The 144,179-nt window shown below is 37.4% G+C and overlaps 1 protein-coding gene across 2 annotated transcripts; it reads right to left on the bottom strand.

Annotated features, from left to right (window-relative positions):
- Positions 1–59,261: 59,261 nt before the first annotated feature.
- TINAG (tubulointerstitial nephritis antigen) lies at positions 59,262–143,876 on the bottom strand. Of its 2 annotated transcripts, none has more exons than XM_024557927.4 (11): positions 143,381–143,876; positions 136,209–136,272; positions 133,197–133,286; positions 127,998–128,112; positions 117,031–117,154; positions 113,294–113,444; positions 111,061–111,241; positions 109,490–109,535; positions 103,137–103,260; positions 67,517–67,562; positions 59,262–59,578 (listed from the first exon to the last, which is right to left on the bottom strand). In XM_024557927.4, exons 1-11 carry the CDS (start codon positions 143,733–143,735, stop codon positions 59,447–59,449), a joined length of 1,428 nt encoding a protein of 475 aa, XP_024413695.2. In that variant the 5' UTR covers positions 143,736–143,876; the 3' UTR covers positions 59,262–59,446. The 2 variants fall into 2 exon arrangements, with proteins under 2 accessions (XP_024413695.2, XP_045049415.2); XM_045193480.2 differs by having other exon boundaries at positions 143,606–143,876.
- Between the last annotated feature and the right edge of the window lie 303 nt (positions 143,877–144,179).

Here is a 144,179-nt window from a genome sequence, read left to right as displayed (position 1 = left end):
TTCTGGCTGCCCGGGACTGACTCGAGGTTTCCCAAAGAACTAGCTACAATGGAGTGCAAGTTATTTCTTTAGTTTCCTTACCTGCAAAATGGGATGTATCGACTATCTGTTGCTACGTATCCAGTTGCCACGAACCCAGCGATGTTGATCAGGTTCCACCCTATTCCAGAGGGGGGAAGGTCCTCTCCAAAGCTCTTTCGAGTTGTTGGCACATTCAGTTTCTCGCGGATATGGAATGGAAACCCTTCGCCCTGAGAACTGCCTCTCTCCTCAGGGGTCACAAATGGCTGGCAGCTTCAAAGCAAACAGGAGAGTCTCCTACTTCCAGTCTCTTCTCTCTGGAAGAGCCTGGGCCCTCTTTCAAAGGGTTCAGCTGATAACGTCAGGCCTACGTAGGATATTCCCCCTTCTGATTCATTCTGTGTCAGCTGATTAGGTACCTTAATTTTACCTACAAAATCCCTCCACCTTTGCCATATTTGTTGGTTAGAAGCAAGCCATGGGTTTCCACCTGTACTCAATGAGAGGGGATTATGCAAAGACATGGACACCAGGAGAAGGGAATTACAGGGACATCTTATAATTCTGCCTTCCACATTGGAACATAAGAGTACATGCGTCTTTAGATTGATTTTTAAAAAGATTTTATTTGTATATATTACTTAGAACAGTGCATGACACACAATAGGTATTTTTTTTTTAGTTTGCTATTTATTTCTGCAGAAGCTTTGAATAAGGAAATGGAACCCATTTCCTTACAAAATGGAAACTTCAAGAATATTCTCACTTAAATATGCAACACTAAAAAACTCATTATGTACTTTGCTGGGATATAAATAACTTGTTACACCCTTTCACATTCCCTGCAAGGAATGACTTGTTTTCATGTGTTGCCAAAACAACTGATTGGTTTCATATACCAATCAAAATATTATTAATAAGTTTAGCTTTAAATTACATAACAGGCAAATATGTTGCTTAATGCGACAAAGAGAAACTATTTTGTTGTTACTTTCTCCTTTTTCACTGAACTTTGTGCTATTCCTTATCTTAGCTTTTTAAATCATTCTAGTTTTTTCATTACTTAATGTCCACTACCAGTTTGGGTTTTATTTCTTGATCATGTAATTTTAATAATAATTTTTTTATTTGACTGTTTCTGGATGTAGAAAAATATTTTTTAAAATAGTTAATTTATGTAAACATGCATACCCTCATATATCTTATATATACATAATCATATAATATTTTCAAGGGGTACCAAAATACCCCAAAATTTATTTATAAAAATTGTATATTCTTACATGTTTGAACTTCAGTCACAGTCAAAGTACTCTCCATTCAATGCAATACACCTATTGAGACTTTTTTCCGCTGCTCAAAACAGTTTCTGAACTCGTCAATTTTGATGGCTTTTAGTGCTTCTGTCATTTTTTTGTTTCACCTCTTTCACATTGGCAAAACATTTCCCTTTGAGGACTTTTTTCATCTGGGGAAACAAAAATAAAATGTCCCTTTGAGTAAGATTCAGTGAAGAGGGAGTGTGGGACATGGGGGATATGCTGTTTTTGGTCAAAAACTGCTGTACGCTCAGCATGGTGTGGGCAGGTGGGCTCATAAATCATCATCATGAAATGGGCAAACATGTTGTAAGAGTGTTCAAAGAAAGATTTACTGAAGCCAAACTCAGCCTCTCACAATAACACCAGATGGTACACTGATACAGATGGGTTCCTAGAACACACACCTAATGGGTGAAGCCTGTATAACAAGGGACCGACCTCCAGAAGAGAATTCCATTTTGGGGATCACCCTCACATATTTGTGGGAGGGAATGTAATGAATGTATGTATGTAATAACATGTAGGGTATGTTTTCAGGTCTCTTGAGACCACCCTACCCCAAATTTACAATTTTCCATCCATTTTCTTATGCGTAAAATTTCACACTCAGTCTCAATTTTTTAAATTAAAATTCTAATGCCATTGAAAAGTAGGTCCTTGAAGAAAATTCCAATTTGATATTTTTTGACAGGCAGTTATACACAAATCCTGCTACTGTCTCCCTGAAATACTTACAAAATCACACACATGCAGTTTGAAAGCAGAACCCCACATAAAATGGGGCTGATCATCCATTCATTCACAGAATCACGGCAAGATTTACACTAATTTTAAAGCTAATGGACCTGATTGGAAATGCCAGTGAGTGGAATAACTTTTTATGATGCAGTAAATCTATTGCTTTAAATATTTTGAGTGATCCTCTCTGCTTCCCTTTTTTGAACTCTTATGTAGTTAAACCAAATGAAAAGGCAGCCATCAGTTCACCTCATGGCTACATGTTTAAGGCAACAGTGGACTCGTCCCTTTTTTATACTCATACTTCCAACAATCTTCTCTTCCTGAAACACGGAGATGGAAATGCTTGGGGGTGGGGGAAGCAAACCCACAAAACAAGGAGGCTGAACTTGGTGGGAAGTAGATTGGAATTAGCGCGTTGCTTAATGGGAATCACGGTTCCTGAAACACAAGGTAGACTTGGCAGAAAAAGTTCCTAAATGCAGGGCATTCTGAGAATTGAAGACATTCATATACTTATTTCTTTTATCCTAGTGTAGCATGTTTCTAGGAAATGAGAATAAGTAAAGCACCCATGTTAATCCAACACAGATGCCAAACATTTTTTGGACATAGGGAATTGACTGAGTCAGCAACCTACCAAGTACATAGGTTATAAGTAACTACCATACATATTAAATGTTGCTCAAAGAAGTGATGAAATAAAGTGAAAGATATTGTGCTCGAGTGACTAAAAAAATAGGTTAATTTTAAAAAGCAGTTTTTAAACTCAAGATTTCTCAATTTTTATTACCCTAATATCCATTGTAGTGATGGCCATGGAGGCAGCAAGCTGCCTAGCTTGCAGCATTTACAAACCAGCGTACCATGAATGGCGCCCCTTCCCACATTCTGTGGGAATAGAATTCTGCAAAGAGGATACAATTATTAGAAACTACATTTGTGTCAACCTAGCCTTAATCTGTAAATGTGAGAACCTATACAAGTCGGATTACCTAAAAACAAGAATGTGATGCAATTATGAGTTGAATGAAACAAGCAAGCCTTGGTAAACAAGGCAGGCTAGGAATATACAACTTGTTTTCATTGCCTGCAGTATCTGAGTTTGTAACCCACTCTCTTCCCACCAACTGGCCAACTCTTACTCAGCAGATTTGTCAGCACCCTCTATTCCCTGGTCCAAAATCAAGATGAGCCAATGTGTGCGACTTGATAAATCTAGACATATTGGGCAGAGCTCTGGGGGCCTGGCCAGCTCTCTCTGTTCCCTGGGTGGGGTCACTTCTGGCACAAGGGCCCATCCAATGTCCAGTGAGAGTACGACTCAGCTTATTATGTTTTCCTGACCTAGGGGTTATTGAAAAAGAAAACTCAGCAGGACCAAAGCCCTGATGAGTAATTCCATGATTGTGCAATAAAATCACAAAATTAAGGGGGGGAGGGAAGCATCATTCTGAAACTACAGAGGAGAAGCACACCTCTGAAAATGACCTTCTGAAAGAATCCAAGTATAGGAAAATCTCTGGGCAATTTCAATAGGTTCCAGAAGACATTATTTATTGGCAAAAGAGAAATCCTTAAAAAGTGAAAATGTCAAAACAAGGGAAAAGCAGGATGAGTTAAAGAGAGAAGGTGTCAAGGAATGAAAAAATGCAACAGGATAATTCAAATATACATTACAAGGAGTAAAAGGCAGAATTAATAATATAAGAATTTAAATATTTAATGTGGAAGTCAAAAGCACAAAAGGATGAACACAGAAAAAGAGGATATTTATATAAGGTAGAGAACACTGGTTCAAGGCTAAGGCCTCTCAAATCTTCCCTCTCTGCCCTCCGGGATTTGCTGTCAGTTACCAGAATCTTCCCTATATGTAGTCCTCACTGAAATATTCCCAAAGATGACATCTAACTTACAATTTCTCATATCAAGCCTGCTTTTAAAAAAATTGATTACATTTATCAGAGTGACATTGGTTAATAAAATTATTATATAGGCTTTAACTGTACAACTCTATAACACATCATCTGTATATTGCATTGAGTTCACCACCCAACGTCACATCTCCTTTGAGCCTGCTTTGTATTTCCTGTACCAACTATCCCAATCCACAGAGATAAACCAAGTTTCTCATTGTTCCACATTGCCGTTTCCAAACCATTTTTAGGCCTTTTGCTTTCACAAAGCTTATCCAGACCGTAAACTGTGTTCTGCAACTCTGCCACTCACTACCCTTCCTTAGGTGTCATCTACATATTTTTATACAAAGCTCGGTCTCCTTCTCCACTGGTATTTCTGCAATTAATCTATTTTCATCTCTCATAGGAAATACTTCATTTCCTCTTCTTTTATAATTTTTTAAATTACAATTTACAGCCAATATTATTTTGTATTAGTTACAGGTGTATAGCAATGTGTAGACAATCATATATACTTTACAAAATGATCCCCCTGATACTTCCAATACCCACTGGCACCATACATAGTTATTACAATATTATTGACTCTCTTCCCTGTGCTTACGTTATGCAATTATTCTTGATGGTATCAGAAGTCATTTGGGGCATGTGCTTGACTTCCAGTCAAGATGGCAGCATAGGTAAACATGGCTCAACTCCTTGCACAACATCAAAATTTCAACTAAAATAGAACAACCATCACTCAGAACCATCAGAAATTGAGCTGAGTGGAAGTCTGACAACTACGGAATTAAAGAAACCACATCCATCCAGACTGGTGGGTGGGAAGGAGATGCAGAACAGTCTGATCTCATGTGCATGTGTGGTGGATAACAATTTGGGGTGGATATCTTGGGACTGAGGAGTCCCAGCCCCATATGAGAACGCCAGCCAGGGTTCCAGTGACAGAGAGATAAGTACCCATAACTTCTGACTGCAAAAACCAGCAGGGATTGAGTTGGTGGAAGAAACATCTGGAGTTCCAAGTAGCTCCTTTTAAAGAACCCACACACAGACTTACTCAGACTCACTGCCTCTGAGCTTCAGCAGTGGGGGAGCAGCTAGAAGGCATCAGTAATGTACAGGAAAAAACTGAAGTGTCTGGCATCAAGGTGAGATCTGGGAGACAGCTTTCTCTCAGATAGAAAGATGGGCAGAGGTCTCTGCCCCATTTCTGAACACTTCCCCCACAAAGCCTGCAGGCTGCTGCCGTATCTGAGACTCCATCAACCTGGTAACACTGCCCTGCCTTGGAGATCCCCAGAGACTATGACTCATACAACTTACAGGACCACCAAAGCTGTGTTTCCATATGAATGGCTGGTCTTGGCTTATGTTTCACAAATTCCTAAATCGTCTCAAACAAGCAACAACCAGCCTCAGTGAGCCCAGAGCCCCCAAACCTTTTGCTAAGTGGCCCTAGGCCCAGCACTAGCAGCAACCAGCCTAGATTCACAGCTTGGCTTCACCTGGGAATCTCCAAGCCAGTACAAGTAGCATTCATCTCAGATTGTTTTATAGCTCAGGCAGGGTGGCCCTGGGCAAAACACAGGTGGGGGCTGACCTTGGCCTGTATGACCCAGGAAACCCCAGATCCAGCACACCCGCTGGACAGTTACAGACCACATTAGACAGTTACAGACCACATTGGAGTATCACCACCCTGCCCCAACACAGCTGATATTCCACAGAGGGCAGAGGTTCATGGTCAATGGTCACAGCCAGTCCTTGCACCTGACTACCCTGGGTAAATCCCTCCCATTAATCTACAAACAGCAATCAAGGATCAAATAAGAGAGGAGAATATTCAGCCCACATTAAGTGCTCACCTCAAGTACCCTGCTTGGGTGATAGGGGAGGCTCTCCCATTGGACTCTACAGGACACCTGCTACATTAGGCCATGCTACCAAGAAAGGGAGTCACAGCAGTTCTACCTAACACATAGAAACAAATACAGGGAGAATGCCAAAATGAGGAGACAAAGAAATATGGCCCAAATAAAAGGAGAGATCAAAATACCAGAAAAAAAAAAAAACTAAACAAAATGCAGATAAGCAACCTATCAGATGCAGAGTTCAAAACACTGGTTATGAGGATGCTCAAGGAACTTCGTGAGGACCTCAGCAGCATAAAAATATCCAGTCAGAAACAAAGGATACACTAATTGAAATAAATAACAATTCAAAAGGAAACAACAGTAGAGCGAATGAAGTCAAGGATAAAATAAGTAAACAAAAAACAACCAATCAGAAAAACAAGAAGAAAAAATATTTTTCTTTTAAAAATGAGCATACTTTAAGCAGCCCCTAGGACAACTTCAAGAGGCCCAACATTCACATCATATGGGTGCCAGAAGGAGAAGAGAAAGAGCAAGAAATTGGAAATCTATTTAAAAAAAGTGATGTAAGAAAACTTCCCTAATTTGGAAAAGGAAATAGACATGCAAGTCCAGGAAGCACAAGAGTCCCAAACAAGATGGATGCAAAGAAGCCCAACCCAGAGACATCATAATTAAAAATGCCAAAGGTTAAGGTTAAAGAAAGAATCTTAAAAGCAGCAAGAGAAAGCAGTTAGCTACCTACAGGGGAGTTCCCGTAAGACCATCAGCTGATTTCTCAAAGGAAACTTTGCAGGACAAAAGGGACTGGCAAGAAATATTCAAAGTGATAAAAAGCAGGGCCCTACAGCCAAGATTGCTCTATCCAGCAAAGCTATCATCTAGAATTGAAGGGCAATAAAGAGCTTCCCAGACAAGAAAAAACTGAATAATTCATCACCAAACAATTATTATATAAAATGTTAAAGGGACTTATTTTTGATAAAGGTTGCCAGATGGGAGGGGCATGTGGGGAAATGGGTGGAGAGGCGAGTGGATTAAGATGTACAAATAAGTAGGTGTTAGAGTATAGCCATGGGGATGTAAAGTATACTTATAGAAACTGGAGTAGCCAAACAACCTATAGGTATGACTCATGAACATGAACAATGGTGTGGGGATTACCTGAGGGAGTGTGGGCTGCTGCATGGAGGGGGCCAATGGGGGGAAAATGGGGACAACTATAATAGCATAATTGACAAAATATAATTTAAAAAATTTTTAAGGTATTTAGATAATTTCTTCTGACCTTTAATTTCATTGACCTTCCAAGCTCCAATGATCATTGATTTTTTAAAATCCCACATTGGTCATACCCTTGATTTTGCCACAGTGACAACTGCCCCAAATTCAAAATCACAATAAGTACCTCTTTTCCCTTCTCTGGTCTCCACTATCCGTCCTTTGGAAAAATGAACAAATAAGTAGCAGTGCTTAATTTTTCTTTTACTCAACCCCCACAGTCAATCCATCAGCAAGTCATGTTAGCTCTATCTCCAAAATATATCCCAAATCCATCTACTGTTCTCTTTCCTACTGTTACCCTGATTCAGTCCACCATTACTAATCACCTGACCTACTGCATAAGACCCCTAACTAGATTTCCTGCTCTTATTCTTGCCTCTTTGTAATCATTTATGATATAGTAACAAAGTTAAATATTTAGAAAATGTAGACTGAATCACTTCACATCTTTCCACTTTGTAAAACCCTTCAGTGGCTTTCCACGTCAAACTCTCCAGGTCCCGCTAGATTCTTTGTGATCTGGGCCATCCTACCTCTCAGACGTCAGCTCCAGCCACGTTACACCACCCTCACTGCACCTGAGGCCTTCTGGATGTCTTTCATTTTTTCAAACAGTCCACCGTGACCCTCATGTTTCCACCCAAATGTTACCTTTTTAAAGAGAATTTTTCTCATGACTCTAAAAGTGGCCACCTTCTCCCTCATCTCTCATCAGTATTTTTTATCAGCTTAGCCTGGTTTTTATCTCCTTGTTTATTGCCCATCTCTTCCTGATACAATGAATGTAAGACCCACTGAGGATCTTTCTATCTCGCACACTGTGGCATCTCCAACAGCTACAGCATTATCTTCTACAGAATGGCCAGTACCCAATAAGAAGCCAGAACAATTAGAACACCGATATATAATTTAAAAACTTTTCAGGGCTGAAAAATGATCTGAATGTTCTGATTTAAAGTGTACAAGTATGTAAGTAAAATTCTTGATACATTCAGAACAAATTTTTGAAAATGTTGCCGATAAAGAAAAAAGACAAGCTTTCCTCAGATTTTTGCCTGCAGGAATAGAAGGGAGTCCACAGGCGATAGAATTACAGGAAGGGGTAGCTTTTATTTCAAGTTTGTAACCCGCTTCCTTTGCTTTCATATAGAATACTGCTAAAAGACACTCTCAGGTATGGAATGGCTAACGAAGGTTACCATCAACTCTCTTTGGATTAAATAAAATAATACTATAAAAATAAGGAGTAAATAAAAAATCAGGAACCAAAACTAGACTTTTTTTTTACTTCATAAATTCAGCTGAACTACATGCTGCCAGCTGCATTTTATGGACTTACACAATATGCATGGTTCAGAGCGCTTATATTACATCTTATCTTTTCCTACAACCTCTTTTGCATACCAGGAATTATGTATCTCATTCCACATGAGTTAGATTTCAAATGAAATAGCTTGCCTGCCATAATAACCAATTAAAACAGTAATTGGCTTCATTCAGTTTCGAATGCTGAAGTGTGTTGCCATTGTGACTGCGCTGGGCGAGCGATAGAGTCAAATCCATCTCTGTCCCCTCCACCGGAGCAGAGTTCATAGAGCTCTACGACGACGGCAACTTCATTACCCGAATCCTAAGCGATCATTTTCATTATCACTGAGTGACCTCAAACACTGGGTTGTTTGTTTTTCTAAGTTGGGAAGACTAATAAACGATTCTGTGCCAGATGTTATCTGTCATCAACCAGCCTTTCTTTATGTCACCTGGTAAGGATTTGAATATGACTGTCCCTTCATTAATAATACTGAATGGAAAATGATACCGGCCATGTTAAATATATGCAAAGACAAAAAAGGTTATAAAGAAATTAACCAAAATGTTAGTGTTAGTGTTGAATAACAAGATTATGCATGATTTTCCTCTTTACATGTTTCTGAATTTTTATATTCCGTGACTAACATAGTGTCCGGTCAGCTGGCAGTCCTTATAAATGATGTAATATTATACATATAGAAAATTGGATCATAATTAGGTAGAAAAATACATAGCAGGAGACTGAGGGAAAACAAACCACAGTGTGAATGGTAGTCATCTCCGGCTGTAAAAAGAAATGTTTTCATTTTCCTTTTAATCTAATTTTTTACTATTTTTTTCAAAATGAACATGTGTTAACTTTATAATAGGAATGAATAAACTTTGATTTTAAAATTCACGTATTTCTTAGAGAAGTTAACCTATCAGGCTGCACCCAGCTGCTTTATATTTCAGCGTGAATAAGAAAGGGCATGGGATTACTAAGGGTAGGGCGGGGAAGCAAGGAGGGAAAGGGCATTCAGGCACAGGAAGTTTCTTTAAAGCAGGGGTGGGGATACGGAGGTACCTATAATAAGTATTTCCCAGGGATGCTTTTCTTGACATACTTTTTAAACACAGTTAATCCATTTACCCACTTTTCAATTTTGGTGAAGACCGACTTAACTTTGAGTAAGGGAAAAAACAAACATGAGCTGCAAATTGCCAGATGGACACTTTTGGCATTAGAGGTGGATTTTACCACAATTCCTATTTCCTTTGCCCATTCTTCCAGTTCCGTATTTACAATCTACTGCTCGGCCCTGGAGGACAACGACTTGAACAAGATGGGTGCAGATTTTAAACACTAATACCAATGTGCGAGGGAGGGATAGATAACAAAAGCACCTAATCAAGATAATTTTAGATATTGATAAATACTATGAAAACATAAAACAGGTTAATATAATAGAGGAAAATGGGAGAAATTGAAATTTGATATGAATCCAGGGGCTACCCACATAACACCCCAATTAAATATCTAATCAATATTGATTGACTGAGAATTTATGTTCAATACATTGTGTTCAGTGACATGAGAAATGATAAGAAAAAAAAATCACTGCTTTTTGGGACCCACAATTTAGTGGGCTTATAGAGTTCCTATTTTTTAATGCGGTATTTCCCAAAATGTGGTCCCAGACCAGCAGCATCAAACATTTGTGAGAAACAGAATTCCTTAGACCTAGTGAGTCAGAGATTTTAGGGTTGGCCAGACGTCTTCATTTTAACAGCCCTCAGGTGATTCTGAGACATGCTAAAGTTTGGGAACCACTGTCTTACTTCCTACTCAGCTGAGTCTGAAAACTGGAACCAATTTTCTCAGCTAACTGAAAAGGACTAACGATTCAAATATGTACCCGTCTCTCCTTCCTTGCCTAGAACTTCTCAGAAAGTCACGGATGCTGCACGTGGGCTTAGGCAGCCTAGGAAAGCATAGCCCCTTTCTGATCGTATAGGGACGAGCTCCGAGCTCCGTCTTCCTTCCACAAATAACTCTGCAAAGGGCCCGATTACCATGAGGCAAGAGAAGCCATGCTGGACTGGGAGCAGCCCCACCTCGTCTCAGCACCCTGGTTGCTCAAAAAAAAAAAATTTTTTTTAAACCCCTAACCAAGAGGAAAGCTAGATTCTTTCTGTTCCTAAGAAAAAGGATGGCTCTTTATATGATGTAAATTGATTGCAAGACAAATAGCTCATTCTCGTAGTGTGTTAGTTCTTAGAGAATAGCTATGAGAAGGAAAAAAGTAAGCATGAATGCAATTTTTTTAGGCACAAGTGACTATACCAGAACACTCATTAAAATGTTGACACAGCAAACTCTAATATTCAATACTTGTCTTATAGAATATATATTGTACTTTCTCTAAAAAGACTTCTCTGTGCTTCATACTATTAGCACAGGAAGCGGTATGAAGCTACTAGTTTCTCTCTTCAATTGCAGAAATTCTCTTTACAACACTTTCAGGTCAGCAGTGCTAGCATTCATTTTCCATACTATACATGAAGTGCGGATGGTGTGTTATTCTCCCCAGCAATGTATCTTACTATTTTAAGGAAAGAGAGAATATGACGTTGTTTTCTCAGATACAGGGCGTAACAAAACTTACCTCAAAGCAAAATAAAATTCAAATTAAATATGCTTTTCAGTGAAGAAAATAAAGCCCAACCTCAAGATTTCCTTCATCTAAGTTTTTAGTTCCAAAAAGACATTTAAACTAAAAGTAAAATAGGGACAAATAATACAACTCTAGGAAATTCCAGTAATCAGATGTAACCACTGTTGATGAATTTGCAAACCAACCATTTGTCCTCCAAAATAATGCTTTAAGATTTACTTATAAATTAAACTCAGCATCATGCTACTCTCATATTCTATTATTTGCAACACCCATATAATTCTAAGCTGTTGTGTTTCTTCCCAGTTTTTAATATTATACCCTCTGTGCTTCCAAGCAGTCTGGAGAGCACACTTAGCCAGAATTGCCAGAATTATGGTTGTCAGCCCAGCTGATGGGGCTGTCACGGACTTGTTATTACTCTCGGGGAGCTGTGTTCTTTCATGTCGAAAACGTGTTTGTGATGAAGCCAAACTAATTACACAATTTCAATCCTAAATTGCTCCAAGTTTCTGGTAAATTAGAGTGTAGAGTATACCGGTTTTCTTCATTCACTCACGGACGTAGAATTCACTGCTAATACTACACGAAATCTAGTTTAACAAAATGCACGGCTATTCAGTCAAAAATAATATACAGAAAATAAAAGCACTTTGATCTTTAAAATATATGTTGTATACGAGATATATCATTCCATTTGGAAAACAAATTTGTAAAACAAATGTGTCAGTATACATAGAAATTTGGGGCAAATTAGCAATTATTATACTGTCATATGTTATAACATTGAAATATCTGGATTCTTTGATAAAAGTATCTAATAATGGAACATAGTAAAGAACACTCAAAATTATAAAAGATGGGATTGCTGTAGTATATATAAAAATGAGAATGAAGTGCACATATATAAGGATTACAGAAAGGAAATATAATTAAAGTTAGGGTTAAATATAATTAAAGTTAAAGGAAATAATTTAAATAGGTATCTTGTGAAGAAAGCAAATAGAAAACTGTTACCTTACAACAAAGAAAGAGGGATATAGGAAGATCACTATAAAATTGGAAAAATTGTAAGCTTATGATTTTTAAAAAACATCTTTTTGTAGCTCACTCACTAAAGGGCAAGTTCCCCCTGGTATCCCAAAGTACAGTGTTTCTCTGAAGCCTTTCAGAAACCGAAAGTGTTAAGCAAGGCGTGTTCCCCACTTTCTGAAAGTTCCAGTTAAGCCCCTTCAATTCTACCAAAGACCTACATTAGCGCCTGTGTTTGCTAACCGAAGACACCCAAAGAGGATTTTTGCTTTCAGGAGAAAAGCTGCACCATCCTAATGAAGGTCTTTCATATAAGCAAAGTGGAGAAAGGCAAACTTTCAGAAAGCAGGGGATGCAATGTCATATTGCCCATGAGTGGTATAATTAACAACCTCATTTGCACCCCTAACACCACTAAAACAGAGAGGACAAAGAGAGAGGTTGATTCCATGTTGCGCAGAAGGGGAAACTCAAGGTGGACCAGGGCTATCTTGAGAAAAAAAGCAAGAATATGTTCAAAGGTCTCCACGGTGCTGCTGAAAGAGAAAAGGAGCCACATCACTCTTTCAGATATTGACCCTCAATGATAAAAAGTAATTAAAATTAAATAAAATGAGCGGAATCTGTGAAAAGCCCTAAATTCTAAAGGACACCCACACAAGGAAATAAATGCTGTGTGTTTCAGCGATTATTTATTGTGAAAAAGAATGGCAAGTCATATAATTATATCAATTTTATTTGAGATCCTCCCTCTGATCCCCCAAATCCATTAAAAAGTACATGCTACCTATTAATCCCCTAATCCTAACTCTCATTTCTATGCATCTCTTATCTCCTTTCTGATACCAGTGAAGATTCTTGGATACAGACAACAGAAACCAACTCTGGCTGACTTATTCACTAAAGTAATAATACTAGCTCAAAGACCCAATAGAAAAGTGTTTTAAAAAAGGGTTTAGGCAACTGTCAGACCCAAGGACAGGTTATGCAGGAGAAACACAGCCCAGGGCCAAGGGCAGGGTTAGTTAAGACTCACCTTCTGGTCCTGCCCCCACCACGCTGCAGCAACTTTGCAGCCAAAAAGCAGAGACGTGAAACCACCACGTCAGATATTCGATGCCACTACTGCGACTGTAAATCATATCTAAACTTACCCCTTTCCTCCACTTCCAGCAGCTCCCTGACCAGAGTGTTCTCCGGCTGTGCCTAGGTCACCTGCTCCTGTCCTGGATGTCAGGTGCAGACTACTGCTCCTCTGTGGCTTCCCTAGTGAGGGGAAGGCATTGCGTCCCACCACCTTATTCAACAAACACAGGGTGGGCAAAGTCGGTTTACAGTTGTGAGTATATGAACCAGAATATATCCCTGTGATATTATTTATTGTTGTATTCTTTTTCATAAGAACAACTGTAAATTTTCTTTGTTCCAGCCTGTATTTATTGAGTATATACTGTGTGCCATTTTAGGGACTGGGTACAACACTGAACAAAGCAGCACAACACTTGCCCTCACAGACTTGTTGGGGAGGAGTTCCAGAATGTTTCTTACGTGCCTTTGCCTGAAGCTTTTTTTCCAATCTGTTAGGAATTAGTTTTGCAAAGATGCAAACTTGAGACAAATGGTCGCCTGATTTTATGAAATGTATGTTTCCTTAAGAATTTAGGTCATCTACATGGTTAGAAAAACTATCTAAAAGTTTTTCAAGTCTGAAAGGCAGCTAAACCTCCATTTAATTTCTCAAATCTGAACTTTCAACAAGCTTAGCCCCCTCAACTCCCTATCCAGGGGTGTCCAACATTTTGGCATCTCTGGCCCACCCTGGAAGAAGAAGAGTTGTCTTGGGCCATGCGTTAAATACACAAACACTAATAATAACTGATGAGCAAAGAAAGGTTTTAAGTAAATTTATGATTTTGTGTTGGGCCACCTTCATAGCCATCCTGGGCTGCATGCAGCCCGTGGGCTGTGGGTTGGATACCCCTGCTCCATGTCTCCCCCGTCCTATGCTTCTGTTTCATACGTATGACACAATAAAAACTCATATCAGTCAGGGTTACTCTCCTTGGGTCTGTGACAATTTTTTATTCTAATTTCATATACACTGGCAAATCCTCAAATATTATACAAGCAATGAATACTTATTTGTGTGGGCTCAAATCTAGAACTTCCATCAAAGAAACTCCACCTGCAGCCATCTGTCATTAAGCTCCCAGATGGGAAAAAAATGCAGTTGGTATATTCATTAATTTAGAACACCAAGTATTCTTTACATAGACTATGAGGGATGAATACCTAACACGTTTTATGCAAGAGTTTCAATTGCAGTCCCCCTACATCCCACGTGGGGGGAGTTGAAGAGCTTGATACTGAAATCCATAATTAGCAACAAAATATCTCACAGAAGCAATACGATAAATGGGGTCAAGTGAAAGTCAAATCACAGCCATCACGCATCAGGGTTTATTAGCCTTGGCATTTCTTGGTTCCTCGCTGGAAAGTACTTGACTACCAAACACTTAAAGTGGAAAATAAGCGTTTCCTAGGTCTAGATGTCAAAATGACAGCAGAGGCGCAAACTGTGATTCAACCAGGTTGCTAAAGAAAATGTCAGTCTCCTAGGAAACCTACATGACTAGAAACTGTGGAACTCTTTCACTGTGTAAGATGTTCACAAATTGTCACCTTGTGGTAAAATATTACTTAGAAAACCCTAAAAATGAAGATAAAAAACAAAGCTAATTCTCTGATTCATGCAACTGTAGGCTAGGAACTGTTCTGCCAGCGGAGTGTACAGCACCAAAACGTCTGTCTAAGCCTTTGCTTCCCTGGAGCTGACAATCTAACGAGAGAGCAATTAGTAAAGGAAAAATAAAGTAATACATTGTACTGCCAGTGGGGGGGTGGCGGGAAGCAGACTTCAAGGATGAGGAGCCGTGAGTTTGGCGCGACACATTAAGTAGGGTGGACATGGAAGGTGACTCAGAGGAAGTGCAACCAGAGCAGAGGCTCATGCAGTGAGGGAGAACATCAGGGAGCAAGCCAAGCAGGTATTTGAGGGGGACAAGTGGCAGGGCGTGTGAAAGCCGCACGGCATAGCACAACCCACATGCCAGGTGGGAGTGATGCTGGTAGGTGTTGCAAGCCACCTGGTGCAGCTTTCGCAGAGTGAGAGAGTGAGCAGGAAGGCAGTAGAAGCTTCTGCTGGAGAAGTAGCAGGGCCAGTAAAAACTGGGATTTATTCTGAGTGAGATGGGAAATGAGTAGGGGGAGTTTCTGTTGAGTCAACGAGTTGACTTTCTTTTTAGATGAACCACACTGATGCCTGTGTGCAGGCATGTGAAAGACCTCTTAAGATGTAAGACGGTAACAAATGTTGCATGATAATCACTTATATGTGGAATCTAAACCAGCCAAATTCGTAGAAACAGAGTAGAATGTGGCTACCAGGGGCTGGTGGTGGTAGTGCCAGGCTGGGGGCGTCATTGGGGAGATTTAGATTGAAGGGCACAAACTGGAAGTTTGAAGACGAGTAAGCTCTGCAGATCCAATGCACAGCACGGTGACTATGTACCACAGTACAAAGTACCATACGCTTCGTATTTGCTGAGAGACGAGATCTTAAATATTCTCATAAAAAAGAGAATTATATGATGTGATGGAAGTGTTATCTCATGCTATGGTAGTAATCCTATTGAACTATATGTGTATCAAATCAATACACTGAAAAACCTTAGACTAACCCAATATAGTATGTCAATTATATCTCAATAAAAAGATGGAAGACTGCCCATAGAACAATGTCATTTTTTGCAAATGAATCAATTATCACTTCTGATTATTTCATTTCATTGATCTTCCCTTATATACATTTTTATCACGAGGGATTCTGTAGCTCATATAATATTCTACTGATGCCAGTAATAAAGTGTTTCTTTAAACTGCCATTGATGTGATTATTTTCTACGCTCCCAAAATTCTTGCATTTAAAGTCTAGTCTCTATCAGATTGTAAGTAACTTTCACAGAAAATAAATAACCAAAAATTTCTTTTCTGTGAAAACTTGATCTCTCAATATAATATACATCATAAATCTTGATGGAACAAAGGACTTTTTTTTGCAGTCAACTAAAAAAGGCATCAGAAACACTGGTGACTTGTGGTCTGAAAGGGTGAAAATTAAGGATCAAGAGGAGAAGATCTATTATTTAAAACCACCAGCTATCTTTTGATTAGTATACACCAGAGGGCACCGTATGTTTAGTGTGAGATTCATCCTTCAGCAGCCAGTTCAGCAAGTGTTCCGCCGAATGGGACCCTTCCTGGCTCAGCTCCCCGCATGGACTCAGCCTGTGGCCCACAGCAGCTGTAGTGATTGGTTCGGGTGTGGGGGCAGGACAGAGCAGATCTCAGGGACGGTGGGAAGCTGAGAGAAAGGATGCTCTCTCTTTCCATGAGACATGGAAGTGTGAGTTTGTATGATTATTAGACTTGCTGCAATAAGGCTGAGTCTCTTTGAGAAAGGAACCAACTCGGAAGAAATGGAACTGAAAGTGAGAAACTAGACTTTAGGGTCACCACTTGAAACTTTGCCTTAACCTACACCAAAAGCCGGTCTTCTTCTCAATTTATTCCTCTATGTGAGCCATAAAACTAATTTTCTTTAAGCTAGGTTGGGCTGGGTTTTTGTCACGTAAAACTAAAAATGTGGTAGTAGATATATATAGATAGATAGATAGATAGATTGAGTTTAAATAATCTTGAAATGAATACAAATACTAAAATGCAATAGTATAACATTAGATATTATAATATTGTTCTCCTAAATAATAGGCAACACATCTTCTCTCCTCATGAATGGAGATTTGTATATCACATATATAAAATCAAATTAGCAAGATCTATCCAAAGAAATAGTTGCTTAGAGACCTATGAAACATACTTAGGGTGGAGTGCTGAGACCTGAGCTGGACATAGAGGTGGAATGGGGTTGATACCGGCTTCAGGGCACAGACCCTTCAAGGGGACCATGAATGCCAAAGCCGAGTAGACAGTTCAACGGAGCCTCAGGTCACAGAGGTGAGTTACTAAGTCAGAATACAAGCAAGAAGCAAAAGAGCACAAGGGCCTCCATGCTAGTGAAGAAGATTTAAAAGCGGTATGACGAAGGCCAGAATTAACAGGATGACTGATGACCTGGGGGTTAGCTGCAGTGCTTTTTATAGGCCACCTTTGTAGTCAGCACAGGTGAAACAGGAATTACCGAAGGCACTGAATAGACACGAATACACTTGACAATATAAAATATTCAGTTATGCATCCAGGTCAAGTAATATATTCGGAACTCAGTAGACCTTCAAATCCCCAAGGCAACATTACTTTGAAAGGAAAACTATTTTCATGTAGAAAAACACTCCCTATTGATGAAATGGTAATTCTCTACGACCTGCAACTGAATCAATGTAGGAAAGTACAGGGTGCCAGTTGTATTTCTCTGCTTCTCGCCCACCTACACAGGCCCCTCTAACATATTATGTGTTTGGCATTGATGCTTCACAATAAAAAATAAAGACATGACCTACACTTAATGTAAATGTGTCTGTGATTAAGAAAAGAGGTGAATACTTTAAAGGTATTGCTACCTTTAGAGAACCTGGAGAGTCCACTTGCCCCACAGCTACAGGTCAAGGATAGACTAAGACAATAAATACTGTGAAATAAAAGTTCTTACCCTAATAGTTATCAGAGCACCTCCTGGACCAGCAGCATCGGCGTCACTTGGAAACAGCTTAGTCCGAACTACTGGGTCAGAAACTCCTGGAAGTGGGCTCAGCAGGCTGTAGTTTAACAAGCATCCCAGGCGATTCTGATTTACACTCAAGTTTATAACCCTGTACCTTAGCCCAGCCTCCTCTCAGCTGGAGTCATCAAAGCGTTCCCTCTGACAGGTTGACCGTAGCTACTTTCTGAGCAGCACATACTGACCACAGATGAGAAGACGAAGACATAAAAGCCTCTGGCTATTATGGCAAATATCCTCAAACACTTACAAGTGAAATATATTTTTTTCTTCTCTTATATATATATTTTATATATATGTTATATATATATATATAAGCAGATATAAAAAAGAGAAAAAGAAGAAGATGGATGGGTCTTACTAAGAGAAGAAAAATATTGTTTTACTCTGGTATTTTTTTTTCTTTATGAAAAAGAATTACCGATAGCCAATCACAAAAATTTTTGGCAATGTGGATGATATATTGCATCTGCCAATGTTGTGTAAAGATACAAATATGCATTTTTTAACATTTATTTTCTTTTTAATTCTTGGCAAAAATATATTAAAATCATGCATTGGTGATTGAACTAGAGGGCAAAGACTACCTACTTTGAAATACCCTATACCAATCATACACTCCACATTATCAGGGGAGACATTAATGATCATACACTCTACATATCAGGGGGGACGTTAATGGTCACGAATTCTAGTCTCAGCCAATGCAGAAACCTTGTCTCCAGCAGCCACAGTAATCCTCTAGCCTCTGGCTGAACACTAACAGGGAGAAGACATAGTCTGACTGAGACTGATAATCAGGAAAATACTTGTATTTTTTTAACTTTAGCTTATAAAGCTACCTTGATATTTCATTTTGTCAGCAGGAAGCCCCATTTTCTGTACCTCTCAAAGCCAGGGCACAAGTGAAATTCCCTATAAGGTGGCATTTAGGCGAGGGTTCTGTTTGCACACCCCACATTGCTATGATTCACTTAACTTTCATGTGATTTAGCCACAAATGCTCGTAACTTTTGGGTGTATGTGTGGCTGCTTTAGGACGGCTGGTATTTTGGAAGGTCTGATAAATCTCAGGACACTACCATGCTCTTTCTTGAAACCATATTTTAGTGCAACAGTCACCTGCTTCATTAAATATGGGACATTAGTCATGTATCAAATTTCCAGATAAATAAAAAAATTCCCTGTTATTAGTAACACTAAAAAAGGTGCAGTGCAAACTTTTACATCCTGAAATGAGCAGGCCCCTTTGAAAAAGCTATGTGTGCAGAGCTGATCTTTGTGGAAGAGATAAATTGATTTGCTTATAGCCTCTTCAAAGATAAAAGTGCAAGACTTTAATCGCTCTTCATGAGAATCAATATCAGCAAGAGCTAACCAAGTGAATTCATTCATGCATTCATGTATTCATTCTACCATCTACTAAGGACCAAGCACATATGTAGGTGCTAGGGACACAGGAGCACACAAAGTTCCTCAGCTCCAGGCCATGCCTGCTGGCAGAGGAGGACTCCAAGAATGTATTTGCAGGACAGCACGTCTGGTCTCCAAGGGCTGAAGTGCACAGGAGGAGAGATGATATCAGCACACCAGTCTCCCCAACATAGAAGCTGTGTTTTATGGAGCAATAACAAAGCATGGGAGTAGGAATAAAAATGGTTTTAATGTGGGTATTGATGTGAACATCACTAAGGTGCTGTTACGGCCCTGGTCCAGCAGAAACATTTCTGCTGCAATGGAGAAGCACCATCCCACATATTTTGCCATCCATCGCTTCCATGCTGTTTGAGAGGAAGGAATGGATGGCGATAATGAATCGATTATTTGTTGTCTGCTTAGTGGCTGAAATAGTATTATTTTTTAATGGAATATACTGAATTTTTTGAACAATGGGAGTTGGTAGGCAGATATTTCAAGGGAGATATAATCAATTTACTGCTAATGAATACAAATGATTGCATGGCTAGTTGAAAAAAAATTAAGTGGTTGTACAATGATGAACGCAGGAGAATTGGTAAGGTTGAATGTGGAGGCTATTATTAAACAATAATGCCAGGGGTGTACATCACTGTGCTATGAACTACATACAAGGGCTTTCGGGAAAAAGCCCAGCCATTGTTACTGTAATGAGAAAGGTTTCTGTGACATTTATGTAACCTGGCAGCCAAGGAGAGTGGACTGGAATGCACATGCGTGAACAATGACTGCTTCACTGAACTAGTTGGTGGAGGTGGTAGACACTATTGAGTGAGCATGTGTACTGTGTGGTCATCACATTCTAAATGACTGAGTGAATAGAGTGATAATTCTGCATCAGATTTTAAGTTAAGCTTGAACATTCCTCCATAGAAACTATTTGCATGATTCAGAAGCCCACAGCTCTGGGCAACTGGTGATTGGCAGCTTCATCACGACAACGCACCCACTCATGTATCACGTCTCGTGAAGAGATTTTTGGTGAAAGATCAAATCACGCAGCTGATTCAGCCACTCCTACAGCCTAGATTTTGTGCCCTGTGACTTCTGACTTTCCTCAAAACTGAAATCACCTTTGAAAGGGAAGAGATTTCAGATTGATGAATCTGAATTGAAGAGATTCAAGAAAATACGATGGGGCAGCTGACGACAATTGTGAAAACAGTGTGAGGTCCAAGGTGCCTACTTTGAAGGGGACTGAGTTGTCATTGCCCTACATACAATGTTTCTTGGATCTTGTATCTTCTTCAGTAAATGTCTCTATTTTTCATAGTATATGGCTGATGGTACTTTCTGGACAGTCTTCATATATAGCTAAGCCTCCCAGCAATTCTGCATGAGAGATGACCCTTTATTTAATAACTTTCACATCACACAGCTAATATAATATTTGATAGAAACCAAATATTATAAATCACTGTTTGTGTATCTTAAGAGTTCATGCCTTTCTCTTATTAAACAAAGTGGTTTTTAATGCACACAGTGTAGTCATATTAAATAGGAATTACCCAAAAGAAATGAAAGCCTTTTTTTATAATTTGAGTCCTCATTGGGAAAACAATTAATATTATAGAAGCATACTATTACCATTTATGGAGTTCATACACTCAACGAGATTTGACATTGTTTACATTGACGAGAAGACAATTTAACCCTCTGCTCTTCTCAAAGTTCCCTCTATTTCTGTGTCCTAACTGGGCATCTACAGGAAGCTGAATGGACCAGGATGACCCACCATTTGCATAATGACCTTTTTTGGTTCCACCACATTCTGCATTTCTTCTCATCTACAATGTTTAATTCTCTTTGGGGAAGGAATCTAGTTTTGTTGTTGCTGTTGTTGTTTTGTTTTTGTTTTTCTTATAGGATCCCACAGAGCCACTGCCACCCCTTTCCCTCCTTTTTACTCCTTGAATGGAGACTAAGCAACAGTGCTCTGCCATGCACCACCTCGTCCTAGTACTGGGCTTACTGAGATGAATGAAACACAGATCCTGCCTTCTGCACAGCAAATAGACCAATGCATAGGTGATTCCCATCCTGTATGATGGGGGAATGTATTAATTTACTGGGACTGCCATAACAGATTACCACAGGCTTGGCTTAAAACAACAGAAATTTATTCTCTCACAGTTCTGGAGGCTAGAAGCCTAAAACCACGGTGTCATCGGGACTGTGTTCTCTCTGAAGGTTCTTGAGGAGGGTCCTTCCTTGCTCTTCCAACTCCTGGTGTTGCTGACAATCCTTGGTGTTCCTTAGTTTGTAGAAGCATCACTCCAATCTCTGCCTCTGTCATCCCCTGGACTTCCCTCTGCCAGGGTCTGTGTCTACCGCTGTTTCTTATCAAGATTTATTGGATTTAGAGTTCACCCTACTCCAGATGACTTTATTTAACTTGGTTACATCCACAAAGACCCTATTTCCAAGTAAGACCATAGTCACAGGCCCCAGAGTTTAGGACTTGAACATATCTTTTTTTGGAGGGTGGGGAGGGCACAAAGTGGAAGTTGGAAGACGAGTAAGCTCTCCAGATCCGATGCACAGCATGGTCATTATGTACCACAGTACTGGGTAATATGCTTCAAAGTTGCTAAGAGACGAGATCTTAAATATTCTCAAAAAAAAGAATTATATGATGTGATGGAAGTGTTATCTCATGCTATGGTAGTAATCATACTGAAATATTTAAGTGTATCAAATCAATACACTGGAAAACCTTAGACGAACACAGTGTAATATGCCAGTTATATCAATAAAAAGATGGAACCCTGCCCATAGAACAATGTCATTCAATTCAATTCGCCCCAGTGAGTAAAGGAGTGCCCCATAAGTAAAGGAGTGCTTGATGTTCTATATAGTTCACAGATTTCACATTTTTCCCTAGTATTTTGGATGAATGGCTTCTGAGCTTGGAGAGAACAAACATGAAATTAAAATATGAAATCAGGAAAGTCTGGAATATTAGACTGCCTTCAAAGTCCACATGACTCCCTTGGTACGCTGTAGTCCTGAAAGGTTAAAAGGGAGGCAGGGCCCCCAATGGCAACATTGGAAGCTTCTCCTATGGCTTTTGGTCCCAGTAATATATTTTGAGAGATCATTTGTGGTAATGGTAAATAACACAGAAAATTGTTTTATATAGATAGGGGATCATGTGTAAAATTATTTGTGAAAGATCATGTACTTGAATTCATCTAGAAACAGAGTAAAGCCTATTCTATGGTACACCTGGCCGTCATTACAATAACAAGTTCAAGGGTTAGGACTTGAATATATCTTTTTGGGGGGATGGGGGGTCACAATTCAATCCACCACAGTGTGAGTAAAAGACTGCTTCATGTTCTAGCCTCATAGAAGGCTTCACCTAAATTTTATTAAAATTAATCTAACAAGTATAATTTTAAAATAGAATGTTTATGTTCAATGGCACTACCATGTATGGGCGGGACCAATATTTAGTTCATTCTATAAGTTCTTATTGAAAACTGAGTATATATCAGACATTGTTTGTTGCCCTGAGGATACAGAGTGAATAAGAAAGACAATGTTCTAGATCTCAAGAAATTTACATTCCTGTGGGGGGAAAATCTTTAAAAAAAACAATGAGTTGAAAAATGTTAGATTATGATAAGGTATATAAAGGAACTAAAAATGGATCATTGTACAGACAGGGACTAAACCTGCAGTTAAGAGCCTGTAGGAATAAAGCTGTCAGGGAAAGCCTCTCTGAGGAAGTGTACCTTATTCAGCCCTGATTAAATGTTGAATTTTAAACATTAAAGTAGCATTTGGTGTGAAGGAAAAAAATTTTGGTAAAGGAAAGTTCTAGGAAAAAAGTATACAAAGGAAAGCGGTAAAACTCAAGGAGATTAAGGTAATTTAAAAGACACATTTAGGTTGTGTAATAGTAAAAATTCAGGATTCGTTTTTTACAGCAGACTTCCTTGCACCGGTATGTGCTCACTGGATGTGATTGAAAGCTCTGGTGAGGTATTGAAGGAGGATATGCTCTGTGCATATTTAAATGATGGGAGGGAGATAAAAAGCAGAGGTCTTATTAAAAATCGCCTACCTCGATTTGTGCCCAGGACGACACACATTTCCTCTTCAGATCACCTCCACGCAGGAGAAAAGGATTCTTCATGCTGGATTAGAGCGCTGGTCTACTCCACATGCAATGCCAGTGCCAGCAAGAGTCAAATACTTCTGGTATTAAAAAAGCAAAAACTTCCCAAACAGGCTGTCATAGTCGCTGTGCTTTCAACAGCAGCCAAATTTCATCGGGAGCTATACTTCACTGGACTCCAATTTTAGATAGAAGTCATTTTATTCAAGAACTTCAATAACACTGTGTTATGTATTTGAAAGTTGCTAAGAAGGCAGGTCTTAAAGGTTCTCACCACAAGCAAAAATGTAATTATGTGTGTATGATGACAGATGTAACTAGGTTCATTGTGCTGATCATTTCACAAGGTATAAAATGTCAAATCATTATGTTATATACCTGAAACTAACATAATGTTAAATGTCAGTTATATCTCAATAAAAAACAAATTAACAAAAAATTTTAAGGCACTTTGTTTTGTTTTATGAACGTCTGTATAAATATTATATTCCAGGTTCCCCTTTCCTCCTGTAAGTGACTTCTCTTTACCCAACAGCTGTACTCAAGTTGGGTGTTATGGAAGGTTGGCAGATACAAAGGTGAAAAGCAGGAATTCCATGAGGGGTGATTGAGGCAATAGCCATACTTATCTTTTAGCCTGCCCTTAGAGGTTTTCTTTCTGATTCAAAGAAACTTCTTGATGTTTACTCTATTTTACATCAATGATTTTTGGAAAAGGGACACACGATGTGATTTGCTGTGGCCCATGCACCCCTAGGAATGGCACCATTATCGTTCTTTAGAATCTACTCTGGCTGAAATGCCGTAAAAGTCATGGTGGACCCTTCTCCTATAAAGAGATGGCTAATTAAGCTTAGAATGTCTATGTGGTTGTATACTTAGAAAAGCAGGAGAATTGGTAAAGTGGATATGGAGGCTAGTACTACAACGATAATGCCTGGGGTGTATATCATTGTATTATCTGCTACATATTACATTATAGCTAACCCTTGAGCAATTCTGCATAATAGATGACCCTTTATTTAATAACTTTCACAACATCACACAGCTGTCTCATAGAAAGTGAATAATATTATAAACCACTGTTTGCATATCTTAAGAGTTCAGGCTTTCTCTTATTAAACAAAGCAGTTTATAATGCATGGAGTGTAGCCGTATCAAATGAAAGCCTTTTTTAACAACTAGAGTCTTCATTGTGAAAACAATATTATAGAAGCACAATATTACCATATAGAGTTCATACACTCAACGAGACTTGTAATTGTTTATATTGATGAGAAGAAAATTTAACCCTTTGCTCCCCGTAAAGTTTCCTCTACTTCTGTGTCCTAACTGGGCATCTACAGGAAGCTGAATGGACCAGGATGACCCACCATTTGCATAATGACCCTTTTTGGTTCCACCACATTCTGCATTTCTTCTCATCTACAATGTTTAATTCTCTTTGGGGAAGGAACCTAGGTTTTTTTATGTTTTGGTTTTTTTTACAGGATCCCACAGAGCCACCACCACCCCTTTCCCTCCTTTTTACTCCTTGAATGGAGACTAAGCAACAGAGCTCTGCCATGCACCACCTCGTCCTAGTACTGGGCTTACTGAGATGAATGAAACACAGCTCCTACCTTCTGCACAGGAAAGAGACCAATGCATAGGTGATTCCAGTCCTGTATGATGGGGTTATGTATTAGCTTGCTGTGGCTGCCTAAGGCAGGGATGGAATCTTATACCTATCTGCAACCCACAACTCAAATATACTTGCTTTACCTTCCATATTCTGTTGTACATTGTATATACTGTACTCAATACACACTCTTTATATCAGCCCATCAAATTTAATTTTTTAATTGAAGAATTTTTAGGCCATTTACTTTTGTTGATAGCCATCATTTTTAATTTTGTCACATTATTTCATCTTGCACTTTCTATTTTCCTTTTTTTACTGTCATTTTTCATGCTATTTGCCTTTTTCTGTGTTATTTTCTCCTTTTACAGTTTTGTAAGTCATAGAATATATTAGACTATATTTTAGGGTTAACTTGAGAATTTTAATATGTATATTAAACTTAACAATGTTTGCAGTCAGCACTTTTTACCTACAATCTAAACAATACCTGGGCATTAGAGTGCTTTAACTTCAATCACACATTTTTGTTATATTCTGATGTATAGTATTTTAGGTTTATCTTCTTTAACCTTAATCCCCTAAAAGAGACACAGTTATTAACTTAGACAGTCAATTTCTGTTTATATTTACTCACATAGATGCCAGGTTTTGCTCACCATTTGCGCTTCCATTATAGGCCTTCCTTCTGCGATCCTTTACATTTTTCTTTTGCATTTCTCTAGTGATATGATAGTATGTGGATAACAAACTCATCTTCGTTTGTCTGAACCTTTTTATTTTACCCCATTTAAAAATATTTCGCTGGTTATAGGACTCTAGATTTCTTGGTTATAGGTGGTTTTCTCTCATACTCTTAAAATTATTGTCATATAGATTTTTTGGCTTCTATTATTTTTTTTTTTAATATTCTCATCACTCTAATTGCTTCATCTTTGTAGGTCTTCTGTCTTTTCTCTTCGGTAATTTTTAAGGTCTTCTCTTTGTGTATAATATTCTGCTGGCTCACTCAGAGGTATCTACATTTTTTTAATTTTTTTAGGAATTTGGGTTCTCTTCTTTTTTTTCATTTTTTGCAATAGTCTTTAATTTTGTTATAGATTTTTTAAATTTTTTATTTTTATTCAATTACAGTTGTATGCCTTTTCTCCCCACCCTTCCACCCCACCCCAGCTGAACCCCCTCCCTCCCCCACCTCCACCTTCCCCCTTGATTTTGTCCATGTGTCCTTTCTAGTAGTTCCTGTAATCCCCTCTCCTCACTGTCCCCTCCCCACTCCCCCCTGGCTATTGTTAGATAGTTCTTAACTTAGATTTCTTTATATGCATCCTGTTTGCAATTCCTCGGACTACCTGAATCTGTGGTCAGGTCTACTCAACTTAAATGACACAGACAAATCCTTTGAAAGATGCAGATTTCTAAAACTGACACTGAAAGAAATAGAACATCAGAATAACCCCATGTCATTGAGGAAATTGGGTTGCAATTGAAATTTCCTTCAAAGAGAAAACTGCAAGTCTAGATGTCCTCCCTCACTATTAATTCTATTAAAAATCTAAGAAAGTTATAACAATCCAAAAACTCTGAAAATAGAAAATGAAGAAATACTTGCCAATCTATTTGATGAGTCCACCAATTACCCTAATATCAAAACCAGGCAAAGACTTTACAAGACAAAATAATCACACCCCGATACAGTTAGTAAGTGGCTGAGCTGGGGCTAGAACTCAGGCAGTCCATACTTACAAAACTCTTCCATCTACAAGGAGTTGCCTACATTTTCTAACAGAAGGTATGATTTCTAGTCCCTATGAGATTTCAAAACTAATGTCCTGTGAGAGTTCTACTTCTACAAATATCTGGTCCCCTATAAACTTTGCTGGATAATTATTTGTTATAGGAGTATCTCTAGATTCCCTGGACTACCAAAAAGACAAATGACCAAATTAAGCCTGAAACATCACTGGAGGCAAAAATGACAAAACTGAAACTATCCTTTGGGCACATCATGAGAAGTCACGGTTCTTTGGAAAAGACGATAATGCTGAGAAAAACAGAAAGCAATGGGAAAAGAGGAAGACCAAATATGAGGTGGACTGATTCCACTAAAGAACCACAGGTATAAATCTACAGGAGCTGAGCAGGCTCGTTGAGGACAAGACACTGTGGACATCACTCATTCATAGGATTGCCAGGAGTAGAAGCTGGCACAACAGCACTTAACACACACAGATGGGAGTGCCTAGGTTTCCCCCCAAAAAAGTCTTACACTAAATATATATAAAATAGCATCTATAAATTTAGCATCTCTTATTTTGTTTAGCAGTTTTTAAAGGAATTGAAAGATCGCAAAGCTTTGCATGAAAAAACATGCAAGTATTTTAACAATACTTGACAAGAATAATGGAAACTAGAGTTGGGGAAAAATAGAGAGCAATTAATTATTTTATCCACTCTACTCAACAATACCTTTGGCATTTATGCTATAGTATTTACAGTAGGTACTTTTGTTTCATCACTGTTGATTCTGAAATTTTAATAAGAAATTCCAGTTGTAGCCCTAGCTGGTGTGGCTCAGTGGATTGAGTGCTGGCCTGAAAATCAAAGGGTCACAAGTTGCCTAGGGCAGTCTAGGGCAGTTGCCTAGATTGCAAGCCAGGTCCCCGCTAGGGGGTACGAGAGAGGCAACCACACATTGATGTTTCTTGCCCTCTCTTCCTTCCTTCCCCTCTCTCTGAAAACAAATAAAAAATTTTTAAAAAAGAAAAGAAATCCCAGTTGTAATACAAAAGTGAGGTGTGAACTGCTAGAATTATCCCAAGTCAACATGTGTCTTACGACCTAATTTACACACATGAAAAATGAAAAGAAGAAAATATTATATTTGTAAAACAAATACAATTTAGAACATTTCCTATACATGTTTTGTCATTTGACACTCAGCTCTGTGAATTTTCCAGAATGGTAACATTTGCTCTATTTTACAGAAAAATAAAAAGGAGACCCAGAAACATTAAATAGGTTGCTTGTCCAGGATCACATAACTAAGAAGGAGTAAAAAATATGGCAGAAGTCAGTCATTTCAATATTAAATTTTTGATTCTGCAGTATGTGCTTATCGTCTCTTAAGTTGATGTAAACACTTCTCGTTCTTCTTTTCCAATAATATAATGCAATCAGAGCATGTTTGCAGAGGGCTTATAGTTTACATTTTAAATTCTGAACAGGAAGTAAGGCATCAATAGAAGTCCATCGTGTAACTGGCACTTTTTCCTCAGAATCCATGACAGAGTTATAGCGATGGCAAGTATTTAAGCATCCTGGTCACTGCTCTTATATTTAGAAAAAGTCTGATATCAGATAATGCCTGCTATAGTGCTCCACTTCTGAATTTTAGCCTATGTGTTATGAGACAGATTTTGAGTTTGAGTTATGAGCGGTAGTTTATGTTCTTTCTAACTGCCACGACACTAAAGGAACAGATGTATAATTCTGCTGTGCTTGTAGAGACATCAACATACAGTAAGAGCGCATGAGGCAAAAAAGAAGTAAATATTTCACTATGGACAAAGGGCTATGAAATGGAAATATCTCTGCTATATCTAAATACATTGGGAAAATATTATTAATATATTCTACTTTATTTTTTATAGTTTAATGTATTTTAATAGCAAACTTACAGGAACAGTATAGAAGACAGAAGTTAAAAACATACTTGCAAGTAGGACAACTCCATTCAAAAAGTATAGTGAATGGATGGAATCTACTGTATGATAAAAATGCTACAAACAGCACTTAGTTACCATCAGTAAGAAATTTATTTGTTAAAAAAAAATCCAAATACTGGCATTTTCCAGAAAAATTTAGCAGGTTTATTTATATTGCTATAAAGTTGAACTGCTGAAACTTGTTCACTGAAACATCTTGACTTGCATTAATGCTTTATGTCCCTGCATTTATACTTAAAAAATTCACACACAAATGAAGATGGAAAAATGGCCAATACCTGGTTTCTGTCCCCTGTTTTCCACTTGCAATCATATACTTAGGTACCTTTTGACCCCATGGGGGAAAAAAAAACATATCTAACATTTAGAACTACTAATAACAAGAAGAAGAGAATTTTTTTAAAGAATGTTTCTCATAATAGTGGATTCTTAAGTACATTCTCCATGCATGTAGCATGCTAGCTGGGTGTATTTTGGCATAATTGTTACACGTTTGCCATGGATAGAACACAGGTTGGTGTCTTCAAAAAGGTCAACCAGATAGGCCTCACTTGCCTCCTGTGAAGCACCAGTAGCTGCACTCTGGAAGCGCAGATCTGTTTTGAAGTCCTGAGCAATTTCTTGCACCAGACGCTGGAAGGGAAGTTTGCAAATTGGATGTTCAGTGGATTTCTAATAATGTCTAATTTCATGCAATGCCACAGTACCAGGCCTGTAACAATGTGGTACCTTCAACCCCCCAGTAGAGGGCGCACTCTTGCCAGGGGCTTTGGTAGCCAGTTGCTTGCTCAGTGCTTCACCAGGGGTCAATTTGCGGGCAGCCAATATGAGCCACGTACAAAGCTCTTTACTTACCCTCCTTCTCCTTCAGCTGGAGCCCGGCAAGTTGGAGGAGGCGCTGGCATTAGAGAGCGACAGCCTAATATAGTCCACTTCTATAACTAATAACTTCTACAAAACGTCCTGAATAGATTATGGCACAATCTTTTAAAAAATAATTTAACAAAAGCTGGCTAGCTGAACTCAGTTATGTTGATAGCCAGTGCAGTGATTTTTTTATATATTCTTGGAAGCAATCAGGGAGAACCTATCTGGTTGCCGCTGAATTTGTGAGCATACTGTCTCAGAAATAACCAGGCAGAAAAGAGAGTCTTCCTTTGCGAATCCAACCTATGCAGGACACATGACACACTGGCCATTGTTGTAGGTTTCAAACTAGTAGTTTAAAAACTATAAAAGTTAACTTCATAACTTGTTTTAACTATTCATTATTTAATTATTAAAAGAATAATAATCCATTCATTTATACATTAATTTTTTAGGACAGTTACACAGAAGGAACTATAAAAGAATCAAAGATGTATATATAGGACACTTATCCTGGCCTCAAAAGATTCTACAAAAAAAGAAATTTGTCCATATGCATCAGTTACCATGCCATAAGCTGAAACCTTTAGAGGTGATGAGTGACAGCGGGAGGGGTCAGTTCATCAGTGGTGAGTAGGAAGGACTTGCCGTGGAAGTCACATTCACACTGGGCCTTGCAGAATAAGCACGCTCACTACGAAAATTAGAAGGGAATCCAAGGAAAGGCATTAAAAAAATGGCCTAAAGAAGATGAGACAGAATAAGGCATTTTTGAAGAATAGTCATCATAACATTATAAGAACCATTCTTCATGAAGTAATAAACATACTGTATTATATAATAACACTGTGCAATAGTTTGTTAAATATATGATTTACCTTAAAAGATAATGATGTTTGGCAGGTTTTGCTAACTTAAACTGATCTCTTGACCCAACATTTTTATGACAGGACAATTATATCTGTACCTGAAAAATATAATTATAATTTTAATTAAAAATTATACTAAAATATCATGTGGGTAACTATTGACGCTGTGTGTATAAGCAATCAATGCACCAAATCACTGTCTTTCTACTGCTTCTGCATTCCCGACAAAGTATTTTCAACTTTGAAAGCTTCCAATTTCTTATACCTGTGCTCAAATTAGAGTATTTCAAAGAAAGCATCAATTGTATCAAGGATAAATGAATATGAATCAAGATGCCCTCTATCTTCAATATCCACAAAACAAATATTTATCTTAATTACAAAGTGCCAAACTGCGTGACCATTTTTATGGTGAAAATAAATACTCATATTACACCTTGATGTTATAGAAAAATAAAAAAACATCAAGGACCATTTTTAGGCATACAAGTGAACATAGGCTAGTTTAGCTCTAAAACCTTGTGCAATTCCTTTGGTACCTCCTGACCCTGAAGGGTGTGGTAGGAGCTAGCACTGAATCCCATCCAGGCCTTCCCTGGCTCTGGGCTCCTCCTCTACCTCAAGTTCATGAAGTCGGACTCCCTACCTCAAGCTTCAACATTCCCCCATTCCACCCCCTCTCCCTTCCTCTATGAGAAGAGAATGGAAATGAGGACTATCATACAGCCTTCACTCTCCTGAATTACTCAGACTAAATAAAAATGCCTTAGACCTCAAGTTCAACTTCTTGTGCAATATATCCTTCAGACATTCTGATGAAGCCCATGAACTCCTTCCCAGGAAAATGTTCTTATGTGCACAAAATACAATTCAGAGTATTACAAGGAAGCTGGTTATACTGAAATTCTTTTATTAAACTAAAAATGTGGTATAACAATGTTTCCTTATTAACTATTAAACAGCAAAATCTAGTAAGATGTCTTAATAACACCATATTTGCAAAGTAAGGAGGAGTATAAATGATATTCTTGCAATACTGCAATAACTTTAATATGCTATTAAAATATCCACATGTCTTCTGGTGATAAAATCACAGGTATTGCTAATTCGAGTAGTGGTTTGTTGCCTATATTCAAAATTAATGAAACTGCTACATTTGAGTCACATGTTACTAAAAGTTAAGATGTAGTTTTTTTTCTTCACCTAAATTTCTGAATTCTCAATCCTCTCTGTGCACCCTGGGTTAACCCCTGCTTTAAAGATGTAAGATTAGGAATTAATGCACTATGACAGCTGAGAAGCAGTAGTGAATCTTATGAAGGACATGAGTTTTATAATAACTGAGACCCAAATTTCAACCCACGTTATGCCACTTTCCTAGTCCCAAGCTCTGAACAAGTTACTTAAATCCCCAGCCCCCTTTCCTGTGCAGTGCAAGCAAGAATAACTACCTTGCGGTGCTATTGAGTAAAGGCTTGTCACCTGGTCGTTGTCCCCTAACCCCTCCTGCTAAAGCCAACTCCTGCACATAGACAAGGTGTCTGTCTAGATTTCTCGAACCTCATTACGTAGACTGATGTAGACCACAACACAGCAAATTTTAGACCTATCCCAGAGCAGTCAAAAACACATTACTTTCTCTTTTGTTCTTTAATATAGTACCTTATTTACATTTCTCCTTTGACACTTGCCATCTGTGACTTGTGTGTGTATTTAGAGGTCGATCTACTCTTTAAAATGTAAATAAAGCTGGTATGTCCATCCCACATTCAGTGTGTGAGCTAATGCCCCCATAAAAACTTCTGTGTGTTTTCCTAGGACGTGTCCTCTCACAGTCAGTTTCTGCCCTGTCTCTGTTCTGGGGGAACTCTTAGTCACATGTGCATCTCATCCTCTTTCCCCCTTTCCAGTGCTAACCCTAATGGAGAATGGAGAATGGGTCACTTTTTCATGCATGATCCCCCCGTTTGCCTGCTTTCATATGTATATGTAATGCACCCAGGACATGTTGTAAGCAGGCTTGACTGATGCTTTAGGGCAATGGAGGACTCCATACCTGCGTGTTACTCAGCTCCCTCTCCTCCTCACCTCACAGCTGTTTCCTCAGAACTCAGCACCCGTGGGCTCTGCTACCAAACTCACTCCCTTTCTGTGGTTGGGCCAAGTAATTGAGCTCTTCACCACTTAATGTGTGCAGAGCTTACTTTGGTAGATCCAAAGACATTAATGTCTCCTCCAGCAAAGGGGCCATCTCCTCCTTTAGCAGCAAAGGCTTGGCAGAGACACTTCTGGTCTCCTTCTTCCACCAGTCTCCGAATACGAAAGAAAGCAACAGCAGAATTTATTTTCCCTCTGATGCAAATTTTCCCACTCATCTGAGAAGTCAGAAAGATGTAGAGTAAGTTCTAGTTTTAAATAACGGATTCCTCTGTTGCAATATTGGGTATGCCCTCTGCTTTTCTCACTGTGGTCCTAGCTCCTTGAGGAGAAAGTTAGGGGCTTTGCAATATGCAAGTTCCCCACTGCATAGCAAGGTGCTGGTCACACAGTCTCTGTTAAGGAGGAAATGAATGAATGCATGAATGGAGAGAGGATTTTGCAGCATTACATATTCTCTGCATGCACTTAAATGTTTGATTAATGGTCTCTGTGAGCAGCAGGTCGCTGTGTGAGCGGGGTACAAGTGATTCCTATGCCAGCAATATGGTCTGTATGAGCTCCTCGGTGACATCATTTCTTAAATTGATATATTTAAATGGTAACTATTTATACAGAGCTGATAGGAGAAAAAATGAAGATGTGAAATCATACTAAACCCTTGTAATACAAAGGATCTAATCTAAATAGAGTCGCCTGCTTTCTGATGTAATATAACAAAGTGATTAAGTGAATGACTAAAGCAAAGATCTAGACTAAAGCAAAGCCAGTTGTGCGTCCTGGCCTGTTACATCCCACCCATGTCAAGTTGAGAAAATCCTTAGCCTCATTTCTCTTACCAGTAAAATAGTTATTAAAGAAGAATTATTGTGAGAATTAAAAGAAAGATACTGTATACAAAGCTCCTGGGTTACTTAACATAATGTCTGCCTCATAATCAGGAAATATGATGTTACTTACAATAATGTCATGTCTGTTATTACTAAAAAGAAGCAACAATAACTAAACCACTTGATGTTGAAGAATGTGCTGGGCACCAATCTAAGATTTTCTTCAGCTTCAACTTGCAGAATTTGTTCATCCTTCTCGTAATCTCTGAAGTCAAATGAAATTTTGTAATTGTCCCCCATTCCAATTATTTTTAGCTGTGTTCAAGAGGTACAAGTCACATGAAACACCTATAGTTCAATGAGATTATTTTTAAAAAGCATTCCAATATGTTATTAGCAAAAAGAAGTTGTCAGAAGAGTCCTAATGTAACCCAATCCATGGCACAACTTTACACATTTTATTCCAAATTGTGAGGGGGAGCTGGTAGTACGTGCAATTCATGATAGCTTTTATTGCCAGCCATCAAGAAAATGAAGTATAGACGAGTTATTTCAATGGTTCGTTTAACTACCTTAAAATTGTATCCAAAAAATGTGAAAACTCTTAAGACTATTTTATTAAAAGCATTGAAGTCAGTGAGTGGGCTGTGCTCTGATAATGTGCTGTCCAAAAACTATCCCTGGCTTTCAGCGTGGCTGTGTCAATTGAAGTGGGAACAGCCATCTTTTCTATTTCGGTGCTTGTGATTGCCAAAGCCATGGTGATTAGTATTTGTGAGCCTGATTGTTGTTTCCCTGGTCTACAGGTTGCCAACTCCCTCCACTTTTTCCCTTTGTGCGGAAGTCCTTATCAACAGCTGTGTGGACATTTTAGCTCCACGTAAACACTGAGTCCTTTGAGAAACAGAACTTAATCAAAGGGCAAACAGGATCCCATGCTGTTCTCTCTCCTCACATTTACGGGTAATCAATGTCCATTTAGTTGTGTTCTCAAATGCATGGTGCTTGCCCTATTACATAAAATAAAGAATATTTTGTATGTATGTTAATAGCATTTTTAAAAATGTATTTTATTGGTTATGCTATTATAGTTGTCTTATTTCCCCCCCTTTTTCCCCTCTGCCTTGCACCTCCCCTCCCACCCACATCCCCCACCCTCTTAGTTTATGTCCATGAATTGTACATATAAGTTCTTTGGTTTCTCCATTTCCTATACTATCCTTAACCTCCTCCTGTCTATTTTGTACCTGCCAATTGTAGCTCTTATTCCTTGTACCTTTTCCCCCATTCTCCCCACTCCCTCTCCCAGCTTATAACCCTCCGTGTGATCTCCATTTCTGTGATTCTGTTCCTGTTCTAGTTGTTTGCTTAGTTTTTGTTTTTAGATTCAGTTGCTGATAGTAGTGAGTTTGTTGTCATTTCACTGTTCATATTTTTTATCATCTTCTTTTTCTTAGAGAAGTCCCTTTAACATTTCATATAGTAGGGGCTTGGTGATGATGAACTCCTTAAACTTGACCTTATCTGGGAAGCACTTTATCTGGCCATCCATTCTAAATGACAGCTTTGCTGGATAGAGCAATCTCGGATGGAGGTCCTTGCCTTTTATGACTTTGAATACTTCTTTCCAGCCCCTTCATGCTTGCAAGGTTTCTTTTGAGAAATCATCTGTTAATGGCATTTATTGAGCTGTTTCTGGTGTCTAAAAACTATAAAAACCTTTTTTTTAAAAAAAAAAGAGGAACTTTTGTGATTTGTTTATTGCAGGAGGTGATGAGCCAAAATGGCCTAATGCATGTGGTGTTTCTCCTTAGCCACCCAAGACATGCCTGCTCTTAGGTTCCTTCCTCCCCCATGGGGGCACCTATGTGTCTCTGCCCCTTTAGGTCATCCTGATGCACAGCCCCATGTCAAGCCCTCTTTTCTTCACCTGGGTACCACTCCTGAGTAGAAATGACAAGAGAAGACATATCTAATTATGGGATTATGCATATAATCCCTTCATGTCAAGAACATATAAAAAGCCTATATTCCTAAATACATGCAGTCTTAAGGGCATCAGGCCTCTAGGAAATTTCTGTTTTAGAGTCAAGATGCAGAGGAGATAAAAGATAGGAAAGGCTCTCCATTTGGAAGGGAGATGAAAACTGCTTTGGGCCGTCAGCTGTTCCTCGTTAACAGTATATATCTGGAGAGGGACTTCTATGTTTTCTTTTTCCTTATAGGAACCACATTGAATCTGAGTCTTTTCTAGCCCAAGAGAGGTCCCCTCACTCAATTCACGAGCAGAGAGATCCAGAACAGGACTTGAGGAGTAGACTATAGAGAATGTGGAAAGAAATTGGATCAACAACTGAATGTCAAAGAAATTGATTTTCTTCTGTGGCAGGTAGAGATGAGAAAAAAAGAGGGTAAAAAGTAATGTGAGTTCACATATCCATGCACATGCTCCTCTATTAAGTATTCATGTTCTCACATAAACAAACAAGAGATGGTAAGTGGAAAATAGGTAAAGCTTGTATGACCACACATTAAAATAGGTTATCGGTTATCTAAGTTACAGATATATCTATCCCTCTCACTCATCTCCCTTTTCTTCACTTTTAGTACTTTCTTCCTCTCATTTCTTTTTCCTGGTATCTTTCTTTTTTGTTCCTATCTCTTATCATTTTTTTTCTGTTTTTCATTAGAGTTGTTCATTTTTTATGAGACCCAAGAAATATGAGATTTAAATTTACTATTACAAATGTTTTTCATTAAAAACTTCTTAATTTTTATTTTAGGAGAATTTTCTCTTTGGTCTCAAAATATTAGGAAATATAGAGATATAAGTACTTTGCATTTTTTGTCTCTATTCCCACTTTCCCTGATCCGGTCCATATTCCCAAGACTTACTCATAATGAAATCTAACTAAAGTTATTTTAATTGGTTTTTAAATGTGACCAATTTTCATGCATGTGGAAAGAGCCATCAGGAAAAAAATAGATTTATTCTTCTTGGTGTGCAAGAATGCTTATTGTTAGGATGTAAGTATGCTCTCAATTAATCGGGGGATTTCTCATTCTTTATAGATTAATTGTATCTCTAAACGGAAGAATTTACCAGGAACCAGGTATAGTCCTGAACATTTTTTATCTTTATGGAAGAAGAATAAATCATCTAGTGGAAGATTATTGATCAGCAGCTTTTATTTTAACTTCAGACTTCAAAACTGAAATCAAATAGGATTATGTAAAGAACTTTTTGTTTTTGCTTTTCCTCATAGGCTAATCAATTTCACCTCTAATCAGTTTCAACATTGAATTGCAAAATACTTCTTTTTACTATTTGACAGAGACCATGTTCTCTTGCCTTCATAAAATTACTCACATTTCAAATATAGGGTAATATACAATATACATCTCCTTACTAAACAAAAGGTAAGTGCCTTGTATTAGAATACACTGGAAAACAATATAGGGTATTTTCCTGCAGTTTGCTATTCATTATAATATAACAACTCATTTTCTTGTTTGCTTGTTGTTCTTTGAGAAAAAGATTTGTTTTATGGAGGATGTATTGTTCAAATAAAACGATAATTTGTTACTTTCTGTTACTACATACTTTTAAAAAAATGTATTGGGGTGACATCAGTTAATAAAATTAGATAGGTTTCAGGTGTACAGTGTTATAATACATCATGTGTATATTGTGTTATGTATTTACCACTCCAATTCAAGTCTCCTTCCATCACCATTTATTCCCCCTTTACCCTCTTCTATCTACCCCCCCATATCCCCTTTCCCTCCGGTAATCACCATACTTTTTTCTGTGTCTACGAGGTTTTTTGTTTGTTTGTTTGTTTTTTTGTTTTGCTTAATCCCTTCACCTTTTTCATCTAGGCCCCCACAACCTCTCCCCTCTGAGAGCTGTCAGTCTGTTCTTTGTATGTATGAATCTGTTTCTATTTGGCCTGTTAGTTTATATTGTTCATTAGATTCCACATATAAGGGAAATCATATGGTGTATATCTTTCTCTGACTGGCCTGTTTTACTTAGCGTAATATTCTCTAGGTCTGTTCATGGTGTCGTGAAAGTTAAGATTTCTTTCTTTTTTATAGCAGGGAAGTATTCCATAGTGTAAATGTACTACAGCATTTTTATCCACTTATCTACTGATGGACACTTGGGCTGCTTCCACATCTTGGTGATTGTAAATAACACTGCAATGAGTATAGGGGTTCATATATTCTTTTGTATTAGTATTTTGGATTTCTTCAGATATTCCCAAAACTGAAATCTCTGGATCATAAGGCAGTTCCATTTTTAATTTTTTGAGGTAACTCCATACTGCTTTCCACAGTGGCTGCACCAGTCTGCATTCCCACCAACAGTGCAAAAGGGTTCCCCTCTCTCCACATCCATGCCAATACTTGTTATTTGTTGATTTATTGATGATAGACATATACTTTGAAACCCACTTCTCATAAAAATGTTTCAATGGGATGGGGAAAAATAGGTTACTTTCCTTAATTTATAGAAGAGCTTTAAGGGAGGTTTTGTGACTAGACCAAGGATGTAACAGGGAATAGGATATAGAAATTCATATTTCCTGAACATTTTATAAAATATCACTTCCTCTTGATTCTTAAAGGCAATACTATACTTATAGCATTATAATTCTGTTTATTCTCCTCCCAGCATAGTTCTTCTTAATCTACACCTATGATAAACATCAAACAATATCATTTTATACCAGTCCAACAGAAAAGGGCAAAAGATATATACAATATACATCTCCTTACTAAACAAAAGGTAAGTGCCTTGTATTAGAATACACTGGAAAACAGGTGAATAACCTTGACATTCCTGTTGATGTTCAGCTTGTAACACCAATACAATGGATTGAAACATGCATTTTTTAGAGTACTGGACAAAGTAAAAATAAATCATTGTATTACAATATAGTTAAAAAGTACAACAATCTTTCAGAAAGCTTTACTTCTTTGTATTGTTCAGGGTTCTTAGTTTCTGTCAACAGAACCCACCTTAGCTCATTTAAACAGAAAGGAATTTATGGAGACACAATTGGAAGCTCAAAGAATTATTAGGCTTTGAATTCAATTGTCAGGAACAACTCCTACAACAGAACTGGCCTGAGAAGCTTGCTTCAGACACTAATGCCACCAGAACAATTTTGCCCCTTCCACAACTGAGTTTCTTAATCTGAGATGCTATCATATATCCACTGCCAGCCCCAGAAACACCATGTTAAACTGGCTTCATTAGGAATTTGTCACTACTCTTAACCTCAGAATCAGGAGCCTCTGATTCTACCTAAGCCAACAAGGTGTATTTTCCATATTGGGTCTGTTTCTTCATCTAGCTCAATTACAAACAAAAGTTCAGGAAGGTTTTGTCTCACTGAAGAAACCCAGCTCATTCATTTGACCCTAATTGAAAGGGAAGTTGGGCAATACAATTTTATGCATTCTATTTTAGGAAGGCAGCATTCAATAAAAATATTAAAATGTGGAAGAAAAGTTCAAAAGATTTTGGACATCTCTGAATGTCACAGAGTCATTTACACCTGTGCAAAAGTATTGCTCTTATTCGCAGGTATACATAGAACAAGAAGAAAAAAATAAATACCTACTATCTGCTGTTATTTTTTTTCATGCAGATTACCATTGCTCATTGGTTTTCAGGTATTTTTCCTTGGGTAGAAGTTCTGAAGCAAGCTTGATGTTAAAATTGTAGACTTAAAGGTGTTCATTTATTTTAGTGTGGTTGCTTAGAAGGAAAGAAATAATCAAGATGAGAGCAGAATTTAAATGACATAGAGACTAAAAAAATAATTCAAAGGATCAATGAATCCAGGAACTCGTTCTTTGAAGATATAAACAAAATTAACAAACCTTTAACCAGACTCAAGAAGAAAAGAGAGAGGGACCAGAAATAAAGTTAGAAATGAAAGAGGAGAAGTAACAACTGATACCACAGAAATACAAAGGATTGTAAGAAATTACTATAAACAACTATATGCCAAGAAATTGGACAACCTGAGCGAAATGGAAAAATTTCTAAAAATATACAATCTTTCAAACCTGAATCAAGAAGCAGCAGAAAACCTGAACAGACCAATAACAACTGGTGAAATCGAAGCAGTCATCAAAAAACTCCTGGCACACAAAAGCCCTGGACTAGATGTCTTCAGAGGTGAATTTTACCAAACATTCAAAGAAGAACTAACTCTTATCCTTCTCAAACTATTCCAAAAATTCAAGAAGAGGGAAGACTCCCAAACTCTTTTTACAAGGCCAGAATTACCCTAATCCCAAAACCAGGTAAAGACTCAAGAAAGGAAGAAAACCAGGCCAATATTTCTGATAAACATAGATGCTGAAGTCCTCAACAAATCCTCGCAAGCCAGATCCAGCAATACATTGAAAAAGATCCTATACCATGATCGAGTGGGATTTATTCCACGGATGCAAGGATGGTACAATATTCACAAATCAATAAACGTGATACAGCACATAAATAAAATGAGACAAAAATCACATGATCATATTAATAGATGCAGAAAAAGTATTTGATAAAATCCAGGGCTCATTTATAATAAAAATACGCCACAAAGCTGAAATAGAGGGAGAACACCTCAACATTATAAAGGCCATATATGAAAAACCTACTGCCAACATCATATTCAATGAGCAAAACTAAAAGTGTTTCCTTTAAGATGAGGAACAAGGCTAGGATGTCAGTTATACCATTCTTACTCAACATAGTACTGGAAGTCCTAGCCACAGAGATTGGACAAGAAGAAGAAATAAAAGGCATCCAAATTGGAAAGGAGGAAGTAAAACTGTCATTATTCACAGACAACATGATAGTGTACATAGAAAAACCTGTGGGCTCCACCAAAAACCTACTCAACCTAATAAGTGAATTTGGCAAAGTAGCGGAATACAAAGTTAATATTCAGAAATCAAGGGCATTTTTTGTGCATCAACAATGATCTATCAGAAAGAGAAATTAAGAATATGATGCCATTTATTGCAACGAAAAAAAGTACCTAGGAATAAATTTAACCAAGGAGGTAAAAAACCTCCCTTCCTTCACCTATATGATTCTGGAGGAGCTGCCAAAATACAGAATCTCATTCCCTGGGCCAGGGATATGAACATATATTTCACACCAAGCTCATCCTATTTTTCTACTTCTCTGCCTCTGGAGACAGGTACAGGGTCAACAGCAATGAAGGTATTAGATAGAGGATGGCATGGGCATAATTTAGACTCTGGGTCCAGTTGACCCTATACCTGTCTCTATCTCTAATTTCCCAGTTATGTTGATCAATAAATGTCTGATCCAGCTTATTCTAGTTTGAGATGGTTTTCCATTTTCAAAAAAAAAAATTTGTCCATTGAGTTTCCAAAAATAAGGAAGCTTTAATAATGTCATTTAGATATCTAAGCTTTATTTAAGAAAGGTCCCTGAAGAAAGTATTGTACTGTGGGTATGTTTGATTCAGTAGGAAAAAAATGTTCTGGCAGCTTTATATATAACAGTATTTAGTACCAAATCTTTTCGAAAGGGTGACGATTTTTGTGTCATACACTGGAAGATGTTAGGTAGTAGAGAGAATTGGTGCATTGGTAATTGGTTTCTTAATATATGGATTCACATAATTATTTTAAATTACCATTAAAGATATTTAATTTCAGCACAGCTTTTACTCTGCTCATCATTCTTGTTGGGTTTTGAAATAGTTTATCACCAGAATTTAAATTATATACTATAGGGGCAACTTAATACTATACTTACAAACATATTTTCAACTAGCTTGGGAATACTAGTTGAAATACTATACTTACTAATACTAATACTATACTTACTTACAAACATATTTGAGGTCTAGCTTGGGAAAAACCCACAATGAGGGGACAGTTTGTCATTTTTTACACATTTGCACTGTTTTACTAATTCTTGAGTGATTCCAACCACAGAAATCTATTCAGAGGTTTAAACTCATTTCCAAAAATAAAAGTAGAAGGACAGAAGAGAGGGTGTTGGAAAGGTGCAGAAGAAGGATTTTGATGATCCTGTTAGGTAATTAACACAATAAATAATGCCTTCTTTGCATAAGTTGTCTCTTGCCCCATAGGGCCAAAATCAAAGTCCTTTCATCTTTTTCTTTCTCTCTTTTCTAAGGATTTTTTTATACTCACCTAAAAAGTCCTTCATTTCTCATTAATACTTCAAGTACAAAGCTAGTTCTGGTGATGATATAATTTTCCAAGTCTAAAAATTGGGTTACATACAGAGCATTACAAAGTCAAAAGGCAGGACTCATTCCAGTGTGCTATTTTACTTAGTGTTTACATGAATAAAGGAGCATGGACTTTCAGAAGTTGGTTTTTTCTTTTCATTTTTAAGTTAAATTTTGTAGTTGACTTAGCATTTGTTGAACCAAAAATAGCAGAAGTGGTCAGTTTTGATTATTCTTATCATTAGAGTTTCTCTACTTACCCAATTTCAAAAGGGTGCATGGAGTTTCATTCAACAGAGTATGTTTACATACATAGCCAAGGAAAACGACATGTACATTTGAGTAAAAGTTTTCCGTATATTTGCATCATATGTGGCTCTACTAAACTTCCTAGTGTGATTAAAAACAATCTTCTTGATATTTTGATTAATCTGAATTATCTCATTCTATAGACATTACTGGTACTAAACTTGGCCAAACACTGAAATGCTCACCAAAACTTTAAAGCAGTTCATTTATATCTGTGTTTTAAAATGCTGGCTATTCATGAGCAAGCATATATTAAATATTTGTTTGGAACCAGCATTACTTTAAGCACAACTAAGGATACAAACATTCCTTCTCAAAAATTTTCTAATCAATTATGAAGATAATATACCAAAACACATGCACAAACATTCTAACTCTCCACATATACATATATATGTATATATCTCACACAAAGACACATATGTATATATACATATAGTAATTTTTTAGTATTTTTACCATAATCTTTTCTACCTATTTTAATTGCCCATCTAATATTATGGGTTAAATAATTTAATATTAGTCAATCTTGATAAACACATTCATTTCCATTTCAAAAATAGTTAACTGGGGATTTATCTTTTCCCTGATTGCTTTCTGGGAGGCAGCTAATTCCTAGGTTATATTTAGCCTTAATTGGAGCATTGTATGGTTGGGGAGAGGGGACAGGTGTATTTGGACTTCATCAGCTGCACCTGTTCATATTATACGCTGACACGATGCTCATCCTCCTGTCTGGCCTTGGGCAAGATCATCCCTCTGTCCACTGAGCTGTCCATCTCAATGTCAATCTCCAGTTCTTTCCCATTTTGCATAATTTATACACACTCAGAAGACATTCTTGCTATTTTGCTGCCCCTATTACTTTAGGACTATGGAAGACTTAGTGTCATAGCAACTTAACATGTGAACCCTTGGTTTCATCTCATTACCTGCTTTTCCTTCCACATCTCAGTGAATGGTCAATCCAGTTGGTCAAAGGAAAGACCTAAAAGTCTTCCCTAATTACAGACCTAAGTCCTCTTTTTTTCTACTTCTCCTTATCTCCCAGTCCTCAGTTACCACCCTGGTTTGAGCCTCCATTACCTCTCACCTGAACTACTGCAATAGCTTGCATAATGGTTCTCTTTCCTAAACTTTAGTTCTCTCCAAACCATTTTCCATGTAGCATGTAAGGGATAATAGTTGCTCAATGGTTTTCCATTGCATCAAGAATAAAATCCAAGTGTCTTACTGTGGCCTCCACATGAGTCTGTCCTCTGCTACTTCCCCCAAAATACCTTAGTCCATCACCAAATGACATTCCACCACATCCCTCTATGCTCTGACAGTTTATTCTTCTTTCAGCTACTTTATCAAGAATATTCAGTCTCCCTTTTGCATAGGATACTTCCCTTTCCTAAAATTGTCTTATGTCTTTTATTCACTTGGCTGATTTCTTAATAACTTTAATGTAATTCTCCCCCCCAAAATCCTACTATTTATGCCCACACTATCTGGGTGGATCCCCCTTCCTCCATGTCCATTACTTTTTCAAAGTCTAGACTGTTTCCTTTATAGCCCTAAATTGTTGAATATATTTGCTTATTTGCCTTCTCACGAGGATGACAATAGAAACAATGTCCAGTTTTTTCTTTATATGACTAAAAGTGTTCTAAATACTCCACAATAGACTAGGTACTTAAGAGTATCTCTTTAATAAAATACCAAATAACTAATGCTGAAAAGTACACCCAGCAAGTTAATGTTCTCCTTCAAAGCAGTATTTCAAGTACAAATTCATAATATCCTGGAGACTCACTCTGAAAATTCTTGAGCTCTAACTTTTTTTAGTTACCCAAAACTCTGAAGTCATTCTAGAATCCTCACTCTCCCTCACTCATCACCATTAGCCCTAAATCAAGTCCTAATAATCTTATAATCTAAACATTTTACAAACTAGAACATTTCTCTTCTCTACTTCTGTAGTCCAGACCATGCCATCCATCTCTCTTCTCAAGCTTCACAATAGACTGCTGACAAGTATTCTTGTCTCTAGTCTCGCCCACCTCAAATTTACTCTCCAACTGGTAGACAGAGTGGCCTTTCTGATCCTTTAATAGATCCCATTGCTTTGGCAAACAGTTTACAGTCTCTTACACTCTATTACCTTTATTTCTATCACACAACCCCCCGGCCCTGTCACTCTCTCTCACTTACAAAAGGACCTCTACCTGACCCTTTTGGGATAGGTCTCCCTTCAGGCCTGCCACATAAGCCTTATTTTCTCTGGCCTACTCCTACTTTTCCTTCACATGTCAATCGAAACATTCCTCCTGAAAGGCCTTCACCAACACTCTGAATTATACCAATTCCTCCTGCAACAACTTCTAGTCCTGTGGAATTTTCCATCAATATACCCCTCATAACTTATTGTAATTATTTGTCTCTGTATCATGCCAGACTAAAAATTATATGAAAATGGAGCCTAAGTCTGACCTTTTGCCCCAAATATCTTCAGTACCTAGCAGAGTCTGACACAGAGCAAGCATGCCAAATAAATTTCTATTTAAATAACTTTCAAACGGAGACATGAGACTCCCACCTCCAGTTTCAAAAAGACTGCATGTGCACCTGTGTATACTTGTGTGCACAAGTGTGTGTATGTGTGTGTTCTCACCAATCAAGCCATCAGATTCTTAAAACCATGGTGACAAATGAGTGGTGAGGCCCTGCTCCCCACTGCAACAAGCTCTGAGAATCTGAAAGATGGAGACTTCCATTTCCATCTCCTAAAATGAGAGTTTAAGTAATTACTTCCAGGTTTCGTCTGCCAATTGGGAGTCCTCCTTTTACTCCATCTGCCCCTTGCAATTCTTGGAGAAGAAACTGAAAACCCAAGAACTGATTTTACTTAGAGACCTTTATACGCACTGTATCCATGGGGGCTTAGATTTGCCAGAGATGTCACGATAGGAACTAGAATCACTCCCTCCTTAAGTGCACTTGCAGAACTCCAGCCAGGCATCCTGAACGTCGGTTCAGAAAATAGGGATGCTGACCTGACACAGAACTGCTCTGAGAGCAAGCTGCTCACTCTGAGCCACTTGTAGACCTGGATTATCGGGAGAGAGAACTGCCAAGACTTGTTTCAAGATCTGTGTTCTGTTCCTTCTGCCTTCACTACACCTGGCACCATGTCAGGATGGGGAGAAATGTGGTCTGTCATTAAAGTAGCTATATTGATACCCCCTTAAATTATACTTGTATCTTCTTCAGCTGCATGTACCACTTCAAATATTGATTGTATAAACAGCACTTATTATATCACTCTATACTTAGCAAAAGCTCAATAAATGTTAGTATGATTAATATGTTAATTTAGTTTAATATGAATAAATAAAACAATGGAGGTTTAGTAACTTCCCACAGGTATTAAAGCCACTTTACCTGATGACTGAATATTCATAAGGAGGATTGAGACCTAGTTTACTGTATTTCTCAGGTTTCTTTCAACACTACACCTGCATTAAAATAGGAAAAATGAAATTCTTATTACTTCAACTATGTCATCATCTTAATCATTCTACAATTCTTTAAGTCCTGTTCATATGCAAGTCAATATGTAAAATACTCTCACCTGATCAAAATGGGGCTTTTTCTACTATGGAGTAGTTTCAATTTTAAACTCATATTTATTTCTGAGGGAAGATACTCATGCCACATTAATTCATGAATCCAAAGCACAAATTAGACAGAGTTGATTAAATGCTACAGAGATTGTAAATGGCAATTACTAATGGTAATTGCAATGGTAAGAATAAAGCTTACTGCCTTTGAGCAAATATCTATCTTCTTTCCTGGGAATATACCTGTGAATTCAACATACCAAATACTAAAATGCCTTAAAGAGAAATATACAGCAAACTATGAAATCTGAAACAGACTTTTAAATGCCAAAATCATTTATATCTTGGCTGAAATTTTTTGCTATATTATTTTCTTTGTCTCTATAGAAAACTGGAGGTCTAAAAAAGGAATAATCTAGAGCTTATAGTTCTTTAAAAAGAGACTGTTATTACCTGAAATTTAAGAACTAACACTTAACTGCCTGGCCACAGAGAGTGGCTCTCCCTGGAAACATGGTTTTCATGAGTAAATGCTACTGTGAACTAGCCTGATATGAATTTTCCAATCTCTGATATGAATTAGAGACCTAAGTGACTAAAACATGTTTCCTGCAACACCAAGCACATCAGTACAGCTAGTTATCAAATTCCATAGCTGGCATATTATGCTACTACACTATTTCTACTTTGTACTTGTAAACGTACTGAATAGAGATGATCTAAGAAAATATAGTAGCCCCCCCTCCTCGGTTTCAGTTGCCCACAGTCAACCACCATCTGAAAATATTAAATGGAAAATTCCTGAAATAAACAATTCATAAATTTTAAATTCTACACCATTCTGAGTAGCAGGACAAATCCCATGCCACCCTGCTCCATCCTGCTTAGGACGTAAATCATCCCTTGGTCCAGAGCTCCACCCTACATGTGCTCCCCACCTGTTAGTCACTTAGTAGCCGTCTCAGTTATTAGATCAACTGTCTCGGTTTCACATGCTTGTGATCAAGTAACTTATTTTACTTAGTGATAACCCAAAGGGCAAGAATAGTAATGCCTGCATTTTGGATATGACAAAGAGAAGCCAGAAAGTACTTCCTTTAGGTTAAATATGTATGTATGTACATAGACGAAAAGCCTGTTCCTATCCGTTCCCTGTATCTATGAGTTTCTTTCTTTTTTAGACTACATATGAGATCATACAGTATTTGTCTTTCTTTGAATTATTTCACTTAGCACAATGATCTCAAGATTCATTCATGTCACAAACAGCAGAATTTCCTTCTTTCTCATGGCTGCAATATATATATAATCTCCACTAGAAACCGCATATCCTGCCAATTGGAGAGACTGACCTGGGTCTAAATCTAGAAACCTCCTCATGCTATTTTCAGTAGGCCAGAAAGGAATTCTTATGATCCACGGTGGCTTTGCTATTCAAAGGGAGACGGCAGCGGCTGAGCCTGTGCTCCTGGGAACCCAGCACCTTCCTCTCTTGCTTGGCCTGGCATTTCAAAGAGAGCTGGGGAGTGTGGGGTGGGGAAAATGGGTGAAGGTGGTCAGAGGTACAAACTTCCAGGTATTAGAAAAGTAAGTTCTGAGGATTTAATACATAGCAAGGTGCCTATAGTCATTAATACTATATTGTATTTGAAATTTCTTGGGGAGTAGATCTTAAAATATCCCATCCCAAGGAAGACAAGTGTAACTGTGAGGTGATAAACATTAACTAAACTTATTACGGTAATAATTTCATAATACATACACATACAATATCAATATGTTGTACACCTTAAACTAATGCAGTGTTATATGACAATTATATCTCAATAAAACTAAAAAATTAAAACAAAACAAAACAGAGTATATACGAGGTTTGGTACTACCTGTGGTTTCAAGGTTTCATGGGGGTCTTGAAACGTGTCCCCTATGAATAAAAGTGAACCAGTATGCAGGAAAAAAATATGTAACTGGAATTGATACAACTTTTGTCCAGTTTTAACAATTTAGAAAATATGTTCTCTTTTAAAATATTTAAGCAATTACAGTTATAAAGAGCTAAAGGAAGCAATAATTATACTGAGAAACATCATTTAGAGAGTACCCTATTAAATGCTTAAATTAGCACATAGGAAAAGCTCAAAATTGATGAGCTACAGGTACAATTTATGAATTTAGAAAAAGATCAGAATAAATTTTAAAAAATAGAAAGAAGTAAGTAATTAAGATGAGAATAGTCATTAATTAAACAGAAAACAAAAGTATATTAGAACATATCAATAAAACCAAAATTTGTTTCTTTAAAAAAAATGGAATAACAGGCAAATCTCTGGTGACCTTTTTCAAGAAAGTAAAAAAGAGAGAAAGAGAATGTATAAATTAAAGATAAATAATATTAGGAAGGAAAAGAAATAAATGCAGATCCAGAAAAATTACTAAAGCATTATTAGTGATAATATGAATAATATAAACTAATATAGTTCAAGAACTTGAAATCATATGAAAAGAGCAAATTTGTTGTATTGATAGATGCACATTCTACAAATCTTTTCTCCTCATTTACCCTTTCAATTCGCTTTTCTTATTGTGTCTTTTGATGAGCAATGTTCTAAATTTCATGTAGTAAAGTTTTGTAAACATTAGTTTCATAGATAATGCTTTTTGTGTCTTTCTATTTCTTCTTGGGACACATATGTGTGTATATATATAATTTGTATATAATTACATATACTTATGCAGCATATAATTTATATAATTATAAAATATATATTATATTTTATAAATAACACATGTTATCTATGATGAATATAACATATTAATGTGAATATCAATGTGGAAAATATAGTATATACAATATAAAAAGATACAATAAGAAAAGTGAACGGACAAGGCAAATAATTCGATAAACTGTGTACATAAGGAACTAAATTCCACTAATTTCAAAGAGCTTCTCTATGTTTAATGACTTTAGCAAACCCGTTGTGCCTCACTAAGAGAAAGCTATGTAGCTCCTCATGAGAAAAATTGTAATGTATTTTATAATTTTTAAACAGTTCCCTCAAAATCTGTCCATGGACACTATTTATTCCAGACACCGTGCTTGGACGAGTCATTCCATGACCATATTCTCTGCCCTGCGGGAGACAACGCCGTAACGGGGGGCCCAGGGCAGGAGGGTGGCGATGCCACTGTGGAATAGGTCACAGCAGGTCTGTTCTGCAACGATGTGTTCAATATTCATCATACTTAGAAGCACTAGGGATTAAGACATAGTCTTTACCTTAGAACAGCTTACAGTTCACTACATACCATCTTGCCAAGCCCTAATGATTATCAACAGAAAATATGAACTTAAAATTGTAAGATTTAACATTTGTGGTTTTGCAGGTCAACGACTTGTACAATTTTAATGTCTCCGATTCTGGGATTTAAATCCCACAAACTACGAGCCTGCTGTGGGAGTAACTGTCACTTATATGCTTAAAGAAAGCCACCTACTGATGCTGGCCTGTAAAATGGGATGAACGAGAGGGGGCCCAGCTTTGGGAGGTACAAGTGTCATAAAGAAAAAGTGAAGAGTCTAGAAAGATGACAGCTCTTGGCCATTAATCAAAAGCTGTCTATAACTTACACAGCCAAGGACTGGGAGTATCGGTGGCTTAGACACATGATGTATCTTTCCGACATAATGATCGTGAAGGCAATGATGATACTGGTGATGACAATGACTGTCACCTATTTACAGCTTACTCTGGCCAATAATCACATAAAAATTTTTCATAATCTCTCTCAATTACTATTCATGCTGGTAAGAGTCATAGTATTTATAACTCTAGTATAAAGATTCAGAAACTGAGTGTCACTGATTATCATTTGTTGACATGAAACTTCTAGTAGCCATCTTCTTGCCACATACAGAAAATGTACTGGAAAGAGGCCATAGGGAGTGAGAAAGAGCTGAGACCTTGAGAAAAAGACATAGAACTGATGGGATCATTTAAACCCCTGAACCAGCCATGCTTAAAGCTACATCTTCTTCTTGATCACTCCGATTTTACAGGTCAATGTCATTCCTTTCCAGTTTAAGCTAGTTTGTGTTGGGGCTCTGTACTATGCTATCAAATGATGTCTATTATGAATTGCTGAACACTCACAAAATTCTTGAGAAGTGTCCCTCGCAGATGATGACACTTGTCCTTCACAGAATAAGTGTAGAACGTTTTTGAAATAAGGATCACTGAAAACTTGGGCTCTCCTTAAAACACACTTCACTGGAGCACAGTTCCCTCACATGCGTTAAGGGCACTCACACTCAACAATCTTTGACTTTGCGCCCCAGGGCACTATCGTAAGACATTTCAGACTGGCGCCAAAGTTGATTTGTAGGTGAAGATAAACGCCCCTTGCAATATCAAAAGTCAGAGGTTAGGGTATGCCAACCTCTCCCTAAGAGCTCATCATGGACCTTATTTTTCAAAACTATATCTAGGCCAGAATCTGCCAAAGTGTGTTTTACAAAAGGATAATTTGTGAGATAAGATAAGGCAGGTTGTCTCTCCTATGGGTCCTGTTGCTATTTACCTGTACTTAGCACAGCAGCTAGGTGCACATGGGCAGCATGTAACAAATATTGCATAGGTAATAGGTGAGGTTTAATGGGAATTTTTAAGAGAAAATGGTCTTCGGTCAATGTGGAACCATTGTATATAACTGTACCTGTTGATCATGGCAGAATAGTACCTATTCAAGATGAGTGAGGACCAAACTCCAGGAAGTCCTTTGCCAAACTTTATTGCAGGACTTCTCAGTAGCCTGTGAATTCTGAGTATTTTAAATGGTGGATGTAATACAAGATGTATCTTGAATTCTGCATAACTAGATACTTTTTCCCTGATAATCTCCGAAGAAACAGAATTAAGCAGCTTGTCCCGCAGAGGGTAGAGATGACAGTTCTTTCCCAGTTCTTCTTCTCATTAATGAGGGTCTTACTGATGTTGTCTCTGAGGAGAAATCCCACTTTATTGGCTATACCTATGTCCATAATTGTTTAAGCATTTCTATCAGATATGGAAGCAAAATGATGTACAATAGTGTTAATGTCTGAAAATAGAAGAGCCTATTCTCTTCTTTCGATCACCCCATTCTTGATAGTGTTACACAGACTTTTTCTCTCCTGTATTGACTTCTCTGAAGAAATATCTGTGAGTTCTTTAGAAGAGTCATTGCAGATACAATAGTATCTTATGATTGATGTTTTTTCTTAAAAGGTTTTATAAAACAGTCGTTTGTGACATACTACTCTCTGTCATCCTTTTTTCTTTTTAAAATGGAATCAACTTTCCCGAAAACAAAATAAAAGTCCTAAGAGCAGATCATCACAATCCTTTTGATAGGCAATGGTGATAAACACCAGTCTCTAGACTACTGGGAATAAAGTGGGGAAAAGTCTTTTCAATATAGATTATAATATATTCCCTATAGGTCAAACTTTTTTTAGATTTTATTTATTTATTTTTAGAGACAGGGGAAAGGAGGGAGAAAGAATGGAAGAGAAACATCAATGAGTGGTTGCCTATAAACATCAATCTTGTGCACCCTCTACCGGGGACCCTGGGCCACAACCCAGGCATGTGCCCTGACTAGGAATTGAACCAGCAACCCTTTGGTTCACAGGTCAGCACTCAACCCACTGAGCCACATCAGCCAGGGCTAGGTCAAAATATTTTAACCCTCCCCACAAAAAAATAAAAAAAAAGGCATGTAAGAGCAATCATTGCAGTCCTTAAGACATATGTATTGACTTTTGGTCAAGATGGTGGCACAGGCAGACATGTCTCTCCTCTTTGCACAACCACATCAAAATTACATCTCAAATACAGAACAACCATCACTCAGAACCATCAGAAATCAAGTTGCATGGAAATCTGACAACTACAGAATTGAAGAAACCACATCCATCCAGACCGGTAGAAAGGACGCAGACATGGAATGGGCTGGTCCCTCACCCATGTGTGGTAGATAAATATTCAGGAGGGATATATCAGGAGTGAAGAGTCCCAGCCCCACACCAGGCCACCAGCCCAGGGTTCCAGTACCAGGAAGATAATTCTCCACAACTGCTGGCTGCAAAAACCAGCAGGAATTAGTTGGTGTAAGAAAGTGCTGGAGCCCCAAGCAGTTCCTCTTAAAGAACCCACACATGGATCACCTACTCACACTTACTTCCTCTGAGCTCCAGCTCTAGGGTACCAGCTTGAAAGACACCAGTGGTATACAGGGAGAAACTGAAGTGCCTGGTATCAAGGCCAGCAGAGGCCATTATACCTTTTCTAAACACTTCCCCCTCAGGGCTGGCAGTCTGGTGACATATCTGAGTTCATCAACTGGCTATGCTTCAAAACTTTATAAATCCTATCAAACAAGCAACAGCTGGCTTCAGTGAGCCCCAGGCCTGACACTAGCAGCAGCCAGCCTAGATTCAAAGCTTGGCTTTCACCGGAAATCTCCAAGCCCACCAGAGGTAGCAGCCAACACAGATTGCTTTGTAGCTCAGGTAAGGTGGCCCTGAGCAAAACACAGGTGGAGGCTGACCTTGGCCAGCACCACCTGGGAAACCCAAAGTCCAGTGCACCCAGTGGACAGCTACAAACCATGTGGAAGCACCACCACACTGCCCCTACACAGCTGATCCTCCACAGTGGGTAGAGGATGGTAGCAAGTGGTCACAGCCAATAGTTGCAGTTGATTGACGGGTAAACCCCTCCCATTGATCTGCCAACAGCAACCAAGGTAAACTACAAGAGGAGGGTATACTCAGCCCACATGAATGGCGCACCTTGAGCACCCAGCTTGGGTGACAGGAGAAGCTCTGCTACCTGACCCTACAGGACATCCACTACATTAGGCCACACTACCAAGATACAGAGTCAAAGTAGCTCCACTTAACACACCGAAACAAACACAGGGACGCTGCCAAAATGAGGAGACAAAGAAACATGGCCCAAATGAAGGGAATGGGTGAAGAGGTGAGGGAATTAAGAAGCACAGATAGGTAGTTACAGAATAGCCATGGGGATGTAAAGTACAGTATAGAAATGGAACAGCCAAAACACTTATATGCTTGTCCCATGGACATGAACAATTGTGGGGGGATTGCCTGAAGGAGTAGGGGGTACTGGGTGGAGCGTGGAGCAAAGGAAAAATCAGAACAAGTGTAATAGCATAATCAATAAAATATTTTTTTAAAGACATATGTATTAACCGGGCACGGTTAATACATGAGCTAATGAATTCATGAGCTAATGAATTCATGAGCTAATCAATCATTGAGAAAGTATCATTACATAAGCTTAATTTTCAACATCTATATGGGATGAATTAAAAATTTATTTTCTATGTTTGCCCTCTTACTTATTCCTTGCCCTTATCCTATTTTCCTTTGTATCTGATAAAGGTGGAGGCTGACCCCAACAGCTCTATTTCATAATTTCCTGAATCAGTCATCACTCAGCAGATCAGCCGATGAGAGGCATTGATTGGACTTTGTAAGTCATGAGGAAAGGAGAAGCCTCAATGTCACTTCCCCTTCCTCTCACTCAGTTGGCAAATATGGCAGCACCATGTATTTTTATGACTCCACTTTCTCCCTGACAGGCCTGTTGTTGCTTCCAGCTACCACCAGGAAAACGCCAGCTCTGACATTCCAGTGGCCCACCTTTTCACCTCAGCCCTTCAGTCTAGAGAGGATGCCAGCTTCCTACTACTGCCCATCCCTGGAAGAATTAACCACGCTCCATGGCCTTCTCTGCTCCTCCATCACCTAAGTAACCAATTCCTTTCACTATATACCTTATGTTGGAAACAAGATGTTTTCTTTTTTTCTGGCTGAATACCAACTGACTTCATTCTTTTGTATGTATTTTTAGGAGAATTTGTGAATATACATTATAAAAACATGGGAAGGCACTTCTGGCCAAGATGGAGGTGTAGGTAGATACACTTTACCTCCTCAGGCAACCAAAAGAAGGATAACAACAAATTTAAAAACAAAAAATAACCAGACTGTCAGAAAATCAAACTGTATGGGAGCCCAACAACCAAGGAGTTAGAGAAGAAACATTCATTCAGACCAGTAGGAGGGGTGGAGACCAGCAGCCAGAGCAGACAGGATGTGCAGCCAGGTGGGGGCTAGAGGATCAGGCGGACAAGGCAGTAGCTGGCAAACCAGACCAGGCGACCCCACATTTCTGTGCAGATAAACCAGAAGGAACAACTGGGGAGCGACACAGACCTTGCAACCCAGGGTTCCAGAGTGGGGAAATAAAATCTCAAAACCTCTGACTCTAAAAACCTGTGGAGGTTGCAGTGGCAGGGAAACTCCCAGCCTCACAAGAGAGTTTGTTGGAGAGACTCACAAGGTCCTAGAAAGTACACAAACCCACTCACCCAGGAATCAGCACCAGAAGGGCCCAATTTGCTTGTGGGTACCAGGGGAAGTGACTGAAAGCCAGCCAAGAGCCAAGCAAGTGGCATTTTTCCCTCTCAGACCCCTCCTCCACATACAGCACCACAGCACAGTGATCTGGCATGCCCTGATCTGGCAAATACCTAAGGCTCCACCCCTTACTATTTAACAGGCACATGGAGACAAAAAAAATATGGCCCAAATGAAAGAACAGATCAAAGCTCCCTAAATAGAACTAAGCAATAAAGAGATAGCCAACCTATCAGATGCAGAGTTCAAAACACTGGTAATCAGGATGCTCACAGAAATGGTAGAGTATGGTCACAAAATAGAGAAGAAGTGAAGGCTACGCAAAGCAAAATAAAGAAAAATATACAGGGAACCAACAGTGAAGGGAAGGAAACCAGGACTCAAACCAAAGCTTAGGAGCAGAAGGAAGAAATAAACATTCAAACAGAAAAGAACAAAGAAACAAGAATTCAAAAAAATGAGGAGAGGCTTAGGAATCTACAGGACAACTTTAAATGTTTCAACATCTGAATCATAGGGGTACCAGAAGGAGAAGCAGAAGAGCAAGAAATTGAAAACTTATTTGAAAAAATAATGAAGGAGAACTTTGGTACTCTGGCAAAGGAAACAGACTTCCAGGAAGCCCAGGAAGCTCAGAGTCCCAAAGAAGTTGGACACAAGGAAGCACACACCAAGGCACATCATAATTACATTACCCAAGATTAAAGAGAAGGAGATAATCTTAAAAGCAGCAAGAGGAAAGGAGACAGTTACCTACAAAGGAGTTCCCATAAGACTGTCAGCTGATTTCTCAAAAGAAACCTTGCAGGCAAGAAGGGGCTGGAAAGAAGTATTCAAAGTCATGAAAGGCAAGGACCTCCATCCAAGATTACTCTATCCAGCAAAGCTATCATTTAGAATGGAAGGGTAGATAAAGTGCTTCCCAGATAAGATCAAGTTAAAGGAGTTCATCATCACCAAGCCCTTATTATATGCAATGTTAAAGGGATTTATCTAAGAAAAAGAACATGATCAACTCTATGAACAGTAAAATGACAATAAACCCACAACTATCAACTGAATATAAAACAAACACACACTAAGCAAACAACTAGAACAGGAACCGAATCACAGAATTGGAGATCACATGGAGGGTTATCAGCAGGGAGGAGAAGGGGGAGGATGGGAGAAGAGTTACAAGGAATAAGAAGCATAAATGGTAGGTACAAAATAGACAGGGGGAGTTAAGAATAGTATAGGAAATGTAGAAGCCAAAGCACTTATATGTATGACTCGTGGACATGAACTAAGGGGGTGGGGGAATGCTGGTGGGAGGGGGCATATAGTGCAAATGGGGAGAAAGGGCAGGAAAAAATGGAACAACTGTAATAGCATAATGAATAAAATAGATTTTTCAAAAAAATGTTGAAAAAACACAGGGAGGCTTTTCATTGTTTAGAATAGAATGAGAAAAGACAATTGTGAAGCAGAAAAGGGCACGAGCCCTATCTTTACTGTCTTTTCTGCTGCCTCCTTATGTATATTTCCTAATAACTGTTGAAGAAAGAAGCAGTATTCAACTGAGTGGAGTGGTCAAGCATTGATTCAATGGGCTATCTTGGACTGTTTTCTCTTTTTCCAGGAAAAACTACATACAATAACCAGTTCTAACTGGAGCTCATCAAAAGCACATAAATGGCACATACTTCTGATTGAAAAGGAAAAAATAATAGATCTTAGTGGTTACAGTATTTGAGACATTGTCCTGGCTGAGTTAGAAGATCTTTGCAGACAATTTTTTTCTTGTATATTGTTAACACAAAATATAAAACCCACACGTGCAAACAGAGGCAGACACTCTAAAGACATGTGCACAGATGCCTGGTCCTTCCCATTGCTCGGTCCACACTGAGGTGAGGAGGGAGCACTGCAAGCTAAGAACAGCCAGAGCAGGAAGGGGCCATTTAGTTATCAGTCAAATCAATTCTACAAATAATTACTCCCTCAAGTGGGCAAAAGAATAGGCCAATTAGTATTTTCTAAAGGTTGACAACTCAGGGCCTTCTGATAATAAATAGAGCCAAACATGTCCTTAAAGTTGTAAAAATAAAAAGCAACATTATTCAAAGGAAGACATTGACTCGACAAGCTGACAAGCCTAAAATATTCTCCTTACTCCCTTCTACTTCTGTGCCAACTAGTCTGTCTCTCCTTTAGCGCTTAGTCTGTATTTGCTGAACTAACACATCTTGTGCCTTCCCGTGGGGTTTATTACTATTATACTTTCTTTTTGGTTCAAATCTTTGGGATCAGTTTCCCCACCAGTTGGTATAGTTAGAAGGGTAGGAAATTTTAAAACAGCAGACTTTAGGCCTATAATCTAGAACCACACACCACAATGAGAAAGTTAATTCCAACAATTTTTGCCCATTTATTGAAACACACAACAAGGACAGATTGGATCAACCTAACCCCATTTTTTAAAGCAATGTTAGTCATCTAACATTTTAGTACAATGTTACTTATTACTTCCCAGTCTTCAGCACATAAGCAATGTTCTGAAAGTGTTTCACACCTTTAGCAGTGTTTCATGCTATCGGTGCCCTGCCTGTATCACCTCACCCAGGCCACTTCAGTGGGCAACCCGACATCTGACATGCGACCACCAGGACCTGCATTTCTCTGCCTGTGTGTCTTCTTCTTGACACTGGAACCTGCTTTTCCCACCCTTAAGCCAGATCAGAACAACCAGGGAATTCACGAACCCCATGAGCAGCTCTCCACCAACAGATTTCTTTCTTGGGGGGTACATATCTGAGGAATTATCAACAGTCCCCAGGGATAGGAACTAGTCACCTGTGGTGGTGCTTTGCTTGTTAATGTGCCCTTTACTCTTTGCCTCCAATACCTTGTGTCACTGCCCTCCCTTCTTAATGTTCCCTTCACCCACAATCTGCATTCAAAATCTTATCTCAGGGGCTGCATCTAAAGAAACACAAAATAAAATGAAACCAAATCATTTCTTAACTCTCTGGGGGAATATCACCCAGTCTCAACAAAGTGACTCTGTACCAGAATGCCTGGGTTCTAATGCTCTGGGTTCTATTTCCCACCCCTGGGAAGAATCATGACTCCCAATGACAGACCTTATGAAAAGGAAAGGAACTATTTATTCAAAAGTTACACAGATTTAGGATGATGGTGGAATTCTGCCATTATATCCCTCTCTTTAGAAACAAATACCCACAAACACTGAGTTGTGCCCTTCTGGCCAAACCAGACCAGTCAGAGGTACTGTCTCTCAGGAAAAGAAATAGAAGTCTGTAGCTTAGCTGGGCAGATTCCTGTCTGTATTCTGGCTTCTTCCAGTCATCCATGCTCAGCTAGCTAGGCTCCAAAACCCCATCCTCACAGTGTGCCAGGGAATCCTTCTGCACCCTTTCAAACCACGTAGCCAAGACCCCTCACTACTGCTACATGGTCAGGAGGTTTCTCCTTCCCAAGCCACATTGTCAAGAGTGCAATTGTTGCCCCACGCCTGGATTTAAATTCCAGCGTGGATCTCCCTCTGTAACCCCATTTTTAACTCCGCTCATACTGGGTCACACCTGCCAGTAGTCTGATTTCCCCTGCCTTTTTTTGTTAGTCCAGGCAGGCAAGAGGTGACAAAGAGCTAACTGCCTTCCTGCTCCCCTGCGGATGCAGGAAGCCCCTGAGGATACATGGCATCTTGGGTTGAAGTCACGCCCATCTCCTTGGTTCTGAGGAGGCACAGTCACTTAACATTACTAAAACACTGGCCAAGTTCTTCAGATATGCAAAGTATCCCTCAATGGCCCTGCTCTACTTCTCTATCCCCCAAGCAATAGCTGTGGGGGTTTTGGGACTTTGGGGGAAACCTCTAGCTCAGCACTAGGTTACAAATCTGCCTCATGCATATTTTCCAGGGAGGAACCCTGTGAGTAAAGCTGCAGTGATAAATGGAGAAAACAACAGTGGCAGCAGTACTCCCCCTCTCTGTGTCTGCTTCCTCCCATGTTCAGCCCCTCTGGCTTATCTAACCAGGGCACCTTTGGGCACAATGGTATAGAAAAGTCCCACACTGAGAATTAAGATGAAAAGTGCCAAGAAACAAAGGCCATGGGTACCCCACCATTGCAGTTATAATTGGCCACACTCACTTACTGATCAGCTTTGCTTCTTCATTTATTAGTTTGCCATTTAAGATGCCAGTGAATTATGAAAAGATTATATTCTTTCCAGGCCATTATGACGATGTTATATTTTTTGGTCTGGCTGTAGAAAACTAAAAATTAGATTGAAGTTAGAACCAATTTAGTTGCCTTTCTAGAAGCTCAAGCAGTGAGCTATACAATTGTGATAAAAGTGCATTTCTTCCATCTGACTCACGGCATTATACTGTTGTGGTGGGGATAAATATGTTATCTTTCCAAATGCAGTTTTGCAGCTGAGTTTAATAGACTTTACACAAAGTGTATCAGCTTCCAAATGTAAGGTGTCTATGTGTCAAGGCTGTACTTCTACCGCTAGCCTCTGAGCTGTTCCATACTTAACCATCTTCTCCACGCTAAGCACCATTACACAGTACCATAAAGACTAGTTATTTGCTGTGGAGAATCACTTTCCTTTTGTGTTCGGAATCCCAATTAGGTTTAGGCAAATGAAAAGAAACAAAACGTTAGCTATTGAGAGAAACAATCATCTATTTTCATTGCTTTGGGGAAAACAAACAAGCCGTGAATTAAGGAGGCATTATTTGGTTGAAAAAAGTGTAAAGATGGTAAATTAGCATTTGCATTGTCTTTGTTGTCTGTAGTCTTCATTGGTCAAAGGGAAGAGCCATACATTCACAAATGAATGCTGTGAACTTTTAAGACAAGCGCCATGACACCCTTTGTGAACTATCCGAGTGGAAAAAGGCATTGTCTTGAGAGAAGAGTAAAGGCAGAAAGGAACTTCACAGGCTGTGTTTTGGTGTACTCAGTAATGTAAAGAACGCAGAAGCACAGAGCCTGGGATAAGCCAAGGAAACAGGCAGATTGTAATAACAAGGTGAAGGGGCAAAGAATCCACTGTCACCGGAGAACCTCACAGTGTTTAATTTCAGTTTAAGGGGTTACTGAAATGCATGGCCTATGGAAATGCAGTATGTTACGGCTCATCTGAATTTAGATGGCCCCAAGCTGCGATAATCAACTTTTCAATGTCAGACTCGTTTACTCCTCGAAGAATCCTGAAATAGCCATTCTCTCCCCATGACTTTCCCCAGGAATTGGCAGCAATCTGCAAAAAAACAAAAAAAATGTAAAATCTGAGTATCATACTTTGATATTTTTAAATTCTGCCTGTAAAAACAAAGGGGACTCATAGGTAGCTTTAAATACCATTAGGCTTATTGTAAATTATAATTAAGAACCTACATATTTTCTAAATAAAAATAAAACAGTTCTATATCATCAGTTAGGTTAATATGCATGTATATTTATGTTGACAATAGCCAGAAAGGGTGTCGCACTTCTGAGGGCCCCAGAGGACAACAGTAACACATGCATGAGAGCTTGAAATGCCACATCAGAAGACACCCAATATACTGTCGCAGTCTCTACTACGTGAGTGGCCCCGTGCTGGGCACTTGAGAAACAAAGATAAATCATGTATCATCCTGTGTTTAGGGATCTTGTGGTCCAATGAAATGCGACCATCACAAGGCAAGTGATAAGGTAGAACTATGCAGAGGGTGCTCTTCGAGTCAGTAGAGGGGCACCTCTCTTATGTGGGTGGTTCAGGAAAGTTGTCATGGGGGAAAATGCCACGTAAGATGCTTGTTAAAGCTTGAGCATAAATTAACCAGATTTTATAAAAGGAGCAAGGGGAATTTAGGTAAAAGGAAAAAGAGCATAAACACCAAAGCATGAAGCAATATGAAGCAATGAAATGAAGCTGTGATATTGTTATAAAATTACATTATAAAACATAAGTAGGTGATAGGTTATGAGACTGTAATGTCAGGTAAGCAACTCTATCCTGAAAAAAATAGCAGTGAAAATAATGTCATGTTTTAGTGTTGCTTTCAGCATGAGAGCAAGCTGGACCAAAAAAACCCCAAAACATATTTTGATTGCATTATTTTGTAGAAAATGAGATGAATGGATTTAGGAAGGTTGACTCATGAACAAGGGAAATTTATCTAGTAAACTTGTCATAATTAAGTTGGAAGGCTTAACAGGGGCAGGGAAAATAGAGTGATAGATAAATGTTGAGAAAGTAAAACCAATGGGAATTAGAAATTTCCTTTCATTTTTTTAATTTTTACTTTTTAAGTATGAGGGTAGGTCCAGAATGTCTCCTGGGCTTAGAGCTTGAGGGAATAAGTGTACAGAAAAGCAAAAGCATTCATGCAGTATATATAAAAAAAAATGCAGGCCAAAAGGGCACACAGATGGGAGTCAGCTGACCACAACTAAATGCAACAGAAAAGCCCAATAAGTTAACAACTGAAATTATTTATGGGATTTGGTAAATTAGGGACTTCACAAAAACAGCTTCTACACTTACCTCACATTTATCCTACCCTAGGCCTAAGATGGAACATTTTCTCGGATGTGGTCTATACTGATATTCTCAAGGCATATAATGTTGCAGTGAGCTTTTAGTGTTTTCTACCATGTAAGAGAGGGCAGATTTACTCAGGATCAAATTGTCAGCTTTAAGAAAAAACTGACCCTTGCTGGTATAGCTCAGTTGGTTGGACCACTGTCCTGTACAATGAAAGGTTGTGGGTTCGATTCCCCATCAGGGCACATACCTAGGTTGCAGGTTCCATCCCTGAGTCAGGGCATATATGTGAGACAACCAATCAGTGTTTCTCTCTCAACCTCTCTCTCCTCCCCAACCCCTCTTTCTTCCTCTCTCTGTAAAAGCAATGAAAAAACTGTCCCCAGATGAAGATGAAAAGAAAAAACTGATTCTCATCATTTCTTTTAAGATTTGACTTTTTTTTGGCTTCTTTTTTTCCTGGCTTTACTGAGATATAATTGAAATATAAAACATATAAGTTTAAGGTATACAATGTAATTAGATACACATATGTATTGCAAAATAATTGCCACAATAGTTAGTTAACAGCTCTATTTTTTCATGTTTATGATTTTTGTGTGTATGTGGTGATAACATATAAGATCTACTCTCCTGGCAACTTTCAAATATATGAGAGGGGACCTCCCAAAAAATGAATCATCTTCTGGATGACAGGCCCCTTGTAATGTAGGCTTCGCCACTAGGTGAGTGTTCTAGGAACCCATCTGTATCAGTATACCAGCTGGTGTTGTGAGAGGCTGTGTTCGGCTTCAGTAAATTTTTTTTGAAGACAACACGTTTGCCCATCTTGTGATGGGTAATTTATGAGTGCACCTGCCCACACTGTGCTGAGTGTTGAGCAGTGTTAGGCCAAAAAATGGCATGATCCCCATGCCCCACCCTCCCTATTCGCCCCATCTAGCCCCAGCAACTTTTTGTCTCCCTAATGAAAAAGGTCTTCACAGGGAAACGTTTTGCTGATGTGGAAGAGGTAAAACAAAAAACAGCAGAAGTGGTAAAAGGCATCAAAATCGAGTTCAAAAACTGTTATGAGCAGTGGAAAAAAGTCTTGATAGGTGTATTGCATCAAATGGAGAGTACTTTGAAGGTGACTGAAGCTTAAACATGTAAGAATAAATACACAATTCTTTATTAATAAATTCTGTTTATTGCCCTCCCCTGTATAATACAGTAGCCATGTTGTGCATTAGAGCCCCAGACCTTACTCATCTGATGGTTAGGAGTTTGTACCCTGTCTCCAACATCTCCCCATCACCCCTACTGCCAAGACCCTGGCAACATTCTCTTCGCTATTCCTATGAGTTCAGCTTTTAAAAATTCTGCGTGTGAGAAATGCAATATTTTTCTTTATCTGTCTGACATTTCACTTAGCATAATGTCCTCAAGGCCCATCCATGTTGTCACAAAAGCAGGATTTTCTACTTTAAGGCTGAATAATATGTTATTGTGCAATGTACAGGGTGGGGCAAAGGTAGGTTTATCATTGTTTATATGGAAAATATAAAAATTAATAAATAATAATACAAGAAGAAACTGGTTCACACACTCACAACTATAAACCTACTTTCATCCCACCTTGTATGCACCCCGTCTTCTTAGTCCACCCATCTATTGACAGAACTGAGGGTGTCTCCATGTCTTGGCTATTGTGAATAATACTGCAATAAGCTGGGGAGTACAGACATTTCTTCAATATTCTTTTGTCATTTCCTTTGAATATATACCAGGAAGTGGGATTTTTGCATCCCTATATGGTGGTTTTATTTTTAATTTATTGAGGAGTCTCCGTACTGTTTTTACAGTGGCTGCAGCGATTTACATTCCCACGAGCTATGCACAGGGTTGCCTTTCTCCACATCCTCACCAGAACGACTCTCATCTTTTTGACAGCAGCCATCCTAACAGGTGTGAGGTGATATCTCAGTGTGATTTTGAGTTTCATTTCCCCGACTGTTACTGATGCTGAGCACCTTTTCACATACCTGTTGGCCACTTTGCGTCTTCTTTTGAAAAATGTCTTTAAAACCTTCGCTGATTTTTTAATCAGATTGTTTCATTTTTTTGCTATGGATCTGTTTGAGTTCCTGACAGATTTTGAATATTATCCTTTATCAGATACACAGTTTGCAAACATTTTTTCCCATTCTATAGATTGCCTTTTTATTTTGCTGATTGTTTCTTTGGTTGTACAGAAGCTTTTTAGTTTGATGTTGAATTTTGTATTTGTTGCTCGTGCTTTTAGTACCTTACCCAAAATATCTTTGCCAAGCCCAATGGCAAGGAGATTTTTTTTTCCTGCTTTCTTCTAGGAGTCTTACAGTTTCTGGTCTTACAATTAAGTTTTTAACCCATTTTAAGTTAATTTTTGTGGGTATTATAATACAGGGCTCCAAATTCGTTCTTCTGTATGTGGCTGTCCAGTTTTCCTAGCACCACCTATGGAAGAGACCATATTTTCCCCATTATCCTCTTGGCTTTCTTGTCAAGTACGAGGTGGTCAGTGGGTCTACATCTGAGTTCTCACTCTCTGCCATTGGACTACGTGTATATTTTTATGCTACTGTCACTCTGTTTTGATTACTACAGCTTTATAATAATGCCTGAAATCAGAAAGTGTGATGCTTCCAGCTGTTTCTCTTTCTCAGGATTGCTCTGGCTATTCAGGGTCTTTTGTGGTTTTGTTTGAATTTTAGGATTGTTTTATCTATTTCTGTGGAAACTGTCATTGAAATTTTGATAGGGATGCATTGAATCTCTAGATGCCAGTGGGTTGTATGGACATTTGAACAGTATTAACTCTTCCAGTCTATAAACATGGGGTAGCCTTTCATTTATCTGCTGCTTCTTCAATTTCTTATAATTTTTAGTACAACTCCTTGGTTAAATTTAGTACTTAGTATCTACTTATACTATTGTAAGTAGGATTTTTTTATTATTTCTTTTTTTAGATAGCTTGTTGTTAATGTATAGAAATGTACCTGATTTTTGCATGTTTATTTTGTATCTTGCAACTTTACTGAACTTATTAGTTCTAGTAGTTTTTTTTTTTAATTATTTTATTGTTGTTCAGTTACAGTTGTCTGCATTTTCTCTCCACCACTCCTCCCCACCCCAGCCAAACCCAACTCCCTCCCTTGCTTTCACCCTCCCCCTTGGTTTTGTCCATGTGTCCTTTATAGTAGTTCCTGAAAACCCTTCTTCCCACTGTTCCCCACCTCCCCTCTGGCTATTGTTAGATTGTTTTTAATTTTGATGTCTCTGGTTATATTTTGTTTACATTTCTCTTTTGTTGATTATATTCCAGTTAAAGGTGAGATCATATGGTATTGGTCCCTCACCCCCTGGCTTATTCCATTTAGCATAATGCTCTCCAGTTCCATCCACGCTGTTGCAAAGGGGAGGAGCTCCTTCTTTCTTCCTGCTGTCTAGAATTCCATTGTGTAAATGTACCATAGTTTTTTGATCCACTCATTTACTGACGGGTATTTAGGTTGCTTCCAGCACTTGGCTATTGTAAATTGTGCTGCTATGAACATTGGGGTGCACAGGTTCTTTTGGATTGGTGTTTCAGGGTTCTTAGGGTATAATCCCCGCAATGGAATTGCTGGGTCAAAAAGCAGTTCCATTTTAAGTTTTCTGAGGAAATTCCATACTGTTTTCCACAGTGGCCTCACCAGTCTGCATTCCCACCAACAGTGCACTAGGGTTCCCTTTTCTCCACATCCTCTCCAACACTTGTTTGCTGATTTGTTTATGATGGCCACTCTGACCGGTGTGAGGTGGTACCTCTTTGTGGTTTTAACTTGCATCTCTTTGATGGCTAGTGATGTTGAGCATCTTTTCATATGTCTCTGGGCCCTCTGTATGTCCTCCTTGGAGAAGTGTCTGTTCAAGTCTTTTGTCCATTTTTTAATTGGGTTTTTTGTCTTCCTGGAGTGGAGTCGTGTGAGTTCTTTATATATTTTGGAGATCAAACCATTGTCCAAGGTATTGTTAGCAAATTTGTTTTCCCATATAGTTGGTTCTCTTTTCATATTAATGCTGTTATCTTTAGCCATGCAGAAGCTTTTTAATTTGATGAGGTCCCATTTGTTTATTCTTTCCTTTACGTCCCTTGCTTTAGGGGACATATTGGTGAAGATGCTGCATGGAATGTTAGGTTTTCCCGCCAATGTTTTCCTCTAGGTCTTTTATGGTGTTACTACTTATATTTAAGTCTTTTATCCACTTTGAATTTATTTTTGTGTATGGTGTAAGTTGGTGCTTGAGTTTCATTTTTTTTGCATGTAGCTGTCCAGATCTCCCAACACCATTTGTTGAAGAGGCTATTTTTACTCTATTTTATGCTTCTTCCCACTTTGTCAAATATTAATTGACCATAGAGACTTGGGTTTGTTTCTGGGCTCTCTGTTCTGTTCCATTGGTCTATGTGCCTGTTTTTATGCCTGTACCAGGCTGTTTTGATTACAGTGGCCTTGTGATACAGTTTGATATCAGGTATTGTGATCCCTCCTGCTTTGTTCTTCTTTCTCAAAATTACTGCAGCTGTTCAGAGTCATTTATGGTTTCATATAAATTTCTGAAATGTTTGTTCTATATCTGTAAAGTATGTCTTGGGTACTCTAACAGGGATTGCGTTGAATCTATAAATCACTTTGGGTAGTATGACCATTTTGATGATGCTAATTCTTCCAATCCATGAGCATGGTACATGCTTCCATTAGTTTGTGTCTTCCTTAATTTCTTTCTTCAGTGTTGTATAGTTTTCTGAGTACAGGTCTTTTGCCTCATTGGTTATGTTTATTCCTAGGTACTTTATTTTTCTTGTTGCTATATCAAATGGGATTTTTTCCTGATTTCTGCTCCTGATATTTCATTGCTGGTGTACAAAAATGCCTTTGATTTCTGAGTATTGACTTTGTATCCTGATGTTTTGCCAAATTCATTTATTAGGTTGAGTAGTTTTTTGGTAGTTCTAATCATTTTTTTATGAAGTCTTCAGGGTTTTCTATCTATAAAATCATATCATTTGAGGAGACAGCTTCACTCCTTCCTTTCCAATTTAGATGATTTTTATTTCTTTTCCTTGCCCTATTGCTCTGGTTAGAATTTCTAGTACTACATTGATTAGGGGAAGTAAGAGCAGGCACATCCTTGTTTTGTTCTTGATCTTAGCAGAAAAGCTTTCAACCTTTCTTTATTGAGTGTAGTGTTTGCTGTGGGTTTGCCACATATGGCATTTATTATGTTAAGGTATGCATTTTTGTATACCAAATTTTCTGAGTATTTTTATCATAAAATGATGTTGAATTTTTTTCAAATGCTTTTTTCTATCAATTGAAGTGATTATATAAATTTTATCTTTCACTTTATTAGTATGTTATGTCATATTTATTGATTTGCATATGTTGAACTATCTTGCATCCCAGAGATAAATCTAATGTGATCAGGATGTATGATCCTTTCAATGTTCTGTGGAAGTCAGTTTGCTGGTTTTGTTGATAGTTTTTCCATCTATGTTCATCAGGGATATTTAGTCTATAGTTCCTTTTTTTTTTCAGTGTCCTTATCTGACCTGATATCACGTTGATTCTGGTCTCATAAAAGAAATTTGGGAGTATGTCTACTCTTCAATTTTTTTTTTTGGAAGAGATTGAGAAGAATTGGCATCAATTCTTTGTTTAATGATTAGTAGAATTCACCAGTGGAACCATCTTATCCTGGATTTTTCTTTATTAGGAAGTTTTTGAAAGCTTATTTAACCTTACTCACTGTTCTTTTGGATTTACTATTTCTTTATGATTCAGTCTTGGTACATTGTATGTTTTTAGGAACTTATCTATTTAATGTAGGTTATCCAATTTGTTGGGGAAATGTTGGTCAAAGGGTATGAACTTCTAGTTATAAGATGAATAAATTATGTGGACTTAATATGGAACATATTGATTATAGTTAATGATAATGTATTGGAATGTTGAAAGATGGTAAGAGAATATATCTTAAGTGTTCTCACCATACACACTAAAAATGGTAAGTACATGAGGTGATGGATGTGTTAACAAACCTTATTTTGGCAAGCATTTTGCAATACTTAATGTATATAAAATCACCATTTTATATACATTAAACTTAAACTTACTTCAAACTCAGTCTCCTACCCCAAATTATGTATATTAAAAATATAGGGAATATTTGCTTTCACTTCTCCCAGAAATACTTTTTTGTCTAGTTAATTATCTGATCCCAAAGGATAATAAAATTTTTCTTATCTCCCCTACATGTAAATAATTGACACAAATGTTACAAAGGCATCATCCACAGCATAAAGACTATAAGAATTCAAAGGTGATTGACACATATGAGAGAAATCTAACCATTAAAGTTTAATATAGATGACAATAGAAAAATACTGTTCTTTTTTTCCAATTGAAATAAGAGTAGTTGAGAAAAACTATTATTACAGTATTAATGATTATAATGAGATTTGTGTTGAAGACTATGCTGATACTACAAACAATAGCACAGTGACTTAGGATGTGACTAACTAATAGGAATCAGAGAGGAGAGACACATTCAATTCTGAAACATGTACTTCCCAGTAGAAATTCAAGGAGGGTTACGTACCCAGAATTTTTCTTTCCTCCCCTGGGCTCCTCTCAGTGTGCCCCATCTATAAATAATAATAATAATAATAATAATAATAACAACAATAACAATAATAATAGATAATAATATTGATATGATTTAAAATGTTTCAATTGCATCTTGATGAGATCGATAAAGATGTGGTACATATATATAATAAAATATTATTGAGCCAAAAAAAGAATAAAAGCTGGCCATTTTTGAGAACCTGGATACATCTAGACAGTATTATGCTAGTGAAATAAGTCATAAAGAGAAAGACAATTGCTTTACGATTTTACAGAGGTCTCCAAGTACTTAAAGATCCCTCTTTTATTTATATCTAGCCCTCTGAAACTCTACATAATGATATAAATTATAAATCACCAAGAATAATGATAAGAAAAAACAATGTCAATACAGATCATTGTTGTAGATAAGAGAATTTATGTTAAAATATTCATATGTATAAGTTGTTTTATAAAGTGGCTGTGCATCTAATGTGGAGTCTCTTTATACATGTGTATACAGGGAAATAAAATTCTGTATCCCCAGTACTGGCTCATTTTCAGTGTAGCATCTAACAGTTCATAAATAACCCAAACCTACAACATCTCATTTTTTCCCAAACCTACAACATCTCATTTTTTCTTGATTAAACCCAGTGAGGTAGATGTTATTAACATGTTCTGTTCACTAATGAAATAACATGGAGTGGGAAATATTGAGCCAGAACTCCAAATCCCATGCTCTGTGTAATATGTTCTATTGCTTCTCTTACAAATATAGAGTCCCCAACGACAGTGTGTCCTGAACAGTATCAATTCTATGTTGAGAAGCATATTGGCTACCACTTTCATGGCATTTCATGGGTTGTGAGAACATAGTTCTGCCCACATGTCGCCCCATCAATCCATCCCTAATATCCCAAATCTCAACATCAGAGCTCACATCAAGTCATGATGTGCCATAGCATCACACACGTTCCTGAAAGAGACACAAACTTGTTGTTCAAATATTTTTAACATGTCAGTTTGCAGAAAGTTATTCTATAGGGTACAGAATAGAATAATGGCGCCACAGAATGGAAGTGTTCCCTAAAGGTGACAGGTTTATAGTAGAGATCTTGACGCATTCAGGAAAACATATTAACACATTTGGATCCTTTGGCATGACAGTGATGTGGGTATAAGACACACTAAAGAACAATTTTTCCTTCTCTTGTCCCTGATAGAGGCTAGGAGTGGTAACTACACTGATTGCCACATCTCTTTTAGTTCTCTGCTGCACACAGGGGTAGACAGGAACACTTCAAGGTTTCACATATCTGGACAATATAATGGGTAAGTTTAAACTGATTCAATTTCCAAAATATTTTTGTAGTTTTGTAATTGCATTTACATCCTTTTAACTTTTTTAAAGAGTCATCATCACTGAAAAAACTTGCCAGTCACACATGTACCTCCAAATCTTTACAAGACATTATATACTTCAAGCACTGGATAGGTATCTGAAACTTCAAGTCATTTCTCCTTTATGAATGATATAGTCATTCATTGCTCCTTTACCATGGCTATTGATACAATTTCAAAAGCCTTTACCACTCAATCAAACTTTCTTTAGATGGTCTGGCTACTAGTTACTTAACATAAAATGTAAGACCAAATCAGAAGAATCTAAGGAAACATTTAACTCCAAAACTATACAGGCAACTGAGGAACATCATATCTGAGATCCTATCAGATTTGGCAAGAAATTGGGGTGGGAGGGTAGGCTTGCTTGAGGCACCAGGAGCCTCCAGTAAAGAACCTCCAATGAAGAAATAGGTATTCAGACATAGCAAGCTTGACCCAGTAATTAAGCCTTAATCAAAAGAGAGGAGGAGAAATTGAGAGTATCGCTGGTTCCCTATTATTCAGATCTATCCAAACTCAGCTCTCACACTGGACTCAAGAGAGTTAGGAGGTGGAGAAGGCAGAAATCAGATTTGTAATTAAAACCCAAAAGAGCTATTTTATGAAAAACTCTGTGTATTCTATAAAAAAACTTTAATAACACTCAAATAGAAGGCAATACTAAAAGCAGATAAAGTTTCTTTGTAAGATCTTTCAAACTTCTTGGTCTCCAACGCATCGAGGATGATGCATGGGAAAACAGAGAAATGCTCAACAGAGAAATGTTCAAAAGACATACAAGGAAAATACACCATGAAATATATATTGCATTCATGAATAAGGCCATTTTAGATGCCCCTAGAGACTCTCATAAATATTGAGACAGTGTTTGGGGACGTGAAGATCTAAAATTGTACATCGAGTTAACATTTAGTAACAAATAACTACACATCATTATATTCCAGCAGATTAGAAACCAACAAACTCTAAGAAAATAGAACATTTCCTCACAAAGGAAAAGATGCACCTCAGATTATAGTGGTATAGTTTTTCTTTTTCTAATATCACCAAATAAATTATAAATAAAATAAACTACCTTACTGTAGAAATATCTAAGTAAAAAAAACTATCACTTTTACTTATTTTGTTCAATTGCCTGTATTTTTCATACATTCCCATAAATTTTGTTATGATTATCTAAATAAAATTTTCAATGATATAATGGACAGCAATGATTCTAATCTGGCAAATCAACTCTTTGGAGTGCTGTAATTTTTTCTTTCAAGAAGCATTGCTCTTTTATACACCAATAATGAATTCTCAGAAAAAGAAAGCAAGAAAACAATCTCAGTTACCATTGTAACAAAAAAATGAGGTAACTAAGAATAACTTAACTAAGGAGGTAGAAGACCTATACTCAGAAAACTATAGGACATTGAAGAAAGAAATAGAGGAATACACAAACAAGTGGAAGCATATACTGTGTTATTGGATTGGAAGAATTAACATTAAAATGTCCATACTACCCAAAGCAATCTATACAATTTCTATTAAAATACCAATGGCATATTTCACAGATCTAGAACACTTATTCTAAAAATTTATATGGAACCAAAAAAAGACTTTGAATAGCTTAGCAATCTTGAGAAAGAAGAACAAAGTTGGAAGAATCACAATACTGAATATCAAACTACATTACAAGGCCATTGTAATCAAAACAGCCTGGTATAGGCACAAGAACAGACATAATAGATCAGTGAAACAGAACAGAGATCCCAAAAGTCAACTCATGCCTTTATGGTCAATTAATATTGGACAAATGATTCAAGAGCATACAATAGGGTCAAGACAGTCTCTTCAATAAATGGTGTTGGGAGAACTGGACTGGTACATGCAAAAAAAAAAAAGCAAAAGAAAATGAAAGCAGATCGCCTTCTTATATCACATACAAGAATAAACTAAAAATGAGTTAAAGACTTAAATGTAAGTCACAAAACCATAAAAATCCTAGAGGAAAATATAGACAGTAAAATCTCAGACATCCTGTGTAGCAATATTTTTGCCAATATATCTCCTAGGGCAAGGGGAACAAAAGAAAAAATAAACAAATGGGACTACATCAAACTAAAAAGCTTCTGCACAGCAAAAGAAACCATCAACAGCCCTGGCAGGTGTGGCTTAGTGGATTGAGCACTGGCCTGCGAACCAAAGGGTTGCTGGTTTGATTTCCAGTCAGGGCACATGTCAGGGTTGTGGGTTAGGTCCCCAGCTGGGGGTGCATGAGAAGCAACCACACATTGATATTTCTCTCCCTCTCTTTCTCCCTCTGTTCTCTTCTCTCTAAACATAAACAAAAATAAAATCTTTAAAAATAAGAAACCATCAACAAAGTAAAAAGGGAACCTACTGTATAGGAGAACATATTCACCAATGGTACATCTGATAAGGGATTAATACCCAAAATGTATAAAAAATTTATACAATTCAATGCCAATAAAATAAACAATCCAATTTAAAAATGGGCAGAGGACCTGAGTAAACAGTTCTCCAAAGAGGATATGCAAATGGACAACACACATGAAAAACTGCTCAACGTCACTAATCATCAGAGAAATGCAAATTAAAACTGCAATGAGGTATCACCTCAAACATGCCAGAATGGCTACCATCAATAGATCAAGAAACAACAAGTGCTGGTGAGGATGTGCAGAAAAGAACCTAGTGCACTGTTTTGGGGAATGCAAACAAGTGCAGCCACTTTGGAAAACTGTATGGAGTTTCCTCAGAAAGTTAAAAATGGTATTGCCATTTGACTCAGTGATCCCACTTCTGGGAATGTATCCTAAGAATCCTGAAACACCAATCAGAAAGAATATATGCACCTCTATGTTCATAGAAGTGTTACTTACAATAGCCAAGATCTGGAAATAGCCCAAGTGCCCATCAGTAGATGAGTAGATAAAGCAGATGTGGTACATTTACACAATGGAATACTACACGGTTGTATAAAGAAAGAGCACTAACCCTTTACAACAACATGGATGGAACTGGAGATTATTATGATAAGTAAAAGAAGCCCATCAGAGAAAGACAGATACCATATGATCTTGTTTATATGGTAGAATCTAATGAATAAAAGAAACTGACAAACAAAATAGGAGCAGAGGCACAAATGCTTGGAACAGACTGACAGATCCAGAGGTGAGGGGTGCAGAGGAAACTGGAAGAGATTAGCCAAAAACCATGTGTGCACATGCATAGCCCGTGGGCACAGACAACAATGTGGTGAAGGCTGGGGGAAGCTGGGTAAGGGGGGCAAAGGGCGGGAAAACGGGAACACCTGTAATAGTGTCAACAATAAAAAAAAGCATTGCTGTTTATTATAACTTTAAAATGCATTATTTAAAATACCAGTTATTTTTAACCCAGAAAGAATACCAGCATTCACATTATTTAAAAAATCTCAAAATGGAGAGAAAAACAAGTGTTCAAATAAAGAGAGAAAAAGTAAAGAAAGGCCACTGAGTCTGATAGTTTCAGAGACTAGGATGCTTGTGAAAGAAAATTATAAGCAAAGGATATTAACTTTTATGCAAAATTCAGGTGGAAAGAAAATATCACACATCACCATGGAGGCTATTGTGCACTTCCCCTATGTCACATCTTCTGTGTCAAATGACAAGCAAGGGGCCAGGATCTAACCTGCCACCGTGAACTTCAGTAAGCTCTTCTCTGCACTATCTTCTCCAGAAAGTTCCTAAGAGAGTAATCAAATATCCCATAGAGTCACAATGGGGTTTGAAGAAAAACAGACCTGTGAGTTGTTTCCTCATTATCCCACGCTCTGAAAGACTAAGAAAAGTCACTTTATCCTAGGTGATTTCCCATTGGTATCATAGCAAATTCATGTAAAAATCTTTGTGAGGGTCTAGAATGAGTCACCCCAAGGTGTGCCTGTGTGGCATATAGATCGTTGTGAGCTAAAGGCAACTTTAGCCACAGGCTCAAGAGAAATTTCTTCCTCCCATACGAACTATCTAGAAGAATTTTAACTAGAGGCCTTGACCATAGAGACTACCAGAGATAACTTTTTTTGACCTATGTAAAGGGCAGGGCAAACTTCTATTTACTAAAGCTGTGCTCTTTTTATCATCTTGCAGTGACAATTTGGAGCCCCCAAGGCACCTTACCTCATCTCTAGCTCAGGATGTCTTATATGCCCATGTCCCCTTTCTACCTCTGAATCTCTCCTGCACATGGAGCCTCCAACTCACTCAGCTATGTGGGGTTCCCATACATATGTAGTTATAAAATGTGGTTATTTTCTCTTACTGATCTATCTCATGTCTTTTTTATTATTAGACCAGCCAGGTGGGGGGTAGAGGAAAGTTTGTTCCTCTTCCACACCTTCATCCAAACAGAAATGAAGTTTAACTAGCATTGCAATACAATGCAAGAAGACTACTTACATTATTCATGTATAGGAAAGAGGGCCTCCCTTACTGACCTCTGAAGGACATTATTTCCTAATCCAAGTATGTTCCAGAATTGTGGTACTGGACTTTTCTTGCCATTATAACAATAGGCTGAAAATTCTATGAATATGTATATATTTTCACAAATGCCCTCTTTCAAGTCAACAGCTCTTTTTGAGAACATGGGAATGTTTATTACTTTCACATTTGCTCTAAATATAGTGATTTACATTCTTCTTACCTTCACTTATATCTCTTCATTATAAGGACTATTCACAAGCATTTTGGACAGACCAGAACTTTTAACCTTACTCACTGTTTCCTTAAACTTGCTACTCTAAAACAAATTACACAATAGGTTCACAAGCTTGAGAGATCTTAATAGAGGCGTTTCTTGCCTCAAGTGACTGCACTTAATATGAATTTTATACTGTTATTTTCAATTTTTCTACCCCATTAAATTAAATTGTTTCAATTATTTGTTAAGATCCATTGATGTGTATATTCTCTCAAAATTTAGTGACATCTGAGGAAAGGCTGATATTAAAAAACTCTGGGCAAGCATTAGCCCATGTACTGCAGTCGCCAAGGGGGGCTGAGAAAAGGTCCCCAACACTGAATTTTCTCTCACCTCAAGGCACATGATCATTTCATCTCTTCCTTCTGGATTCATCTTATATGTTCACTTTTAGATAGTTCTGGAAACACTATTATTTTTTGCATAATGTTAAAAGTCTTAGTGGAGAGACAATAAATTCTGCAGAGTAAAGCATGAAAACCCATTAAAGAATAATGTAAGATTTCATATCGCTAAGATTATGAACATCTTTTTAAAATTTGTATTGAATTTATTGGTTAATAAAGTTAGATAGGGTTCAGGTACAATTTTATAATATAGCATCTGTACATTATACTCTGTGTTCACCACCCTAAGTCAAGTCTACTTCTATCACCATTTGTCCCTCCTTTACCTGCTTCTACCTCCCTCACCCCCCTTTCCCTCTGATAATCACCAAACAGGTTACAAAAATCTTTATGCATGTTGCCTTTAAAAAAATTTTGTTCTTTTCAGATAACAATGCTAAACAATACTAGATTTCTTAAAACCCTATCTTAAGCTTTGTCTAGGTAGTAAAATTATTGGAACCAAATAACTGCTTTGTATAAGATTTTAAATGATAACTCTTTTCTCCCTGGGTTTTGATTTTGCCATTGAGGTACATATACCCAGTGATTATCATATTTGACATGGTAAAAAGAGAGACTTAAGGTGAAACTTTTTGTGTAATATTTATATTCCCATGAACATCCCTTTTCAAAGGAAAGCACGGAACCTCTTGTGTACTACGTTTATGTCTGCTTTTATTCAGGAAACTACTGTGCAACACGAAGACTGCCTTGCCTTCAATAGGCTGACAATCTAACAGGACCGATGCTGGGAAATGAAAAACAAATATAAAATAATTTGAATTCTTTAATTGCTACTTTTACAAAAGCATGTTTTAAATTTTTTCTGTGGGTTATAGCCCTGGCTGGTGTGGTTCAGTAGAGTAAGTGCCGGCCTGAGAATCAAAAGGTCACTGGTTTGATTTCCAGTCAGGGCACATGCCTGGGTTGCAGGCCAGGTCCCCAGTTGAGGGAGTAGAATAGGCAACCAATCAATGTATCTCTCACATGTTTCTTTCCTTCTCTTTTTCATTCCCTTCCCCTCTCTCTAAAAGTAAACAAATAAAATCTTTTTTAATAAATAATTTTTTCCTGTAGGTTCCAGATGAATAAATTAATTGCTTGTGGGAGTCAAAGACAACTCCCTTCAGAGAATTGAGCTGAAATTCTTCAGGTAGAAATGGGAGTATAAGGTTTTAGGCACAATAAATGAGTGTAAAATCACAAGAGAGCCACGAAAAGCTTATGTCTGCCTAGTCTAAGACCAGCTCCTGGTCCCACATGATGGAGAACAGCATTGGGAGACAGGAAATGAAATAGGAAAAGCAGATTTGGCTCAGTCTGACTACCAAGCCTGGCACTTTCAAAGCTTGTGATAGTCATTGGAATACAGGATGTGACACAATCCTGATAATGTTTCAGAGGGACAACTCTGGTGTTAGTGTGAAGGAAAGATTCCCGGGGAGGAGGCTGGAATCATGAGGTGATGCTATAGTTAACACAGGAAATAATGAAATCTTAAATAAGGATGTAAAACCCATGAAACAAATGTTTGTTCTTTAAATAGCTGTATCTCCAACACCTAGAACAGAGACTATTGTATAGTCAACCCTAATTAGATATTTGCCAAGCAAGTGCATTGAAGAACAATGGCAGTGGAATGAACAGGAAGGCACAGATCGGAGATCTACTTTGGAGATAAAAGTGATGGAGTTCCTGGGCCAATTTCATTGACAGAGGGGAGAAGAAAGAGCCAAGGTTAACTCCAGGGTTTCCAGGTTGAATGAGCAGGCACGTCAGCTGTGGCATTACTTGAGGTGCTCTTCCCATTACACAGAGACGTGTTCCTGATGATTGGGTTGATGTACCATTGCCGAAGACTGCAATTACAGAGTGGCTCCGTCTTCTTTGAGTTCTCTCTACTGATAGTGATTCTGCACGTTAACCTTTAAGTTCATGGCTTTTCAGGGTTTTTGACAGTTAAAACACTGTAAAAACCTAGGAAATATGATTATTAAAAGAAATTGGGGAAGAGTCGTTCTGCACAGTGAGGAATCATTCTGTTATGAGAATAATTATTTCCTAACTCACATGTCAAGACCACATTTGCTTAAGAGTCAAATTCTTTAAAGCAGGTCTCACATCCACTTAAGAGTCTGGAGTTAGAAGAACAAAAAAATTCAATTTATATTGATGGTAGGTGCATTACACTGGAGCAGAATCAGCTAGGCTAAGATGTGGCAATGATTCTGTTGATTTGCTGCTTCTGGGGTCCCAGCATGTGTCTAGTAGACTTAACCATAGGAATTCAAACTCATGTTTTCTGGACAGACCAATTCTCTGTTAGTGAATATAGATCCAGACAGATAAAAACAAGTTTCTAAACAGTGGACACATAAAAAAATATTATGTGGTACAGCCTACTAAAACAGGAAATTTTGGAGGAAAACAAAGAACGAATACATAAGAAAGCCTGATAGAGAACTCCAAACTTTTTTATTAAGGAAATGAAAGTCAGATAGGGCACAAGTATAGAGAACTCACCAGATAAGCCTCTCGTCAATAATAATGATAGGACTTCTCTGGGCATAGGAATTCGTTTTTAAAGTTGAGACTCAGATATACTCTCAGCTTCTTTACACGAAGGTAGGAAAGATAACTGCAGCAACATGAGGCAAAGAAATGCAGGCCTTTGTTGCCTTTTGAATGCTCCACCAGAGATACTAAGTAACGTCACTTAAAACCAACCAAACAAAAAGGTACTCAGGCAAAGTGAGTGTGGCAGTGTTGAATATAACTGGGAGCTATCAGAAAGTGTTGACTACTGCTAGATAGAAGGTGAATGAAAATAGACTTCATGGGAAAGCACAATAAAATGAGGATATTTTCCCCCCCGCCCTTCATTTTCTTCTGAAGCAAAAATGTAAATCAACCCAGGGCTTACTAAATCTAAGATCAGGCACTATTATTGATATGTTTTATACAAAAGCTACAAATTTTATCAAGGAATGAAGAAGCAGAGGGAGATTTCCAAAAGATATTTTTGTATGAAAATGTCAGAGATAATTGTGTACTCCTAATATTAATTAATCATACAAACGGATATTTATTGAGTTGCTGACATATCACTAATCATACCCTACTCTCATATTTCAGGAAGCAAATGTATCATAAATAGAATGTCACATGTAATTTGACTAATCAAAAAAATATGGAAGCAACTGAAGCAAGGTTTTGCCCAGTTTATGCTCCAGTCAACATGACTTGCTATGAAACTGCATTTACTATACAGACAGAATATACAATAAGGTATTCACATCCGTGTGAAAGGTACTGAGGAGAGAGAATGCAAGGCTAAAACCGCCCATTATCACGCATGACAATTAATGGGGTAATAAGATATGCTTTGAGGAAAACTTCAGCCCTTTGATGTTAGGAATAGAAATGGCTGTGCCCTGGCCACTGTGGCTCAGTGGGTTGGGGTGTCATCCTGTAGACCAAAAGGTCACGGGTTCCATTCTTGGTCAGGGCACCTGCCTACATTGCAGGTTCAGTCCCCAGTTGGGAGCACATACGAGAGGCGGCTGATCTATGTTTCTCTCCCTCTCTCTCTCCTTCCCTTTCCCTCTCTCTAAGCATGTCCTCAGGTGAGGATAAAAAAAAAAATAGAAATGGCTTTTTCATCATCTCACACAATCTTAGCACTGGAAAGAGACTCAGAGATTGTAGTATACGCCAGGAGCTGGCCAACTATGACCCACACGCTAAACCTGGCCCACTGCCTGTGTTTGCAAATTAAGTTTTATGGAACAGTCAAGTTCATTCATTTACATGATACCTATGTCTGCTAATGGCAGAGTTGAGTAGTGAAGTCTATATGGCCCCCAAATTAATCTATTTTAATCCAATTTCTTTGCTTTATAAATAAGGAAAGTGAGGCCCGAGGAGGCTAAGTAATTTTCAAAATTATATGGTAAGTAGCTAAATTGTCACTAGTGTCTAAGAAACAGTTAATAATGAAAGTGATAAAAAATAGGAGTAAGGGAAGACAGACGTGGGTGAAGTCATTTCTAGCTATGATGAGAGAAGGCATAGTGGGCCTTGAGTGATTTACAAAAGGTGCCAAGAGGAAATGAGGATGTACCTGAGGGAAGAGCGTGAAATAATTCCAGGAGCTACCCCTGGTGCGTTCACAGAGAAATCATGAAAGGTTGGGAAGGAGGACTGTAGGCAGCCATAGAAGGAAAAATCCGGTGATGATTAACAAGAGGAACCAAAAGGGAAAAGTGTGGGACTGGAGACAGGAAGAACAGTTTGCTCATTTTAACAGTATTCCAATCAGGGTTGCATTCATCACATCCAACCATCTCATTTGTATGTAATGAATATAATTATTACAATGATGAGATTAACAAGAATAATATTTCATGCATTTATTTTTGAGGATCAAGATAAATCAAAGTTGCCACTTAATATCACAGAGTGCTCATTCATCATCTTCAAAATTCATTTTTCTGCAACCTTTCCCTTTTTATTGCAACATAGACTTGATCTGACCTTTTCTTTGCTTTTATTAAAGTCCTCAGTAATATTCTACATGTTTCAGCTCAGAGAAGATATTATAAATTGCCATAGTAACACCCACCTTTTAACAAAATCTCCCAGTAAGTTCATTTATCAGAATTGTCATATATATCATATTTTTGAAGTATAGAAAAAATCTTGTACTAGTTTCTGAAATGGTAAGCTTGCATTTTATGCTTTTTAAAAATGCACAGTGATTATCCTGAAAGTGTGCTCCCTTTTAAGGGACAACCAATCCACACTCGGCTTACAGAATAATGTCAAAAGCCAGTATAATTCCTACTCCTGATGTCCCCTCCACCAACTACATGTCTCTAGAAATTCACAAATGTACACTTTATCCAATTTCCTTGTCAATTCTGTCATATTTGGAATTTTGAGGGTAACACCTACCATAGAAGGTATTGGATTCTAAAACAAAACCTCCTAATTTATTAAACTAATTTAAAAGATAGCATTGTACCAGGAGCTAATAAAATTTCATCACATAGACATCCCCCCAAATCTGAAATATCTACAGACATGGAAACTCATGTCAGCAAAGGGTAAAATATACTTTCTCAATACCTGGAAACAATTTTAAGACTTAGTGTAAACCATTACTTCCAGTTATCTATAAATCTAAGGGATTTGCCTGTAGTCATCTTCCTCAGTTGGACCATTTGTTCACCTACTACATCTTTCCTTGATACTCACCAACTAAGAAATTATTATTTCCAACACCAGTGATTTCACACAATCCAGTAGAGTAAAAGTTCATGTGACCAAACTGCTACTACTTATGTAGCTACATTTTTACAAATATAATCATACTATCTAAGGTCATGAAAATTTTATCACATTTGCCAAAGAAATTAATCTGCAGTCACATTTCTCCTTTCCTTCTCATCCTTATTCGTCTCCTTGTGTTCTCAGAATAAGATGGATGAAAAAAATGTTTGCATAATAATAAACTGAAACAATAAGAATAAAAGTATATTCTATCATAGGTAAGTACTCATTAATGCCATCATTAAAATCAGCTTCAAATGATACTGTGTTAAAACTAATTCTGAAAGCAAGTTCAGAACAATAAAGTTAAAAGTGTGAATTCAAAAAAAAAAGTAAAGGAAGTGTAAAGCGAGCAGCCTACTGGGTGGCAGATACAGCGTCTCATTTAATCATCACGACAGGACAGTTAGGAAACTGTGTGTTATCCCAATGTAATAGACGACAGTGAGACAGAGGGAGACTCAAGGGCCTTCCTGAGATCTTCCTGGGAGGAGGGCAGAACTAGCATCCGAAACTACCGTTGCCTCAAAAACCCACGTTCTTTACGTTCCATAGCGTTACATCCACGGTCAAGACGAGTCCTGCACTGTCCTGGGCAAAAACATCTCAGAGATCTTTGTGAGTGTACACATATGTATATGCTTTATATATGTTATTTGTATGTTAATAAGCCATATTTTTATGAATGTCAAGAGAGCTGTCTAAGAATTCTTCTTGAAACAACACTCCTACCATGTCTTCACCTAAAGAAAAATAAAGATTTTCTTTTTTGCTATCGTTGCTTTGTTTTGTAAAAGGCCAGTGTGTAGTAATGGCAATTACAGAGTAGAACGGACTTGGTCAGTGTCTGAGATGACGAATCAATGAAAGACAATGTCAAACAAGAGAAAACAAATGGAGCACACACTGTTCTGTCAGTGTGATTCAGTGCTGACCGAGAAGGCAACACAATTCAATCAGCACTGAAAATGCAAGAAAAACAAAACCCATTTATCAGTTTCACCGTTCTTACGTCCCTCTCGACCTCCACTCTTCTGTCAACGAGTTCACCTCAGAGGTGCCCGACAGCCTGAGGAACCTCCCAGCAGCTTCTCTGGATGATTAACAGCTTTCCATAGCTGTGTCAGACCAGTGGGTCTTATTTTATTTGTAAAGGTTGTCCATGTTATTCGTCTTAGTCTCTCCAGCACCTAGCTAGGTGCCTAGTACATGATCATTCTTCAGTAAAACTTGTTGAAAGTTTGAGTTGAAAATAAATTTGCGGAGCATGTATATCAATTAAATAATAGCATCTTTCATTTTCTCATTAAGGTTCAAATATTTTTGGAAGTCATTCAATATAATAGCCAAAGGATTCTCTTAGCTTTTGTATAAACTTAACTAGTTTATACAAAACTAGTATAAACCAATACTCCTGCTCTAGGAATATTGGTCCAGTAGGGACCAATGCCAATTGGCACTTAGCATCACGTCCCATCTCAGTGCAGCAGAGCTGGAGTAGAACAGTCAGGATATTATGGCAATGGAGCTAGGAGCTGTATGCACCCACATGCACTTGAACTCAGAATGTAGGATGGGGACTGTACCCGAGACCAAAGGGTTGGTGAGTGAGGCTAAGAGCGATCTACAACACCGTCTGTTGGCAACCACCAGAGTGTGGACAGGTTTCGTTTTGTTTACGTAGGAGATAAGAAAGGGAACTGGTTTTTAATCTGTTTTTTAGTTTCTCTAGTAAGTCACCAATAGTTGATTTTCCTTTTTAATCTACTATGAAACACTTTATCATTTTTAAGAGAGCTCCTGAAAAATAAGAATATTTATGCATCAGAAAAGCAATAGATCTGTTACTGAAATAATAGTGAATATGCCAAGTATTTTAATATTATCTAATTTAATATTATTATGGTCAAAATATGCAAAGTATTAGTATTTCCAATATAAAATGAGCAATTTTACATATTATATTTTTAATCCCTTCTGCACTCCTACACACAACTTTGTAAAAAATAGCTCACACATACATATAGTAATCTCCATATGTATATTATACAATTAAAAATGTACATAAATGTAGACAACTATAATCCTTGGTTTTTGAACTAAAATGTCAGAATCCTATTACTAAAATGCTTTTAAAATCTGTACAATTTTAAAGACTATTTTTATGAATGAACATGGTGTTGAGTTCACGTATATGAAGCACTCCAAACAGGGCTGAGTAGTTTAAATACTATACAGAGGAGTTAACAACTGCTCCCACTTCTGTTATCAAGACAGTATCATTACAACTCATCAACCTTGATGAGTTCATTTTCTGGAAAAATATCAACTTAATTGTGGTTGAAAGCCAAACTATATAAATGAATACAAGGTAAACCAGTAAAGATATATAGTAATTATTACTCCTAAATAGCTTTAGGGTTAGATAGTTTAATGGGAGTTTTTCCTTTTCTAAAGAAAAAAGTACCTTACAAGAAGCTTGAGAAGTTAAAAATTACTGAAAATAACAGAACTTTTAATAATATTACCAATGTATTGGCAAAATCTGAAAAGGTAATAATATAAAACTAACTTTATGCTAACATCCTCTATAAGTAAATTTGTAAAACTTTAAATAAATGCTAGCAAATCATATGCATTGGTATGTAGAGCCTTCAAAACATAATAGAGTTAATTATAGAAATATAAATGTTTAATGTTAGCAAATACACTGATAGAATATAACACTAGTAAATTTATTAAAAAATCATTCATTCATTTCAACATACATTAAAAATTTCAAGTAACATTTTCAAATTTACTATTATCAAGACTTTTAGAAAATCAAGATTAGGAGGATGGTTCTTGACCATTATCAAAACAATCTAACTTTTTTCTTCATTTTTGATGTGACAATAAATTTTGTTTTTATATTTTTTTATCCTCAGCCAAGGACATTTTTTCTCATTGCTTTGAGAGAGAGAGGAAGATAGAGGGATGGGGAGAGAGAGAGAAAGACATCGATCTGAGAGAGAAATATTGATTGGTTGCCTCCCATACATCCCCTGACAACCAGGGATCAAACCCTCAACCTTAGTTCGTGTCCTGACCAGTAATCAAACCCATAATCTTTTGGTTTTTGGGACAACGCTACAACCAACTGAGCCACACCAGCTGGGGCAAATTTTGTTGTCTTTTCTCCTGCCCCCTCTTTCCCGTGCATCAGTCTATATCTGCGGGTCTGTTTTGTTTGTTCAGGTGCTTTGTTTTCTACATCCCACATATGAGTGAAGTCATATGGTATTTGCCTTTCTGTCTGACTTACTTCACTTAGCATAATACCCTCTAGGTCCATTCATGTTGTTGCAAATGTCAAGATTTCATTTCTTTTTATTGCTGAGTAATAGTCCACTAGATATACAGGAAACATTTTCTTTATCCATCATCTACCGATGCACACCTAGGTTGCTTACATATCTTGGCTATTGTACATAATGCTGCAACAAACATAGGGATGAATACACTTTTTTAATTGAACAAAATTATAGCTTGATTCAAGAAACAATACACATTTAAAGATCAGACCGTGGATGCATTTAACTTAAAGGAAGGAAAGAACAATGAGTCCTCTATCCCAGAGAGTGAGTTTTAGAGGTCCTGGAAAACTTAATACATGTAAAATAAGCTTTTGGTTTTCTCTTGAGTTATTTTCACTTGTACAATAGAGTATTTTCTGTACCCATCAATATACTTTAATTTCCTTTTGAAATTTACTAATTTCCTTTATTACTTAATGTCATGTTTTTCCACAAAAATCAAGTTCGTTTTTTTTATTTTCACTTCACTCAAAAAGTTTAAAACAATATTCTGTCCAGGTTTCCCCCAAGAAAGTCAGAGAGTGACGTTTAATCAAATGTCATCACTAGCAACCCAAGAAACTCCTCCAATTACACTTCTGACAAAAGACATTTTATGTTAACTATTTTTCTCTAAACTCAGTACTAAATAGTGTCCTCATACACTTTTAAGTGCTTCAGGAAAGCATCAGCAACTAAAGGACCCATACAGAATAAGTGAAGCTAAAATTTTTTTAATTTTTTAAAAACATATCATTTTTAAATTTTTCAATTAGTGTTGACATTATTATATTAGTTCCAGGTGTACAACCCAGTGATTAGACAATATATAACTTACTATGTGATCATCCTGATAAATCTAATACCCATCTGACACCCTATGCTGTACTTTACATCTCCAAGGCTATTCTGTAACAACCAGTTTGTACTTCTTAATCCCTTCAGGTTTTCACCCACCACCCCAAACCCCTTCCCATCTGGCAACAGTCAAAATGTTCTCTGTATCTATGAATTTGTTTCTTTTCTGTTTGCTCATTTATTTTTTTTAAGAATCATTTGTCAATATAAATTTATTGTCATTTTATTATTCATATTTTTTATCTTTTTTCCTTCTCCTTGAAAAAGACCCTTTAACATTTTATGTAATATTGGTTTGGTGATAATGAACTTCTTTGGCTTTTTCTTGTCTGGGTAGCTCTTTATCTGTCCTTCAATTCTAAATGATAGCTTTGATAGGTAGAGTAACCTTGGCTGTAAGTCCTTGATTTTCATAATTTTGCATATTTCTTTCCAACCCTTTCTGAACTGCAAAGTTTCTGTTGAAAAATCATCTGAAAGTCTTACAGGAGTTGCTTTGTAGAACTTACTGCTTTTCCCTTTGTTTGTTTGTTTTCCTTTTAAGAGTCTCTCTTTGTCTTTAACCTTCTGCATTTTAATTATGATGTGTATTGGTGCAGGCCTGTTTGGGTTCATCTTGTTTGGGATTCTATTTGCTACCTGGACTTGTATGTCTATTTTCTTCACCCAGTTAGGGAAGTCTTCTGTCATTATTTTTTCAATAGGTTTTCAATTTTTTGCTCTCTCTCTTCTTCTGGTACTCCCATGACACAAATGTTGGTATGCTTGAAGTTTTTTCGACGACTCCTTATACTATCTTAATTTTTTTTTCTTTTTGCCGTATTGATTGTGTGATTTTTTTTTGCTTCTTTACATTCCAAATTGCTGATCTGATTCTTGGCTTTATCTACTCTACTATTGATTTCCTGTAAATGATTCCTCATTTCAGTTACCCTTCATTTCTGACTGGTTCTTCCTCATGGTTTTCATGTTCTTTTTTGATGATGAAGTTTTTTCTAAGTTCATCTGGTTTTCCCCTAAGTTCATTGAGCATCCTTCTAACCAGTGTTTTGATCTCTGCATCTAGTATATTGCTTGTCTCTGTTTTGTTTAGTTATTTTTTCTGGAGTTTTGTTCTTTTCCTTCACTTGGGACATGTTTCATTGTCTCCTTATTTTGGCAGACTCCCTGTGTTTTTTCTGTTCATTAGGTAGAGCTGCTATATCTGCTGGGCTTGGTAGAGGGACTTAAGTACCAGGTGTCCTATAAGGTCCAATGGAACAGCTGCCCTGATCTACCAAACTGGGCATTCCAGTTGCACTCTCCCAACCACCTGTGTGGGCTATATTCCCCCTCCTGTTTTATTGAGCCTTGATTTCTGTTGGCATGTCAATGGGAGGAATTTACCCCTAGGCTGATCAGCTGCAAGAACTGAATGTGACCACCAACCACCAACCACCCAGGAGGTATGGGGCATGCTGAGATCAGGTGCCTCTTTTCTGTGAGATTCTAGGAAAGTCTAGAGTATGACCAATACAGGCCATTCATATGGAAAAGACACTGGAAACAGCTTGGGTGGGCCCACAAGTTTGGTGGAGTGAGATGTCAGGGAATCACCAGGGCTGGGCAAAAGTGATAGCCAGATTGATGTAGAGTCAGATATGGCACCCACCTGCAAGCTCTGTAGGGGGAGGGTTCATCAAAGAAACAATAGCCTTTGCCAGGACTTCCGTCTGGGATAAAACTGCCCCCACTTCTCTCTCTTATGCCAGACAATTTAGTTCCTCCCTGTGTGTCCCGGGTGCCTTTTGAGCTAACTTCCCAGAGCCAAGGCTCAGAAAGAGTGAGTCCAAGTAACTCCTTGTGCAGACTCTTTAAGAGGAACTGCCTGGGACTCAAGGAGCCCTCTGTCCTATTCAGCTTCAATTTCTGCTGGTTTTCACAACCAGAAATTATGGGAACTTTTCTTCCCAGCACTGGAACCCTGGCCTGGGGGGCCTGGTATGGGGCTGGGACCCCTTGCTCCTCAGGGGCAACCTCCACAGCTGAGATATCCCTCCCTATTTTTATCCCCCAAACTTGGGTGTGGGACCATCCTGTGCAACATCTCCACCCCTACTACCACTCTCTATGTGAATTCTCCTTTAAATCTCTAGTTGTAAGACTTTTATCCAGCTGAATTTCAGGCTGTTCTGAATGATGGTTGGTCTGTAGCTTAGCTGTGATTTCGAAATGATTGTGGGAGGAAGCAAGTACTGCGTTTGCCTATACCACCATCCTTACCAGAAGTGAAGCTAAAATTTTCAAATAAACTCATCTAAACTTTGAAAGATAGTAAATCACAGAATGTAATATTACATCACATCCCTCAACAAAATTCATTCTAAAGTCAATTTACCAACAGCAATGGTGGCTTTACTTGAGAAATTTTGGAAAAAAACTGCACAGTGTTATAACTATATTACAATGTATAAATTGAAAATCTTAGAAAACATTAGGAAAATACTGAATCATATTGAACGTTTAAGAATTAGATGCTATCACTTGTTTATTATACCCATGGTGGTTTTGTTTTCTATATAATTACTTCAATTTTCTCAGATAAGAAGTTCAGCTTTCATTTCAAGGAAGAAATTTGAATAACACCTATAACTGAAGAATGTCACTTACAATCACTAATGTACTTTAAAATGTTATAGATTTGGAGTGAAATATAGCAATTTTTTAACTTGTTGAAGTACTTATCTAATTACAAATAAACCCCAATGGATTCACACTTCTGGTATTAATACTGATAATATTTAACCTTTAAGAAAGGCACCCATATATCAAGCCCCACATAACTACTGTGTATGCGTGATCTCACTTCTTTCTTTCAAACACCATTTCATGCTCAACTTACAAAAGGCTAATTAAGCACAGCTAAGTAAACGGCAGCAATGGGTTTTGCTATACACATGTCTGACTTCAGCACACATATTCTTAACACTGTGTTGCGTCCCCGTGGTTTATCAAACAAGATTAGTGTTGAAATGGCCGGATGAGTATCGATTCTGCAACTAAACAGCATGAAATCTCTGAAAAATTTCTATCACTATGTCTTTCTTTTACCTTAAGTTACTGGGTTGATAAAATCCATGGTCCTTTACCAGTCTTAAGTAGATAAACTATTTCAAGTTTCAAAAGTAGTAAATTCTTTACTCAGTTGAATCAAATTATCATTTTAATACTTTCTTATTTTTAACGTTATTTACTATTATAGTAGTATAACCTGGTAATAAATGTGAAACAAAATAGTTCAGCAAATAGCTTTCATTTGTATTTAATTAATTGGGGTGACATTAGGTAATATTTAAAATTATACAGGTTTCAGGGGTACAATTCTAAATTACATCATCTGTATATCGCACTGTATGTGCACCACCCCAAGTCAAGTCCCCTCTCATCTCCATTTTTCCCACCTTTACTGTCTTCAGCCCCCCCCCCCCCGCCACATTTCCCTCTGGTAATCACCACAATGTCTGCTTATGAGGATGTTGGTTTTGTTTGTTTGTTTTGCTTAATCCCTTTACCTTTTTCACCCAGCCCCCCAATCTCCTCCCCTCTGACATCTGTCAGTTTATTCTCTGTATCTATGAGTCTGTTTCTATTTTGTTTCTCAGTTTATTTTATTCATTAGACTGTACATATAAGTAAAATCATATGATATTTGTCTTTCTCTGACTGGCTTATTTCACTTAGCATAATACTGTCCAAGTCCATCCATGCTGTCACAAAAGGTAAGATTTCCTTTTTTATGGCTAAGTAATATTCCATCACATAAATGTATCACAGGGTTTTTTAATCCACTCATCTACTGATGGACATTTTGGCTGCTTCCAAATCTTGGCTATTGTAAATAACACTGCAGTGAAGGTAGGGGTGCATAGATTCTTGTGAATGAGTGTTTTCGGTTTCTTCAGATATATTCCCGGAAGTAAAATCACTGGGTCTTCAGGCAGCTCCATTTTTAATTTTTTGAGGCAACTCCAGACTGCTTTCTACAGTGGCTGCACCAGTCTGCATTTCCTCCAACAGTGCACAAGGGTTCCCTTTTCTCCACATCCTCACCAGCACTTGCTGTTTGCTGATTTATTGATGGTAGCCATTCTGGAAGGGTGAGTGGTATCTCATTGTAGTTTTAATTTGCATTTCTCTGATGGCTAGTAATGCTGAGCATATTTTCATATGTCTATTGGCCATCTGTACATACTCTTTGGAGAAATGTCTACTTAGGTTCTCTGCCCATTTTTAAATTAGATTGTTTATTTTGCTGGTGTGAAGTTTTCTAAATTCATTATAAATTTTGGATATTAACCCCTTATTAAATGTATCATTGACAAATATGTTCTCACATTCAGTGGGTTGTCTTTTCATTTTGTTTATGGTTTCCTTTACTGTGCAGAAGCTTTTTAGTTTGATGTAGTCCCCATTTGTTTATTTTTTTCCTTTGTTTCCCTTGCCTGAGGAGATATATCACAAAAAAAAAAAAATTGCTAGCAGAAATGGTAGAGATTTTACTGCCTGTGTTTTCTTCTAGGATTTTTATGATTTTGAGTGTAACATTTAATCCTTTACTCCATTTTGAGTTTATGCTCATGTATGGTGTAAGAAGGTGGTCTAGTTTCCTTTTTTACATGTCTGTCCAATTTTTCCAACACCATTTTTTGAACAGACTATCTTTACCCAATTTATGTTCTTGTCTCCTTTGGCAATGCTAATTGACCTTATAGGTGTGGGTTTATCTCTGGGTTCTCTATGCTGCCCCATTGATCTATATCTCTGTTTTTATGACAGTACCATGCTGTTTAAATTACTATGGCTTTATAGTATAGTTAGATATCAGTTAGTATGATTCCTCCAACTATGTCCTTCTTTCTCAAGATTTCTGTGGCTATTTGGGGTCTTTTGTGGTTCCATATAAATTTTTGGAATATCTGTACTAGTTCTGTCAAATATGCCATTGGTATCTTGATAAAAACTGCAATGAATCTATAGATGCTTTGGGTTATATGAACATTTTAATGATATTAACTCTTCCTACCCATGAAAATGATATATGCTTCCATGTATTTGTATCTTCTTTAATTTCTTTCTTCAGTGTCTTATAATTTTCCAAGTACAGGTCCTTTATATCCTTGGCTAAATTTATTCATAGATACTTTTTTCATGTAACTGTAAATGGGATTGCTTTCTTAGTTTCTCTTTCTAATAGTTCATTCTCAGTGTGTAGCAATGCAACTGATTTCTAGATATTAATTGTGTATCCTGCTACTTTCCTTAATTTATATACAGTTCTAATAGTTTTTAGTGAAATCTTTAGGGTTCTCTATGTACAGTATCATATTATCTACAAATAAAGACAGTTTTACTTGTCTCTTTCCAATTTGGATGCCTTTTATTTCTTCTTATCCAATTGCTTTGGCTGGGACTTCCACTTCTGTGTTGAACAAGAGTGGTGAAAGCAGACATCCCTGTCTTGGTTCCAGTCTTAAGGGAAACACTTTCAGTTTTTGTCCATTGAATATGATGTCAGCTGTGGGCTTGTCACATATGGCCTTCATTTGGTTCAGGTATGTTCCTTTGGTCCCACTTTGCTGAGAGTTTTTATCATAAACGGGTGCTGGACTTTATCAAATGCTCTTACTGCATCTATTGATATGATCATGTTATTTTTATCCTTCATCTGGTTTATGTGGTGTATCACATTCATGATCTGCAGATATTGTACCAACCTTGCATCCCAGGAATAAATCCTGCTTAAATAGCTTCAACTTGAAAAATTGCATTTTAGAAAAATATAAAGATCTTAGGATATATAGAAGAGAAAAAAATTATTACAAGAACAAAATTTTTGAAAAATAAATGCAGGTACTACATTATAGTCTTCAAAAGGTAAAAATAATTATTTGATCTTTTTATAAATAAACATACAGGTTTCAATTTAAGTTTTTCTGGCCTTTTTTTCCTATTATCTTTGAGAAAATAAACAGGAAAAATAAATGAATAAATACTGAAAAAAATGAGAGCAATGAAGCATGCAACCACCATATAGCATTAAAATAAAGTGGTAGAAATTGAATAGTAAATAGAATTTTGAACAAAACACCTCAGAATCAGACCATATTAAATTTGTATAAAAATTTAATATGCAACAAAAAGTACATTATAAAGAGTAAGGAAGGGATAGATTATTCATTATGTGACCCTGTTGTTTTAAAGCTGAGAGTTTGGAGGAAAAATTAGATTGCCGCCACACATTATTCACCTAAATCTCTTTCAGGTTAATTGTTGACTTAATTATTTAAAAAATGGGATGTTAAAAATCTTGATGAAAAATTAAAGTGTTGTCCAGGTCAAAATCATTAAAAACACATGTAGAGAAACTAACAATAAACTAGGATTTAGTCATTATTATAAAAGTGTCAATGCTTCCAATGCTTTATGAGCTCATACACATCACACTTTTAAAATCTAAGACTATTAGAAAAATGAATAAAGGAACAGAATGAAGAGTTCACAGTAAAGAAAATGCAAAGGAATAGTTAATCGCCTCTATTCTAGGGTCATTTTCTACTCTACTCCTCCCTTGTACCATCTCTAATGCACCTGTACACTCTTAGGTGGGGTTCCCCTCGTCTCTGCTTCCATACAGTTTCACTCCATCCGTTTCAAAACCAGTGACTCACATTATATTTTTATGAGACTGTCTCTACTACTAGATTTTAACCATTTCAAGTTCAGGCAAGTGTTTGTTTGTATTTCCCAGAGCTCCGACCTGCCAGTGTGTCAGGAAAGAAAGATACTTTTTTTCATTTTGAAAGTTATTTAGCTCCTGCTACTTGCCTTGTAGCAGAAACTGAATTTCAGTTCATTGAAATCCCATTTATTTTCTTTGGTGACAGCTTCTGATCTCAGATATGTCCCATCTCAGAGTGGGATGATTCAGAACTAGGACGCTAAACTGAACTGCTTGTGAATGTGAAAGACTTGATTTGTTTTCTTTATTGGGAACATCACTTCAAAGGATAAGGGGTAGAGGGGTGTCAGACAGACACTTCCTGGAACTCTCAGTGTAAGGCAAATAACGTTGTGGCAAAGACATGTAAGTTAACTTAGAGAAAACAGAGGGGTGTGAATCTACCTCAGAGATGATGCAGCAGTCAGAGCCAGGCTAAGCTCCAGAATGAGTAAAACATCATTTAACAGAATGCCCCTCTGCCTTGGCCACTTGTTAGTCTCATTTTTCACCAGTTTCCTCCTTGCTCTACACTCAACCCATACTAAGTTCCTTCCAACTCCTAAAGTCTGTCATATTGTCTCTCGCTATAAGATTTTACATTTGCTGCACATTTTTTCCTGGAATATACCTCTTGTCTTTCCATATACCTTTAATAATTTCTACTTGCTTGACTAAATTCCACAGCAGGTGCCACCTCTTACCAGAGTCTTCTCTGGCCCCAGAATTGGGGTTATGTGCCTTCCTATATGATGTACATCCTCATTGCTCAACATAAATTCCTATCCCATTTCCATCTTTGCACTTGACGTTGTGCATTAGCATCAACTAGCTTAGTTGTTCCTCTCTCTCTCCCCTTGTTTGAGGACAGGAGCGCTACATTATTGGCATTTGTATCCTTAGTCCCTAGTACAATACATGACACATATTATGTCTTTAAAGTTTCTTTTTGAAAAATTAAACAAAAGCCTTTAAGTACAGATTAAAGATGTGTGGTCAAAGCAAGTGAGAACACAATTTTAGGCAGGGTAAAAGAATATATTTATTTTCCCCCTAAGGACATTTTTATTAAAAGAGAAAATATAGCAATTACTGGAGAAATCTTGTGTAGTAAACAGACATTGAGTGGATCTTGAATGTGGACCTTCCTTCTTCACATATATATGTAAATGTAGTATCGGGGGAATATTAATTTTGAAGTCAGAAAGACCTGAAAAAGTTTCTAAAACACTCTCAGTTTCTTATTGCTGGTAACATGAAACAATAATTCCCATCTTCTCAGGATTTTAAATATGAGGAGTGTCTGGTTGCTACCTCAGTGACTATGGATGTAGCTATTACCAAATGCATTTATTAATTTAATCTTGTAGAGCAATGATTGTCAAGATTTCTCTAAAAGCAGAACACATATCACAGAGGGCCTGGGAGGTGTCAATGAAGACAGCTCTCCACAGCCTCAAAATTTTAGTCTCTGTTTTTTTTCCTTTAAAATATTTGCAAATTTGAAATCCTACCCCAATATTTAGCTTTGTTTGTTCTGATATTAAAATGTTCCAGTTAAGCCCTGTCCAGGTGGCTCATTTGGTTGGAGCATTGTCCTGTACACCAAAAGTTTGCCAGTTCAATTTTCAGTCAGGGCACATACCTAGGGTGAAGGTTCGATCCCCTGTCGGGATGTGCCCTGGGGGCTACTGATCGATGTTTCTCTCTCACATCAATGTTTTTCCCTTTGCTTTCCTCTCTCTCCAAAATCAGTAAAACATGTCCTCAGGTGAGGATTAAAAATAATAATTAAATAAGATGTTCCTGCCAAATCTTTCACATTTCCCTGCCACTTTTGCAACTGGGCCAGAGCCATAGGAATGAGTTCTAGCCAAAAAAGAAGGAAGGAAGGAAGGAAGGAAGGAAGGAAGGAAGGAAGGAAGGAAGGAAGGAAGGAAGGAAGGAAGGAAGAGAGAGAAAGAAAGAAAGAAAGAAAGAAAGAAAGAAAGAAAGAAAGAAAGAAAGAAAAGAAAAGAAAAGAAAAAAAAATATGAATAGAGTGATAAGAGCCATTTTGGAGTCAAGAGTTAAAAAGAGAGAGTGTAAGAAATGCTTCTCGTGTTCTCTTTCATTTTCAATAAGCCGAATGAGATCACAACATATAATCCTAACAGGTGGCAGGGCAACAAAGTAGAAAGAACATGAGGTCCCTGGACCCATATAAAGGAGAACTTCCCCAAAGCTAGAATCACCCACCTTGTTATATGAGCAAGAAGTAAACTTCTATTAACATAGTTGAAGTATTAATTATTATGAATCTATCTGTGATAGCAGCTACTGTTATTCGAACCAGGGCATACCCCACCCTCCAAAAAAGGAAGAGCTAAGCATTTTGCAGTTGAAACATACCCTAACACACAAACTAAATGTTTTTATATTGTCTATACTAATTATCACAAATTGATTTGCATTTTCTAAATAAATGTAGTTGAAATGTTTATTCAACTGTCTTAGACCTTGCCGTGCATTCAAACCTCTAATTAAAACATCTGCTCAGAATTTATCAGTTTGCCAGGGGTTAAACTTAACATAGCATGAATATTCAGGCTTGACATTCAGTAGTTACTCAGAAAGAAAGAGGGGGAGAAAAGATGAATGGAGAAATACAAGTGGTGGCCCCCATGAAGCCGTGTTGAATAACTTGTAATAGCACTAAGTAATGATTTTGCTCCTGGAATCTTTGCTATTTACAGTATGTGTAGAAAATATAGAAGAAATATATTAGAAATTTAGCTTGGAAGCATTATTTTTCTATTCTAGAGAGCAAGTGCCTTTAACTAGATAATTTAGATGATAGATAGATAGATAGATGATAGATACCAAAGGCTTATGACTACAAAGTAGACTATTTGCAACCTAAGTATGCATTAATGTAGAAACTTGCACCATTTAGCCACTCTATAACACTGTGTTCATAATCTTAAAATTTTGCTTCTTTGTTATTACATGATTACTTTTTCTCATAATGATAAAAAATAATTTAGAGAATCATAAAATCACTGAGATTAGAATCATCACAATCTCCAGTCCAATGATTATTCTGTTTCTTCTAAATCCATCACCCCTTTCTTTTCATCAGTTTTATTAAGCTTTCTGCCATTTAGCAACACTTGCATTAATATTAATATCCTAAACCTTTTGTTTTCCTGACTCTTCATTGCAACCATCTGGAAAACTCAATTGGATAAATTCAACTACCCATGGCTCTTTGTGTACACCCAAGCAGCTGACTACAACAGCAAAAAGTACACACAAGGGGGCAGAATAGTACCACTAGCAACGTGTGGCAATCTCTAGGTACCTCTGGGCAGCTATCCCTCCTAAACACCCAGAGAACCATTGAAAACCATCTCTCTTCTCCTCAGATTTCTGACAAGGCATCTCTCCTACCATATTTTCCCTCTCCAGATAAGCTCACCTTCTACTTTCTGGAGATACAATAAAAAATGAAGGCATTTCATAGGACTTTTCCTCCATTTACCACTACCTTAAATGTTAATAAAAGTTTCATCAAAACCTCGTCCTCTCTGCTTTCTCTTCTTGATACAGCGGAGTTACCACCCAGTCTCACTCTAAAACCAATTTCTTCACATACTCTGAATTCCAACCCTTCTAGCTTTCAGCTTTCTCAAAAATCTTACAGGGGCCACTTTTTAAATAAAACCTACCTGGCTACTCCTTCTTTTTTTTTTTGTAACTTCATCATTTTCTAGCCAGAGATTAAATATTGGATATTTTTTAAGATTTTATTTATTTATTTTTAGAGAGAGGGGAAGGGAGGGGGAAAGAGAGAGAGGGAGATACATGAGTGTGTGGTTGCCTCTCATGTGCTCCCTGCTGGGAACCTGGCCTGCAACCCAGGCATGTGCCCTGACTGGGAATCGAATCAGCAACCCTTAGGTTCACAGGCTGACACTCAACCCACTGAGCCACACCAGCCAGGGCTAAATAGTGGATTTTTTTTTCATGGCTTAGTCTCAACCAATCTTTCTTTTTTTCTTACTCTATGTAGTCCTATCTTCAACACACATTTCACCTATGACCTTGAGATTAGTATATACATGTCTTCTCTGACAACTATCTGCGTTTTTAGGTCTCAAAGACACCTCGGAATCATCATGTGCAATATTAACCTCCTCCATCTCATTGCCCATGCTGTATTCCAAATCCTCATCACGCCTGCCAGCTTTTCCCCTTAAATATTTCTGACCCACTCATGTCTTCCCAACTCTTCCACCATCCTTCCAAGTCGAGACACTGTTATCCTTTACTTAGATTACTGTAATTTGCCTTTTTATATCATATTTTTATAGTAAAACAATCTTTTAAAATAACGCAAAGAAAGATCAGTCTATCGTTCTATTTAAAAATTCTCATGACTTCCCTTAGTTCTCAGGATCCTTAACCAAATGCTTAACATGCTTGACTAAATTCTGTGAAGTGGCCTATAGGCCTTGCCATCCGAGACCCAGCAATCACAGCACTGTGCTCATACAACATTTTGTATCCCTCTGACCTTAGATGCGTTACACAAGCTGTTCCCTTTGCCTGCTTCCAAATGCCCCATAAATCTCAGCTTAGACTTTGTTCCTCAGGGATATGGCTCAGATACTAAAGTCCAGAGCACGTATAGCACGCCCTCTTCCCACTTTCACAAGGTATCATAACTTTCCATTTTTACGTGTTTTTGTTTAATATCTAGTCCCACTGTGAGGGCTAGGACTATTGTTTTATTTTTCTCACTCTGCCTATTATCACAGTACCAGGAACGCCATGGGTTCTCTTTTCATATTTATTGAATATGTAGAAAAAAAACTTAGAAATCATTCTATTTGTGCCCAATTTTAAGTCATATAATAGATTTGTATCCAAGTTTACATAAATCTGTGACTTGAATTTTAGATGATTCACTCAAACCAGATGTCCTCACCCTCACTCATGGGAAATATGCTTCATTTCTGTCACTTTGCAGCATTTAAACTGTATTTTGGGGTATTCAATTTAATTTTAAAACCTGGTAGTTATCATCCACAATCTACTTGAAGAAAGTTCTTTGTTATTCGTTAACTGGTTCTTCCGGGTATGTTTCATATATGCCTTCCTTTCAGCTTCCATTTCACAGCGGTTTGTCTCCTCTCTGACTCACGACACAATACTTACATGTAAGAAAGTGGAATTTTTGACATCAGACACACACACAAAGTTTAGTGCCCAAACTCTGGTCCTTATAAAACACAGTTTGAATTGTCTAGCAGCCAGGTATCAATTAGTGGAATGTAAGCTGATGAGGATCAGCATCTGTATCTATTTTGTTCACTGATGTATCTCCAGCACCTAAAAGAGCACCTGGCTTATGCACGCACACAACGAAAATGTGTTCAATAAAGAAGCTCTCACATGAAATACGATCGAACAATGGCAAAAATATTTTCTAAAATTATTCTATTATTCTCTTTTTGTAATATATAGACTATGCCCTCAATCAAATTTTGTTTCACAAGCAGGGATAACATTATTAAGAAAATCCAATGTTTATCCCAATTATTTCTTATAATTTTCTAAAATTTATAACTGATAGATTATTAAAGTTCAAGTTCTAGTGATGATGCATGAAAATCATATGCAAAAGTAAATGGCACTACATTATCAAGTGCTGACTTACGGATTAAATAAACTTCAGAACCTTTTGTGGGTGGGGACACTGGATAAACTGTGATAGATATGGAGATATCAATGGAATAGAACCATAGTATAGAGAACACTGGTCAGGATAAATACCTCAAATACCGTATTGTTTTTTATTGTGGACACATATTTTCTGCATATTTTAATTTCTATAAAATTGAGAGCTATCTAAACATCAATGGAGTTTCTTTAATTAGTAATATTTTCTTATTATTGGTATGTAAAATAATGCCAGCCTCAAAATACAACATGTTATTCAATTAAATGCTTTTATAACTATAGCATTCATAATGGAGATTAACAGAGGTTTTGGAAAGAGAAGACAGAAGAGTAAAATAAGATTATTAGGAGCAAAGAAAAGCATTATAAATTTTTATCTACCTACCACAATCCTGTCCTTTGAATATATGGAAATAGGCAGTGTTTATTACATTATACTGGAGTCAGTTATGAATCTGTCTGCCTCATTCCCTAAACTCCTTAAAAGCAGGACTATGTAGCAATCCTCCTTCTATCCCCCAGTGCTGGGTACTTGACAGAAGCTTAAATTCATTTATTCAAGTAAGTTAAATCTAATAGCTTTGTCTTCTACAGAAAAGGCAGCAAATAGAATGTATTGCGATAAATTTGTAAGGTACTTCATGAGAATATATTAAGCTCCTTGAAAAGAAACATTAACTTACTTGGGCTACTTTGTTACTCTCTAATGCACTGATGCATTAATTTTGTGCATGCAATAATTACCAAATCAGGAATTACTAATGGAACAATGAATTAAAATCTCCTGCTCCAGGTCACCTAACAATGCCCAGGTAACCTAAGATATTTATGAAAAATAAACATATGCTCCAAAATTAAATTTGTCAGGGACAGCCTAGTGAATTGTCACACAGGATATAAATGTATAAAGGTCTCAATTTTCTAGACGTTTATAACAGCGAACGCAGTACTGCAATGACACACTGAACATGGAGCACAAGCGAGCAGCGTCAGAGTGATTAAATGGAAATGCATTCCCATCTTGTCCAACCCCAGCGTGAACAAACTGAGGAGCAGACTGAAGATAACAACCAGTGTGGCTGAGTAAGCGGTAGAGACGGCGAACGCTCAGCTCTAATAAAGCAAGGGAGAGCGCACATCATTGTTGGCATTTTCCGTGTTCTCTGAGTGACAGCAAAATTACTTCAATCACCAAGTACATGGTAGAAAAAAGTTTCCAATCAAGGATGTCATCAGAGAAGACGAAAATTGATAATGAAACACACATAAGAAGGAAAGGGTTACAAAGAATAGAACTTTCAAACTGAAGGAAAATGAAATCGAGCGAAATTTTTAGGTAGAGTGGCAGTATAAGGCATTTTTATTCCATTTGTCTTCCTGAAAAGTCCAAATTAAGAATTTAAAAAACAAAAATAAAACAAATTTTAAAACCTCAATACTCTTATCTTTCGTGTACCAAGCAAACAGCTATAATTCCAAATAATGTTGAGGAATAACCGAAAACCACATTTTGTTCTCTACCAAAGCGAAGGGAGATGCTAAGAAACAACACGCACTACATACAGCCTTCCACCTCTACCTCCAACCTGAAGGGGAAAAGTTTGCCCTTAAAAGTATGGAAGACAGTCCAGGCACATCCTCTCAGGGTCTTTATAATGAGGGCCATGAGCAGGCCATGGCAGTTGGACTATGTCAGTCTGTTCCCAGACCACCCACGGGCGGTCTGCTGAAGAAGGAATCCCACTGGAAGCCCACTGCATTGCTAAAGTCCTGGTCAACTCTCCCAGACCAATGGAAGCTGACCCATTTAGAGATGAGTACCAAATGACAACTAGCATAGGGCACATGCTGAAAAAAATCACTATTTGACTAAAAAGCGCATCTAGTGTTTTATAGATCTGCATTGTATTAGGTGGTTTGGCTACATTAGTGAATAATACAGACACCTGTTCTCATGGAGCTTCATTCTAGTAGGGGAGACAGAAAATATACAATGAACCTGCAAAGCAAATGAAGTTAAATGTATGTTAGAAATGATAATTGTCATAAAAATTAATAGATCTTATAACAGGGAGCAGAAGTGCTGGCTGGAGAAGAGGGCAGGGAGCCATACTAAATAAGACGGTCAGCAAAGCCACACTGAGCGGACGAGGTCTCAGCACATACACAGCGGAGACACGGAAACTAAGAAATCAGATGTCTGATAAGAAGAGCATTTGAGGCAGAAAGAAAGACCCTGAGGTGTGGGTTCCGGAAACATCAAAGGACTACTAAAGTGGGAAAAGCACAGCACAGATGGGTAGAAACTGAGCCCAACTTTCTGAGCTCAGAAAGTTGATGAGGGTGCAGACAAGTAGATGTGGGGGAGTCCTCAGGTCACGCAGGAGCTCAGAGCACTGTACGGCCTTTGGGTTTTACTCCGAAGAAAATGGGACAGTAGGGGACGGTCCCGAGCAAAGGAGTAACAAAATCTGAGCAGTAGTATAGGAGGAACACTGTTGTTTCTCTGTAGAGAATAGACTTTTGAGGGCAAATATAAGTGTAGGAAGATGCGTTAAAAGCTACTTAAGTAATCCATGTACAAAATATTGGGTAATGGTGATTCAGGCAAGAGTGCTGGTAGTTTCGATAGTAAAAAGTGGTTAGATTTTGGATATAAGTTGAAACAGCAGTTTCTGACACACTGAAAGTGAGTTACAAGGAAAGAAATGTCAAGAATAATTTCACAGTTTCCAGCCAGAGAACAAGGAAGGATATGATCATCAAATAAGATGGAGAAAATTGATGTTGTTCAGCAGGTGTAAAGTCAGAAAACAGGAGTTCAGTTTGGAAGTGCTAAATTGGAGCCAGCTATTAGGTATCCAAGGGGCGATATCAGTAGGCCATGGGACGTATGAGTCTGAGTTCAGGAGAGAGATCTGGGCTAGAGTTACAAACTCAGTTGGTGTCAGGTGTAGATGGTTCTCAAAGCCAGATGAGCTCAGAGACTAATGAGTTCATCAGAGAATGGGTGAGAATGGAAGGGAGAAAAGGACCAAGAACTGAGTCTGGGGCACATGAACATTAAGAAGTATAGAAGTACAGGAAAAGAAAAATAAAATAAAAACTAGCAAAGAACACTGAAAATCACAGTCAGAAAAGAAAAACCAGCAGAAAAAGATGGGTAGGTCTGCATTCTAATGTAGTAATGTAGAGGTCATTCATTATCTTGAAATGAATATTTTTACAAAGAGGAGCAAAGAAATAAAAATGATTAGAGGGGTTTAAGAAAAAAAATGGGTGGAGGGCACTGATGTAAGTACCGTGAAGCAAGTACAGACAAATCTCGTAGGAATTTACTGTAAGGACAGACCTGAATAGAGTGGGGAGGAGGGGCAGGCAGGCAAAAGTTTTTATTTTCACAATATCTGAGAAATAATGGCATGCAGGTATGTTGGTAGACATAAGGTTGATTACAAAGAAGAAAAAGACAAAATCTCTTCTGCCTATTCTCAAATAGTGGAAAGGGTTGGTATCTAACACTACCACAAGAGGCATTTAGGTAGGAGCGTGGATGCTTTAGGTAGGAGCGTGGATGCTTTATGTAAGAAGTGGAAAAAAGTAAGAGAGTATGTGCTGAGAGATGGCATGTGTGACACTGGAAGTTATTTCTGATTGCTTTAATCTTTTTTGTGTGTGAAATAGAACGCAAAGTTATCAACTAAGAGCACAAGGGTAGAGAGGTATTGGAGACTCAAGACAAAATGAAAGGTTTTGAAATAATCACCGGGAGTGGAACAGTAAGCAGAATAAAAATCCAGAATATAATTGCCTGGTAGTATTAAATAATTTGTGGTTATAATAAAAAGTGAAACCAGCATAGTTATGAAGTTTTTCAGGCTTTGTTCAGATGCACAGCTACAGGTACAAAATAGGCTGATGTACATTTAACCAGGCTTGAGATTTTACTAAACCAATATGATGAATCAAGCAAGGACAGAGGAGTCCAGGTGTGTGTGAATAATCATAATGAGTCACTGTGGAATTTTAATGAAATAACAAAGGGGATGTGGGAATCAAGGAGAAAAGGCATAGTTAAGTGGGGGGGTCAGGTTTCTAGAATGGAATGTATGTATGTATGGGGCTGAGGGAGAGCTGGGGTCAAAGTAGTAGAGGAAATGGACTGGAAAGAGGAAGTGACAGAGGGTGAAATGCATAGATTAGAGATTTTTTTGTTTTTAGTCAGGCAAAAGACACATGAAGACAAGGAACTATTCAGGAAAACTGGAGAAATCAGACATAGATGCAAGAAATTATAGACATGAAGCCTCTGAATACAGGTCAAAGAAGACCTAAAAGGCAACCAAAATAAAGGGAAGAGAAAAAATTTTTTTAAAAAAGTTCAGAGATAAAAGTTCTTCAGAGAATGAATACCAAATACCCCAATAAATATTCAAGGATAGATGGGACAGAGTGGAGAAAAATCATATACAATGAAATTTTAAAGAATTATAATAAAATATCATTAAAATATGAAAGGACATATAGAGGATCCAGCTATGAAAAATATACACTTTTAAAAAGTAAATATAGCTAGTTCAAGGATAAAAGAAAGATTAATATGAGTATTTGAGTAGAAAGGGTCAGGTCACTTATAAGGAGACAAAAACATCTGGTTGAGCAGAGATTCTTTTGCAGGAAAACTCAGAGCCAGAAACCCTTGAGCATTATCTACAAAGGTTTAAAGGTTCTGCAGTCCCAGGATCTTATATTTATTAAAGTTATTCCGGAATAGAAAGGAAACACTTTCTCAAATTTGCAAGACATTAGAGACCACAAGCATTAAGAGAGAGCCCCTCTTGATTAAAACTAAAATTCACTCAATAAAATATTTAATAAAAATTAAACTCAAGGTCAGAAGGTATTTGCTTATTCGTAACTCCATTAATATGTACGAAATTATAAACTATGTAATTATGATTTTAGAGAAGAATGCAAATTTTGTAATCCCTTAATATGTCAAAATAATATTACTAATACTATAAGGTATGAGAGGAGGTAAGGTGGGAAGAAGTATAAGAGTGATGAATTTCCTCATCTTGTCTGTTAACAAATCACTATAATCTAAAATTGAAATGTGAAGCTAAAAAGGAATTATTACTCCAATCACTAATTCTTTTAATATATTTTTTCTTAAGTATAAAGGGTTCTTTTAGAAACTAGTATCTCTTATGTTAAAGAATCAAAAATATCTTATTTCACATTATTTCACTATATTTCATTAAATTCAAATAAAATTAACCAGATTGTTAGCATTTTAAAATGCCATTAACATATATTATCTTTCTATTTTTGTCTTTCTAAATTTTCACCAACAGGGAGGGGAAGACAGAGAGACTTTCATGACATGCTTTTCACCAAATGTTTATGATGACTTCAGAAATTTCGTTTGACTAAATGGAAAAGTAAAACGCCCAGCGGTTACAGGAATACAGAAAAACTGGCATTCTTCCATGCTGCTAATAAAAATGTCAGCAAAATTGTCCTTGTCATAAAACTGTAAGTGCTTTAGTATTCTCATTTTCCAAAATATATCGAGTTATCTATCTGGCCATCTTTTTCTAAAGCTAGATATTTAGGAGATAAATGAACTATTCCAAACTCTTAAGCAAGGTTATCTATCACTGAATAGTGAAATTACCCTTACTTTGTTTCCCTCATCTGTAGTTGTTTTAATATCCTACATTAACTTGAAATATATTTCAATTCTAAGATGCACATATTTCCACATCCTTGAAATCAAGAAAAGCCAAAAAATCAGTAGTATCCTAGATTGAATAAAATGTAGTAATTTTATAATGGAAATATGAGAGCATTTCATGTAAAGGAGGTATGATGATTAAGGAGACACCGTGCATGAGAACTGGTCTACGTACCTTAGAACTGACTCAGAAAGTTTCAAAGATCAGTAAGAAGCTAACGAGTAGGTTGCAGCAGAGGTTGTTTTTTTGTTTTTGTTTTTGTTTTTAATTTTTATTGTTATTCAATTACAGTTGTGTGCCTTTTCTCCCCATCCCTCCACCCCACCCCCGCTGAACCCACCTCCCTCCCCCACCTCCACCCTCCCCCTTGATTTTGTCCATGTGTCCTTTATAGTAGTTCCTGTAATCCCCTCTCCTCACTGTCCCCTCCCCACTCCCCCCTGCCTATTGTTAGATTGTTCTTAAATTCAATGTCTCTGGTTATATTTTGTTTGCTTTTTTCTTCTGTTGATGAGCAGAGGTTGTTTTTTGTGCAGGTTCAGTTAAACTTACACAGGAAGGACACATTCAATAGGATTAAAGATGTTCACCATATTAAGCAAGATGAGCAAAGTGAGAGTCTGGGATGAAAACAGAACAAAGAAAATCCCAAAAATCTTTCCTGAAGCATTTCATTTGAATTGGAGTGAGGCATTACGAGAAACCACTTGCCCAGTGGGCAGCCGGAAAGACACGGGGAGGCACAGAAAAGCAGTCTCGGATGGCCATACTCTTCCTGAGTGGGGTCTATTTATGAAATTACCTAACTACAGACATGTAACCAAATTTTGAGCCTGTTTCTTGCCAATGCCGGACTGAACATATTTTACTCACAAGTTTGATAAATATTAATTTGACAATTCTCACATAAATATAAAAAATAATTTGATATTGACTTAAAGGTGACTCAACCCTGTCTTCCTGCTTAATCTTTACTATTTGTAATTTTATTCAAAACCTTTCCACCAAATTCTAACACATCTTGGACTTCTACCCGTCCCTCCAGTACGCATAGGTAAAATATATCATTGAACTAATATATTTCCCTTGTCCTTGGAACAGACTCTTAGGACACTTTTATAAGTAAGTGGGAGGCAGTGAATGGTCATTCCTCAGAATTTAAAGTTATCCTTTCGCTGAACTGAACTTTAAAATAATGACTAGGAACTGTTTAGGTTTAGATAATCTTAAATTTGTATCAGACCCTTGTAACATAAAGGGGAATTAGTTTCACTTTCCAAAAGTGTTAAATGAAGATTTTAAACTGTCTTACCCAGTGAGTTTGACTGCATGTGTCCGAAGCTTTCGATATTTTTCTGATTCTTCATTTGCGCTGGTGACATGTCTGTATATCCCTGACTTGTAATGGAAGAAATCCTCATGGACTTGCATTATGGCTAAAACAAAATTCAAGAGGTAAAACGATATGGTTAAAATGTAGTATTTAAAAACTTCTAGAAATTAGCATGAAAGAGTGAGTTGGTAATTTGTCAGGTGTAGAATTTTTTAAAATAATATTTTATTGATTATGCTATTAACAGTTGTCCTCATTTTCCCCCTTGGACCTCTCCATCCAGCACCTCCACTTCCCCAGGCAATACCCCCACCATTGTTCTAGTCCAACAGTCATGTGTATAAGTTCCTTGGCCACTCCATTTCCTGTACTGTACTTTACATCCCCATGGCTATTCTGTAACTACCTATTTGTACTTCTTAACCCCATCACCTCTTCACCCAGTCCCCCACACCCCGCTCTCATCTGGAAACCATCAGAAAGCTCTCTGTATCCATGACTCTGTCTCTGTTCTTTTTGTTTGCTTAGTTTGTTTTCTTAGATTCAATTGTTGATTGATACGTATTTTTACAATTTTATTTTCACAATTTTGATCTTTCTCTTTTTCTTAAACAAGTCCCTTTAACATTTCATATAATAATGGTTTGGTAATGATGAACTCCTTTAGTTTTTCTTGTCTGGGAAGCTCTTTTTCTGTCCTTCAACTCTAAATGATATCTTTGCTAGCTAGAGCAATCTTGGCTGTGGGTCCCTGCTTTTCATGACTGAATATTTCTTGCCAGTCCCTCCTGGCCTGCAAAGATTCTCTTGAGAAATCAGATAACAATCTTATGGGAAATCCCCTGTTGGCAACTAATTTCTTTTCACTTGCTACTTTTAGATATCTCTCTTTATTTTTAACATTTGGCATTTTAATTTATGATGTGTCTTGGATTAGGCCTCTTTGCATCCATCTTGTTTGGGACTCTCTGTGCTTCCTGGACTTGCATGTCTGTTTCCTTCACCAAATTAGGGAAGTTTTCTTTCATTTTTTTTTCAAGTAGATTTCCAATTTCTTGCTCTTTCTCTTCTCCTCTGGCACCCTTATGATGTGAGTGTTGGAAAGCTTGAAATTGTCCCAGAGGCTGCTTATGCTATCCTCATTAATTTTGGATTATTTTTTCTTCTTGTTCTGTTTTTTGCTTCCTTATGTTCCAAATCATTGATCTGATTCTCGGCTTCATCCATTCTACTGTTGTTTCCCTGTGAATTGTTCCTTATTTCAACTAGTGTATCCTTCATTTCTGACTGGATCTTTTTTATGCTGCTAAGGTTTCTCACTTGAGTTCCTTGAGCACCCTTATAACCAGTGTTTTGAACTCGGCATTTGATAGATTGCTTATCTCCATTTTGTTTAGCTCTTTCTGGAGTTTTAATCTGTCCTTTCATTTGGGCCATGTTTCTTTGTCTCTTCATTTTGGCAGCCTTCCTGTGTTTGTTTCTATGTATTAGGTAGAGCTGCTTTGACTCTGTATCTTGGTAGTGTGACCTAATGTAGTAGGTGTCCTATAGGGTCCAGTGGCACAGACTTTCCTATCACCCAAGCTGGGTACTTGAGGTGCACCCTTGAGCTAAGTACACCCTCTTCTTGTAGTTGAACTTGGTTGCTGTTAGCAGATCAATGGGAGGGATTCACCCAGGCCACTCAGCTGCAAGGACTGACTGTGACCACTGACCACCAGCCTCTGCCCTCTGTTGAGAATCAGCTGTGCAGGGGCAGGGTGATGATGTTCTGTTGTGGTCTGTAGCTGCCCACTGGGCTCACAGGCTCTGGGGTTTCCTGGGTGGTGCAGGCCAAGGTCAGCCCCCACCTGTGTTTTGCCTGGGGCCACCCTGCCTGAGCAATAAAGCAATCTGAGGGGCCTGCTACTAGTGCTGGGCTTGGAGATTCCCAATAAAGCTGACCTCTGAATCTAAGCTTGCTGCTACTAGTGCCAGGCCTGGGGTTGTTGCTTATTAGAAGGGTTTTAGGAAATTTTGCAGTATGAGCCACTACTAGTGATTCATGTGGAAATGCAGCTTGAGTGGGCCCAGAAGGTGGGGGGCACAGAGTCTCTGGGGATCTCCAAGGTAGATCAAACAGTATTAGTCAGGCTGATGTAGTCTCAAATAGGGCACCAGACTGCTGGCTCCATGATTCTGTGGGGGTAGGAGTCAGAAAAGGGACAATGGCCTCTGCTCACCCCAAGAGACACTTCAGCCTCTCCCAGTATGCCACTGATGCCCTGCAAGCTGCCACCACAGCTCTGGAGACAGAGCTTCAGCAGTCTGACTAGATGAGTCCATGTGGGGATTCTGTAAGAGGAACTGCTTGGGGCTCCGGAAGTTTCTTCCACTGACTCAATTCCCACTGGTTTTTGCAGCCAGAAGTTGTGGGAACTTACCTTCCTTGCACTGGAACCCTGGGCTGTGGGGCCTGATGTGGGGCTGGGACTCCTCATTTCTGAGATACCCTCCCCAATTTTTATCCACCACATGTGGGTGTGGTATCAGCCCATTCCGCCTCTGTGCCCCTCCTACCAGTCTGGATGGATGTGGTTTCTTTCATTCTGTAGTGTAGGACTTCCATTCAACTTGATTTCTGACAGTTCTGAGTGATGGTTGTTCTATATTTTAGTTGTAATATTGAGGTGGTTGTGCAAAGAGATGAGTGATGTCTGCCTACGCCACCATCTTGACTGGAAGTTCCCCAGGAGTAGAATTCAAGGAGGGAATTTGCAATACAGCCTAATTCTAATTCTTGCTTAATGTAATTGGTCACAATATTTCCTTTTTTAGTAGAATTTATTGGGGTGACATTGGTTAATAAAGTTATTTCAGGTGTACAGTTCTATAATACATCATCTGTATATGATATTGTGGGTTTACCACCCCACGTCAAGTAATGACTTACCCTCTTCTACCTCCCCCCTGCTTTCCTTCTGGTAATCACCACACTGTTGTCTGTGTCTATGAGTTTTGGAGGGTTTTTTGCTTAATTCTTTTGCCTTTTTCACCCAGCCTCCTCCCCTGACAGCTGTCAGGCTGTTCTCTGTATCTATAAATCTGTTTCGATTTTGTTTGTTAGTCTATTTAGTGAGTATTTTACTATGTGAAATAAGCCAGTCTGAGAAAACAAGTACCCTATGATATCACTTATATGTGGCTGCAATATTTTCTTATTCTTTAATGAGAACAACTTTTAGTTGTTTGAGTAGTACTTAAATATACATTATACCCTTAAAATACTATTCTTAGTTGATAGAGGCACTATTATCAGCAGGGGTGTCCAAGCCACAGCCCATGGGCCACATATGGCCCAGGGCAGCTATGAATGTGGCCTAACACAAAATCGTACATTTACTTAAAACATTGAGTTTTTTTTTTGTTTTCATTAGTGCTTGTATATTTAATGTATGGCCCAAGACAACTGTTCTTCCAGTGTGGGCCAGAGATGCCAAAAGGTTGGACACCCCTAACAAGGAATCAAGTTTCTTGCAGTGAAGAACCACCACACTTGGCTAATGATTTGTGATTTTTTCCATTAACCTTATACTTCACCAGAAGCCTCTTAAAACTCCAATTAAGCTAGCAGTGAAGGGTAAGACTGGCAAACTGGGCTTAAAGTAATTGTTCCTAATCCTTAGAAATAAATAAAAATCTTTCTTTAGTGAGCTAATAATAAAAAGCAAACTCTTGGCAGAAGAATTTCTTCCTCCCAGCCCTGGAGAGCTAAGGCAATGTTGTATTCTTTGGAAAGTAAAAGCTTATACTCTATAAAGCTCTTCTTCGTTCCCTCACATACATTACTTCTTTTCTGCATTGTGCACTTTGTTGAAGGGCTTGGGCAATTCAAGGTGAAGACTTTAAATGTCCCTTCTAGAAGATGTGAGCAGCAAGATAAGTATACCTTCATAACTATGCACAATGCTTGTCTATCTCCTAACTGTGTAAAATGCTTGTTTATCTTAGTTTAACATGCATTTTAAATAAAATCGGAACTAAAGTCACTGGCTAAAATGAAGCTTCTACTCCAAAGTCAAATATATGTTTTTAATGTTCCATGCCTTTTCTGATGCTGTTCAAATATTCTCAAAAGAGATTTCACTTTTTTATCAACTTTAAAACACATTCCCATAGGTTTTTAAGAATTTATGTAACGGTACTCTATGAAGATCTTTGCTTTTGTTCTCTTTCCATAACCTAAACTTATTTTTAATTCTACATATTTTGGAAGAATGCACACAGTGTCATTTATTCAGCATTCTGTTCCTTTTTATGTCCTTTTGCATCGAGACTGGAGAAATACACAATGCTAGCCAGGCAACAATGGGCAGACAACCGCGCTGTATCTACACAAAGAAGAGGCAATCAGCATGTACAGAAACGGGAGAATTTGCTAGTGGTTTTCCTCTTCTATGGAACCACAGGCTTCTTTAGCTTTTCCCAACTCTCTCTTAGCCACCATGAATAAAATACACTTTTCATTTCTGAAAAACACTGCCAACTAAAGAAAAATGGGTGAGAAGTGATCACAATAAACTTGAGGGTGGCTTTTTCCTTCAATTTCGGACTCCGAAACAGACTTGATGAACCCACAAACATCTAACTATGCGAAGTACTGCAGTGCAATTTTATTTTTGGAAAACTGCAGCAAACCTACAGAATTACCACATGCAGGACGAAGCTTGCCTTCATGGCCGCTCTGTCCTTTGCTCCTGGCTCAGGCTGGCAGGACAGAGGTTCTCAATAATCGTTTGTTCAGTGGATGTTGACTACTTTGCATTTCAATTTATTATTTTGAAATTGTATCCATTTTTTCCTTGTTAGGTGAAATTCACAATCATTTAAGTATATGACCATAAAAAAACCTAAAGTGTTTTCAGTTTTAAATGATAATGATCTAAATATCTTTTCACAGAGGGGAGAGAGAGGGAGAGAGGGAGAGAGAGGGAGAACTTATAAAAGTAATAATTATGTGAAGATTCAGAGAGGTTAAATAACTTGCCCAAAGTCATCTAAGTAGCAAATACCAAAGTTGGATTTCTGAATTCATCCTTGAGTTCAAATGCCTGTACTCTTTCGAATTTGTCACACACACTCCGCTACCTGAAGTATATATTTAAATTACATACAAATTGCTCTTCTAACAGCCAACAAAAATGACACAAATGTAGGGAGGAAAAAGTATTTCTATTCATTTGTTCTAGATTTTGTGTAAGGTCCCAGGTTTTTTTAAAATTAAACATGATTCAGAATATGTTTAGTGTATGCTTCAGTTTTTAAATAAATGTTCAGTGGTGATAACAATAAATACTAATTATTGCAACACAAAAATCCATGGTTCCTGCTAGATGTTGAATCAATACTAATTAGGTCAGCATTTAGCACTTCAAAAACAAAAACCAGCCAATAGGTCCTTAGATATACATCAAATATTTTAAATTTAAGTTTTGGTTTACGTAAATTTCTTTGCTTAATTTAAATGTATTTGCTTTATCCTATGACACTGATAATATATTTTGGGCCCTTCAGTGTTTACAACCTGAATTTCCATTTTACGCCTTCTAGATTTATGTTTCCATGCTCTTCACGGCAACATTTGGTACAGAGAATATATGCTGTGAATATATGTTTAGCTATGCCACTGGTACAGTGTAAAATTAAATTAGCAGAGGAACTACATATCAGAGGTGATATCTTAAAAGTCAGTCGATGTACAATAAATATTTTATTTTTTAATTTATTATTTGTTTACTATCCATTACACGTTTACGAAGTTGATCAAAATAGAAAGCCTTTTACAAAACACAAAACCCCACTGGCTCACTTGATTTATTTTGGGTTTATAGAAAAAGAAAAGTATCTACTTTATTTCTACTGCAAAACCTTGATTTATTTCAATCCATTACCTGATCCATTTAAAGTGAAGGTGAGAAAATTTCTAACACTATGTATGATTTTTAAATATGACTGAACAACTAAATGAGCTTGTTGCTTAGCATTTTATGTTTGACTGGCTGCTGGGTTCATGATCACTTTGGAAAGATTTAGCAGACTTTCATCAAATGTGTCATGAATATTTAAGAATTCAATTTATGGGTGAATCTATTTTCTTAAAATAAAATGCACCTAATGAAGTTATTAGGTGAGTGTATTTTCCATGATTGCACTGACCTTAGAACTGTTGAACCCTTAGGAATTCTCTGAAAGTAAAAATTTTCTTTCTTTTATGAAGTCCCTTTTGCATGAGCTAAAATGTAATGTTAATTAAAGGCATAAATATCATGCAACCACATTTCATCCAATCTTACCTTGAACTGGTCCATTGTGAATGATTTCTTTCATTATTTCAGTTTCCTAGAAGGAATAATATAATTGAGCATGGTTACTGTTATCAGAGCATACTAGGTCCATTGTCTGGAGTATGTTAGATGTTGTACAACCAGCTTAGGAGTTGTACAACCAAGTGTGCCTTGACCGAATGCCTTTAATCACACTTTGAAATACTCCCATGTAAAATGCCCTATTAATGCAGTTGTTAAAACAAGATGCACCCATTTTTTCACTGACTTTAACACTGATAATAATTTAGGAATGGAGAGAAAATATAATAACTTCTTATGATGACAGAAAATAATAAAGTTAATACTATGTTTAGCCCTGGCCGGCGTGGCTCAGTGGATTGAGTGCTTGCTTGTGACCCGATGGATCACCGGTTTGATTCCCAGTCAGAGCACATGCCTGGGTTGCAGGCTAGGTCCCTAGTGGGGAGTGTATGAGAGGCAACCACACATTGATGCTTCTGTCCCTCTCTTTTTCCTTCCCTTCCCCTCTGTCTAAAAATAAATAAATAGTATCTTTAAAAAATAAAACCATGTTTAATCATTGGCGATTAGTGCCATCTCTGTTCTTTTGATCACAGGAGCAATACCAGAGGTATTCTTAGCGAACTTCCTCAGCGTAGATTTGGCACACAAATCTTGCTACCAATATGTAATGTAGCCCTTAGTAAAGAGCCAGGTTACGCATTCATTCATACTTCTATGCACATGTATCACAGAGTATACAACACAGGAAACCAGGATAGTAACAAATATTGACCCTGAACCTATCCTCAATGTATTTCCTTCTTGGTGGAATAGACAGTAACACAACTAACTACATTACAAAATGATAAGTTCTGTTACAGAGACAAGCTCAAAGTGCCATAGACACAAAAAAGAAAGAGAAATTAATGTTACGTAGGAGTCAAGAAAACCTCACAGAGAAGACCAAGTTTTGACCCGGACCTTGAGTCGTATGTGGGATTTTACCAGATGGAAATAGGTGGGATCAGAATACTGGACTGTATTCTGCAGGTAACTGGGAGATGGTGAAGGTTCGGATATTCTGAAAGTGAGAAGGTCTGGGCAGCACTGATACGACAGAGTAAAATTGGCCAATACTTTTGATGTGACAAACTGGAATCCAAGGGTGTCTTCTTCCCATTGCAGCTACATCTACCTTAATTGGGTTGTGCAGTAAAGGCAAAAAATTCTAAAATGAGCTACTACAACAAATAAAATGTCACCAAAAAGGGGTTTGATTGAGCTTTTACTTGTCAAGTATATTAATTAATTAAAACATAATTTAAAAACTCTAGTTCCATGGACATTTTTAAAGGTAAGCCAATCATTGATACTGCTAATATTACAAAGATCAGAAACCATACCCAAATTGGAAGTCTTTAGTGAACACTTTAAGAATATCAAAAATTATACCTCAAATCATAGCATTATCTTAGAATATTATCATTTTAAATAGTTCTTAAATAGTCTTAATAACAGCAGAGCTATAGATTTGAACAAGTTAACCACTATTAATTCATGCCTTTTAGACTTACGTTGGAAGAGACTCTGTAAGGAGGAGAGCATTGGTAGATCCGATTAGATTTCTCCATGGCGTTGGGACACGGCTTTGTGGCCTGCCGTTTTCCCCGCCCATCGGACCTGCTCGCCATGGCACAGCCATTACCGGTAGCATTCTGGTCCTTGAAAAGTGGGTAGCATGCATGGGACACCAGTCTATGAGGAATAAGCAAAAAAGTAAAAGTAATATTTAGGAAAATGCCATAATATCCTCTCTATATGCAATTTTACTGAATTAAACATTCTGTTTACTTACATGAGTAACTTTGATTCTAAAAGAGCAGTTCACTGATATTACATCCTCCCCCACTCCCCTCTTATTTCTTCATTATAATTTTTTAAATCTTGCTCTAATACACTTAAATAAGTAATTCTATCTACGTTACAGCATTTCCTGGGGATGAAAAGTGACTGTCAATAAAATCTGTGGTAATGTTAATAGAGGAAGCACTTCTTCATTCTGCATCTATAATTACAATGTAGAAGAGCCAAATTTAATGTAAAAAAAGACAATACATTGTATTATATGTAGATGAGGTATTCTGATAAATTACATGTTTTATAATTGAGGGTATTTTTACATTTTTATTAAGTTATAGGTACCTTTTCCTAAGACTTCAGCTATTACATGTCTGTAGTTCATGATACTTGGAGAAATAGTATATGTTAATATAATATTTAAAGTTAATAAAGTCAAAAATTATCAGACATTACACAAAAGATAAACAATTTTAATCTCAAATTTTGAAACTGAACATAGAAAAGCACAAATTATTTTGCTCATTGAATAAAGAAGCAGATGCTAAAACAATTAAACAATAGAATCAGCTATAAGATTATACAATAGGATTGGGTCAAGAAAACTCAAAAGTGTTCATGAAAGTAAGAAAATCTAGGAAAGAGCATAATGAAAGCAGAGCCACTGAAAATACTAACTGCTTCCAAAAACATCTTTCCTTAAATGGCATAATGAGTGCTTTCCATTGAATCGTGTCACCCCCAAATTCACATGTTCCAGCCCTAATCCCCAGGGCCATGGTATCTGAAGATGGGACCTTTAGAAGATGATGAGCTTTCAATGAAGTAATGAGGTTGGGGCTCTTTATGGGATCATAATGGAATTGGTGTCCATGTATGCACAGGAGAACTCTTTCTCCGTCCTGTGAGGACGTAGTGAGGGGTAAGCCAGGGAGAGGGCTCTCTCCGAGAACTGAATTAGCTACACCTTGGTCTTGGGCTTCTCAGCTCCCAGAACTGTGAGAAATTATCTCCTACTGTTTGAGACATCCAATCTATGCTATCTTATGTTAACCTAAGCAGACTAATACAATGAGATTTAGTTGGGTCTCAATGATCATTTTTATTAACCTCCTAAAGGATTTTAATGTTTATCATAGTACAAAACAGAAGTTAAATAAGCACTAGTACACCAGGAAGGTATCAGCCCAAGTTGTCCATTCTAAGTACTGCCTTATTAGGCAAAACATATGCAAGAGATTTTTTAAAGTTTATTAGCACTCATCAATATCTGACACCCACTTTTTCATAGCACATATCTGTCCTATAGCAGGTGCAGAACACTCAGCAGACGAGGAAATAAAAGGTGAGCAGTACATATGTATACTACTACTTATCAACCACAGTTTACTTAGCCGAATAACACAGCTTGTAAGTAGATGAGCTCTCAAAGTAGACACAAGGGTGCTATGTGGATTATCAGAGTGCTTGAGAGTGAAGAAATGCAACCTGCCTTTTCTCATCAAATGGATGGGGACAATTAATGATATTGATGAACTGAGGCAACTGTAAATGACTCCTTTATTTTATTCATCTGATTCTTAATCTAACTTACCTGACATTATCTACTCATGTACCTGGGTAACCAAAAGGTCCAGTGGAAGCATCAGTGGTATTAATTACTGTATTCACTCCACGGGGATTCAGTAGAGCCACTGGGCTCACAGAAACAAGAAGGCAGTGCTTGCTTGAATCTTTCTATTAATTTAGCTAGAAGTAGACTTTCTTCAAATAATAGTTTCCAATAGCTTATAAACTCAGTAGATACCAAATATAACATACATTTATATAGATTTAGCATATATAGCTGTATATTTTTTGTAAAAACTTGAAATATATATTTTTTTCTTTACTCTAACCCTAAGCAGCCCTCATGAGAATCCTAGAAATACATGTTGGGCAGCTATTTACCCACGTTTTCTCAGGTACCACCAAGCCCTATCGATGCTTCCACTCTTGCATCCATGGTGGTTCTTGGCACAACAAGAAATCAAATTCTGAGGAGACAGATTGGCTGTGTACCGCCCCTTCGACTGAATGGCTATTCGATCAGCAGCCACGCCTGTTTCAAATAAAATATTGGTTAATATTAAAGTGGCACATGATATTTCTAATAATTTATATATCCCTTTTTAGTTGAACCCTAAATGAGTATTCTAAACTTTATGTCATTTAAAATTCAGGTGAGATATCATTAATATATTTATATATTCCAATAAGTTAACTATATCATAATTCCAGTCATAATTTTTGTCTGATTTTGTTATTGTTCCTTTGTTTCATCAACTTCAAAGACTTTTCTACTTCCTTGTTTCTTTCATGTTCCATATACCTCTGAGTTCTTCATTAAGAAACCAGTCAAGTGACTTCAGGGCCAGAGCTATATGTTACTTACATTTGTATCTCCTGCACCTGGAAGAGCACCTTACATATAGTCATAAATGTATATTATTTGAAATGAAATATATAATTGGAAATTCATCTATGTTAATCTGATGTATTAGAATAAATTGAATTCTTGGTTTTTAAAGAGATATCTAGTTTAATTGCCCAAGAGACCATTCTTAAATTATCCAAGTAATATGAATCTATCTTATAAAATATCCAAAAGCTATAGCACACTTTTATTATGCTTATTATATTCTTGAAAATCATGCTCCTACTCTTATTTCAGTAGACACTGAATTCATATACACACACACATATATGTCTTTTATGATTGAGCCTTATATTCTTCCGTTTAAATCACCTCCCAACATGGCTGTTGCTCATCAGCTCATCTCTTTCCTAAACACATATTTATTGACCACCTACTAGATGACAGCTGTGCTAAGCACTAGAAATTATAATGATGAACAAGAAGCAAGACAGTCACACTAATCAATCAGTAGCAGAAAGCTATGCACGTTTTCATTTTGATCATGCTACCATGATAAACTAATATGAGTAATAAGATCATGAAAAAAACTGGGGTGGGTGTCATTTTGCTACAGATTGTCGTCATCTGGTATAGTCTCAGTCTTGGTGTGGAGTCTCTTATGTTTACTTAAAGCCAACAAAGTCATAACTTTTCTTCTATCCAACCAACCAATTTTCTCAGAAAAAGTCATTGTTTTTGCTCATCAAAATTGGGTACTAAATCCCTCAAAGTGCTAATTTTAAATCATCGTAAAATAATTTGTTTTAAATAACTCTACAAATGTGTTTCTGTATAAACATGGTGTTTGTGTAACTACAGCATATGCACAATTCCTTAGTGCAAAGGCTGGAGCTTTTCAGTTGCTCAACAGGTGTTGAGTCCATACCTCCTACCTCCTCCTTCCTTCTCAGTCCCAACTAACATCGGGCTAGAGTATATGTCACAAAAACAAATGACATTATACTACCACCTCTGCTATTCTCAAAAAATAATTCCCTTTTCCATAAAAGAAAACTGAAATCCTTTGATGCTTTGACTTTCTACACAAAAGTTCAGAATCAGATATAAATTTTTGAAATGTTATTGTAACTGTTCTTTGGCTCAGAATATACTTTACAATGTAGAGAAAACAATATTCAAGAAGTCAGAAACCTGGCTTCCAGGATCATTTCTGTTACTGCTTGGCTTTTGGCTCTGGGTAAGTTACTTTACCTATATGGGCCTCTTTTATAAAACCAGACTTGAAAACGGTGACCTCGAAGATCCCCTCCAGCCCAATGCATCTGGAGATTTCAACTGAAGAATAAATATTTTCAGTTCTGATGGTATGCAATATGTTGCTGTTATGTAGACATTTCTGAACCTCAGTGAATGTTTAACCCAAATTCACTGGAATACATAGAAAATGTCAGAAGATTAAAGAATGACTCAGTTTAGCCAATTGTTTTTCAGTCTCTTTACAAAAAATTCTATTGGGTTTTACCTCTGAGACACATTTTATTCTTTTCTCTGCTTATTTCAGTCTCTCTCCAACTTTGCCCTGTGGCTTGCTTGTATCATTGCCACCATTTCCAGCTCCTTCACCTCCTCAGCTTCTCACATCATGCTTGAATCTTATGTGACTGAAGAACTATTTACATATGTACGTAGTTAAATGTCCTATTTATTCCATTTTATAGCTTTTAGTTTCTATAAAAGACAATTATTGTTATTTTAACTACTGCTTCTTGATATAATTTTCTAGATCTTTACAATAACCTAGTTTCTTCTCCTCTTTACTTAACATTTTCAAAAAAAAAAAAAAATAGCATCAGCCTTATTTTCCATGGTGAACACACAGGATACAAAACTGTGTTCTCTGAAACTATAAAAGTGTTGAAAACTCCTCTCTGTTGTTTTGGTGAGTTAGATACAGGGACAAATGCAGACTTAGTCCTGCACCGAGGCCTCCTGAGGGTCTGTGACCTAGGGATTCCGAAACGCACTGTGCAAATCAGCCTAGCAGTTCACTCTCAGCATTTCACCACCACCATCTTCCCTAAGACATCTTCAGAAATACTGGCCTAACCTAGAGTTAAAGCAAAATTCTTACATATCACCTAGGAGGGGTATTACATTAACCACATGAATATAAAATGACAAATAAATTATCTGATTACATCCCTCTCCACCTGTCTGCATCGGGGCTCAATGAGGTTCCCCCTGTGTATCTCTAACACAGTGAGGACAAAGACCAAGTAGCCCGGGAGTGTTTATCCTGGGGAGTGGGCGGTAGCACAGTGTTAACGGAGGGAGCTGCTCCGGAGGTAACCTTGGCTAATAGCACTATTTCTAGAACAAACCAGTTGATACTATGAAGTAATAATATTTACACAAAGATATCGGCACTTTTCTGTCCCAAGGAATGCCACTCTTCAGAGCTGGCTCTTCTGAGAGACTATGTACTTATTTGACAGTGCTTGTGGCGCTGAGACTGGCATTGAGTGCTCTTTTGGAATTACCTTTAAAGCCTAGAGCACAGTTTTAGGAAGCCAATAAATATTATGTGAGTGTCGATTTAACTGCTGGAATGCATACTTCTTTGAGGGTTATTTGGAGACCAAATCTTGGTATTAACCTGAGTACTGACTTACTAGACTTGTGAACTTATACAAAAATATCTATAAAAGATATACTGTTACCCTTTTGAATGATCAGCAACATTAATTTAGAAATTACGCTTTATTAGAAAACCAGTTATATCACTTTACACTCAGAACCTATATATTTTTTTCTATCGAAAGTGAGATTAAACCCATTTAATCCTTTATCAGTTAATTCTGGTCTTACTTTATATCAAATTAGCTTACCAATTTAATATATTTTTAAAAGAAAAGAGTTTAAGAATTATGAGTGTGTGTGTATATTCGTATTATAATATGCATAAAAAAGGAAACTTATGCCCTCTATCTGGCCTCAATTCACAAAAGACAAACGAATTTGGCAACTTTTCTTTGTTGCTCTTCTGATTTACTCTCTACTTAAGATTAGGCCCTACAGACCAATTGTCATAGTAAAATTGATTTTTATACAATATTTAGGTTGCTTCTCTGGTAAAAATAAGATTTTATGTTAATTAACCAAATGTTAGTGTTTAAATATTCTAAATTTTCGACCCTTTTAATTACCGCCACAGGACCTAGAAACAAAGGGAGAATGCATAGGAAAGTAATTAAAATGACATCATTACTTGCAGTGGAAAAGGCCCATGACGCAGCACAATTCCTTTGATCCAATGGGTCGTGAGTCCATCCAGGCCATTTATAAGAAGCAACAAAAAAGTCCGGAAGATCACTGACTGCAGGTAAAGGAGCCTACAAAAGAAGCAGCATATGTGTCAGATTTTTTCAAACACAACCCAATAACCCTTCTAAGAAAATCCCATGCCCTTTTATAACGTTTACTATTGTTTTTTTAATTTTGTACATTGAAGTTGTTGGAATGACATCGCCAAAAAGCGTTAGTTATGTCCAATTGCTATTTCATATATGTTTAAAGAGGATAATTCAACATGGGGGATCCTTACACAGTCCAAAATCACGACAACAATACACAGAACGCTTTTCTGGGTTACCACAGAGTATATAATAATGTCAGCCAGTGCTTGTCAAGTCAGCACTCGGGTCCTCCTTGGGAAAGCCCACATGGGGGTGTTTACGTTTGGCCTCATAAATAATGCTTACTTGTATGTCTCTCCTACGGTGGAGAGCGTGTGCGATTCAAAATTAATTTTGAAACAATGCATTTGTAGCAACTACGCATTAGCACACTTGGAGCCACAAGGAACAGCAACTTTACGCCAATTACTGGGAAACAAAACTGGGACAGATTGGTTGACATTTACAAACCTTTGAAGATTCAAAAGGACTTCAGAAAATGTGTAATGCCCAATACACAATACCATTGTTCTCAAGAGCCCGCGCTGAGGTCCTGATAGAGTCGATTTCAGCTGTTCTCTTTCCAAGGAAGGAAATTGAATGTTATGGACCTTGCTCGGTTCAAGTCACTCAAAGAAAGTCTAAAACCCAATGCCCTGGTCTTTCCCAAACTTTTCTAAAAAGTGATGTTTCACTTCCACAAATAATCAGACCTCAAACCAAATAAGGATCTATTATTTTTTATCACTTATGCATACGTACATATTCACATACATATGCATCTTTTTGAGACTGCTTTAAAGTTTTTAAGTATCTTAATACTCAGTATTTTATTTTGTCTTCTCAGTAGCTCTAATATAATCAGAGCAAATATTATTCACTCTATTTCATGAATGAGGAAACAAACTTCTAAAAGTTAATGACATGCGAAGGCCTCTCAGTTAAATAAGAAGTAGCCTTGATACTCTGGTTTCTCTTCAGATCATATAAATCTTTCACCTTTTTAAATAAGAAGTAACCTTGAAATTAGACCCCGATTTTAAAATTCTTAATACTGTGCTCCAATTATCATTCCCCTACTTTATCAGGAATACACAGATGCATTGCAACAAAAGTAAAATCTCTATAAAAGCTAAAATGTTTCCTATTTAAAAGTTTTATAATTGTACATTGAACAGGTCAGACTACTAACCCAATATATTACAAACAAAATTACTCCTGACAAGTATATAATACTTTTAAAGACTGAAGTAAAATTGAGAATTTACATATCTGCTTGAAAAGGTGTTCATCCAAAATATTTATAAATTTGAAGTCTAATGACAAGGTTCCATTTTGATTTAAAGGATTATCACCTGATAAGAAAGTTATTATTAAATCCTGACTTCCATTACCAGAAACACTGCTATTTAGGCGATGGAAGAAAAGTGCAGAAAACAGTAGATAGATCACCTGGTGGAGGGGGGGGGCTGCATGATGACTTGAAGAGCCGTAGCATAGAAATCCAGCTGACTTTGGTGGTAGGCCATCAGATTGACCACACTGCGAACACTCAGAGTTGGGGCTGAACAAATTCACTGCTCTGAGTGCATAGGTTCAGAGATGTGGAATCATTCTCCTATGGGGTCTTTCTAATTGGGACAGAAACACAGTAGTCCTTCCTTAGCGGTGGTTTTGCTTTCTATAGTTTCAGTTACCAAGTTCAACCATGGTCCGAAAGTAGTACATGGGAAATTCCAGAAATAAACAACTCATGTTTTAAAGTGCATGCTGTTCTGAGTGGTGCCATAAAATCCTGCACTGCCCTGCTCCATTCCGCCCGGGATGTGCATCGATCATCCCCTTGTCCAGTGTATCCACTCTGTATACGCCCCCCGCCCCTTGCTCACTTAGGAGTCATCTTGGGTACCAGATCAGTTATCAGAGACAGAGAGCACATTCACATAACTTTTATCACACTATATTGTTAGAAATTGTTCTGTTCTATTGCTAGTTATTTTTGTTAATCTCTTACTGGGCCTACTTTACAAGTTAAATTTTATCATTGTTATCTATGTATAGGAAAAATATAGCATATATAAGGTTTGGTCCTATTCATGGTTTCAGGCATACCCCGGGTACCTTAGAACATATTCCCCATGGATAAAAGGGAGACTACTGTACACATTTCTCATGCAATCCTCATACCTTCCAATTTTATTATTGGCTTATGAATGTGCTTTAAAGCAGCTATAATACTAAGTTGCCTCAAGTTTCCAAAGAAGTAAATATCGGTTTTTATTTTATTACTTCATAATTCTTAATTCATACCGTAGCTAGGATATTTCCCTTCTCTGGTGAAGCAATACAGATATAACCATTACTTCAAACACACCTCAGCAGGGCTGAGTTATTTGAACTTCCACATTCCAGCGCCTACCAGAGAGCTCTGTGCATCAGAGGTATTCAATAAATGTTTGGTGATAATAAGAAAATACCTATCTCTCTGGTAGATTCCATCTTTTTAAAAATCAGTTTTCTCCCTGCGGGCACATTAAGTTAAATTATAACACAAGCATCCATTTTCATTTTTATCATTTATGGTGTTCAAAAACTTAAAAGTATACATGACTAACCCTTCTCAATAAGGTAAAGGAATAGAGAACCAACATGTAGACTAACATTTTTATTGAAAACATTTTTATCAACTCACTCAGTCAGATCAATTCATGAAGCTCATCTATTGGGCCTTTCAAGATTTTTTACCACTTATTTAATTACTTTTTCCTAAAAATAAGCCTGGCGGGGATATACTACTTTACAATTTTATTTGCCTTATGATACTAGATAATCTGATATAATAAACACAGAGGAAATTTTGTATCCCATTATTATATAATTACTATTTTCACATTAAATTACTACCTAATTTTCCTGTAAAGTGAGTGCTTTTAAGAGCCTATAAATTAAGGTAAGCATCACAGAATCACAGCTTTCAGGAACTGGTAATAGAAATCTAGCTTCAAAAACTACTTTTTTGTTCGTTTTTGGCCAAAAGATAGCTTAATAAAGCAAAAGAATCAAGAAGATTAGCTGAGAGTGACAGAAACTACAAAATGGCAATGGCAAAAGTAGATATTTACATTTAAAAAAGATAATTTAGTCATAATCTAATTATATTTCCAAATGAGCAGTAGTCAAATTTGAGGTTAAATTTGAACAGTCTCCCTACTTCAATATTTCCACTTAGAAATTAGTGATTAAAGATGTTGTGAACAAATATAAAAATTAAATGCAGTGGTTAACACTGGAGAATTTTTTTACAGTAATTCCTGCATTTAATTCAATCAAAATCCCTGAAAGAGTATTCAGAACAATCACAGAGCAGCTTGAGAACAAACTAGTTGAATTCCAGGCATTCTGGACGTTCTTACTATGAATCCATATCTACACAGCATCCATCCTGTGAATCCCTGTATTTCTAGTTGCACTTTCCGCCATTGAAATCTGGGTAATCAGAGAGACCAGAGAATCAAAGGAAGGCAACAGAGAATATCATTCTGTTCTGACTTTCACAATCTAAGGCTGTGCATACCAAGAAACTTCTTCTAAACTATTTGATATTGGAAAGGAAAGGACTAACTTGCTGGCTGCTAATGGCAAAATGAATTTGTCATCTTTAACAATAGTTGCCTTCATGCCTTAAGTCTGAAAGAGTTATGCTTTGATATTTCTCTCCTTTGTTTATAGATTGATTTTTTAAATGATCTACTTCGGGTAAATATCAATACTCAGGGAGAACACCAGAGCAGGTAGTGCTAGTTCTCCCATCTTTCCCCCTTCATAGGCTTTCTCTTTATTCACAGCCATAACAATCTTAGTTCAGTACACACAAGCTTAGAAAAACAACTATATTCCCCAGCCCCCCTTGGCTACTGGGTGTGGGATATAAGACGAAGTGTCATTGAGAGAGTCTGAGAACTTTCCTGAAGAGACATCTGGCACTTTGCTTTTACTACTTTTTATTGATTTGTTTTTCTTTTACTGCTGTTAAGAATTTTGGTATAATAAACATAAAACAACCTTCTTGAACCATTATATGGCCTTGGACATAAAGGTTCTGGAAAATGGAACAAGAAGAAAGAAGCCTGGGAATCCAACACCAAGAAACGCAACTCTAGTGGAGGACCGCCCACCCCAGAACTGCTGGCAAGAGTTCAGTCTCTATGTTATTCAAGCCACTGTCATTGTGGACGTCTGTCACTCTCAGCTGAGCCTAATCATCACTAAAACAGCACACATAACTGACATGAAAGCTGCCAGTGGAAAACCGTATTTCACCAAACCCAGGACATCAAGTAATAAGGTGCATCCCAGTTACAGAAGGTAAAAAGGTGAAGAAAATGTGCATCTAGCAATTGATGAACTATGATATTTCCTAAAATGAGTTTCTAAGAGCGCTAGTTACCAAAAAAAGAGTTAATTAATCAAACAGTTCTGAGAAACACTGGCTTTGAAAATTAAATAGATTTTTGTCCTCACTACAATATGTTTTACAAAGTACCTAAGAGTTGTGAGTCTGGAATGAATGAAAATAATGTTCATGATTGTAAATGTTTATGACCCAAGGGGAAGCATTTTATCTTATCTCACATTATTTTTATTGTGAAGCAGATCAAAGGACTATTGATAAACTATTTATCAATAGACTATTTATTTATCAATAGACTATTTATCAAAGGACTATTTATTTATTTCATAGAATAAACTTTGAGAAGAACTGTCGTTTGAACTAGACAGACCAAGGGAGGCCAGAGAGTAGGTGCCTGTAATATCAACACAACAAATCACTTCAGAAATCTACTTTCTAACAGCTCCAAATATTTGCTGCTAGAGAGGGACAAAATGAATTTTGATATTTCTTTTTGAAAATTTGTCTTGCAATGATCAGTTCAGCTCCATGGCGTTTTGTGCCTGTGACGTCCATTTATGCCACACCATTTTGCCTTCAACTGCGACTAGTACAGAAATTGAAACTGAAAACTCAGGACCTGATTTGAGAGATAAGACATTCATTCTGCCACAAAATCAGCTGAATAAGGAGTGAGGCTGGGTGTATATTTTCTAAAATTTACTGAAGTGTTTGGGATTTCATTCAGAGAAGTAGGGAAGGAAAGAAAAGACAGAGATTTGAGAAGATATAAGTAATCCTTTGACGCTCTTTGAATTTTAAAACTCTTAGGGATAGCAAAAGTAACGGGCGTCCTATTCTGCCCCTCACTCTTTACCTGCATAGAGGAGGTGACTCTGAGATGAGCAGAGGGAAATAAGTACTTAAAGAGACTCCACTATGACCCCTAGCCTTGGCCTTGACCTACGGCACCTACTGCACTTCATAAAATTATTATAAAAGCCTGACGGCATTTGCCTTATGTGGAACTACACATCAACTTTATGGGAAAAAATAGTTTCTTCAATGTTATATAATGAACATAACTATATAAATGTGTTTCTCACATTTCTAGTCAGTGTTCCAGTTTCTGCACAGCCTTTTGTTTATGTCAGTGACAAACATTATTAGAATCAAGTGGAAGGTGGTTGTTCAGGCAGGGTTATTACTAATCAAATTGAAAACTTCAACAACTTACGAAGGGTAAAAACTAAATTTCGTAATGACTTCACTTTGACTTTTCCCAAAAGTACTTTCCATCCCTCAGTTTTCACTATCATTGACATGTATTTCAGCAAAAAAACCCAGACTCCTTCCATTATAACTAATGACTAGAGAAATAAATTCAGTCAGTCAAATACTATGTATTATCTAGACAATGATAAAGTATACAGCTTATTAAATAAATTTGCACTTCTGATTGATGGCTTGAAAGGTTATTATGTAAAACAAAATATTATTTTAGTTTAACTTCCAACAAACCATAGGAAAACAAACATATTTTTCTTCTGTTAGTAATGCCAACTAGAACACACTGAAGTCATTTATACCGGATGAGTGGGAAAAGATGTATGAGTAAGCTGTGAGGCTGATGAATAAAATTTAGAACATTGTTACATACATCAGTCTCATATCATTTAATATAGTACAGCTACTGGTTTTAAATATTATATGAGGCTTCTTAATGTTTTAATAGTGTCCAAATAGGTCCCCCTTAGATATGATGCTTATCTGTAACAGCTTTTGTTAATTAACTTTTATTCTTCCCCCTGGAGAATCAGCAACAGAAAAACTACTTTAAAATTCATCCTTCACTGAGCTGAGTATAGAAATAAACTCTTAATTTCCCCTTTTTTGTTTGAAAATAGTATTTTTATTCAAAATGTTTGGAATATTTACAATATGATATAGCACAATGAAGCTTTTTGAAGTGATTTCTCAAATTCAATAGCACTTGAATAGTATAGCTGGAAAAACAATCAGGTACAGAGTTGATTTGATTACACTTGTTTTGATATGGTTTGATTTGATTTAGGAGCATAGTAGCAAAACTTCTAGATTCACCAGAATTACATAAGGGCCAATAAATCCAGAGCTACACCCTTTCTTTATGAATAAAATGCTCCAGATAACAAGGCTTTGGATCATTTAGTCCTTCCAGAATTGGTCTATTTCAGAACCTTGATATTCTCCTAATGTTAATCTAAGGGAGAAAGAACTTATTTAATAATATTCCCTCCGTGCTTTACTATTGTCTAAGTACTCTTCTGTGCTCAGCACTTCTCATTCAGTGTTTCATGGACTTCTTACTACCTTAAGAGCTTGGTACCACTGTTCTCACCATTTCAGAGGGGAGAAAACTGTGGCAATAGGTGGAGGAACCAGACTGAGACCCAGGCACACTGCCTGTATAGTATATGGAATGGTGCCTCTTGAGTAAACACACTGGACTACACATGCCCATTAACATACTTCAACTATGATATGTCTGTTGGCTCAGAAGGACCTCAGTCAATGCCAGTTTTGCAAACACTCACAATAATTAGCTGACTCCATTTTTTTCTGAGATACTGAGAATGTTCCTCTTTATAAGAATATCCTTCTGCTCCCTCCAGCACACTCTAATTTCAATATTTTAGCTTAAATTAGCATTTCCTAAAGTGTGTTCCATGGAGCCTAAGTCTTGGGGAATATTAATAATCATTATAAGCAAACAAAAAAATCTTCTCTGATCTCATAAATTTAGGAAACACTGGGTAAAAAAAAATAAGCTGTTGGAATAAAGATTCTCGATGTGTTCAACATATAAATGAACAGTCTGAATCTTCATAAGGAAGATATGCTAAACCATGTCATAACCTGTTTGGTACAAGGAGACAAAAGGCTCAATGAGCGGAATTTAAAGTTCTTGTGGGGGGCTCAAGTTCTTCTGAAGCCCTGCTCCCATTCAGTTCCTTTGTGAGTCTATCCATATAGCAAAAGTTTCAATGTTGATTATTTCAGTTTTTCTTAACATGTATAGTGTAGAACAGTGTAGAACAGAGCTGTACAACCGAGACATGACTTTGAACAATCTCAAGATAACACTCTTACAGGGAAAATGTAAGCATGGATTGATCGGCCAGCATTTGTTGACCTGACGCTAGACATAACCCTGGAGTGGGTGAAGCAGTCTTCGTACACAGCAAGAGGCTACACGGGCTAGAAGCGTCCCTCTCAGGCTTCCTTCTTTCCCTTTTTCACTTTCTTTTATCTACTCTGCCTGTACCCAGAGAAAACATTAAGTTTATTCTTCCTTTTGTCTGCCCTCATTTAGGATTGACATCCAGGAAAAGCTTTCCCAAATCCTTGATTTACCTGTTTCTGAAGTGCTACAATTAACATCTTTCCAATCCTCATTATTACTCACACTCTACCAAAAAAACAAACAAACAAAAAAAAAAAACCCATCATTTCCAGTAAACTAATTCAGACTTTTCAGATTTATATGATTGCGGAACTCTGTGTACAACCCTTACTGTTATTCCTCTAACTTACTCATCCTCAGCAGACACATTCTGGAAATGGTGACATAAGCCAAGGAATGAAGCCAGGAACCCAGGCAGGGAAGAGGAGAGCTTTCACAGGAACTAGGGATGACTCATGCCTTATCTTTCCCACCCAGGATACAGAGTTTCATGAAACCCAACCTGCATCTACGTAATGCGGTCAAGGAAAGGAGGATGTTTTGCAGTTTCCCAGCAAAATCATTATCAGTGTCGTCAACTGCCCACCGTAACTGTACATACAGATCATCCCATGTTGAAAATGGCATAAAGAATTGGGGGGAGTTATCTAGAAACATACAAAAAGTAATAAATTTTCAGTTTACTCAATGGCAATTTGATGTATTGGGGATATTTTCTATGTAGTCACCAGGCTAAGAATTAAGCTATTTTTTAGCTCTTCTGGAGTTACCACTGTACCTCAGTTCATATTAACTTCATGTTCTTCCTCAGAAGCACTTGTTATATTTCTGATTTTCCTATTATCTAACCAGATATTAGGACAATGTCCACACTTAGAAACTTTTGAAAGGCCCTCAGTCCTCAAGTTACTGTGACCTAGGAATAAGAAGCTAGTTCCTGGCCTTACATTGTAAGTGGGAAATGCAACTCTTACAGATTAGCCAAATTTTCCCTATTGCTTTCCTGGAATTACTACGTCTCTGTATTACATTAATTCATAGAATTAGGTAATTTAAATTCTCCCAAACTACTAATCATTAAGATTTTTCATTTAAATATCACCCCGATGACTTTGACGCAAACAAATCCCAGCAGCCAATGAGGATTTAGAATTAAATTTATTTTTTCTCTGCTATGGTAAATGGCAACTAGGGGAAGAAGCGCATCTCATTTTCTCTAGAATAGAAAATATTCCAAGCTGCAAAACTTAAAACTTAGAAAGGAAATGGAGAAAAATATATACACACACTCAGTATGTGGCTTACTGGGGGCTTCACTAAAATCAAGAGCAGTTCTTACACAGGTGTGGATTTTTATTTTCTTAAAGGATTCTGCCCCCTTTTTTTTCCCAGATGAGGACAAAAATGAAGAATGAAAACAGCCAGGAAAGAATAACTTAAAATTGATGACACAGGTCACTAAAACTCATGAATCTGAGCCACACCTGTAAAAATTTTATATCCTACGGATTAGAGGAAAGATTCAAAGATACATCTAAGCTGATCCTTTCATCAAGTTAGCTCTGGATCAAAGATTTAAAAAGGCTTTTTGCTATTTTGCACTTCCACGAGCCGAAGCTAACTGATTCCACTGGAAGTCTGGGGACTATAATGGGGGCAGATCTTTTAAGATGTCTTAGCTCTGTAAATTAAGTAATTCTGTGGTGGCTTTTCACTTCTCTCCATCTCAGTGTGACTTAACCACTCTCAATCTCAATTTTCTTTCCTTTAAAGTGGAGATAATTATAGCACCTCTACCTCAAGTTGCTGTGGCAATTAGATGAGATGATGCTTATAAGAGTGCTTAACACACACCTACTCAGTAAGTGGCAGCTATTACTAGCTTTTCTAATACTAGTTATAATTTAGAAGGCCCTACTAGTGGAATTTGAATTGAATAATAACTCAGGGAAATACATCTCTCAAAAGCCAAGCACATTAAATGTTTAATGAGAAACCTGTGGATTTACAATTTATCCAACAACAGCCCTGTTTGCTCTAAGATGCTCAGAGCTTCCAGATAGCCAGGACCTGCTATCTTTACTGCAGAGTCAGGAGGCCGCACTGCAGCATCCTGGGAGCCCAGCTCTAACTTGTTAAAGGGCCTTAAATACAATCGACATCTCAACTGCAAAGTGCGTGTGCCTGAGAGATATCACACATCTTGGAGGTGGTAAAACACAGCTGTGGGAGTTAGAAGTCTACAATAATTATACAGGCAGAAGCTTAATTGTACAAGATACCTATTATCAGATGATAACACCTCTCAATAATGAGAGGGAAAACCAGCACAATATACAAAGCATAAGAGTGTTAGCAAATGCAGAAGTCTCCCAAAAGGAGTTTGCCATGTCATCAGGAAAAATTTGAAGATGTTCTTTCAATAAAATCATTGGGGAATTTTCAAATTATTTTAATTTATCACCCAAGGATATGTTTATTAATTTTTAGAGAGAGGGGAAGGAAGAGAGGAAGAGAGAAACAAACTTCAATATGAGACAGAAACATTGATCGGCTGCCTCTGGTAAGCACCCTGACTGGGGATTGAACCTGCAACCTAGGTGTGTGCCCTGACTGGAAGCAAACCCTCAACCTTTTGGTGCACAGGATGATACTCCAACCAACTGAGCCACCTGTGCAGGGCAAAATGTTGAGGATTTTTGAGGATAAATCTTTATTAATCATCATAGCATATATGTCTACAGTTACTGGCATTTATTTTATCCTTATGTGATAATGGATAGTTCAAGAGACTAATTTACAAAAATAACAACGTTTGTTAAAAAAATAAGGATAACTAATGCCTTTCTTAATCACTGGGTCCCTAAACACCCAACAATCAGAAACACATATTTCCATGAACTCATTAGCAATGTAAATGAATACACAATTGTTCTTGAAGATAGGAGGGTATATCTCATTGATATTAGTAAACTTTAAACCTCTTAATGAAATTTTGAGGGCTATAACAAACATTTTGTGGAAGGTTATTTTATTTATATGATAAGATTATAACTCTGAAAGCTCAAAACTCATTATTTTTGTTATTTAAAATTGCTTTAAATGCATATACAAACACACCAAGACACACACGGAGACATAAGTCAGACAGAGAAAACGCTTACTGTCATTTCATTCATGCTCAGGAGCGTGGGGCTGGGCGGCAAGGTGCCAAGGCGGTGTTTGAAACCTTCTTCTAAAGTCATTCCCCAGAATTGACTGTAGTTCTGGGCTGTCCATCTGCCTTGCAAATGAAAGCGAGAAATATGTAGACTATGTAATAACACTTTTATAAATATGTGTTTGTTTATATTTGGGAAAGTACACAGAAGCCAATCTCACAAAATTGGAACTCTTACTACACGCTAGACACTTTTATATTAGGGATGCATTATTGATTACTGTAGCAGCGAAGCTCTGCCCTGATGAGGTCTGTTTCAATTGCTGGCATGACTCACACGAGGAAACTAGGACTGTACCAATATACACCAAGTTTAAGAATATAAAATCTTTACAGACTGTAAAGTGATTAACTGTGCAGCTTCCTTTAAGTGTCCTTAAATGCATTTTAGATAGAAGCTTAACTGTATAGAAGTACACGTATAGATTAAATAAGATGATCTGTTTCATTTATAATTTGGATTTGAAAAGAACTCGACCACATAAAAAGAAGTGTCCATAAAAAATTGAGAATAAAATAGGTATTCTTTAAAAGATTATGTTATTTAATTTCATTGAAATTTATTGAAATATTTTACTTAAATATTGAAATAGTCTATCATGTTGAGTTAATTTGTGTTCAGTGCTCAATAACATTAGTTATTAGTAATTAATATGCACAACATAAATTCAATTGGTGTGAAAATAGATTTAAAAATGTGTGTATTTTTCTAGAGACATATTATGTTCCCTTACATAGAAAAGGGAGGTTTGTTTTCAAATTCTAATATTGAAATTTGAAGGCAACAAAAATTCCTTAATGTTAAGAGGTGAAAAATGAGAAAGATGAAAGTAATTTAATCATTGCTTATTTTAATTAGCTACAAATAGAGGGCAATATATTTTCAGAATCTAAATCTGAACTTTATTTTGTTGTATTTATTACCAAATTTTTTATAATGTGATAGGTTAGTATGACTGATTGAAGATGAAACTCAATTTTCAATAATACGCTTAGCAAGTTAATGCCTTTTTTAAAGATCTGTTAGTTCATAAAACCTTAAGCAACTTCAAGCCACAATTTTAAAGTGTAATCTCTATCACCCAAGCAATTTCAACAAGAAATCCTCTGACTATATTGGGTATTACATCATTATTTAAAAGACTAACAGGACCAGCCTTAGGCAAAAATCATAGTATCAGTAGAGTATGTTTTTGGTGCCCTACACTAGTCGTTTCTAAACATTCGGACTTGTTGATCATTTAATCAATCCCTAATTTTAGTGAGCAGAGGTCAGTGTTTTAAAAAATAAAATATAAGAAAAGTAGTAGGAAATATAAGAGTTTACTACACACAGTGAAGGTAGGCACTGTTTATAAATATCCAGGGTTGTGTGTGTGTCGAGGTGTGTTCACACGTGCGCATGTGTGTGTGCACAAGGTCACACAGTTAAATGTTTTAATGTGACTTATGCTCAGAAAAAGTGTGAAAGATACTATTACCCTACACCATCCTCTTCTGACCTAGACTTAACCATTTCTCCCAATCCAATTTAGTATTTATTGAGCATTATTAATTTACTTATCAGATTCTCTCATAAACATTGGGAACATTGAAGTAAGTAAACTTATTTACCCTTAAGGAGCTCATAACTAAAAAGACAGCAAAGATAAAAATGACTTCAGTGTGTGTCATTTCCTAGCAGTAGGTGAAAGTCAGATCAGAGGGTTTATATAACATAACTCTGCCTGAGGGAGTTGGTACAGTTTTTCACAGAAAGTGACTGTAGTGCTCAGTCTGGAAGGATGAAAATGAGTTTGGTGACCAGATGTGAGAGAAGAGAGCATTGATTCTAAATAAAGGCAACTCTGGAGCAAAGCATGCAGGTTTGAAATTGGTAGAACATTTAGGGAACAGCAGATAAATTAAATGCTCAACTATGAGAGAGACTAGGGAGACAGAGGTTGGAAAAAGTGTAAAAGATGAGTCAGTAAAGAAGTTGTGAGCCAGAAGATTATTTTCACTAAGGAGTATAATTCTGTTTTATAAGCCATGGAGTGCCGTTGAGGATTTTTAAGACCATGAGTGGCAAACTTTTATTTTAGAAGGATAACCATGAAAGTATAAAGGATTGGTTGAAGTTTGGTCAGTCTGGAAACAGACATATGTCAGGTTATTTCAAACTAAGTTTCATAAAGAAATGCCCTAGAATTATAGCAAAGGAATAGAGAAAATATTTAAAAGAAATGTGAGAATTATAAGAACTTAATGACTGAGAGTGAGGACGAAAGAAGAATCAAACTCACTTCCAATTTTCTCGGTTGGTTGACAGACAGGTGGAGAGGGATCCATTAACCAAGGAGAGATCAGAGGTTAATCCTTCCAGTTTGAGGTATGCTGATTTTGAAAAACCAGTGAAAAAAATCCAGGCCAATTTATCCAACACACTACATTTTGAGTTCATGAGAAACATCAAGTTTAGAGATGTAATATATTTAACACGGCCACAAAATTTCTGCAGCTCTTTCAATGAAGAGATGGAGCCTATTTCCCTAACCTTTGACTGTGGGCTGGTCTAGTGACTTTTTTTGTTCAGTAAAAAACAGAATTGATTCTCGGCAAATTTCAAGCTTAGGCCTCAAGAGAGGCCCTTTGCAGCTTGCACTCGTATCTTATTAGAGGGCTGCCCTGGGAAGAAGTCGGTGGGCCCACATACCTGCTGCAGACACGTGGGCCCACCCACAACCGGCACCAACCACCAGACATGGGGGTGAGGCCGTCTCAGACAACTCAGCCCTGGTCAAGGTTCCAGATGTCCAGAGATACATGAGTGACCCCAGGAGGGATCAGCAAAGGGCCTCAGCTGAGTCCACCCAAACTGCTGATGGGAACAAATGAAAAGCTTGTGGTTTTAAGCTGCAAAATTCTGGAGTATTTTTTATTTGTTTGTTTGTTTGTTTGGTTGGTTGGTTGGTTGGTGCAGCATCAGACAACTGGAAGAGTTATCAATATCCTTTTGCTCCACTAACATGCTGGTTATTACTTGAGCCCCTAATTTGGCACTTATTCAATATATGCTGCCTTATCATTAGAAATCCTTCTATAAAGTATAACATGTTGTTAATTCCTTTAAGATAAAAATTATTTATTTGTATCTTTAGCAGTGCCACAAAAGAAAGACATTTTGTTATTACTAATTGATACATTAAAAATAATATAGGGAAAATAACATAGGGATTAATATAGGAAATAATATAGGGAATAAGCACAGAAGTAGGTTATTCAGAATGAATAATGACTGGGACCTAATGTACTACTGAGATACAATACATAATTTTTTTGAAATCAAAGGTTGTACATATGTATATATAGGCTGTATTTTAAAGCATTTAATCAATAATGAATGATATATAATTCTCTTTTACACATGAAAATAACTTGAACATAAGGAACAGAAAATATCTGAGAATTAGAATTTTCTTTTAAATTGAAGCACTTCCTCCTTTTTCCCCCCATAATTAATTTGAGTTTCACTCCTTTCTTCATGCCTTATGTCTTCTACTTAACTTTTTTTCCTTTGGTCCATGTATATTTCCTTTGGCTCCAATTACACTTCACATTTTACTCTTTTAAAGTCATCTAAGTTTGCTACTAAACGGCAAAGTCCAGGCCACTTAAATAGTCCTAGAGTACTCTGTCAACAAACAAACGATGAAAAGGAAATTCTTCCTAAGAAGGCAGCATTCCCAGCAGCTTTTGTAGTGTGACATGTACTTTCTTTCCATGTCGCTTTGGACTGCGGTTCTTCAGGAGTCTACTGAAAGGTGGGATACTCATTATGGCTTCTTGGAACTGTGAGCTTATAGGAACCTGACTCAGATCATGTCTCAGGATGACACATATTCTTATGTTCTTTTAATGATCTGAGTATCACTGAGCGACAGAAAATTATAATGAGTCTTCCCTAGAAATACTGAAAATATATTGTCACCTAAAGTATTGATTAAACACATGTATACACACATACACAGAGGAATTGAGAATGGTTTAAGATGATTAATGACAACAAATGTGACTTTTCATATTTTGTGTCCCCCAAGAAAGTACTTTGGGTATATTGAAATAATACCTCTGTTGTGCTGGGAAACATATATCTTATGTGTGGAAGGGAATGATGTTTCTGATTTTTAAAAACACATTTCCATCCTAGCTGGGTAGCTCAGTTAGAACATTGTCCCGGTCAGGGCACATACAAGAAGTAACTAATGAATGCATAAGTAAGCAGAACAACAAATTGATGCTTCTCTCTCTCTCTCTAAAAATCAATGACTAAAAAATTGAAAAAAGTATATTTCAGGGTCACTTCACTTTTAGGGTTGCTTGACAATAAATTGTCTTATATGAAATTGTATCCTGAGATGTGTAAAATGTTATCAGGGGTATATAGAGTTTTAATCAATGGCAGTGAAGAAATTCTGAGACAGACACCAACCAGCCTATCCCTCCTTCTTTCAATGCAATAAAAAAACACCAGCGTTAGCACCTACATCTTAATTTCCTCTTTGTAAGTGGAGAAGCTACCTAATTTCTTAATCTTTCAAAAAGCATCAAACAGTTATTTCCTATGTTTAAGTGTTAATCAGCCCTATCCTTAGTTTATTAACAAAGAAAAATTGTCCAAACAATCTTTTGACTCAACTGTAAGTGCAATCGACTAGATATCGGCCTCTCAGTGAAATTGTCCAGATGGGTTGGTTATTTGGGGCATCAGCAAGATATAACACTGCCCCCATAAGGCTAGACTGTACCCAGGGGAGCTGAACATGTGATTGGCAGGACTAAATTATGCCTACCTTCTGATTTTGCCTGAATACCTACCCAAACTAAAGCTCCCCGTACACTCCTTGCTCACACCGCGACACTGCTCCTTTCTAGACAACTTAAGACCATGCTCTATGCTTCTTCTTTGTGCATTTTAATTTCTTAATATTCACCTCTGTGCATCCCAATTTTACATGCCTTTCTACCTCCCTTCCTATTTCTTTCTCACTCTTTCTTTTCAAATAATGACTGTTTTTAGAAGTAAATGATAGGAAATACATCGTTTGAAACCTGAGGAGTAACTGGGAGTGCCAAAAAGCCTGTAAAGCAAGATTTTACTCACCCATAATCCCCTTTATTGACACGTTCGATTAATTCTGGTTCAACAAGACATACATGCTGAGAACACTGCCACTGCTGTCCTGAGCATGTGCTGGAAAAAAATATAAAAATTACGAAAATGGTCTGGCCTTAACGGAGCACACTTACAAAATTAGTAACCAGGGTGGCACGTTGCTAAGGCATAAAATGTACTTTGAGTCATGTTAGCCACATGCCTATTTGATTTTTAGCAAAAAAAGAAAAAAATTATAGCACATGCATTAGCTACCACTCAATAGGCTCTTACCTTGCACTCCAGGAAATCAATATATAAAGTGACCACACATTCACTGAAGTTTAAACACACATATCAATTTAAACAGTAGATTAAATGTATTTGTAATTGGAGACTTTCTACAGGCTAATCCTATTAGGGTAGACTGTTTTTATATATAGTTACTGTGTTTATAGTATATCAGAATGTTTATAATGAAGAGGTATATTTAATGCAGGCCTTCTGTATGATGAACATCAAATTTAAGCAATAAAAAATGTATTCTTGAGCCCTGGCTGGGGGGCTCAGTCAGTTGGAGCATCGTCCTATATACCAAAAGGTTGCAGGTTTGGGTCAGAGTGTACAGAAAACAATGCTTCTCTCTCATCTCTCTCTCTCTCTCTCTCCCTTTCTCTCTCTCTAAAATCAATTATTTATACATATAAACATATATATGATTAGCTTTTTAAGTCATTAAAATTAAATATGCTTATATGAACTATAGGTATATGATATATTATGACTTATGATTCTGTCTGTATTTAAATATATGCTTTGTTTCACAGATGTTTCTTTTATTTGAAGAAAACACATAAGAACAGTAGGATTCAGCTCAGTACCACTTAAATCCACTAGCATCAAGATGGTGGTGTAGGCAGACATGGCTCATCTCTTCACACAACCAAAACAAAATTACAACTAAGATATAGAACAACTGCTGCTCAGAACTGACAGAAATCAAGTTGAATGGAAGTCTAACAACTATGGAATTAAAGAAACCATGTCCATCTAGACTGGATGAAGACACAGAACGGGTGGATAAAATGAAGTCATGTGTGGTGGATAAAAATTCTTAGGGATATCTCGGGACCCAGGAGTCCCAGCCCTACACCACGCCCCCAGCCCAGGAAGTTCCAGGAAGATAAATCCCCACAACTTCTGGCTGCAAAAACCAGTGCAGATTGAGTCAGTGGAAGAAACTTCTGGAGCTCCAAGCAGTTCCTCTTAAAGAACCCACACTCGGACTCACCTACTCGGACTCATTCCCTCCGCGCTTTGGCACAGGTGGCAGCTTGAGGAGCACCAGTGGCATACTGGGAGAGGCTAAAGTGTCTGGCATCTGGGTGAGCAGAGGCCATTGTTCCTTTCCCGGGCCCTCCCCTCACAGAGCAGGCAGACTGGTGCTGTATCTAATATTCCATCAACCTTACTAACACTGTTTGACCTGCCTTAGAGATCCCCAGAGATTCTTCCCCTCCCAACTTATGGGCCCACTCAAGCTTCTTATCTATATGAATGGTTTTGGCCTGGTGCTTCACAACTTCCTAAATCCTCTCTAACAAGCACCAGCTGGTCTCGGTGAGACCCAGGCCAGGAACTAGCAGCCTAGTTTCACAGTTTGGCTTCTCCTGGAAATCCCCAAGCCCAGCCCAAGTAGCAGCTATCTCAGATTGCTTTATAACTCAGGCAGGGTGGCCCCCAGGCAAAACACTGGTGGGGGCTGACCTTGTCCTGTACCACCAGGGAAGTGCCAGAGCCACTGCACCAAGTGGACAGCTACAGACCATGTCGGAGCACCACCACACTGCCCACGCACAGCTGATCCTCCACAGAAGCGGAGGTTGGTTGTAAGTGGTCACAGCCAATTCTTGCAGCTAACTGGCCTGGGTAAATCCCTCTCATTGACTACAACAGCAATCAAGGTTCAACTATAAGAGGAGGGTGTACTCAGCCCACATAAAGGGCGCACCCAGCTTGGAAGTACCCAGCTTGGGTGATAGGGGAGGCTGTGCCACCGGACCCTCAAGGACCTTACTACATTAGGCAACACTACCAAGGCACAAAGTCAAATCAGCTCTACCTCATATATATAGAAACAAACACAGGAAGGCTGCCAAAATGAGGATGCAAAGAAACATGGCCAAAATGAAAGAACAGGTCAAAACTCCAGAAAAAGAGCTAAATAAAATGGAGATAAGCAATCTATCATATGTAGAGTTCAAAACACTGGTTATAAGGATGCTCAAGGAACTCAGTGAGGACTTTAACAGCATGAATAGATCCAGTCAGAAACAAAGGACACACTAATTGAAATAAAGAACAATCTACAGGGAAACAACAGTAGAGCAGATGAAGCGGAGAATCAAATCAATGGTTTGAAACATAAGGAAGCAAAAAAACAACCAATCAGAACAAGAAGAAAAAAAGAGAATCCAAAATAATGAAGATAGTATAAGCAGCCTGTGGGACAACTTAAGCAATCTAACATTTGCTTCATAGGGGTGCCAGGAGAAGAGAAAGAACAAAACACTGGAAATCTGTTTGAAAAAATAATGAGAGGAAATTTCCATAATTTGGTGAAGGAAATAGACATGCAACTCCAGGAAGCAGAGAGAGGCCCAAATAAGATGGATACAAAGAGGCACACCCCAGGACACAATATAATTAATATGCCAAAATTTAAAAATAAAGAGATGGGAGGGCGGGTGTGGGAGAGTGGATGAGAGGTGAGGGGATTAAGAAGTACAAATAGTAGTTACAGAATAGCCATGGGGATATAAAGTACAGTATAGGAAAGGGAGTAGCCAAAGATATTACATGCATGACCCATGAACATGAACAAGGGTAGGGGGATTGCTTGAGGGAATGGGGGTACTGGATTAAGGGGAACAAAAGGGAAAAAGTCAGGACAACTGTGATAGCATAATCAAAAATATATAATTAAAAATAAATGAATAAAAAATTTTAAAAATGTATTACCAGGAGTTACAGTTTTCTTTAATTGCTGATCCTTCTTCATAATGTTGACCCTCTTTGATGCAACCTGCCAATATAACACATGAACAAATGAAAATTCTAAATTGAGCACTAAGTTCATTAACACAACAAGTAATCTAACATAGTGTTTAGTTTTTCAATTATGCAAACATATGTGGTGCCAATCTGATAGAAGTTTGATGCAGACACCGGCCCACAGTGTCTGCGGCATTGTGGCTGAGACCAGACAAATTCGCACGAACTACTGAGTCCTGCGGAGGGAAAGGGATGGCATGGCCACTCTCTCAAGAGAAGAGCACTGGACCCTTGCCTTGCCACGCTTTTATTTCTTTTCTGGGCACATTACATTGAGGATGGTCCTTATTTACTCTGCACAGGTTTGCTTTAGGTGGTTACCTTTTACAGAAAACAAAAGAGAGGATGTTCCTAATTACATCAAAAAAAGAAGGATATTTGCAAATTAAAGGGAAAAGTGGTTGAACTGGTTACACTTGTCCTTGGAAGGTTTAGCAGAGATTTTAGGAAGTTACTTTAAAGATATGCAGTAAACGTTTGCTGCCTCAATTCAGGGTGAGAGACTTTTTAGCAAAAAGCAAGTCTCAAAGCAGCCTAGGTACAAAGCAGGCCTGATTCCCCACAGGAGAACCTATCTGTGGGCTTGGGTCCTATGTGCCGGACCTCACTTTCCACTGGCCTTTCTGAGTGGGAGCTGGGCCCACACCACACAGAACGGTCTCCTATAGAAATTCACATCTGGTTTGTGTCAAAGGTTATATGTCAAATTCTTCTGAGCTTATTTCATGAGATTTTATCTAAAAAAAATCCTTATTATATTCCAACAAAGAGGATTTGTGAAACATGAAAACTAGATTACTAAGGAATTACCACTAACCACACTCAAAAAAATAACTGTTTTAATAGTTAAGCAATCAAAGTTTAAATAAACTTACATCATTTCTCACTTTTAAAAAACTAATCAAGTGTCATAAGTGAGTGTGATTAATTGTATATGACTACACAAAATAAGAAACCATTTCATTGAATTCTATTTTTCTTCAGGATTTGGATCAGGAGAAAATTCATGTGATCAATAATATTGCTTCTATTTGTGTTCCAAATCCTAGTTTTTCAACTATTAACCCTAACCCTAACCCTAGCCCTAACCCTAACCATGGTGAATTATCACCATCAGTAAGATACTATGAGAATAGTACCCTGGTTATATATTAAATCCTTTTTGAGAAAATAACTTATACAAATTTAAAAATCATGCTCAATTAGCAAGGTAGCAAAACCTACTACTTTGTCATGTAAAAACTTTTTTGACAGAAAGATGTAAATGATAAATCACATCAATGAACCCTAATTGAACAAAATGAGTTCTAACTTTTTAGTCATTCAATCTTACAGGAAAATCTACATGTTTAGAAAATGTACTAAGGGATGTGGTGTGACTACCAGCCACAACATCACAAAAGCTACTTATGCAGTCACCTATCCTTCGATTAAAAAAAAAATTATTTTGTAGGAAACTTTTCACAACTAGCCCTTTTCAGCACTTCTTATGTTTTGACAGCTCAATATTTTTCTTAATGAATGAATCTAAAATCTGTATGTAGTTACATCTATTCTCCTCTTTCCTATGCATTTTTGACATTTCATAATCATGAAAAAAGGGAAGGAACCACTTCTCTCTTAGACCACCAGTTTCTTGACACAGCAAAGAGGAGAGGAAAGATTCAACTTTCAATCAAGTTCAAAGTTATAATTACTACCCAGGATTACACACTTTTAATTAATGAATGTACACTATGTTTGCAACTTAAAGAGACCTTAAAACTTTTTATTATCGAGGAGCAACAGAAAATTCATGTAATGATTCATGTTAATTCAAAGTCAAGGGAAGTACTACTCTGATTAGTTTAAGAGGAGGGTGAGTGGTAAAATCAAAGCTGGTTTCTAATTATCCCCCATGGATCTTGCTTGTACATCACATCAGTTATGTAGATAAAGGGAACAGAAATCATAAAGTCCTAAGGGAAAAAGACTGTCCCTTCCCTGACCCAGACTCCAACAAATCTAGAATAAAACCAAATATTTTACAGTGACTCCTAAGGCCTTACCCAAAATGCCTCTGCTCACATGCTCCTGTGGTGCTGGCTGGGGTGGGGTTCCCAGAACCTGAAGGATTTGCACATAGTAGGATGGAGAGAAGTAAGTGGGCATAATTGGGAGGTAAAGCAATGGGACATGGATTGAGTTTGGGAAATGAAGAAATAGAGGAATCGAGGATGTCTCACTAGGAGTTTTACTTCAGTAGTACAAGGGTGGTGAATCTGCTACTGAAATAAGGAACAGGCTTGTGACAAGAAATCAAGAGTTCTGCTTTGCCTATTTTAGGTTAGAAATGCTATTGGAGGATAAAAATCCAGAGTTAAGTCAAGACTGACGCATAAGTTTGAGAGACAGCAACACACATATTTTTTAAAGCCTTAAGATGAAATAAGAGTCCATTTGAAAGGCTGTATATAGGTAAGAGAAAGAGATACAGAACCAAGTTGAAAGCACTCCAGCCAACAGACATTCAGAAGAGGAAAGTGGGAAGGAATGGCCTGAGAGGAAGTAGCAAATTCAGGAGAGGGCAGAATCTTGGAAAGCAAGAGAACAAAGGATTTCATACAAGCATAGTCATCAACCATGGAGAGTAGTGCAGGGAACCCCCTCAAAAAGAAGAGAGAGAGAGACCAGGTGTCTGAATATTGCATTTAGTAATATGAAGGTGGTTAATAACCCCATCAAGAGAGATTTCACTGAGTAGCAGGAAATGACATCTTGTAGGAATACGTTCGTAAGAGACTTAGTAGTCTGGAAGCAAAATGTTTCTTTCAGCTATTTTACCATTAAAGGAAAGAAGGAAGTGGGATAGTAGCTGGTTCAGGACATGGAATCAAGGGAGCTTTTTCAAAGTTAGGAGCTACTAATATTTTGTAAATTAATAGTTGATCAGGAAGGATGGGAGAAAATGATGCTTTAGGAGAAAGAGGAGGACAGGAAGGAGAGATATAGAGGAGTGGAAGGGAGGGGGAAGAAGGGAAAGAGATCATTGTAAGGGTAAAGATCTTGAAAACACTAGAGTTTGGGATTCAAAGGTCAATAGGAGGAATTGACTCAAGGTAAGCAGTAACCCAGATGGAAGTAGGTCAAAAATCATGATGACAGAGAGAGAAGGCAATTCCTGGTGGCTTTACACTCTCAGTGAAATATGTATGAAGCACCTCAGAGTGAATTAATTGATGGTTACATGTATAGCATCTCAACAACAACAACAAAAAACTGTAATGACTATTGAAATTAATGGAGTTTTGCAACTTTAACAGCCACTAATACAAAATATTTGGAGAGTGAAACAGTTGGTCTATTGATGTGAGAAAAGATAAGATGCTTGTAATTTATTTTAAAATACTTTAGCACGATGTGTTATAATGTCTGTGATGGTCTAAACTTCACTGTAAGGAAGGCAGTCACTTGCTCTCATCAGGATTCCTCCACCTCAGCAGCGATCACTCAGAAAGGCCAGATTCCAGGGCAGCTGCTACAAGTGCCTCCATTATCCACCTTTTGCTGAATACTAGAGTGTTGGTATAATGAATGTCAGAAATGGGCTTCCAATGCTAAAACTAGTGGCTTGTTAACCAGCATGAGGGATGTAAATAATCAGTTCTTATTGCTTAAATTAATAGCATTCAATTACATAGATTAGTTAAAATAGTTTAAGTTACATTCTACTCTTACACCTCATAGTTTACATGTATCTCTAAGGTCCAAAGCTGTTACTCTTATACCTGGTGCCCTAGAATTGATCTCTGAGAGGTCCTGTGCCCAGCCACTGGTAGGAGGATTTCTCTTTCCCTGACGCCCACTGTAACAATAAAAAGTCCTACCTCTGTAATATTATCACATGTCCCTCCAATACATTTTTCATGCAAAGTAGATAGATGTATGAAGCTTACAGAGGTTGTATGAATTGGTTAATATCCCCTTACCTATATATGTTTTTGTAACTATCAGTATTTATGGCAGAGTTGGAGTGTGACTTATTTTCATTATAATGTGGTTTAAAAGGTTGTGAAGGCGTAAATAACCCTTATCCAATTTAAATGTGTCAGTGGCTTACATACGTCTTTTTACCAATGTGAACATGCGTTGCACATAGTCAAATTAGCTTCAGTCTATTCACAGCAGATGGTATACTAGACCCTGAAGATCTGCTACACCAAAAGGTTCCGCCTGGAAAATCCACTCCGGTTCTGTTTCAAACTCTATCCCTTGTTTTCTGCATTTGACCTCTGAAATCCTCCAATTATTGGAAGTTACCATCAGAGATGAGAAAAAAACATAGAAGGAAGATATTTGGCAATGTGCTCTACTTCCAGTTTATACAAAAGGGATGTGATGTTTTTAATTCTCAAAACAATGTACATAGTTTTAATTCACTGGTTTAAAGGAGCTCCTGAGATCGTTGCAGTACAAAGAACTAGACAATACCATGTACGAGATAGCTGAAAATATTATTTAATAGATCAGCGAATTAACAACACATCTCAGTGGAAATTGGCTGCATACACGCAAAAAAAGTACAAGTAATATACCGTTGTTTTTTATGTTAGCTAACTTTGCAAAATTTTTCCATATTGTGTAGGAGTATTTTCTTTCAATCAGCTATTCTGTAAGCAAGATGAAACAAAAGAAAAAAAAATACCTTCATGAAAGCAATTATAATCTAATGTGAACTTTTTGCTATTAAATAAAAAATGATTAATTGCTTCCCTCCATAATGAATTGAATAAGAACTACAACATAAATTCTGCCTAAAACATGATCTTAAATTAAAGTCTTAGCAAAATTCTGGCCCTCAAGCAAAAATGAACATTGAAGAAGTAGTAATTACTTTTCTAAAGAGGCTATATGTCTCAAAAAAGAAAAGCTTGGATACACTTTAGCCCATGCAAAGCACTGCAGCTTATACATAATATTTAGACGTAACACCCACGAGGCCAAACCTTTTCCTACTAACGTCTTTCCATGGGTTCTCATAACAGAACTCTTAAATCCTTGATATGGTCTGTAAATCCTATCATAATCTGACTTCTATTCACCTCTCAAACCTCATCTCACGGTACCCCCCACCCTCCAATAACCCTTACTATCCAGAAAGGGTGGTCTCCTTCTAGTTCCAGGACCAAGCCCCTCAGTCTCAGATCTGCAACAGCCCTTGGGTCTGCAGGTCAGATCCCCTCTCCTCACTCCTTGAGTCTCAGTTTCAGTGACTTCGTTTGCTGCCTTCTCCCACAGGCTAAATGCATATTTTATTTTATTTTATTTTATACTTTATTTTATATTTGAAGTTTCTCATTTATTCAAGATTGAAGAAATCATTAGATGTGATATGTATTAAGAAAGGAAGAATGTTAGCAAATATGCTCAAAACAGAACTGTTTGCATTAATGTATATATTATTTTATACATTAATGGTATATTCTGATATACTTTCTCATAGCACCTTAAGTGCTTCCTTCAGAGAAGTTATCCCTGTTTGAAGTCGTTCAGTAATTTATTAAATATCTGACACACACATCCCCCAACTTGACTCTCACTTCAATGAGAATAAGATCTTGCCTTGTTTCTTCCCCACAATTGCCTCAGAACTAAGCATTATACCTGGCACAGTGCAGACATGCAATGAATAATTTTTTAAAGATTTTATTTATCTATTTTTAGAGAGAGGGGAAGGGAGGGAGAAAGGGGGAGAGACATCAATGTGTGGTTGCCTCTCACATACATCCTACTGGAAGCCTGGCCTGCAACCCAGGCATGTGCCCTGACTGGGAATCGAACTGGCGACCCCTTGGTTCTCAGGCCAGTGCTCAATCCACTGAGCCACATAAGCCAGGGTTCAATGAATAATTTTTGATGTATACCTAAATCTCTCATTCCTAGTAGAGTATCTTCCACTTTTTAGGGTTAAATAAATGTTTCCTGAGCTATTTATTGATAAAGGCAAAGCCTTGAGATAAATGACAGTTCTGTGGAAATTTTAACATTATATGTGTTTTAAGAAATGTTTCCTCAATTTTTAGAAATTAGATGACATTGAGGATAAAGGCAACAGCATCTGGATTTTGAAACAAGATCTTGATTTGGAAGGCTACCAAATTCTACTTTACATTAACTTTAGTCCTAACTGTAATTTCTAGTCACTATGCCCATTTTCTGTGGTTTGACACAGCTCTGATTAAACCTGCATTCCTGCCGGGGAGATCTGATCTGACGGGTGACAGAGAAATAAGGCCTCCTATAACTGTACCAACACAGTTTTGTGTTTGTTGCAAACCTTGAATACGTTGACAATTCAAAATCAATAGTCATTCCCTTGTAAGTATACCATATAGTAAATACCATCATTCACTTTATGACTTCCTTGTATGTACCCACTCAATCTTAGACTTTTACAATTTCTTTATATGAAGGCCTCCTTTGTTTTTAATCATTTAAAAATCCTAGATTGGCAAAACAAGACAAAAATACAAATGAATCTATTTGGTATTGGGCCGGGTGGGTGTCTGACTTTATTTGGCATTTGTACTGGTTTTAATGGCATTGCAAAACCATAGATTCTAATGCTAGGAGGTCCATTGGTCCCACGAGATAGTAAGTAAAATATTGCATGAATCTGTAAAATATTGCAGATGATCATGTGACTTTCACGACATTCTCTAAGAGGTTACACTCAAGGAAGCTTGAGAGTCCTGTTGTTGATACATTTTTACAAAGAAAGAAAAAAAGTTTCCAGTAACTTTTATATAAGTTGATGGTGTTTCAGAGGGGGATTCAGAGCAGCATGCATGGCCATCACACCAGAACTTTCCTGGTGGTGCTGGTATGTTTCACATACCCTGCATCTAAGCCAGAACGCTCTAACAACCCAAAGACATTTACTCTGCGGATCCCAATATTCATTTTTTCTTAAAAAAGGGTGGAATGGAGGGAAGAAGGGAGGAAGAAGGGAGGAAGAAGGAAGGAGGAAAAGCGAAAGTTTGTCAGATCTTGTTACGAACTAGCACAACATAATGCTGGAACACATTCCCAAAGCCTACCTTCTGGATACCAAGGCTTTGTGTAAGGAGGCCATTCTTTCTCTTCGTGGCAGAATGACTGGTAATCGGGACAGCAATCAGAATTTTCCCTTTCACAGAATTTATCACAGTAACACAGTGCATTCACCTCATAGAAAGGAGTGACACAGCCATCATCTCTGTCTTCACAGCACCCAAAACTTCTACAGTATTGCCCTTTGAAAATGGCTCTTTTGAATCGAATACCTTCCAAAATGGTGTGATTGCTACTGAAATCAGCTCCGCGGTCCACTTCTCTTTGAGGTGCATACTGTTTCTGCATCCATATTTCTGGAATAAGATAAGAGAAGATGAAAACCTTATACACGGTCCACATTCTCTACAGGTCACGTACAGCTCCCGCTTTCTGTTATATCCAATATATATCTCCTTGGGGTTTCTCTTTGGAGCCTAATTCCAATCACCAAGACAACTTTGCTGGAATCCCGACACTGATCCTTTACTTGAACTGAGTATACTTCATGTAGTTAAACATTAATCAAGAACTTAAATGTTTGCCCGAGATAATGTAAGTGTTAGAAGCAGACTGCTGTAATTCCTCTGAAGTTACAAATTTGTAATATTTCATATTATGTAAAAAATGGTCATCATCATAAATACATAGATGATACATTGAATGTTGCTTGTCTCCCCCCAAACCTAGATTTTTAATCAAAAACCTCTCTAGAATATACATGGCCAAAATTATGGCTGCAATAACCACTGTCAAGGTACAGGAAATTCAAAAGTCAAAACCACAATTATTCATTTCACCTACTTG

This window comes from Desmodus rotundus, chromosome 11 (assembly GCF_022682495.2).
Source record: "Desmodus rotundus isolate HL8 chromosome 11, HLdesRot8A.1, whole genome shotgun sequence".
NCBI classification, from domain to species: Eukaryota; Metazoa; Chordata; class Mammalia; order Chiroptera; family Phyllostomidae; genus Desmodus; species Desmodus rotundus.
This window is presented reverse-complemented; position numbering and strand designations above follow the sequence as displayed.

Coding starts and splice junctions, on each gene's coding strand:
- TINAG (XM_024557927.4), bottom strand. CDS start 143,735: ATGTGGACCGTGTATAAGGTTTTCATCTTCTCTTATCTTATTCCAGAA. Junction 128,113..133,196: donor GTCAATAAAGGGGATTATGG/GTGAGTAAAATC, acceptor TTTGCAAGGCAG/ATGGACAGCCCAGAACTACA. Junction 117,155..127,997: donor TGAGCATGAATGAAATGACA/GTAAGCGTTTTC, acceptor CTTCTTTTGTAG/GCTCCTTTACCTGCAGTCAG.